Source organism: Cryptomeria japonica, chromosome 2 (genome assembly GCF_030272615.1).
Source record: "Cryptomeria japonica chromosome 2, Sugi_1.0, whole genome shotgun sequence".
Taxonomy (NCBI): Eukaryota; Viridiplantae; Streptophyta; class Pinopsida; order Cupressales; family Cupressaceae; genus Cryptomeria; species Cryptomeria japonica.
Genome location: NC_081406.1, coordinates 296,243,517 through 296,387,695, shown reverse-complemented (window position 1 = coordinate 296,387,695; position 144,179 = coordinate 296,243,517). Strand labels below are relative to the sequence as shown.

At 36.1% G+C, this 144,179-nt stretch overlaps 1 protein-coding gene across 3 annotated transcripts; it reads right to left on the bottom strand.

Annotated features, from left to right (window-relative positions):
• Positions 1–67,549: 67,549 nt before the first annotated feature.
• Positions 67,550–118,240, bottom strand: LOC131032582 (sodium/calcium exchanger NCL2). Of its 3 annotated transcripts, none has more exons than XM_059216583.1 (8): positions 117,558–118,239; positions 116,928–117,412; positions 109,937–110,125; positions 76,921–77,102; positions 68,999–69,141; positions 68,675–68,906; positions 68,265–68,558; positions 67,550–67,944 (listed from the first exon to the last, which is right to left on the bottom strand). In XM_059216583.1, exons 2-8 carry the CDS (start codon positions 117,361–117,363, stop codon positions 67,696–67,698), a joined length of 1,725 nt encoding a protein of 574 aa, XP_059072566.1. In that variant the 5' UTR covers positions 117,364–117,412; positions 117,558–118,239; the 3' UTR covers positions 67,550–67,695. The 3 variants fall into 3 exon arrangements, with proteins under 3 accessions (XP_059072566.1, XP_059072567.1, XP_059072568.1); XM_059216584.1 differs by lacking the exon at positions 117,558–118,239 and adding an exon at positions 117,472–117,480; XM_059216585.1 differs by having other exon boundaries at positions 67,785–68,000; positions 117,558–118,240.
• Between the last annotated feature and the right edge of the window lie 25,939 nt (positions 118,241–144,179).

Sequence of the window (144,179 nt, the reverse complement as noted above, 5' to 3'; positions counted from 1 at the left end):
TGTCTTAAACATATTCAAGATTCATGGCATTTGCATTTGGTTTCGGTGAGATATTGATTCCGCAACTGTTCTGGTATTGGTGTGTTCTTACCAGTTGGTATTAGAGTGTGAGGAGCGGGCCAGAATTGGGTTGTGGATGGTTTCCGTAACTTGTGGATCATTGAGAGATGTTGTTTTGGATTGATTGATTTTCTTGGAGGTTCGTGCAAATTTCTAAGCATTTTGAAGATGTTCTTGATGATTCGATCCGACATATTATTGTTTGCATGTTTCATTATGAACCGGCGGATCTTTGGCCGACTTGATTGAGTTGTTGTTGTTTGCAGATAGTATAAAGAGGAAGTTTGGAGATTGATTGAGGGGACATAGGTTGGTGAAAGAAAATATTCAGAACAGATATAGTTTTCAAACAAATTCTAGTCCGGGGGGACTGAAGTCTAGAGGGACTAAGGTTCGGATCAGTGCAGACAATGCAGATTGTTACCGGAGGTCGAATTGTTGAGAAAATGACTTGCGGGTTATAGATTTGAGTTGTAAGAATTGTTTTGTAATCTAGGGTTGTGGTCCAATATTTGTAAAGCCTACAGGCATATGTAATCCATTAAATTATTATAAGGATTTCTCTTTTTTTGTTTTCCCCGGTTATACCTTGCATTGTGTCAACCGATCACTAATATCTTTCATGGTGCTTATTTTTTAGGCTACAAGGTGGGGCTGCCCTTCATTGGAACTCCCTACCTTGACTGCATCATCAAATGAAGCAAATGAATCTTTTGAATATCTGAAAAATAGTTTAGCACAACAACCCATTCTTGGTTTGCTTGATTTTAACAAGTTGCTCACAGTGGAGTGTGATGCTAGTAATCTTGTCATAAGGGCTATCTTGAGTAAAGAAGGTAGACCGGTGACTTTCTTTAGTGAGAAACTCAATGGTGTTAAAAGAAAGTACTCTACATATGATTAAGAGTTATATGCAACGGTACAATCCCTAAAGAAATGGCGGGATTATCTTTTGTCTAAAGAATTCATTGTTTCTACTGGAAATCATTCTCTCAGTTTTTTGAATGGACATGAGAAGCTTAGTCATACTTGCATATGAAGTGAGTTGAACATCTTCAATTCTACACATTTACCATCAAATATAAGAAGGGACAGGTCAATAAAGTGGTGGATACATTGAGTAGTAGGGTGTGCATGGTGCAAGAAATTCAGTTGCAAATCATGGGGATTGATTCCCTCAAGCAAATGTACAAGGATGATGAAGATTTTAGTGAGATATATGAGGTTTGCACTCAATTTTCAGATTATTATTGTTATTTTTTTATGTGTTTTTGTTGCAGTAGGGGTTGTTATTAAAAGGGAGCTAGTTGTGTGTCCCTAGATGCTCCATGAGGGAGAACATTATCAAGGAGAAAAAGTGTGGCAGTTTGGGAGGTCACTTTGGGCTTGATAAAACACTAGAACGGGTGAAGAGGTTCTATTTTTGGCCCAAGTTGCAATCAGATGTCAGGAATTTTTTTGAAAGTTGTAGCATATGCCAAAGGGCTAGGGGAATATCATCAAATGTAGGTTTATATCAACCACTCCCTATTCCTAATAGGCCATGGGAGAGTATCAACATGGATTTTGTTTTGGGTCTTCCTAGGACTCAAATGGGCTTTGATAGCATTTTTGTTGTGGTAGATAGGTTTAGTAAGATGGCTCACTTTTTGCCATGTAAATGTACTAATGATGCTTCCCATATTGCTGGCTTATTCTTCAAAGAAATTGTTAGAATCCATGGTTTACCTCTCAACATTGTGACTCACAGGGAATCTAAGTTTGTGGGCCACTTTTGGCATACATTGTGGAAAAAGTTGGGAACTCAATTATCTTTTACATCAGCCTATCACCCTCAGACTGATGTCCAAACCGAGGCAATGAACAGATCATTGGGAAATCTTCTTAGGTGTCTTACAAAGTAGCATGGAGAGGCATGGGACATGATCATCCCTCAAGCAGAGTTTGCTTATAATGATTTTGTCAATAGAAGCATAGGAAGAAGTCATTTTGAGGTTGTATATGGGATTCATCCTAATGGCATTCTAGAACTAAGATATCTACAAGGATTGGAGAGAAGGAGTGCTCAGGGAGAAGACTTTGCATTGGCCATGAAGGACATCCATGATAGAGTAAGAGAAACTCTCCAAAAGAACACATAGAAGTACAAGGAGAAGGCCAATGAGAAGAAAAGATATGTGCAGTATGAAGTGAGGGACTTGGTGATGGAACACTTGAAGAAAGAGAGACTTCCAAAGGGGCAGCCAACAAAGTTACTCATGAAGAAGATTGGTCCTTGTTGGATTGTGCATAAATTTGGTCCTAATGCCTATGAGATTCAACTTCTTCAAGGCTTAGGAATATCTCCCATTTTCAATGTTTCAAATTTTTTTCCTTGCAAAGGTGATGTTGTAGGTCTAGATGTAGGTTTCCCATTAGATGGAGATGAAGGTTGGGTCAAGGATCTACCACTTATCCAACCATTGAACTTGGAAAGCATATTGAACACCAAAGTGGTCAAGAAGACTAGAAAGAAGACTTATAAGAAGTACCTTGTCAACTGGAGTGGCCTACCTGATGAAGATGCCACATAGATGATAGAAGATGACATTAAAAAGCATGGGCACTCTATTTCAAACCTCATTCCTTAAGAGACTTGAGTTTCTATGCCCCCCGAGAGTATGGTGCAAGAGCACCTTGCATACTTTAAAGACCATTTGAGCAATGAAGGCTCTTAGAGGTGTTTGTAGGTTCCTTGAATTTTTTGAGTTGTAATAAGGTCTTTCAAGACCAATCATTTTTGTTTTTATTAGCCATGTAAGGCCTTGGTGCTATTTTGTAGTTGTGAGCTTCTTAGGCCCTATCTAGTCAACCATCGTCAAATGACATCCAAAATGCATAAATGAGGCAAAAAATATATTTCGGCTCCTATTTAGCCTATTTGTAAGGTTTATGATGTGTCCTAATAGGTAACATAGGCAGATGTCATAGGTTGTCAAGTTTTGTGCAAAGTTGTCAAGTTTCGATGGCAACTTTTGTTGTCAACTTGTAACTAATCTCCCCCCAATAGCTACTTAATTCAAAATTCAGTTGGAGTCAGTTGAGGAGGTTTAAGAGACCTTTATTAAGACCTTGGAGGTCAAGAAGAAAGGGGTTGATGAAGTTTGGATTTAAGACGGTGATCAAATTCAATAAAATACTCAGAAATTTACATAAATTTGCTAGAACAGTGCCTTGTACGGCCATTGCACGAACTCCATGTGCAGAATAAATCATTGATTTGAATAGGCCTATATGTTGCTATTAATTTTGATTTGATTTGGCAAGAAAATACTAAGAAATAAGCGAGATATCTACAATATGGTGAAAGGTGGTCTGAAAACCCTCCAAAACCGAGGTTTCAAAGGAAATGCTTTCATAACCCCACATTCCTCCAACCAAATTGGCTCAAAATATGGGGAATGGTAGGGGAGAAAATTTATTTTAAGATTTTTCAAAGTTTCTGAGTGGGCCGTTGAACGGGTGAAGTTTGGGAGCAAGCCCTAGGCTAGGCATCCTCATGTAACTAGCCGGTTTGGACTGGTAATAATTGTGCAAAGGTAGAAACAAGAGTGGTGGACCCTATATAATGGTAGATTTGGTGTTTTGGGATGTGTGTAGACCTTTCCCATCCATTTGTGTCACTATATCAAGCCATTGGTGTGTGGTTGCTTTGAAAAGTGACCTAAAATCCTTATTAAGCCTATTGTAATAGCAGTTGTTTTACCCGATCAATGCAAGAGTTAGGGTTTGAATAAGATTATTGGTGATAAAAATAAAAGTGTGATGACTAGGAGAAGAGTTGTTGCTAAAAAGACATGTCTTATTTCCAAAATTAAGCCTAAAGATGTTGTTGAAGCTTGTAAAGATGAAAATTGGGTAAAAGCCATGGAAGAAGAGTTAAATCAGATTGAGAAGAACAATACATGGGAACTTGTTCCGAGGCCAAAAGAAAAAAATGTAATTGGTACTAAATGGGTGTTTCAGAATAAACTGGATGAAGATGGAGAAGTTGTAATAAACAAAGCAAGACTGGTATGTAAAGGGTATTCACAAATGGAAGGTATTGATTTTGAGGAGACTTTTGCTTCGGTAGCTAGAATTGAAGCTGTTAGATTATTTCATGCATTTTTGCTCATAAGAAATTCAAGGTATATCAGATGGATGTAAATTCAGCCTTTTTGAATGGTGAATTGGAAGAGGAAGTCTACATTAAGCAACTAGATGGATTTTCATTGACAAATGAAGAAGACATGGTATACAGATTGAAGAAAACATTATATGGACTTAAACAAGCCTCTAGAGCCTTGTACAACAGATTGGATAGGTATTTGATGAAGTTGGGATTCTGTAAAGGTGTTGTTGATAGTAACTTATACTTCAAGATTGATAATGATAATATTTTGATTGTTGAAGTTTTTGTTGATGATATTATTTTTGGAGGAGATGGTGATTTGAGTAAGAATTTTGTTGATGATATGGAAAAAGAGTTTGAGATGTCTATGATAGGTGAGGTGAAATTCTTTCTAAGTGCAAATTACATAGACTAATAAAGACATTTTCATATCTCAATCAAAGTATGTGAAAAAATTGCTAAAGAAGTTTGGGTTAGATGATTCCAAACCTGTTGGAACTCCTATGGTGACTAGATGCAAGATGACAAAAGATAATGAATCTCCAAAGGTTAATCAGACCCTATATAGATCTATGATTGGTGGACTACTATATTTGACTCAGACTAGACCTGGCATTATGAATGATGTATATCTTGTTGCAAGATTCCAGGTTGATCCTAAGGAAAGTCATGTTACTGTTGTAAAGAGGATATTTAGATATTTGAAGGGAACGATTAGTTACTGCTTGTGGTATCCGAAGAATGATGATTTCGTTTTGAGTTCTTATACTGATGTTGATTGGGCAAGTGATGTTGATGAATGGAAGAGAACTACCGGTGGAGCATTCTTTTTGGGAAATAAGTTGATTTCTTGGGAAAGTAAGAAGAAAGATGCTATTTCTTTATCTATTGCATAAGCTTAATACATTGTTGTTGCTATCAACTGTACTAAAGTAATTTGGATGAAGTAGATGCTATAGGATATTAGAGTTATTTATAATGAGCCTACTATTATATATTGTGACAGTTCAAGTGCTATCAATATTTCTAAGAATTCGGTGTTGCATTCTAAGACAAAACATATATAAATCAAGTTTCATTTCTTGAGAGAGAAGGCAAATGACAAAGAAGTCATATTAGAGTATGTATCTATAAAGGAACATATTGCAGATATCTTCATGAAACCTTTTCCTACATATACATTTGTATATCTGAGGGAGAAGTTAGGGGTGATTGCCCTTCTTGATGTGAATTAGATGCATTGAGATTCATCAATCCCGTGGGCTTCATAGTTTTATCTTGTTATCTAGATTGATGAGTGGGTGTTTCTTCTCAGGGGGAGTATTCAGTGTGTGATTCAGTTGTTCAAATTTGTGAGTTTGTTCTAAGGGGGATAGAATAATGATTTGTATATACCTTTAGCATTGATGTCAAAGGGGAGAGATGCATGTGAAAAATTGTCTTATCTATCTAAGGTAGAGATCTATGTGTGCATGATCTCAGGGGGAGATTTCTAGAGTTGATTTCTTTCTTTGCATTGACTATTTTTCACATTCATATGTTGTCATCAATGCCAAAGGGGGAGATTGTTGGATATTAAAGATGTTGGAATGTGTTGTTGTCATTGATGTCAACATATTCTTGTGTTTCTTGTGCTTTGGTGTTGCAGAGAGTTGGTTTGGTTGTAGATATGCTGATGTGGAGTAATGGGTTTTGAGATACTTATCTCTAGTTGATTCAATATGAGTTTCAGTGTATCGGAAGGTGATTTAAGCGAGTTATGTGATCTGGTGGATGATTGGTTTTTTTGTTGATTATGTATTGTAGAGTTATGATTTTTGAATTGTATTGCTCTGGAATTGATTTTTTATGTTGTGCAAATTTTGGAGTGTTTGGGATGTTCATGTGTGTCCTCAATTCGGGTGGTTCATGGTTTGGAACTTCACAAGCGTATCTTTCAGTTTGTCAGTAATTTATGTTGGTGTTCTTGAGCTCCAGAAGGGAAATAATGATGATTCTAGTTATCTGAGTTGTTATAGAGGAATTCATGTTGCGTGTTGATATTCTTCTATCGTGTTCTATGCATTTTGGTGGTCTGTATTGATCATTGTGTGCATTATTGAATATTTTATTGGTGCAGTGGTATTCTTCATGTTATACGATTTTCTGGCTGACCCGATGGTTGTTGCATGTTAAGAATGATTTTGGAAAGATATTTGGTGGTGTTGTGTGTTTGAGGTTTCAATTTAGGTCAATGCTATGTCCTTGTCAACATTGTATTGGCCCCCATATTGATTTATGTATCATGTGATGTAATTTTGTAATTAGGTCTTGTGAGTTGAGCCGACCTTGAGGTTAAGGTTGATTATTTGTATAAATAAGTGTTGTAATCATGTAAGATGTATGTCTGCAGTTGTGTCTACGTTATTTGAGAGTGTTGTATGTGCGAACAAACAAATTGATCTTTCGAAAGTGTGTAGGAGAGAAGAGGTGTTGTAGTGCAAATAGTGTGCTTAATCGAAACTGTGATCAGGTATTTGAAGATTTTATTCTTTTAGCTCATGTAATCTTGATTGTTGTCCGATCTTTGTAAGGCAATGAGCCTTCCTAGGGTTGTATCCCTTTGTTGTTTTGAGCAGTGAGCTCTAGGTAGTGTACCTGAATGCATGTGCATTCCCCATTGTAATATTTACACATACTACTACAGAGTATCATCATCTTGTGAGTAGGTTCCCACCATGGTTTTTCCCTTAACCGAGTTGTCCACGTCAAAAATTTGTGTGTTATGTTTGATGTTGATGTGATGTTTATATTGTTGGAGTTGAGAAAATACAACACCACATGAGCCCAAATGATCTCTGCAAGCTAAAAAACCTGATACAAAGAAAAGCAAGGAAGCAAATCACAGAAGAAAGAAATACATAGAAAATATGCTCAAAAAGAGAGAGCTCAATATTCACAAAATGTGTAATGTAAAAAACCTTCTTCTTACAATGAAAATAATGAACTTAACCTTTAATAGGTCAAGAAACCCTAAAAGGGAAAACCTAGGTTTGCACATAATAATTAATAAAAGAATTAATTATTATGCACCTAAAGTTAGCTTAAGTGTAAAAGAGATAAAGGGAACTTAAATAATTAAACAAATATTGTTTAATTAATCAAGTAAATACCTGAATACTCTAACACCCCCCCTTAAGCTAGACTTAGGGAGAAGCTAAAACTTAAAATAGCTACTGAAAGCAATAAAGACGGGTCCTGGCAAGAAGGCCTGATCAGGTACCCAAATACAATGAAATCTCTATGAATTGGAGAAATAGAGAAAACCATGTGGGAAAAACTCTACTCCAAAAAGAGATGGAAAAGAACACCACTGAAGCATGAAGAACCTGCAAACTCTTTTGAAGAATAACTGCTGATCTGAAGAACCTCCACAGAAATAGAACATGGCCAGGTAGAGAAGACTGTAATCTATATGAGTGCCCTCAAATAACACTACTCGAATCAGAAGGCAAACAAGGCAAACAACTGAAATCGAAGATACAGATGGCATGGAAACACCAAAGCCTGAAGAGTTGATCAATCGAACCATATAAGCATTAGAACCAATAGGACAAACCTCTCCATAATGCTGAAGAGGGAGAGGGACAGGTACACTGAAAATAACGGCCAACAAGAACTGCACGACGAAGAACTAGGAACATCAAGGATGCAAAGAAAGTATATAGTGTCGTAGAAGGAACACTCACTTGACACACATCATGAGGTGAATGTCGTGGAAGGAACATTCACTGGACAAAGGAATATGGCAAACAACAGGCAAACATCAACCCCCTCATGGCACTTTATAAGTAGTGCATGTACAATAAGGCATAAGATATGCAAGATCCCTGGTAAACAATGCATGATGGGATGTTATCTCAGTGCATTTGCATAAATACAATGCTACAATGATAAGAATATTGGAAATAGAAATGAGAACCAAAATAGAGACATCGTACTCAGAGAAGAGATCCCAGGACCTGAAACAACCAAGATATCCACCAGAGTGCTGAAAAGCAAAAAACTGAATAAAATATGCATGGAGCAGAATCTAGAAATAAAAATTATATGGCTGGAAATTACACATCACATGCTTTCCAAAAATATAAACTTTTCAAAAAACAAAGGTCGGATGCTCATTCTATGGCTCCCGGAGTGAAAAAAAGAGACCCCACTTTGACTGAAAGAAAACATAGACAAACAGAAAAATTGGAAAAAATTACAAACACCATGAGGTCCGTTTCGGAACCATCTTTCCGACGCCTATTTGTTTTAAAAAAAATGACTCCGTATACCCAAGATATGACCAAAAAACAAACCCCCCTTCAAAACAAGAGGAAGGGGTAGTTTGGTGGCTGAACGGGCGAAGGTGGCCAGTGGGTGGTGCTCTGGTGGCTGGGCGGTTGGGCAGTGGTGGCCAGGGCGGTTTCTGACGGCAAGAGTCAGGCGGCGACGGTGGGAGCCGGGAGGTGGCCGGAGCTGCTGGTGGAGCGGAGGAGGTGGGTCGAGCGGAGCGGCTGCTGTTAGGGGCTGAGCACGGGCGACAGGGTCGGGAAGGTGGGGTAGCTTGGAAGCAGCGGCCGACAGACTGCAGGCTGCAGGGTAGTCGGGAAGTGGCAGCCGTAGGGGGGTGTCGGTGGGGGCCAGGGGCCGAGGCCGGCAGGGGGCCAGACTAACAGGTCTGGTCGTCGTACGATGACCGAACTGTCAACCCGGTACCCTTCGAAAACAAATCCCCAAAAAAAATTTTTTTTTTTTTTTTTTAAACAAAAAAACAACCTTCGCCTTTTTTTTTTCAAAAAATCAAATTTTGGCCTGCATGTCGTAAAAACGCAAAAATAATTTTTTGTTTGAATTTTTTTCTCGATTTGCATGTCAGGGTCGTACGGCTTGGATCTGAGAAAAAAATACTCCCAGAGGTTCAGGAACCAAAATAGGGCAAATTTTATATGACCATAGGGGTTTTTGGGCCTTCTAAGCATGATGGTGAGCTCCGTTTAGGCCCAAAGTGCTCAGAAAAAAGCCTATACCTAGGTGCAAAAAAAACTTTCTGAAACCGCAAATCTGCTTCCAATGCAGAAAATCTCAAAACAAGAACAGATAGCTATAGATCTGGAGCTCTGATACCATATTGGAGTTGAGAAAATAAAACACCACAGGAGCCCAAATGATCTCTGCAAGCTGAAAAACCTAATACAAGGAGAAGCAAGGAAGCAAATCACAGAAGAAAGAAATACACAGAAAATATGCTCAAAAAGAGAGAGCTCAATATCCAAAAAATGTGTAATGTAAAAAACCTTCTTCTTACAATGAAAAGAATGAGCTTAACCTTTAATAAGTCAAGAAACCCTAAAAGGGAAAACCTAGGTTTGCACATAATAATTAATAAAAGAATTAATTATTATGCACCTAAAGTTAGCTTAAGTGTAAAAGAGACAAAGGGAACTTGAATAATTAAGCAAATATTGTTTAATTAATCAAGTAAATACCCGAATACTCTAACATATATTTTCTATTGTTGCTCTTGATCAAATCTGAAATTGAGGTTAATTTATTTAAGTTTGGTGAAACCGATTCACCCCCCCCTCTCAGCTTTCCTGCATTGTTGTTGCCAACACTATGAATGAAAAGAAGCAATGTGAAATGAAAGAAGCCATTATTCGACACATGATTTTGATAAATATTAGTGAAAAGCAAGGTAATCACATGTGAAATAGCAAATAAATAATATCTATTAAGTGCCATTATGAATATTTTAAAACCAGATCTCAAAATTGATGTGAAAAATTGTTGAACCCACAAACCAAATTAACCAAAATAAATTAGAATTTTTATGAATTAAACCTCTAAATTTATGTAACTTGATTAAAATGAGATCTATGAATTTGAATTTGAATTTTAAAATGTTTCTAAAACAAATCTAAAACAATTAATCCAAATTAAACAATACAAAAGGTTAATTTTATAATTTAAAAAAATTAGGGTTTTGTGAAATTAACCTCTAAATTTTTAAAATTCAATTGGAAAATTAAACTTATAAATGTAAATTTGAATTTTAAATTGCATAAACACTTAGATTTGAAAACATAAATAAGAATTAAAGATCTAAGGAGTCAGGTTCACCAAAAATGTGTTGGTGAAAAATTAGGGTTTCTACCATTAGATGTATGAAAACCACTAATTTTTACTTGGAGACCAACACATTCAAAAAAGGGTTGCAATCCAATAGATCTAGTCACAAACTAGCAAGGATTAGGATTGATAATTCTGATTGGATTGGGTTTTTTGATGACGTGAATTAATTCAACCTCTTTTGTAAATTGAATTGCTGAAATTAGGGTAAATGTGTTGAAATAAAGGTGAAAATGTGGAAATGGTAAGCTACAATTGCGGGATTGAGCCACGAACTTGGATCGAGCAATGTAAGAAGATTCAAACCTACTCCCCAAAAGAGCCCCTAAAATTTCAGGACCGTGGTGGTGGTCGCCTTGGTCCTCCAAACTTTTCGCACTCCGAAGGGGGATTGATTTGTTATTGTAAATGATGCTTATTCTGAAGATCACAACTTCGTGCATGCTTCCTACAAACAGAAAGAAGGACAAATAGGTCAGGAATAGAGGTTTGCCTAAGTCAATCCCTGATTTAGGATTTAAGCTTGAAAGAAATGTTGCAAATACTGAAATAAATAATGGAAAGATATACCTCAGATCTATAATGACTGATAATGATACTTTGCTTCTTGAATGTAACCACATATGTTGTATGAAATGGCATAGACATGACAAAACCCTAATCACACAGACATGCTTGCATATGAATGATGTAATGTTGGTCCATAATGGATGAATGAAGAGTATGCAGCCTTGAAGATCTCTAGAATTGCTTGATGATGAATGCTTCAATGCTTGAATGATAGACTGCTTGAATACAGATTGACTACACCCCTTATGATTTTCCTATGACAATGGAATAAGAGGGATGGACCTCCTTTTATACTTGCCTATCGAAAAACATCTTAATTTTTTGACATAAGTTGGCATAGAGATCACATTACCTCTAGCTCATTATGATCGTTAAGGGGGGCCAAATTAAGGTCTTAATTGAGAGCACCAAGATGCCACAACCTAGTCCCATTGAGGACTAGGACACCATGCTCTGGTCCTACCCAATTTAAGGGCCAGAACCAATAGGCCATGCGATGTGCAAAGAGAAAAAGAAAGCTAAATTTGAATGGTATGAGCAAAATTAGGTCCTAGTATAGCTTTGGGACATGAACGCTAAGATGAGGGCCCAAATATGGACCAAATTGTAAGGGAGTACATTTTAGGACGCTACAATTGTATATACCAAATAATTATTTGAAAAAAATTTAAACCAAGTTTGAGTCTTTTAGAATCAGGGATCACTAAGAGGGGGGGTGAATCAGTGATCTACCGAAAATCAAATCCACAAACTTATTCTTTATCCACCAGTTAGCAATGCATAACAGAAAAGATCATAAACTTGCAATAAATAAACCACAAATCCACAACACCAAAAATTTTACTTGGAAACTTGGAAAGGGCAAAACTACAGTGGGGCTGGAACCCACAATATCATATATTATGGTCGGGAGTACATAAATATTACATAGATGGAGAATGTACTTGCATTTAGGCTCACTGCTCAATTACAATGACCCAGAAGGCTACAACCTTCAGGGAAGTCTTAGTGACTTACAATTTGGTTACAATGAGGAAATACAATGAAATGAACTCTAAAACAACATCTGATAATGCAAGAATGAGTTCTGGTTAAGCACTAAATCTTTGATTGTCCATGCTCTGCAAGTACTTTTTTTCTGTCTCAATCAGTTACCGGATTATCTGAAAACCAAATGCGCACATGAAATTGCACTCAATCATACTAAAACATATCACCACAATAGTATTACTATAAAAACCAATCACCAAATCAATCTTATATATCCAGTCTTAACATAAAAATAATCTCCTTCAAGTCGGCTTCAAGAAGTGTAACATGTAGCTGCAATTCGACCTCAATATTGAACATAACATAGCACCGGACTAAAAGAGTATGATCACACACTTCCTAAAGATCTTCCCATTCACCAAAAACATGAGATCAACCACCAAAATCACCGCAATCATCAAAAGTTATTCTGGACCACAACATTATGGAGATAGCCCTGTTTTACCTGTTAACTACCTACCGGTTAACTACAGCTTCTGTATAAGATGAATCACGACCGCTGGTTCAAATCTCCAAGAAGAGTTGCCATTAATGACAACCCTAGACCATAAATCATGCATCGGAAGTCACCGAATGAGTGTCAATCGCCAACAATCTCCCCCTTTGGCATTGATGGCAACACTTGTGAAAAATGTCTAAGTGTTGAAACCTGTACACCAGATCAAGAATCAAAGAATTCTAAGGCTCCCCCTTAGATCAACAATTAAAAAATCTGCATCACTGAACTGTACACTCACTCCATACATACAATTAGCCTGTATATTTTTCACCTTATCTCTCCCCCTTTGACAATAATGCCAAAGATGGGGTGTGCATTAAGATTGGTTGTACATATATACACATTCACTGCATGATCAAATCTATACATGCTTTAGGACATCTGCATATGCCATCTTAAGGAACCCAAGATATGTGTTCCATCTTGTCCGCAACTTCTCCAAAATTGAAACAAAACCATTTAAAACATAATCATGAAATTTTATAGCCTCAATCTCCGTTGTAGTCTCCTGAGACATGTTTTGAAATTAATCCATCTTATGATACACTAGGGTGTCCAACCGGGGACCAATTAGGTTCCGGAGTTCACATGTCTACCTAATCATTCTCTCCTTTTCCTTCTAAAAATTCCTAATCTTCTCCATGATAGTCAAAATTTGGCCTTCAATACTGTTGGTTAAGTTAGCTGTAGGATCATAAGCCTAAGAAATCTGAGCTAACTGTCCTCTACAATAATCTATCTACTTGCCTATCTCAGTAGTAAAATTGGTCAAAATTAGACAAGACTTATAAATTTTTCCGCCTTCCCCTAAGGCCTCATCAACTAGTTTTAATTTCTTGTCTAGCAATGCCTAATTATTACTAATCATTTGCAAAAATGTTTGAAATTTGGCATCTTTAAATTTCTCCATAGCCTGCCTAGTTAATGCCTTGGTCAAAGAATCAAACTGGGTGGATATATGATCTATTAAGTTCTGAATATTATTGGATGAACTAGAATTAGCATCAAGTTGTAGTTCTGGTACCACTTGTTCCAAAAATTTAACTGATTTCTCAGTAAGTCTCTTCTCTTCGGATTCTGACGGTGCTAACTCATGACTAGCTTGTACTTGGAGAGCAGCAACAGCAATCATCCTTTCTGTCGAAGACATCTGATTGAAGGGTTTGTCAAAACTGATATTAAACTATGGAAAGCTCCATTGGCTTTTAATTTTGGATGTGTCAATTGCCATAAGAATCAGAGTTTCCATTTCCTTCCCCTTTCCTTTATCACATTCCTCATGTTTTTCTTCTTCCTTTTTCCCAGCCTCAACCTATTTGGATTTGTCTTCTTTGGGTGCCTCTTGTGCACCGATGTCACCACTTGGTGCACCAACCTATACCTCAGTTGATTTATCATTTTCCTTAGTAGGCTCAACCTCTACCAAATCCAAAATTTATTGCTCTGCATCATCCTGAGTGTCCTCCTCCTTATTTATATCATTTGTTGGAGGATTCTCTAACTGTGTGGCTTCTGTTAGGGTTCCCACAGATACTGAGAGGGGGGGTGAATCAGTATTTGACCGGTAATGAGTTTTTCTTAAAATAGAACATGCAGAACATAAAGTAACAGTATACCGGTATGCAAGAATTAATGTAAATAACAGAATCAAAAACATCCACATGAAAAGAACACCATAACACAAGATGTTTAACGAGGAAACCTAGTGTGGGAAAAACCTCGGTGGGATTTGTGACCCACAATATTCACTTACTGGCCAATAAGAGAATATTACTTACAATAGGGGCTTGCACATGCAGGAAGGCCAACTGCCTAGAGCACACTGCTCAATAAGAAGTCACACTGACTTACAATGAGGATTATGCAAATCCAATGATCTGTACTGCTTTACAATAGCATCTTCAATGCCAGATTCAGTACCGGTTCTTGCTCTATTCTTTACATATACCCTTGACTTACAATTCGCACATTAGGTCTGCCTTATAATTTTCTTTATGCTTTTTATCCATATCCTACAAATGACTACAATGATCTCTTTTATATACAAGAGTCATTTTACAATTTGCCAAGTCGGCTTACAATAATAAACAAAATATTACATATCAAAAATCTTGTCGGCCTCTGTGCGGGTATACATGTTCTCTTCTGTGCCGGTGTACATCTTCTATGTCGATGCCAGTGTAGATTGATCTTGCTGATGCCAGTGCACTATCTTGTTTGAATAATGCTTTGTCGGTGCCATAGGATTGCAAGGTTGCCATCAATGACAAAACCTTCAATCACATACAATGTCTCATTGGAGTGTCCATATGCCAACAATCTCCCCCTTTGGCATTGATGGCAACACTCATGAGAAATTTCAAAAGGATATCCAAAAATGTGTAGACCAAAAATGTTACCAAAAATGTGAGAACTCCCCCTGAGCATATGATCCCTGTGTTTTTGAATTTTCTCATCCTACTACTCCCCCTTTGGCATCAATGACAAAGGTTAGTAGAGTTTGTAGTTGTACCAATCCATAACCTCAACCTTGTAGTTGGGTAGTTATTATCTGAAGAAGATCTCCCAAGATTAAGTTTATGCCATCCATAAACTTCTTACTATCTTTTATTGTTGTCTCAGTTTTGTTTACTATACCGGTGAGATACTGCAAGTGCTCTGCCGGTGTTTTGCTTCCCTGTGTTAGTGCCTCTGAGATTTCCTTCCGCAGAGATGCTAAATAGTTCAATCTTGGACTTAGTTTATATCTCAAGAGTTTTGCCTTGTTTATTATTTTCTCTTTTTCTCTTTCCAATTTGAGTACTTCTTCCTCAAAATTTTTTATCTTTTCCTCAAAAACTGATAATGTATCAGGTGAGTTAACAAAATTATCTGCAAGTTTATTGATCTCTTCCTGTACCTTGCTCATCTTTTTGTCTACATCTATGGTCAAAAAGTTTGTCTTACAGGTGTCTTTGTACAAAGTTTTGTACTCTTTCAATAAATTGCACAGTTCCGGTAGAAGTGTGTCAAATTCCCTGTTACACTTCTTTATTCCTTCCTCAAAGAATTTATGTTTCTCTTTTTCTACAATTTCCTTTACAGTTTCTACCTTTGTTTGCTCAAAATTTCCAGAAATATATTTACAAAGTGTATCCAACTGGCCTAAAGAATCTTTATTGTTTATATTACAATTAGGAGCTATTGATTTCAAAAATGGAATTGAATCATCTATTGCTTTATAAGCTTGTGAGCTATAATCAGTTATTTTCTTGATAGATTCAAGTAATACCTCAGTCACATTTGATGGTGACCCAACAAACTGAGTGCCGGTGGAAGTGACCATGCTAGTATTGACCTCTGGTAGGTCTGTTTGTGTCTCCATCTCTTTAAGCACTAGTTTTCCTGCATCATTTCTTACCGGTGGCATCTGTTCTAGAGCCTTTAGCTCTGTTGGTTGCTCTGTTTGTGTTTCAGATTCCATCTTTTTCTCTGTATCTGCTACCGGTTGCTCTATGTTTCCTGTTACCAAAGGCTCTTTGGATATACCTAATTTATCTGTTGTATCCTTATCTACCACTATGTTGATCTTCTGAGTATCAACATTCACAATATATAGGACTTCAGGATTAGGATTATTATCCTCTGTATCCATACTCTCAGCTACCGGTTGATCTTCAGTAGTTGTTGTTTTTACTGGTGGAGTATTTAGAGGAGGTGGGTGTAAGTTGTCTCTAATCTTAATACTTGGTGGTCCACCAACTTTACTTTTCCCTTTGTCCTTTTGATATACCAGAATGGGCTTAGGATTCCTATATTCTTCTTGTTTTTCTTTTTCAACCAAGAATATATCCCAACCATTTTCTGTTTCCTCTGAAACCTCTGTAACTCTACCTGCCATCAGTGAAATTTGCCAGTGTGCAGTGGAAAAAACTGTCCGGTTGGCCTGAGCTATCAGATCATCAATTTTGTTAGGTGAGTTAACCGGGTATACTGCAAGTAGTTTTTCTATTTTAATTTTCTTATCCAATTCAATTATTCCTTGCCTTTTGGCCTCAAGTCTTTTATATAGTTCATCAGGAATTTCATTTAAGACTTGCAACAAAAACTTTTTATACATGTCCATGTGTAATATAACACTCTCCTCAACTTGTCCTTTCTCATCATATGATAGGGTGTCATAGATTTTCCCTATGTTTTTCAATTTACCTTCCTCTGTGATCTCATTCAGTAATATATCAAGAGGGGCCAAGTCAGTGTTTGTCTTTTTCTTCCTTTTGGGTGTCAGCTTCTTCTTAGGTGTGACCTTTCTGACTGGAGATCTCACAGCTTGTTGCTTCTGTCTTGTCCTTCTAGGTGAAGGAGTGGTTACCGGTGAGGCGTCTCTTTTCCTAACAACTCTTTTAAAAGTTGTTGGCATATCTCCTTCTGAGGAAGTACCTACCGGTGATAGATGAGTTTTAGGTTGTTGGGCTGCCAACTCATCTTCAGTTATGCCGGTTTTCTTTAATACATCTTCCTTTATGGCTTTTGCTTGTCTGGATCCTTTTCCCACAAATACCTCAACCTTTTTCACTCTCTTCTTAGATTGAATTTGACTTTCTATGGTCTCAGCACTACCAAATACTTCTTCCTTTGGTTCATTGGGGGCTTCCAGAAGTGCTTTGGCATAAGTTTCCACTATGTGGTCATCTGTTTCATACCCCATCCCTGTTACCCAGATTGTCCTTGGGATGACTGCTTCCATCCAGATCTCATCCTTTTTTATTACAAAACATATATCATCCTTGTATTTGTTGACAATTTCCTGTGATAGTCTGATTCTTTTGTTCATTCTGACCTTTAGTGCTTGAAAATACTCGTTGATATTCTTTTCCTTGTTTTCACCCATGTTGTTGAATAAGTCTGATAATTGTTTTCCTACCGGTATGTCGAATCCAAAATCCTTGTTGCCTATACCGGGAGCCTGTTTGGTTATATGCAACATTAAGCATACAAGTAAATTTCCAAATCTAAAGATTCCTTTCTTATCTTTCTTGATTTTGCCTAGCTTATCAATCAATTCATCTTTTAACCATTCACAAACATCAATTTTCACATTGTCCTTAACCATGTCATAAGCACTCTTTATGCATAAACTGGAAACTAAGTTAAGCCTATTAGCATGAGTTGCTTTGTACCCTAAAATCATGCTAATGAATCTCACATTTGTATCAGTTACATCATTAACCCTCAATGATCTCTTGTCTGATGTTGCACCAGTTAACTTCGTTACTAGGGTATTGGAGACCTTCTTAGTTTTGTCAGATCTGTTACCGGTGGAAGGTAACCCTGTTACTGCTTTCACAGCTTCCTTTGTAATTTTGTGCACTGAATCAAGCCAAAAGAATGAACCATGTACCCTGCTTAAAACTATCCTAATCACTTCCTTGGGAAATTCAAGAATGCAGAGGATTTCAGTGAATCCTAGGGTTTCAACAACTTTATGTTTAGGTTTCACATTTCCGGAATTGTCACATATAACAGTCTTATATATGTTTTTGATTTCTTCATCACCTAATTCCTTTATATTGCAATGAATATACATTCTAGGGTCTTCTGCATAAACAACACCTTTTGGAATTTGGGAAAAAGCACCTGTATTGTCATCTTTCTTAGCTACCTCGGGAACTAGCTCAAACACGCGCCTAGGGCGTTTTATAACCTCAACTACTATAGGGTTTGCTATGAATTCAGGTGTAGAGGAGGATGCCATGATGATAAATACCTTTTTTTCTGCCTTTGAATGGATTGATTGTTGAAGTGCTTTGCCTCTTTGCTCGAAAATGCCTTAGCTCGGAAATCTTCACGCTCTCTGAAAGTTTGAATGTTCGGTGAAGTGAAATGGAGCCAAAACCTTATTTTATAAAGTCTTTTCTGCTACCTACCACATTAATTGCTTGTCGGTAATGTATTAGCTCAACTTTATTTGCTGGTAATGAATGATTTTGAACTTCTTTTCTCTAACCGAGGGAATAATAGCACATGTGTCATTAGATTGCCAAACCCTCAAGATAATTTTCTTCAATTTGATGAAGAACATCTTGTCGGTGGAGCATTGCTCTGTCCTGCCGGTGGAGCATCATATTGTCCTACCGGTGGAGCATTTGTTGGTTCTACCGGTGGAGGAGTATCCCCAATATTTAGATCACCTTTTCTAATCCATTTCTTTGAGAATTCTTGCTTAACCTCTTCAACCTTTTCTTTACCTTTCAAACTAGTACTTTTGTTGTCTACCGGTGTACCTTTACTTCTACAAAATTTAGCAATATGACCAATCTTGTTACATGCATAACAAGTTACATTATTTTTCAGAGTAGCTTTCCCATAACCTATGCCAGTTTGTGTTCTACATTTATTTGATAAATGACCAAATCTTCCACAAACATAACATCTTACATTCATTCTGCAATTTTCAGAGTTATGACCAATTTTGTTGCATTTGGAGCATTGACTGGTGGGAGGATTGATGTTTTGATAATTCCTAGATCTACATTCATTTGCCCTATGACCATATTTATTGTAGTTAAAGCATTTTCCATTGAATTTATAAGTATTAGAAGGTCTTACCGATTTGCTGTGATCCTGGGTATTTGCAGTACCGAAGCTTTCTCCAACTTCAAATCCAATTCCAGAAGTGTCACCTTTGGGTTTTTGATTCTTCAATAAGGTACCAAGTTCTTCTGAGTTTTTCTTGAATTTTTCTTTATGTTGATTTGTAGTTTCCAATTCCCTTTCCAAGATTTCTTTTTGTCTCATTAGTTCATTCGAGTCATTCTGAGTATGCATCATATCTGTTTTCAACATGTCATTTTCATAGCTAAGTCTTGTGTTCTCATTTGCTGCATCACTTAGTCTCCTGGTCAATTCTTCTTCATTCTTCTTTCTGTCCTCAATCTCTTTGCAAAATCTCATAGTCATATCCTGCATTTCATTTTTTGTTGTCATGATCTCTTGTTTCAATTTTCTTATCATATCATTTAGTGATTCCTTTTCATCATTCTCATTTTGCAATTTTTCACAAAGTTCTCTTCTCTTATTTCTTGTAACAGTAAGATTTTCTTGAAGTGCCCGAATGATGTCCTGAGCTGCTTTTAAATCATCTTCTAATTTGATATTTTTCAACTTCTTTGCATCATAGTTAGTAAGAGCTCCTTCAAGTTGCTTCATCAGATTTTCCATCTTTACCGGTGTCAAGCTCTTCCTCAAGCTATTAGGCTTCTGAAAATAGAGGACCAGGCTCTGATACCAATTGTTAGGGTTCCCACAGATATTGAGAGGGGGGGGTGAATCAGTATCTGACCGGTAATGAGTTTTTCTTAAACTAGAACATGCATAACATAAAGTAATAGTATACCGGTATGCAAGAATTAATGTAAATAACAGAATCAAAAACATCCACATGAAAAGAACACCATAACACAAGATGTTTAACGAGGAAACCCGGTGTGGGAAAAACCTCGGTGGGATTTGTGACCCACAATATTCACTTACTGACCAATAAGAGAATATTACTTACAATAGGGGCCTGCACATGCAGGAAGGCCAACTGCCTAGAGCACACTGCTCAATAAGAAGTCACACTGAATTACAATGAGGATTATGCAAATCCAATGATCTGTACTGCTTTACAATAGCATCTTCAATGCCAGATTCAGTACCAGTTCTTGCTCTGTTCTTTACATATACCCTTAACCTACAATTCACACATTAGGTCTGCCTTATAATTTTCTTTATGCTTTTTATCCATATCCTACAAATGACTACGATGATCTCTTTTATATACAAGAGTCATTTTACAATTTGCCAAGTCGGCTTACAATGATAAACAAAATATTACATATCAAAAATCTTGTCGGCCTATGTGTCGGTATACATGTTCTCTTCTGTGCCGATGTACATCTTCTATGCCGGTGCCGGTGTAGATTGATCTTGCTGATGTCGGTGCACTGTCTTGTTTGAATAATGCTTTGCCGGTATAATGTCTTGCCGGTGCCATAGGATTGCAAGGTTTCCATCAATGACAAAACCTTCAATCACATACAATGTCTCATTAGAGTGTCCATATGCCAACAACTTCATCTTGTGGGACGATTTCTACAAGTCGGTTCTCAGTGAGAAACTTCTTCCAAATAGCACTGGTTTCTCTCCTTATTTCTTCAACTCTACTAACTATCAGGCTATTGACTCTGTGCTTGCTTCTGAATTCCTTTTTATTAGCTAACAGAATTAATTTATCAATTTCCTCAATAGTGATACTAGTCCATTGATTAACTAGTTCACTCTCCTTTATTTCTCTATCCATCTGACTAGCAGACTTTCTTCTAGCATCAATTAAACTATACAAATCCTTTGGAAGATATTTTTCTAATTCAATCAATGCTTTACTATATACATCCATGTACAAAACTACAACTTCTTCAATCTTCCTTTGATCCTTATCATCCATATTCTCATAATATACATAAATATTTTTCAAATTTCCATCTTTAATAATTTCATCTATTAATTCTTGAATAGACAGAGTTGGAATAATGTGATACTATATTTGGGTAGTCTTCATCTTACCAGATTCTATTGCCTCATCCAAGTCAGATTTTGTCTTCTTTCCTCGCTTAGGCTTGCTTGCCGATACAGGATTAGGCCTTGCTTTCTTCTCCTTCTGCTCTTTCTTCTCAGCACTAGATTGGGGTTTTCGGATAACTCTAGCAAACTCTCCTTTCTTCAGAGCCTTGTGAATGACTGTATCTGATTTAGTCTCAGATTGTACCAAAGAAACTGACACATAATCTTTTTGGGGTTCCTGCTTGTTCTTCAAAACAAATTTACCCTTTGCAGAAGAACCGAAGGGTTCTTCTTCAACAAGAGGTGTCTTCACCAGAGCGAGAGAAGACCCTATCACCTTTACTTTAACTGGAGCAGGTACAGTCTTTTGTTTCTTTTCTTTTTCAACTGCATCCCTCGCAACTCTAACTTTCTCCCAAGGGTGACCTTTTTTAACAAGGATGTCCCCTACTATCTTGCCGAATTTTCTTTTTCTTGTCGGTTCGGTGAACTTGGTGTGTAGTTCCATTGATTTCTCTTGAAAAGTTCTGAACCTTTCCTCTTTCGAGTATACCAGAGAGTTTAGCAGGTGTTGTGCGTGGGCATCCAAAGTGGTTGCCTCAATCTCATAGCCCATAGAAATTATCCATATTGTTTGGGGTTAAATCGCTTCCATAAGACATTCATCTTTGTTCACCATAAAGAAAATTGTCCCCTCATATTTCTTCATAGTTTCTTTGGGGATTCTGACTCTTTATTTCATCTTGTCCTGAAAAGTCTTGAAGAATGCCCAGAATGTAGCATTTTGATTATCCCTGTTACGAAGTATGTCAAGACCCTCTTTTATCTATTGGGTCATCAGTCTGTCAAAAGCCCACTATACTCTACCTATTTCGAGGATCTGATTCATGAAGTAAAGCGCTAGATAGATAACCAAGGAACCAAATTTGAAGACATTCTTTTTATCTTGCTTGATTTTCTTCAAATTTATCATCAACTCCTCCAACAGAACACTACACACCTGTCATAATGAGCATCTTCCTTGACCATTTCATAGGCTACATGGATGGCAGTGCCAGATACAAAATTCGCTCGGTTAGACTGATACACTTTGTAGCCAATTACCATTGCAGCAAACTTAACATCACCTTCCTTGATTGTGTTGATTTTCATTGAGCGTCCATCAAACTCTGCACCAGTTAACTTGTTGACTGCAGGGTTTGTGACTTTGCATAACCCTGGCTTGTCACCGGTTTGATTTAAACAAGTTACCATACTAATCTCATCTACAGTGATCTTGTAAGGTTGGTCAAGGTATATAAATTTTGCATGAATTCTTCTCAATACATACCTCGCCCGTTCATTTTCATCAAATGACGAAAAGTTCACAAACTAAGTGAATCCCTTCCTCTGCAACTATACAAATTCCAGCTTGGGGTTGCCAATCTCATCCATGATGTTGTCGGTATAAAGATCCAAAATATCCTCAGTGTTGGTTTTCTCAATCTCACAGTGAATGTAGGTTCATACATCATCAACATGAAAAACTTCATGCAGAATGGAAGAGAAAGCTCCAACTAGGTCAAACTCCATGGATTTGTAGGGGTGCTTCTTGAACACGGGACGGTTCCTATCCTTGACCTCAACAACCAGTGGGGTAGCAATGGAAGACGAGGATTGCATTTCAAATTTTCAAAAAACCAAAATCAGAAACGCTCTTCAAAAAATACCTCAACTGATTGATGAATTCCCTAGATCACTCGTCGGATCGCTTTTAGCTCTCTGAACACTTGGAAGCCTTGATCGCCTTGTTCTTGAACTCAAAAACACTATTCGCAAAGTGAAGAATGACTCTTGTATTTCCCCTTTTAAGTTTGCAAACCCTAATTTCACTTTGAAATAAATGCACCTCAGATATCCAATCGGATGCCCTACTCTACTATCGGATGGTGAAATCACCCATCTGAATTTTGAATATCAATTGAAACTCAATTCCTACCATCCGTAATCCATCGACTACAGATCTCATCAAGGGTTAGTGCAAGATTTGCATTAGTTTACCTTGTTGGCATTGCATGAAGATTACATTGATAAAGTATAGTGTTGTCATTGATGTCAATAGTAACCGGTAATGAAGATGTATTGCAACCGGTAGTGATGCAACAAAGCAACCGATAGTAAAGCAATGAAGGCAACCGGTATTGGTAGTATTATTGAAGAAGAGATCAATCGGTAACCCTAACCATTTGATAAGCAGAACCCTAACCGATGGAGCTTGGAGAATCGGTTGTGATGATCTATGACCGAATGATGATCGGGGATGAATATGCCACATATGCATATTGCGAGTGATGAGTTTCAAATGGATTTGGCACGTAGAGATAACCATTTATCTTGGGAATGATCAAATGCATAGCATGAAGTGAAAAACTCTTGATGAGCTACAGGATCCAATGTGCGGTGATCCAAGAGCAGTTGAAGTTGCCTAGAACAATGTGTAGTTGATTGCTATGTAATCTAATGATTAAGATTGAACCGATATGTTTGTAATCTCTATGAGATTTGTAGGTTTTGTGTTATCGACCTATTGTATTTTCTTATAAGGTTGATGATTTGTTTCAATGTTGTGTTGGCAAATTTGATTAAGTGTGATTGTTGCTGAACCAGAAGGTGTGTCTACAGAATGTTGTGAAGGTAGATAGGAGTAGAAAATGATTTGATTAAGCAAGGTAGTGCTATTACCAGATTAGCAAAGAACTCGTTGTTCTCTAACCATTACAACAATTAAATCCCTTAACTAGGTAAGATTTAACAGGCTTCATGTTGAAATCCTCTAACCAGGTGCTCCATTAGCTTGGATTTGAAATCCTCCACTGAGGTTACCTCTAACAGGGTATTGTAGTCAATCCCTTAATCGGGTGGTCCTTAATCGGATATGTTCTTAACAAGACATTATTGTATAAGCTTCTAACAAGGCTTGGCTCCTAATAGGGCGAACTTCAGAAGAGTTCAAAATACTTGTGGGTATTCACCCCCACCGTGGTTTTTCCCATTTGGGTTTCCACATGAAAAATCATTGTGTGAAGTGGTGAATGATTTTGTGGATGTGTTTTTGATATGGTTGATTTGAATGACTAGTAAATCCACTTACATATATTTGAATGACCGGAAATGATCTGAAATGAGCTATTACTGATATTAGTGAAGTGGTTTAATGTTTTGGTTAAATGGTATTTGAGTTTCGATCTATTGCATTGTATCATTGATGTTTTGATCAACTGGTAAAGTTTGACAATGTTGTTGCAGTTTTTGATACAATGTCTAAACTGGTTAGTTTAGTGATTGGATTCTGAGTTGAAATTTTGTTTGGTGAAAGTTTAGTTTTTTTTCTATCTACAGATTCACCCCCCCCTGCTCTCAATAGTTGACTGGATCCTTATAGTTTCATCATATTATCATACCTCCCCCTAAGGCCAAAAGCCCTAGTTATCGGATGAAGGTTCTGCACCAGATTCAGGTACAAATACATTATCTGCCTTAGATTTATCCTTCCTTACCCACATCTTTTTATGTTGATCTCTGATCTCATCAGCCTTTGCCTTTCCTTTTTCATCTGATTTGTTCTTGTTTATAGGAGCATTGTTTTTGCTTCTACAGTACTTTTTAATGTGATCGGTTTTGTTGCATGCTCTGCAAACAACATTATTCTGCATAGGTCTAAAGTTCATCTCATTTGGTCTTGTCCTGCACTGATTAGAGACATGTCCAAAAATTCCACAAGCATAACATCTCTTGTTTTGAAAGTTATTTATTACTACTCTACACATATTTGACTTGTATCCAAAATTATTACATATGAAACACTGATTGGTAAAGGTAGGAACATTATTCATGTTGTTCATCATATTGTTATTGTTCATCATTCCATTATTCATCCTACTTCTACATTGACTCGCCATATGACCAAACTTATTGCAAGTAAAATATCTACCATTGAATTTATGAGCATTAGGTTGTCTTATCGAAGGATTCTTGTTCTTCTTATGCTCAAGTTTTGCATTGCCTTGTTCAAATCCGGAGGATTCACCTTTCTCAAATCCTAGGCCTCGCATATCCTTTCCATGTCTTTGAATTTTCAGCATCTCATCAAGCCTTGTTGAATTGTCTTTTAATTTGTCTTTGTATTCATTGGCAGTAGAAAGTTCTTCCCTCAAGGTAGAAATCTATCTTTCAAGTTCTTGACCATTATTCCTTGATAGTGTCAACTCAAGCATCAACTAATCATTCTCATAGGTAAGCCTGAAGCATTTATCAACTTTTTCCTTCAATGATTGTGCCAGATTCTCTTCATTCTTCTTTTGGTCCTCAATCTCCTTAGTCACCCTCATCACAATGGATTGCATCTCATTCTTCAAAGCATCATTCTCTCTCTCAAGCTTGTTAACTTCACTAGCTTTGTCTTGGAATTCCATGATCTGATCTTCTTTCTCCTTCAACTTGTCCATTAATTCCTTCCTCTTTTCTCTACAGACACTTGCTTGATCCTTCAGCTCACTAATGAATTCATTAGCAGCATTCAAGTTCTTCTTCAAGGTACAAATCTCATTTCTAGTTGCATCAAGATCCTCAAGTGCCACATTGAGTTGTCTTTGAAAACTGGAATCCATTGAGTAATCTCCCAGATCTTCGTTAAGCGGTTAAGCTTCCTCAAAGGAAATAGGCTCAGATACCAATTGTTAGAATCAGGGATCAGTGAGAGGGGGGGGGGGTGAATTAGTGATCTACTGGAAATCAAATCCACAATCTTATTCTTTATCCACTGGTTAGAAATGCATAACAAAAAATAACATAAACATGCAACAAATAAACCATAGATCCACAACACCAAATTTTTTACATGGAAATCCAGAAAGGGAAAAACCACGGTGGGGCAGGAACACACAATATTCATATACTATGGCCAGGAGTACATAAATATTACATAGATGGGGAATGCACTTGCATTCAGGCTCACTGCTCAATTACAATGACCCAGAAGGCTACAACCTTTAGGGAAGTCTCACTGACTTACAATTTGATTACAATGAGAAAATACAATGAAATGAACTTTGAAATAACATCTGATAATGAAAGAATGAGTTTTGGTTAAGCATTTAATCTTTGATTGTCCATGCTCTACAAATACTTTGTTTCTATCTTAGTCAGCTACCGGATTATATGAAAACCAAATGCGCACGTGAAATTGCGCTCAATCGCACCAAAACGAATCACCACAATAATATTACTACAAAAACCAATCGTCAAATCGATCTTATATATCTGATCTTAACATAAAAATAATCTCCTTCAAGTCGACTTCAAGAAGTGTAACGTGTAGCTCGAAATTGACCTTAATCTTGAACAAAACATAGCACCTGACCAAAAGAGTATGATCACATGCTTCCTAAAGATCTTCCCATTCACCAAAAACACGAGATCAACCACTAAAATCACCGAAATCATCAGAAGTCATTCTAGACCACAACATTACCGAGATAGCCTTGTTTTACTGGTCAACTCCAGCTTTCGGATAAGATGAATCACGACATCTGGATCGAATCTCCAAGAAGAGTTGACATCAATGACAACCCTAGACCATAAATCAAGCATCAAAAGTCATCATATGAGTGTCAATTGCCAACAGTCAAGTCAAGTTTTAAGTCTTTTTTCTTTTTTGAAACACATTTCTCATTGGTATTTTTGAAACATAAATATTGAAGAAAAATTTGGGATAATCATCAGTTAGTGCAAAATCAATTTAGCTTTCACTAGAAAAACTATAACTCAACATTTTCACATAAAAAACTATAGCCTAAATTTTTCACATCAACCAAATACCTTTTCCAAATTAACCACATCATTCAGCCTTAAGCCACCTTACATACTTTCAGTCACCATAACCTTGGTTATAAACCTAGTCACCTTTGAGTCACATCTGAGAAAATTTTAGGATACCTTGATCATTGCATCATCCTAATTCACATCCTCCTTTTAATTTACACCCATAATAATCCAAATCTATCCTTAGTCATAGTTGAAGGTTTCGCCTTAGTACAATCTTTGGGACCTTTATCCTAAGTCCCATTGTCTAGTCCTTGGAAAGTCTACACCAATTTATACATTCCTAGATCAATTCATAATAAATCTACCTTTTAGATCCAAATGTGTAGCCTAAAATTTAACCAAATTTTATCAAACCTAATCCATATAGTCCATTTGGTCACTTTTCCCCATATTAGTATCATTCATTAACAAGTTCATTCCAAGATATCCACCTTTAAGGTTAGCTTTCGTTATTATAGCCCAAATGACAAAATCAAAACTTTTAAGAGGCATGTCTTTTGATTCAATGTCACTATTTATACTCTACCAAAACATTGGAGTTTGTGAGATTTAGCGAGGAACACTAGGAAAATAGAAACAACAATGAGAGAGAATTGCAAACAAATGAAGATGATTGCATAAAAGAGTGAGATAAGTACATATAAGGAGAGGAGTGAGGGTATATAAAGGAAAATATCCTACCTACCACCCTACCTAACTTGCCACATGGACAAGCCACCTAAGCATGAGTATACACTAACACGCCCTTAAGCCTAGCTTAGGTGAGGCAAAAGAGTAGGTCTCGACATCAAGCTTAATAAGATATCCAAGTGTAATGCCTAAGTACAATGCACCTCTTGAAGAAGAGGATAAGATGTAGTGGGAAAAACCTCCTCCATAAACAAGGGAAAAAATATGAAAAGTACAAAACCCCATGTGAGGAAAAAATCCTTTCCATATGAGATAAGAATGAGAGAAATCATGCAACCCCCCTTAATGAAGAATCTCCTGTAGTGATGGATGATGCTCAACAATGATTACTGAAGTTGATCCAAGCCCATCGAACAACATTCCTCCCCTTAGGTAGAAATAGAACTACAAAAGTATTCAAGTTATCTTCCCATTCCAGAAAGGAATATGAGGAAAGAAAACAGAAGATATAGGAAGCCTCTGAATGCTGCTCAAGTGCCTCCATGTCAATGCCAAAAAGTATCCCAAATAAATTGTGTTGAAGGCCACACTGACAAAGATGCCAATCCAAAATTTGATGAAGACTAATACAAAACATAGTCTAAAGACAATGATGACTCCTCCAAATTTTGATTAATTGCCTCCACACTAATGTTAAATGGTGACAAAAGATAATTTAGAGATGGAACAAGAGGGTCTAATGATGCACCCATAACATGCAAAGAAGGTGATGCAACTCTATAGGAGTTGTCAAGAAAGAGGATATGAATGTCCTCAATGGTGTCATAGTCTGCAATGTGGGACTTTACGAACAAAGATGCAATGTATGATAGAAATATGTCCCAATGATCTATCTTAGGAAGACGATGCAAATTCTATTGCATGGAACCATTGAAAGTTGTTGAAGAAGAATCACTACACTCAAAATTAGCAACCATAGATGAAGTGTCCTCAGCTTGAGGAGATGAAATGTACTCAACTAGAGGAAACAAAGTGTCCTTGACTATGGAAACAAAATTACGTGAAGAAAATCTATATCAAAACTGATCACTCCCTGAGGATGTGTCTGAGCAAGTCAGGTTAGTAGGTGTCTCAGTGAAGGGAACAACATGATCTCCAAACAACTGTTGGATGATGGACCAAGTAGTGGCATGACACTTTGAGTGCTCTATGTGATGAATATATCCCTCATAAACTACAATGCCTATGAGTCCATAAACTTGGTCATTTTTGTTAAAACACTTATTCTTTTGATATTTTTCATGAGGCTCAAGAAAGAGTCCAAGGAGATAGGGTAGTATACCATGCTCATGGTAGTGGTTCAAGATCCCTTGTTTCCAAGACCAACAGTTCTCTGGATTAAGCCTAACAACAGAAGGATGAAATTCTGGTCTTGACATGATAGACCCCACCCCCCCCTCCCTCCAAAAAAAAAAATGTAACTTTTATCTCAGTGTGTGATTACATGCATGATCCCTATGATATCTTAGTTAGTCTAAAACTAAAGAAATGTAAGAAAAAGTGTGAAAGCATAAAAGATACAACACACATTACACCCCTCATAATTTAGTTTTAGAGACCCCCCTTACAAGTGGCACTTTATGAGTGCAATGCATAGATAAGTCTAAATGGAATGAAAAAAGACACTTTATAATGAGAGTATGATATCAAATCCATTGGATTGGGAAGGAAAAAATAGGCACTTTTGTAAAAAAATAACACTTAAATTTGAGCTACCGAGAAAAAGCTATGCCAATTATAATTTTTTGCCGATATGTCTAATTTCACGTTACAAAATTTAATAAATACAGAATTTTGGAAGGAAAGAAATGAGATGAGAATATGAGGAAAAAAAAAGCCTCCTATGGTTGGGAACCAAGGGCTAAACTTCCATGTGACCAAGACCTTAAATCGCATGCATTTTGAATGTGGATAGGGTGCATAGGCTAAATAGTAAATGAAAGGCTAAATGAAGTCAATTTTTCAATTTCAAAATCTGATTTTCTCTCAAAGGTCCACGCCCCTTTACAATTCCAAAACAACCCCAAATAAGCTCCTGATCATCCCAAAATGAACTCCAAATGGCTTTCCCCAATGTATAAATGGCAACTCGTCCTCTTTTTTTAGTTGGAACTCAAACTTCTCAAAAATATTGGATGCAACTATTCAAAGATGAACTCCATATTTTAACTACCAAATTGAGCCCTGAGTTTCTAGATTAGATACACCAACAAATGCTTGCACGCAGTTCTATTTCACGATAAATTTTGTACAATAAGTCAAAGAAAAGTCAATGTTCCACTGCTGATTGTTGCCTTGCCTTTGCAGATTGAGTAACCAAAAAATTGAAAAAGGATTGAACTATAAAGGTGTATAAATCACTGTCAAAGATCTTAAATTCTTGCAAATTTAACATAAAACTTGCAGGCAAGATCAAATCACTGATCCAATACACCAAAAAAATGCAAATCCTTCCAAATGGAGCCAAGCCTCTTTCCTTCTCCAAATCGACTTGCCTTGGGATGCTAATGGACTGCAAAATATTGACAAATGAGCACCAGATTGAAGTGCACTGTACAACAAGATAAACAATGGTGAATGAACAACAAATTGAATGCCATGCCAAGTCTGCTCGGATTTCTTCCACGGTACAAGATACACCAGAAATGAATGGCTTAACTGAGTCAAGGTCTATCATGTCCATACTAGATAAGAATTGTGTTATTCGCAAGCCAAAAAAAGAAAGTCATCACCAAAATAGGGCAGGTCGACACCATAAAGAGCAGAAATATACAAATCGATGCCACAAAATGCCTAAATATTGCAAATCGTCATAAAAAGGTAGGTCGATTCTCTGTAGTGATAGGTCAAATTGACAGGGGTGACTCGAAATTTGCAAATCCAAGCCTGATAATTTGACAGAAATTATTGCAAGTTATGAGGGCAAATCACAAAAAATTGTGTTGGTTAATGGTGCAAATCTTTAGCAGAGAGGCCGATGCGATTTCCAAGAAAATGCAAAACAAATTTGATGCATATATAAAGACAGAGACCGATTCAATTCAAATAATCTTCCCTCACAAATCACAGAGGTAGAAACTAACGCCAAAATACTGAAGATTGCAGGTTTAGAGCCCAAACTAAAAATTGTAAATTTTTTAACTACAGACACCAAACATCAGCTTCACAATAGATTTAAAGTGAATATTGCCAAAATCCACGCTATTTTTTTCTCAAATATTATAGTCTTGATGAAATTTCTGACATGTCAAACTATACAAATCTTTGAATTTTTTTGCGAAATTAGTGAACACCTTAGCAAATATTGAAATGTCTCTCATTTTAGGAATAAAATACCAAAGTAGAGTTGAAACTGCAAATATCTCCCACCGTTCTTTTGGCAAAGATTGACTAAAATTAAACAAATACCAAGTTTGTTTTTTGGTCGATAATAGGCAGAATCAGGATAATATATTGATTTTAAGAAAAATATTTACAAAAGAAATCACAGATTTCTATAGTGACCCAGTAAGGCATAAAAACTGTGGATATAAAATTATGTCTATGAGCATGCATAGAAGGAGAAACCACATCCATAGCCTTGAATTTATCTAAACTCAGAGTAGGTTTAGCTGCTGATTACAAAACATTTATCCTTTTCAAATGAAAACTATAAAAGCTTTATCAAAATTTATAAGTCTGAGACATTGTTATAGTTTCATTTAGAAGGTTTAGATTAACAGAGGAAATCAAAAGAAGAGCCAACTATGTGCGCTATAACGGCCTCAAAAAACAAACATACTAACTAAACACTATCTGTTTAATCCTCTCCTCGAGGCATGAGAGGAGGCATTGGAGCACGACCTCTTCCAAGACCCCTTCATGGAGGACGATCCCTTCCTCTTCCAGTAGCACGACCGGTCCCTTGTCCACCACCTCACCTCCTCTGCTCCGCATGGGAATCATCCGCTTCTGTTTTGGGTGGTAGAACACCATTGAGTCTAGCAAAGTTCAGGAATTCTTCTTCTCTGCAAAGGATCTGTGTTTTTTAAGGTGCTTTCCCGTCAAGTCTAGCAAACAAGGATAAAATTTTATCATCTCTCCCGAGACATTAAAAAGAATTCTCTCACTCGGATGCAGAGCAGCAGAGTCATATCATGCTTTGTTTAGAATTTCTTGCAATTCAAGCAAGATGTCTCCTGGGAAGAGTCATTTGGTAAGGTTTAGAATCTCTATTTTTCAAGCTTGAGGTTCATCAGGGAGGAAACAAATCGAGATGAAATATTCGTGTTGTCTCGAGGGTATTCATCTCTGCTAATATGCCCACTCCCTAGAATGAGCTTAACGGCCAGGATGACTATTGGCTCTGGAACCAAGAGGAGCCTCTTCAATCTCAAGTCTATGATTTGTTTGAAAGAGACTTGACGGGTTGAGGTAGAAAGTGAGATGGGGGTATCCGTTCCAAAACATGAAATTAGTCTGGGGAAACCACTCATTATAAACCCGAAAGGTTCCTCCCCAGACATTGCTTAAAATCTGTAAGGAAGCTTAAGCTTCTATAAAGAGGGTTGTAGAGAGAAATCGGAATGATAATCTTGAGAAGAAAGCCAAAAACAAGCTATTAAGCGCTGGCTTCAACGAGAATTTAATGCAAAATGCCTTACATTAAACTCGCCTGCAAAGGTGGCAAGGAATATATGTCTTTCATTGTGCCGAATCTTGAGGGTGGAAGTTATGAGCTCGTCCCAACGGACAACGCATGCCTCATACTTGCAATGACGACGATCCGCAGGCTGTCTTTTCGAGATGGAAGAGGGAAATTTAGCTTTTAGAAAGGCCAACCCAAAATGACATCATTGGTGATGTGGAAAGCTCACTTTGGAAAAATCTGGCGGAAAAGATTTGAATTTGAAAAGAAAGCAGTTGAGATCAAAGACTTGTTCGGTCACATTGGAGCGAAGTGTGTTTGACATGTGAAAACCAAAAACTACTGCTGAGAAATGATGATTTACTCTCTGTAACCTAAACCATGATTATTGTTGTCCTCCTCCCACCAATGAAGAGAAATATCTTCTGTTGTAGTTTTTGAGAGAGAGTTTGCTTCTGTGTTAGCCTCTATGTAGACATGTTTAGCCTCATATTGTTCTAGCTTGGTCAAAATCTCTATTATGCTATCCAGTATTGCCTGTAGTCGCCAGTTTGAGATTCTTCTTGATTTAATTGCATTAATTGCTATCTCTGAGTCTCCCTCTATTATTAGGTTTCTTATCCCATGCTTGTGGCAATTAATTAAGCTTGTAAGCAAAACTTTGAACTCTGCTATATTATTAGTATCTGGTGGTAGTGGCATGACAATCTTACCAATTACTACTCCTATATGATCTCTAATCACATAGCCTATACCTAAAGCACCTGGGTTTCCTTTCGAGTCTCCATCAAAATTTAACTTGAACCAACCCTGCTTTGGAGGAGACCATATAGCATCCTTTCTTGCACTAGATTTTTTCCCAAAGGGAGGAATCTTGATCCCATGCCAATTGTTTCTCATACTATCATCCCAATAAGAAAACATTTTTCTCTAGTTTGTTGAAAAGGCTAGTTTGCAGTTTACTGTCTCAACAATTGATGATTCGATTGAGGATAAGATTGATTCAAATCTTCTTGCTTTGTCATCAAAAAGTCTTCGATTCCTTTCTTTCCAGATCTCCCAAACTAGGAAAGAAGGAGATATTTCAAGAATCCAACTTAAGGTACTTTCCTTGGAAGGTAGTGGCCAGCATTGAAAGAGTGTGACTATATCATTAAGGAGAGTTGTTATCCAACCAATTTTTGCACATAGCCATCACCAACATTTTGAAGCAAATGAGCAATTTAAAAGGAGATAATCCATTGTTTCTGCTTGAGCTTTGCACACGATGCATCTTGAGGGCCCTTCATAGCCCATTTTAGTGAATCTTTCTGTTGTGAGGATTCTCTTTTTGAAAGTTGGTCATGCAAAGATACCTATTTTTGGGATATTCTTGTTGTTCCAAAAGCATTTTTGTGCGATATCTTGTTCCTCTTGATTCCCAAAGTTTGATAGAACCCTATAACCATCTTTAGCATTATATTGTCCCATTTTGAAAAAGCCCATATTAGAGAATCTTTCCCTCTTCTGTGATTTATATTTCTTGTTCTAATAAGGTCTAATAGCTGGTTAATTTCATCAAAAGGAATAGGCAATCCCTCCAGTTGCTTCCATCTCCAACCTTGCATGCTAGTAGCCCTGTCCAAAACCAAGTAATCACTAACTCGAGACCCCCAATGTTGTTGGAGCCATTGCTTGGCTCTTGGAATATTGAGAGAGTTGTCAATGCTTGGGTATCCTCCCCATGAGTCCTTCCAGAAGAGGCTAGAAGATCCATCAAGGATGTCCCAAGACATGGAGTTTACAATTAAATTTTTGCATGTGACAATGAAATTCTAGGTCCTAGATCCCTTTGGATGGGAATTAGATATTAGGAGGTTCTGAGGTTCTCCATCTGTAAGATATTTTGTTGCCATCATCCTCACCCATATTGCTTTGGGGTCTTTAATGATCTTCCATACTAGTTTATCTCCCAAGGCTTTGTTCTGCAAATGAAGGTTTTTTATTCCTAGACCCCCCATGGACTTGGGTTTGATGATTTTATCCTAAGCAATTAGAGTTATTTTCTATTTTTAATCAGTGTTTTGCCAAAAGAGGTTTCTCATCTTTTTGATGATGAAGGAATTTGCACCAGTAGTGAGGGATAAATAGGATAAAAGGTAGATGGGGAGAGAAGAAATAACGACTTGGAGCATTACCAGTCTACCAGCCCATGAAAGGCATTTCCCTTTCCAAGAGTTGATAATTTGATCCATCTTTATCTTTAGAGGATCCCAAAGTTTTGAGTTCCTCAATCCTCTGTTAATTGGAATGCCTAGGTGAATACAGGGAAGATTGCCTATTTTGAAGTTCAAGATTTTTTGGATCTTAACCTCTAAGGGAGTAGGGGTGGAGAAAAAGAATTTTTTTTATTTCTCTTTGTTGATGATTTGACCTGAGGCCTTCCCAAAAGTTTCCAGAAGCATTTTTCAGCTAGGTTGCTTCCTTGATCTTAGCTGCACCCAGCAAGAGGTTATCATATGCATATTGTTGATGTGTGACTACAAAGTTTTTAGTTAATTTCACTCCTTCCAAGAGGTTGTTAGATTGTTTTGATTTGATAGCCCTCCCTAGAGCTTCAACCACGATGATGTAAAGAAATGGGGAAATTGGATCTCCCTGTCGGATGCCCCTTGAAGAAGAGAAAAAACCAACTGGCTTCCCGTTTACTAAGATTGAGAATTTGGGCGTGGAAATGCATTCAAATATCCAGTTGATCCATTTTTTTATCAAAGCCAAAAGCCTGCATAATTTTGCATAAGAACCGCCAATCTACATTATCATAAGCCTTTGAAATATCCAATTTGACAATCATACCTGGTCTCTTCGTGTTTTGGAGAGTGTGGATAGCTTCTTGGGCAACAATGACACCATCTAGAATTGAGCGGCTAGGGACAAATCCCGTCTGTTCTTCCGATATAATGCAAGCCATAAGAGGTTTCATTTTGTTTGTCATAACCTTTGAGAGAATTTGTAAACTGTATTGCAGAGTGAAATAGGCATGAAATCCCCTAGCTTAGAAGCTTTCTCTTTTTTTGGAATAAGGGCTATAAACATATTGTTGATTTCTTTAAGAAGATTGCCTGATCTTCTTGCCAATTCTAGAGCCTCAACTAAATCTTGTTAAAAAATTTGCCAACATTTCTTGAAAAATTCTGTAGGGAAGCCTTACCCGAAGGGAGCTAATTAAGTGCTTGAGTTACTTCCTCCAATAAGAGCCTCTCATTAAGCTTCTTATTTTGTTCATCTAAAATGATCTTTGGAATCAAGGCCAGGAATTTTCTCTGCTCTGTAAGATGGGAACCATCTTCATTGTTTAGTAGCCTTGAGTAATATGAGGCTATTTCTCTCTTAATCCCTTATGGGTCCACTATAGATTGGTTCTAATTCAAATCCATCTTTGAGATCCTATTCATGCTTCTGCGAATCTTCGTCACATTATGAAAGAACTTGGTATTTTTACCACCCATCTGAAGCCAATTTTCTCTGGACTTCTGCTTCCAGAAAATTTCTTCTTTAGATAGAATATCCTCATACTCCATGAGCAACCTCTTTTCTTGATGAAAGGTAGCTTGATCCATGCCTTCAGAGATGATTTTTGCATTTAAATCAGCCAGCCTCTCCTCTAAAGATTTTTTGCTAGAGAAGATGTTTTTGAAGTGCTGGGAATTCCATTGCAACAACTTCCGCTTGACATACTTTAGCTTTGAAATGAAGCAGTAAAGTTTGGAGCCTTCAAATGTTTCTTCTTTCCACTAGGCTTCTATCAAGGTTAGGAAGTTTGGATCTTTCATCCACATATTCTCAAATCTGAAGGGAGATTTTGAGTTATTTGAGACCCCTTTAAGGGCTAACATAATGGGAAAGTGATCAGACCCTGAGCAAGCTAGGACCGAGCACTCCAAAGAGAAAGGGAAGGAACTGAGATCCCCCAACCAGAAAAATCTATCATTTTTTTTTCTGAAATGTTGCTAAAACCTTTTCTCCTATTTGTCTATGTAAAAGAACTGTCTCCAGAATCAATATCTAAAAGCCCATTCCTATCTATCCAGTCATTAAAATCTTGCTAAGATCTGCCTAGCCTGGCAATGCCTCCCTTTTTATCTGACGAATTCCTAATAGCATTAAAGTCTCCTCCTATGATGAGCTAATGATCCAAAAGATGAGAAATGACCCCATCAAGGGTTAACCAAAGATGTCGCCTGTTGAGAGGAGATGTTGGTCCATAAATGTTGATGATAAAGAAGGATGTGTTTGTTTGCAAGTGTGTGATCTTAACTAGCAACCAGTTTTTATTAGAAGCAACTCCTTCCACTTGAACTTGAGATGGCTTCCAGATTATCATTAGACCCCTCGAGGCCCCTTCTGACACAACTGAGGTTTGAAGGGAAGCTTGAAAAAGAGAACTGATTCCCAAACCAAAAGATACTGCTTGCTGACAATCTAGCTTAGTTTCTTGAAGGAGGGTGACATCTGCGCTAACCAAGAGAATCCTTCTCCTAATCACCCTCTGTTTGTTAGGGGCATTGAGACCCCTAACATTCCAAGAAAGGATTATCATTGTTGTTTAGGAAGGGTATTACCCTTCCCTACTTTCCAAAGGTCTGTGATTTTGGATTGGCTCTCCACTTCCCCTCCTTAAGTTCTTACTTCATTCATAGATCTGCGACCCTTCTTGGGTGGAGAAAGACCATAATCAGGTTTCTCCTTTCCATCTAGCAACTGATTTAATCCCAGTTTCCTTTTCTCCTTTATCTTTGAATACATAACAACCAAGGGACTTTCCAAAAAAGATCCATATCCTCTTCATCAGCCATATAATCCTAGAGAAGTCTCTGAGTTTTTAAGTCCGCGTGCATATCCAGATTAGGTGGCATCATCAAAGGTGACATCATAAGAGGGTTTGATAGTTCAGAGGAAAGATTAAATCATTGTTTAGAAGACTGAGGATCATTGAGGGGGGAAGCTGAGAAAATAGGATGCTCCTTTGAGGGGCTCCTCTTGGAGGGAGGCAGGGGCTAAGAGGCAGATTGACTTGTTCTCTTTCTGTAGAATCATTTCCATCTGGAAGTAAGAGATCATCTACATCCTCCATGTCTTCTACAATGTCATTAGCAATAATTTTCTCCTCCTATAAAATGTTAGCTAGGGACACAAGTTTTCCTTTTCTTGTCTCTATTAAAGCGGCAGTGCCCCCCTCTCGCTTTCGCCTAATTATGTTCCTTTTTTTTTAAGCCTTTCTAGGATTCTGAGCGAAGATATTGAAAGCCCCCTGAGTCAGAGAAGGGATTCTCTTTTGGCCAAACAGACTCCTCACAGTTTTGTTTCTATGAATCTTAACAATTAGGGATAGAATGAGCGGGGGAATGGATAAGGGAGGCTGAGAAAATGAAGGTGAAACAGAACCCGGAAGAGACTGAGATTTAAGATTCTCATTCAAAGCATCAGAAAGTTGAGAGGGCTTTGGAGTTTGAATATGGTAGGAGGCAACTATTGCATGCATATATGCTTGAGACGCCTTTCCTTTGTTCCCTGGCTCAAGGTTATTATCATCACTTTTTGGAACTGCTACTCTTTGATGGGGAGAGAGAGGGCCTCTAGCAGTTGCCATAGAGTAGTTGAGCACTATTTGATTTTCAAGGATGTGTTTGCCAAGAGTCTCCTCCTTCAATCTCTGAACTTTCTACTTCCATCTACCAACCTCTGAGACTATCTCTAATCCGCTATAGAAACCCTGTTTTAAATATATGTCCACATAAATATTAGCCACATCACCCTTAAGACCATTCAAGAAGTCTTCCTCAATGCCCACTAGAGATCCTAAAGCATCTCCTATCTTCAAAAGTGCCTCCGAACACCAGAACTCAGAAGGTAGACCAACTAAGGAAAACCATACTGGGGATTTATGAAATATGTGATTAGCAAGGTCAAAGCTTGGTTTCAAGCCTAAGAAGTGGAAGGTCGATCCCTGAAAGAAGAGAAGGCTTCCATGAATGATAGCTTCTTTCATAGTGGAGTTCACACATTCTATGAAGAAAAAATCATTCTGTAGAGGTCTGATTGAGATCGTTCCTAGAAATGAGGAAGTCCACCAGGACATGATTTCATTTCTATCCCCACAACAGCCACACCATTGAGCAAAGAGGGCATTCTCTTGAAAGAGAGAAATTGTTGGGTTTAAGGAATCCGAGGGAAGGACAAAAAGCTTACTCCCCATACCTTTCCTTTTTCATTTTTGAAGCTTATAATCGAAAGGAGGGACTTGCCAAGGAGGAAAAGTCTTTCTAATTCCAGAAACCCCATGGACTCTGTGACTAGTTGACTCTCTCAGAGTACTGATATGAGAGTGGACGTGCCGAGAATATGCTTTCTCTAGTGGGGGAAAACCTCTTTGGTCGAAATAAAGTTAAGAAATCATAACTAAGTTCATAATTTAGTAGCATGTATTATGGCACTACCATTAAAGGATATCAACTTTCCAATTAGACCTCACCACCTTTATTGTTAGTTAAATTGTGTATCAACCTTGCATTTACATAAGGTTACTATTTATGATAGTTTTACATTTGAGCACAAATTGGTTTGAAATTTTCTTCAAAGTTATGGCTTCACTAAATAAGAATGCTGATAAATCTTCATTGGAAGACAGTGTCTAGATTTGAAGATATTAAAGTTTCCATTTTTTAAAGTTCCGAATGAAAATTTTGAAATCAATTTTGAGGCATTAGAGGTTCCAAAATGGCTTTAAAGTATCCATAACTACCGTAGAGGGTCATAACTTTATAGAGTACATCATGAGCTCTTCAGCGCTACAAACAACTTGTCAATTGGACACCTAGTTCAACAATTATGACCTCTAAAGGTTGGGTCTCCTAAAAAAGGAAATATAAAAACATGTTGGACACATACATGAGCTTTAAAAGGGAGTTACATGTGTTGGTCTATGTTTTGACACATCATAGGGCATCTTGGATTGAAGATGAGTTGGAAGTCAATTTTTGTGTGGTTTTAGCTTGTGATTTTGTAATACCATTTGTTAGTTATATATATATATTAGGTGTATGAGATGGAGGTTGTGTGTAAGAGTCTTATATCTATTGAGTTACCTCTAGATCTTTGGTTGGTGATACTCTTGTTAGAAGCTTACTTTGCAAGTATATTGTATTATATTGTTTATTTCTGAATAATATATTAGATAGATTGTAGAATGTGGACTTTTTGTCTCATAAGGGTTTTCCCCATGTAAATTACTGTATTATGGTATGGATGTTATTTGTGTTATTTTATTTAATTTTTGTAATTGTTATAAAGATCTTAATTTTTTTTGCATTAACCCCTCTCAAGACTAGTGTAGGAATTTACTTTGTGATCTTAACTTCCTTACAAGTGGTATTAGAGTTTGATCACCTTTGATTTTAATTGTGAGTTGGGTATTTTGTACTAATCCAAATTTGAATGAGAGCTTGTGCAAAAGATACCTCGTGATTTTTCTATAAGAATTTTTAAATGGCAAGTTCGCCAGAGAGAATAGAGGTGGATAATTTTTGTGGAAATAATTTTGAGATGTAGAAGCTAAAGATGGAGGATCTGTTAATAGATCAAGATCTATGAAAAACTCTTGATGAGAATGTCTTCAAACCTACAAATCATACTACAACTACTTAGTATGATATTACGGACCATAAAACCTTGAGGGTCTAATTAGATTGTGCTTGGAAGACTCTATTTTAATCAATATCCATTAAGGGTTAACTGCAAAAAAGCTATGGAATAAACTTGGTGAGATGTTTCAAACCAAATCTTTGGTGTACAATATTATCTTGAGGGATAAATGGTATTCCTTGAAAATGGAAGAAGGTGAATGAAATATAGACTACCTAGAAGAATACAATATGTTGGTGACTTAATGTGAATTTTTTGGTGTCAAGATGGATGAGGAGAAATGTCATATCTTGCTTTGTTCTTTGCTTTATTTTGGGGATTCTCTTGTTATGACTATCGATGGTACTTTTGATATTTCAAATGAATACTAAAGATGTGGTGGGTTCTTTTCTTCCTGAAGAAATGGGGAGGAAGGTATCCATCAATTCTAATGAGGCCCTAAGTGTTCATGGAAGACCTAAGGAAAAAGACAAGAAGAACAAGAAACATAATAAATCCAAGTCTCTTAGAAAGTTCAAAGTAATTTACTGGAATTACGGTAAGCATGGATACTTTTGTAAGGAGTGCAAAGAAGAAAAAGAAAAAAAATTAGTTCGGATTCTAAGTCTGAGAAAGAAGATGGTGATGTGTTCATTATAGCTTTGGCCACTCATGCAGGTAATGATGCATGGCTAATTGACTCAGATGCATCTTTTCATACAATCTCTAAGAGAGATTAATTTTTTTAATATAAAAAAAAATTAATGGAGGTAAGGTGTACTTGGGTGATATTCTCATTTAGCGTTGTAAATTTAAAATGAAGTTTCATGATGGTAGAATAAAAATGATTAATGGTGTGTTGCATATCCCTGGGATAACTCGAAATTTATTATCTGTGAGCAAAATAATAGGTGTGGGTGTGTAGGTAGTCTTTTTTGATGTCGGATGTAAAATGGTTAGATGTGATATGGTGAGTGTTACAGGGGTTAGATTTGGCACATTGTATAAGCTGGATGCATATACTATTGAGTGTAATAGTACTTTTGTGAAAATTAAACCTATGAAGACTTCATTGGAACAGGTGAGAGTTTCACCTTCAACAAATGGTCATGGATTGTACCTAAGGGTGCTTTTTCTTCCGAAACAAAGTTACCTACAAATAAAACTATGTTATAGCACTAAAGAGTTGGCTACTTTGGAGAAAAGGGTGTAAGGAACTTGAAATATAAATACTTGGTTGAAGTTTTGAATGATTGTAATCTTGATTTTGAATTCTCTGAGCATTGCATTTATGAAAAATAAAAATATATTCAATTTTACTTGATTTCTTATAAATCTTGTGGTGTGTTGGATTTTATTCATTATGATGTGTTTGGTCTTACAGATATCCCTTCCATTGCAAAATCCATGTTTCATTATTCATGATTATAGTAGGACATGGGTATGTTTTCAAAAGAATAAATATGAAGTAGTCACTTTAAATAATTTAAAGAAATGGTGGAGTTGCAAACGAAAAAGAAAATAAAATGTTTGAGGGCTGATAATGGTGCTAATTTTTTTTCTCTAATGATTTTGATAGAAATTGTAAAGATTGTGGCATTCACAAACCGAAGAAAACTCTGTACTTTTACAATAGAATATAGTTGTAGAATGAATAAATAGGATGTTAACGGAAAAGGCTAGGAATATGCTAAGTGGTGCCGGTTTAGAACAAAAGTTTTAGGATGAACATGTTGTCATTGGTTTCTACCTGGTTAATAGGTCTCCTACATTAGCTCTTGTTGATAAAATAATTATAAACACATGGATGGGTCATAAGCCTTTACTGAGACATCTTAGAATTTTTGGCTGTGAGGCATATGCATCTGTGTCAAAGGAGAAGTGAACAAAGTTGGAGAACAAGGCTATAAAATATCTTCATCAGATACATTTATGATGTGAAACAATACAAGCTTTGGGACTCTGTTGCACAAAAGGTTATAATAGTAGTCTTGTTATTTTTAGAGAAACTAACTCTCCTTCTGTTACACTGCAACCAAAACAAACTAAACAAGAAAATGTAATTCAACTTCCATCTACACTTGAAAAAGTTGAATTGAGACCCCTAGATAGACACGAAGTCGAGGATAAATTATCTAACTTTGAATCTTCATAAGAGGAGGAAGAACCTCCAACTCAACTTGTTTAAAGGTCTACAAAACATAGGCAACCTCTTGATGATTGGAGATGTATTTTTGCTTTGAATAATAATATAGATGAACCTAGATCTATAAAAGAGGCATTAGGTATGAATGATGCAGTCCTAAAAATTGGCTATGGATGAAGAAATAATGACTTTAAAAAAGAATGATATATGAGATCTTATACCATTACCTAAAGGATAAAAACTTGTTGGCTACAAATAGGTGTTCAAGAAAAAGATTGGTTCAGATGGAGGTATTGAGAAAGTATAAAGAAAGGTTGATTGCAAAAGACTGCTCTTAGGTTGAGGGTGTTGATTATGGTGAGATATTTTTTTGCTATTACAAAAATGACATCCATTAGATTTTTTATCTCTATTATTGTTACTTATGATTTAGAGGTTGAACGAATGGATGTGAAAAATGTTTTCCTTCATGAAGATTTGGAGGAGGATATTTATATGACACAGCCAAAACAATACATTGTAAAAGGTAAAAATAATTTGATATGTAAATTGAAGAAATCTTTGTATAGTCTCAAATAGAATTCTAGGATACAGTACCAAAAATTTGATACATATGTGTTGAGTTTGGAAATTGAGCATTCTAAATCAAATCATTGTGTTAATTATAAATCTAATTGTGATCATTTCCTGTACATTGTGTTGGTATTTTTGTATGGTTTTGTCATTGATGTCAACACCTACTAAATACACCTACTTTGGAGATCCAACAACATTCACCGGCAAGCAATAATTTGTGCAACAGTTACTGGTATATGATCAACTGACAGGATATAATGTTCACCGATACCTGGAATGACATGGAAGACACTTGATAATGTCGAAGACATCATGTGGACACTTTATTTTGAAGTACTAATCATTGATATATTCTTATTTGCATATTTGTCTTTACCGGCAAATAGATCCAGGTTATCTAGGGTTACACCGGCAGGTTTATCTTTTCCAGATCAGCATGGCATGCTATGGAGATGATTTATTATTGTTATAAATGCACTAAGCCGACATGTTTTATCAGTTATTGCATCGGATATTATATTATTTGTAAAATGTTTTATTATAATATCTTGTAGAGCCGACCTACTAAAATTGGTCTTAGGGTATGGTATAAATGTAAGACCTTATTTGTAAGATCAAGTGTGGAATGCGAAAAAGATTTGAGTGAAGGTATATGCGAGATCAAGCAGAGGTATACACGAAGACATCATCTGAAGGTGAAGTTAGGTTTTTGTAGAAGCATATCAGCATTACACTGGTACTGAATTCAGCATATGAAGATGCGATTTTGTACAGTACATTCTTATTGGATTTAACCATCCAACTGTAGTCAGTGTGACTCCCGTTTGTGATTGAGCAGTGAGCTCTACGCTGTTGGCCTTTCTGCATGTGCAGACGCCTCTTTGTACACTTACTATCTGCAGTAATATCGTCTGATTGTGGGTAAGGTTTCCCACCGTGGTTTTTCCCCTTACAGGGTTTCCACATACAAATATTGGTGTCATGTGTTGTAGATGACTTTGTGTTTATGTTTCATGCATTAATTCTTACCGGTATGGCAATTTACTGTTAACACTGTCTACCGACATACTTAACTGGTTTACCGGTATTAAGCATTAAGTTGGTTAATAAGTTTTGGGTTTGAATTTATTTGACAACTAATTCACCCCCCCCCCCCCCTCTCAGTTGTCTCCGAGACCTAACAATTGGTATCAGAGCCCAGTCCTCTTTTTGCAAAAGTTTAACAACTTGAGGAGATCCAATGTCTACTAATTATTTCAGAAAGGATAGTCCTAAACTTGATGGAACCAACTATGGGATATGGAAGATCAGAATGGAGACACATCTGAATTGCATCAGTAAAGATATCTGAGAAGTTACTAAGAATGGTTATACTGCTGTTGTAGCTGGTCAGACTGCTCCAACTACTTTAGCTAAAGATGAAGAAAATGATTGCAAAGCAAGAGAAGCACTCTTGAGCGCATTATCAGATCAACAAATCATGGGATTATCAGATAGGTCTACTGCTAAAGCTATTTGGGATCATTTGGAAACACTGAATGAAGGAGACTCCACAGTCAAAATTGCAAAACTTGAAAGCTTCCGAGTCAGGTATGAACATCTGAAAATGGAAGAAGATGAAAGGATTTATGCTTTCATGGAAATAGTAAATGAAATTGTTTTGGGTATCAAATGTTGTGGAGGAACTCTGAGTGAGGATGAGATTGTTTCAAAAATCTTAAGAGGTTTGCCACCGGCATATAAAATGAAGGTTACTGCTATAAATGAGTTGAGAACAATGCCTAATACATTAGTAACTAGGGATACATTGATTAGAAAACTTTCAGCTTTTGAAATTGAGGAATTTGGTCCTGTTGCTACTATAAAGACTGATTTGGCCTTCAAAGCATCAACATCATCTGCTCCATCTTTTGACAAATCAGACTGGAGAGCCTTTTATGCAAAAGAACTTGAAGTAACCAGGAAGGAGAATGAAGAGCTTGAAGAACTTGAAGCACTATTTGCAAGAAAAATGCTAAAAGGTCCAATTGGAAGTAAGTATGAAGGTAAAGCACCCTTTAAATGTTTTAACTGCAATAAGATTGGTCATATGGCTTCAAGATGCCCTAATAGACATGCTAGACTAAGAGAATAAGCTAGAAGAACATACAAGCCTAATCTTGAATATCAGAGATATAGATTTAAGAAGAACAAAGATAAATCTTGCTACATTGCTGATGAAGGTGTGACTGATGATTCTGATGAGGATCCAGCAGACAATGGATGGGTCTTTGTTGCTATAACAGAAGATCAACCGGCACCTATTGCTCAACTGGTAGAACAAGCCCTAGCAGCTAAAGTTGAATCAAAGGATGAATGGATTATTGACTCAGGATGCTCACATCACATGACCGGAGACAAAAGTAAATTCTTGAACTTTCAAGAATACAATGGAGGTTTAGTAAGATTTGGAGATGACAAAGCCTGTTCAATCAAAGGTAAGGGTTCAATATCTCTTGATGGTAAACATAACACTGACAATGTCTACTATGTTGAAGGATTAAAACATAATCTTTTAAGTGTTGGTCAATTAGTTGAGAAAGGTTTTCAGTTACAATTTAAAAATGGAAAATGCAAAATCATGAATAGAGTTGGTTTGGAAATTGCAACTGGTAATCAGACTAGAGGTAATATCTTTCATTTGAATAACAGTGAAAAGGCATGCTTAATTGTACATATAGATGAAAGTTGGTTATGGCATAAAAGACTATGTCATGTAAATTTTGATTGCATGGTAAAAATCAGTACTTCTAAGGCAGTTAGAGATCTACCTAAAATTGTGAAACCTCAGAATACAATTTGCAAGGAATGTCGATTTGGAAAACAAGTTAGAGCTAGTTTCAAAAGTATTCCAGAAAAATACAATAATGCTCTTGATTTAATTCACACTGATTTATGTGGTCCAGCTAGAACTAAAAGCTTACAAGGTGATAGATATTTCATGTTGATTATTGATGATTATTCTAGAATGTGTTGGGTTACTTTTCTTAAAGAAAAATCAGAAGCACTTGGAAAGTTCAAACTATTCAAAGCAATAGTTGAAAATGAAACCGGTAAGAAAATCAAATGTTTAAGATCAGATCAAGGAGGAGAATTCACATCTAAATATTTTAATACATTATGTGAAGTGAATGGAATCAAAAGACAGTTATCAGCACCTCAGACACCACAACAGAATGGAGTTGTTGAAAGGAAAAAGAAAACTATCTTGGATGCAACAAGAAGTATGTTATCAGAAGCAAATCTACCACATGTGTACTAGAGAGAGGCAGTAAGCACTGTTGTCTATACATTCAACAAAGTTCACATCAAAGGTGAAACCGGCAAGACCCCTCATGAACTATGGTTTGGTAATATTCCTACTCTTAAGTACTTCAGAATTTTTGGAAGTAAATGTTATATTAGAAGAGATGAGTATATTGGCAAGTTTGATCCTAGAAGTGATGAAGGAATATTTCTTGGTTATTCATCTAAGAGCAAGGCATATAGATGTTTTAATAAAAGATTACAGAAAATTGTTGAGAGTACAAATGTAAAGATTGATGAACAATTCAAAGGAACTTCAAGATATATAGACTCTGAACCGGAAACAGAAATTATGACAAATGAACCTACAATAAATCCACCGGTACATAATGATGATCCAGTTACTCCGGTATCATCAGAGGATTCCACAGTAATTGAAGAGCAACAATAGATTAAGACACCCTGGTATGTAAGACTGAATCATTCTGAAGATCAGATAATTGAAAGCAAATTTAAAGGAGTTATGACAAGAGGAAGATTGGCAAATGAAGAGGTATGTCTTATTTCTCAAATTGAACCATTAACTATCGATGAGGCATGTGAAGATAAATTTTGGATCAAAGCTATGCAAGAAGAATTAGGACAAATTGAGAAAAATAATACTTGGACATTAGTTCCCCGGCCTAAAAATAAAAATGTAATTGGAACCAAATGGGTATTTAGAAACAAACTTAATGAAGATGGTAAGGTTGTTAGAAATAAAGCAAGACTAGTGTGTAAGGGATATTCTCAGAAGGAAGGAGTTGATTACAATGAAACCTTTACACTGGTAGCCAGAATTGAGGCAGTTAGATTATTCTTGGCTTTTGCAGCTCACAAGGATTACAAAGTTTATCAAATGGATATTAAATGTGCATTTTTGAATGGAGATCTTGAAGAGGAAGTCTATATTGAACAACCTGATGGATTTTCTTTAACAGATGACAATGATATGGTTTGCAGATTAAGAAAAGCTTTGTATGGATTAAAACAAGCCCCAAGAGCTTCGTATGCAAGATTGGATAAGTATCTTTTAAAGATTGGTTTTACTAAAGGAAATGCAGATAACAATTTATATTACAAAGTAACTAATGATGACATCTTGATTATTGAAGTATTTGTTGATGATATAATCTTTGAAGGAGAAGATGAATTATGCAAAGAATTTTCTCTTGAAATGCAGCAAGAATTTGAAATGTCTATGATTGGAGAAATAAAATTCTTTTTAGGATTGCAGATTTTACAGATTGATAAAGGTATATTTTTGAGTCAATCTAAGTACTTGAAAGAACTACTTAATAAATTTGGGATGGAGAACTCTAAACCAGTAAGCACACCTATGACTACAAATGACAAATTATCTCAAAGGGATGAATCTACACTTGTTAATCCAACTAGATACAAATCTATGATAGGAGGTTTACTGTATTTGACACAAACCAGACTTGATATTATGAATGCAGTATGTATAGTTTCTAGATTTCAGAGTAATCCTAAGGAAAATCATGAATCAACAATGAAAAGGATTTTCCCGTACTTACAAGGCACAACAAATCTTGGATTATGGTATCCTAAACATGAAATTTTTGATCTATGTGCATATACAGATGCAAATTGGGCAGGAGATGTGGATGATAGAAAAAGCACCATTGGAGGAGCATTCTTTCTTGAAAAAAGATTAGTTTCTTGGTTGAGTAAGAAACAGAGTTGTACATCTTTATCAACAGCAGAATCAGAATATGTTGCAGCAGCAACAAACTATACACAGGTACTTTGGCTTAAGCAAATGTTGAAAGACATAAAGGTAAAATGCAAGGAACCTATTACTATATACTATGATAACACTACAGCAATTGTCCGGTATTACATTCTAAAACAAAACATGTTTCTATCAAACTGAATTTTCTAAGGGAAAAAGTTGAAGAAAAAGAGATAAAACTGGTTTATGTGAATACTAAAGAACAACTTGCAGATATTTTCACAAAACCCTTGCCTAAGGAAACTTTTGAGTATCTCAAAGATCAGCTCAGAGTCATACCACCACCGGTAGTGACTTAGACAGTTGATGATTGTCATCAACCGACAGAATTAAATGGACAAATCTTTTATTCCGGTATTTGATGAGGAAGCTACTTCTCAGAGGGAGTAGTTGGTATATTGAATTGGTTCGTATTTTGTATGAACTTGACCTTTTGTGACTTTGGCATTTGATGTCAAAGGGGGAGAGATATCTATGGAAAAACACATTATCCTTTTGGAAAGAAAAAGAGATTTTAAGGGAAAGTTTTTTAAAAGATTGGTATTGTTACTCCCAGGGGGAGAAATGAAGATTGTTGGTTTTTGTATTTGGCATTTCTATTTTGGCACTTTGATGGTTTTTCCATCTTGTGTTGCCATCAATGCCAAAGGGGGAGATTGTTGGTATTTTGGTATGGTTTTGTCATTGATGTCAACACCTACTAAATACACCTACTTTGGAGATCTAACAACATTCACCGGCAAGCAATAATCTATGCAACAGTTACTGGTATATGATCAACCGGCAGGATATAATGTTCATCGGTACCTGGAATGACATGGAAGACACTTGATAATGTCGAAGACATCATGTGGACACTTTATTTTGAAGTACTAATCATTGATATATTCTTATTTGCATATTTGTCTTTACCGGCAAATAGGTCCAGGTTATCTAGGGTTACACCGGCAGGTTTATCTTTTCCAGATCAGCATGGCATGCTATGGAGATGATTTATTATTGTTATAAATGCACTAAGCCGACATGTTTTATCAGTTATTGCATCGGATATTATATTATTTGTAAAATGTTTTATTATAATATCTTGTAGAGTCGACCTACTAAAATTGGTCTTAGGGTATGGTATAAATGTAAGATCTTATTTGTAAGATCAAGTGTGGAATGCGAAAAAGATTTGAGTGAAGGTATATACGAGATCAAGCAGAGGTATACATGAAGACATCATCTGAAGGTGAAGTTAGGTTTTTGTAGAAGCATATCAGCATTACACTGGTACTGAATTTAGCATATGAAGATGCAATTTTGTACAATACATTCTTATTGGATTTAACCATCCAACTGTAGTCAATGTGACTCCCGTTTGTGATTGAGCAGTGAGCTCTAGGCTGTTGGCCTTTCTACATGTGCAGACCCCTCTTTGTACACTTACTATCTGCAGTAGTATCATCTGATTGTGGGTAAGGTTTCCCACCGTGGTTTTTCCCCTTACAAGGTTTCCACGTACAAATATTGGTGTCATGTGTTGTGGATGACTTTGTGTTTATGTTTCATGCATTAATTCTTACCGGTATGGCAATTTACTGTTAACACTATCTACCGACATACTTAACTGGTTTACCGGTATTAAGCATTAAGTTGGTTAATAAGTTTTTGGTTTGAATTTATTTGACAACTGATTCACCCCCCCCCCCCCCTCTCAGTTGTCTCCAGGACCTAACACATTGCACTGTAAGTTGATGATATGTTATTCATTGGTAAAGGGAAAGGAATTATTTCAGAACCAAAGTCTCAACTTGCAATTAAATTTGAAATGAAAGATCTTCATTCAGCTAAGCACATTCTTGGTATAGGAATTAGAAGAGATAGAATGAACAAAAAGCTATGGTTAGGCCAGAGCAAGTATGTAAACTCAGTTTTACAGAGGTTTAACATGTATGATTTTAGACCATTGTGTGTTCCTTTTACAGTTGGAAAAAAGTTGTCTTCTTCAAATTGTCTTACATCCTCATTGGAGATGGAAGACATGAGTAGAGTGTCTTACCAAAGTGTAGTTGGAAGTTTGATGTATGTTATTGTTTGCACTAGACTAGCCATTGCTCATGTAGTCGGAGATCTTTCTATATATATGTCTAATCTTCGTAGAGTCCATTCAGATGTAGTTAAAAGAGTCTTCAAATATTTGAAGGGTTTTTTAGAGTATTCTTTGTGTTATCACGGCAATCTTATAGGAGATAAGATTTCCCTTGATATTCATGGTTATGTGGATCCAGGCTAGGCAAGTGATATTAATAACAAAAAATCCACAAGTGCATATGTGGTTACTTTATTTGGTGGTGCAATCAGCTGGATGAGTAAGTGATAGGTTTTGGTTTCTTTGTCCACTACTGAGGTTGAGTATATGGCGGTGACTCATGCTTGTAAAGAAGCCATTTGGCTTAATAGACTATGTTCAAATATTGGAATAAAATAAGGTGTACTAACCGTTTATTGTGATAGCCAAAATATGATTTGTCAAATTAAGAACCTGAATTTTCAGGCAAGAACCAAGCACATTGATGTTCAATATACTTTTGTCAGAGATATGGTCGAGGATGGCATGGTCAAGCTAGTTAAGGTAAAGTATTTTATGAATGTTGTAGATTATTTAACTAAGGTTGTGAGTATAGAGAAGTTCAAATGGTGTTCAGATTCTATGGGCCTCATGGCCTCTAAAAAATAAAGTATAGTGTAGATACTCCCTTTGCTCTTGCAAGGTCTTTGACAAGTGGGAGAATGTTAGGAAAATAATGTCTCAACCTTACATTTACATAAAGTTACTATTCAGGATAATTTTACATTTGAACATGGACTAGTTTGAAATTTCCCCAAAGTTATGAATTGGTTAAATAAGCATGCTAGTAAATCTTTGTTGCAAGATCATGATTAGATTTGAAGATATTAAAGTTTTCATTTTTTAAAGTTCCAAACAAAAGTTTTGAAATCAATTTTGAAGGTCTTGGAGGTTTCGAAATGGATCAAAATTGCCCATAACTACAGTAACAAGTTATAGTTTGGTAGAGAATGTCACAATATTTTTGGTACTTCAAATGATTCATCAATTTGACACCCGATTCAAAAGTCATGGCCTCCAAAATTTGGATCTCCTAAAGTAGAAAATATAAAAACATGCACACATAAAGAAATTTTAAAAAGGAGTTACACATGTTGGTGTGTGTTTTGACACATCATAGGCCATCTTGGATTGAAGATAAATTGGGTGCCACTTTTTGGGTGGTTTTAACTCATAGTTTTGTAATACCATTTAATAGTTTCATGTATTGTATCTCTTATGTATTAGGTGTGTGAGATGGAGGTTGTGTGTATGAGTCTTATATTTGTTAAGTTACCTCCAAATATCTAGTTGGTGATACTCATGTGAGAAGCCTGCTCTACAAGTATATTGTATTTTGTTGTTGATTTCCAAATAATATATTGGGTAGCTTTTGGAATGTGGAGATTTCCTCTCGTAAAAGTTTGCCCCATTTAAATCACTATGTTATGGCATGGATACTATTTGTATTATTTCTGTTTATTTTTTGTAACTATTCTAAAGATTTGAAAAGTTTTTTTATTAACCTTCTCTCAAGATTAGTGTAAGTTATTCCACGACCTTAACTTAATTTTACCACTCACAATTCAACATGAGCATCTTGATATCCCATAAGATCATCTTATTAAGACAAAGGATACGGTTATTAATTGAGATAGAAATCCTAGATTTGTCTACATGTTCATGAAAGGAAGCTAAGGTGCGTAAAACGTTTCCTAACACTAATCTAGTGGGGGAGATAGTGCAAATTTTCTTAAAAATCTTCTATTACAGAAATAGAAACACATTCATAGAGAGATAATAAACATGCATAAAGATAAAAAAATGAACACAAGATATATCATGGGGAAAACCCTTTCAACTAAAAAACCCCACACTCCAAAAGCACAATACTTTGTATTCCAGTAATCAAAATCTTACAATACAATGTCAACACTTAGCTTCTTCAACAGGAGTCTACAACTACAACCCACAACCTAGATTAATTCCGACAGCATAACACTTCACCTGCAAACATTACATAACACTCCTCAAGACTACCTTTTATAGAGAAATACAACTCAAGAGGAAGCTTCTAGATGAAGCATCAAGATGGGGTCGTGCATAACATTTGGCCCTATTATTTTGGCCACCAAAAAGCATCCAAATGACACATGTACATCTCCAAATGACTCCCCATTCAAACCTCCTAAGTTGGACACTCAAAATTTACTATTTCAAGGTATGACATATGCTATTATGCATCTTACAACTGTCATAACTTACAACAGTTACAGTTGTAAGAGAATCTGTCATAAATGACTAATTTTAGCTTATTCTCTTACAACTCGTCATAACCCTCTCCATGCAAAAGGTATCTCCTACCACTTATCCATTTTGTCATAGAATTTGTCATAGGTCGACACTTGTCAAGATCCTCGCGTGGGATTCCACCTCCACATGTGTAACATATGTGTCATACAGTCACCACCAAGTAAGATGCCACCAAGCTCGTGGATCCCACTAGATGACTAGACATTTGTAGGCAATAAATAAAATAATAAATTAATAAATAAATACATTAGCCAATGTTAGGATTTGCAAATGTTGAGACATCTTAATCCCAACATTCTCCCACTTGTCGAGACCTTTCAAATAGCCCATAAATCAACTACAAGGGGCCAAGAGGCCCATAGAACTAGAACACCATCTGAACTTCTCTGTGCTCACTAGTTTCATCAATGCATCTTCAACACTCGTCAAAGTGTCAACCTTCTCCAATTTTACCTTCCCATCCTCTACCATATCTTGAACAAAATAAAATTGAACATCAATATGCTTCATTTTGGCATGGAAAGTCGGATTCTTTGCTAAGCAAATAGCACTCTGATTGTTACAACAAATATTAATCAATCCCGAATCAAACCCAATATTTGAACATAGCCGCCTAAGCCAAATTGCTTCCTTACAAGAATGAGTAGCTGCCATATAATATGCTTCTATCGTGGATAAAGCGACTACGTCTTGTTGCTTACTCATCCAGCTAATAGCACCACCATTCATAGTGAAAACATAACCACTAGTGGATCTTCTGTTGTCAATGTAACCTGCCTAATCTGAATCCACATATCCATGAATACTTATAGAATGTCGAGGTCAAGTATAATAACCATGATAACGCAAGGAATACTTGAAAGTACCCCTCATATATTTGAACACTCTCTTAATTGCATCCAAATGCACCCATCCAGGATTAGCCATATATCTACTCGAGACTCCCATAGCTTGGTCAACGTCTGGCCTTGTACAGACCATAGCATACATGAGACTGCCAACTACACTCGCATATGGTACACTGACCATGTCCTCCATCTCACAAGGAGATTTTGGACAATCTGTTGGCAATTGACACTCAATTGGTTAATTTTAATATGTTGTCATTGATGGCAACATGGCAACATGTTCCGACTTCATATTTTGGTTTAGTAGTGTACCGGCAAACACTTCACTGACACTGTCACCGATAGGTATCTTCACCAATTGGAAGGAATTATTTGGGTATCGGCATTGCAGGCCGACATGGTTCACATTCAGGTTATCGGTATTGGAGGCCGACATCATTTGGGACATCCGACATCGGCAATTGATTTTGATATTCATGTGTTTATGTTATTGAGCCGACATGTATATTCATATTGCAATTATCTTTGAAAGCCGACATAAGACATGATGGATTGTAAGGGGTATATAGGTCAGTTGATTAGATCATTTTTGTAATATGCAAGGATATGGATATGTAAGGTTATAAAATGTAATGGAGATGCAAAATATATGAGAGATCATGTATGTGAGGATATTTATGTAAGAGGGTATTCCGGTAAGGGTTTAGGGTTTCAGACCGGAACAGACAGAGCTTAACCGGAACTATATTCAGGCATAGAAGGTGCTATCATTGCAGCTCAATCATTTCTCCAGATTGTAGTCTGCATTTGTATGTAGTCAGTGAGACTCCTTTTGTGATTGAGCAGAGTGCTTTAGACTGTAAGCCTTCCTGGAAGTGCAGGCCCCTATATTTTGTAATATTTCTTCATATGGCCAGTGGATATATATTCTGGGTCACAAATCCCCCCGTAGTTTTTCCTCTTTGAGGTTTTCCACGTATAACTTTATGTGTTATGGTATTCATTTGTGTGATTGGCTTATTGGTTGCTTTACTTCTTTAAATTCTATATGTACCGGTATACCGGTTGGTGAATGCATGTTTTAATAAGGTTAAAATTGATCATTCCGGTAGAACACTAATTCACCCCCCTCTCAGTGTTCTTGGATTCAAACAATTGGTATCAGAGCCTTGTGCCTCAAAGGAAGTTTATTAGCTTGAGGAAGATCCTGAATCTAGAATCCATGGATATGAGTTTGGAGAAGCAACTTGAGGTGGCACTTTGATGCTGAAAGGATGAAGAACTTGAAGTTACAAGATGAATTAAATTCTACTCAGAAATTCATTCTTGTCCTACAGGAGAGATTGTCATCTGTTCAAGCTAGGAGGAAGGAACTTTTGTAGAACAAGGATAATGAAGAGAAAGATGTCCTTAATGAGAGATGTCAGAAGCCGAGTCAGGAGAATATGGTCACGAGGAATGAAATGCAAGCTATAACTATGAGGATGTCTAAAGAGATTGAAGACCGGAAGAAAAAGGAGGAAAGTCTTGTTGTATCTCTGGAAAACAAATTTGAAAAATGTGGTAGGTTGGTTCATGAAAATGATATGTTGAGAATTGATTTAATGCAATCCCAGAGTAATGAACAAGAACTTGAGACGCAAATGATAATTTTGAGAGATGATCTGACTATTGCAAGTGAGTATAAAGAAAAATTCAAGATTAGTTCAGCATAACTAGATGAGTTAATGAAAAGACAAAGGCAGAATGGAGATTCCAGTGGACTTGGATTTGAACAAGGTCAGTGTTCCAGTACTGCAAATGAAGATCAAAACCACAAGGTACTGGTAAGGCAGTTTAATTCTTATAAATTTAATGGTAGATGCTTTGCTTGTAATAAATTTGGTCGCATGGCTAGGCAATGTAGAAATAGAGAAAATCATAACCCTGATTCTACTCTCGGTCAATGTTCTAAATGCAATAAGTATGGTCATAAGACAAAAGATTGCAAAATGAATGTTAAATGTTATGCATGTGGAAAATTTGGACATATGGCTAATCAATGTAGGTCAAGCAATTATATCATTTTTAGCAAAGCAATTTAAAAGAACAATGTTACATGTTATGCATGTAATGAGGTTGGACATATTGCTAAGTTCTGTAGAAGCATAAATCCATCGGTTGGTAATGATGGATCAAATGAGAAAGAAAAGAGAAGGTAAATGAAATCCAGCAAGATCATACCCAGAGATGGGTCAAGAAATCAGAAGATCAATTAGCAGGTGGAAATGCACCTATTACTCAACCGACAAAGGAGGTTGCTCCTGCACCGACAGGAAGCTCATCCAGTAACTAAGGCAGATGCCTTAGGGGTAGGCAAAATTCATGAAGATACTGCTTATGCCTTGGGAAGAGGTCTTGGAAGATGTTCCAGACATTGGAGATGCTTATCCGACATGGAGATGTTTAATCGAGATCCGGTATCTTCCACCATAAGTCATTCATATCAATGATGGATTACGGTTTCTTGGAGGTTAAAAGGTTGAATTCACTTCATTTATGATCACTTTGCATTCAGAGTGTTTAAGAGGAAATCTAAGGCGATTCAGTGCGATCAATATATTCTTGAGCAATTTCACTAGCGATCGGAAGAGTTCTTTTGGGTTTTCACTAACAACTATCTTTCAAGTATTTATCTTTCATCATGGAAGCGGGATCATCATTTGTACCTACTTTTATTGCAAATCATACTGTTGTTGAGGTCAAGGACTATCCTAGGCCGATTATCAAACGATATCTGCATATTGCTACTTTGGACGATTCGGTTGACACATTTTCCCATGTCCCGGAAGGAGTCGTATATGTTGAAAATGTCAGAGCTTACATTCACTGTCATATTGAGGATTTGGGAACGAGTGATATTAAGAGCATGTACATGAGTGAGTTAATGGGAGATTCTGGAAAGATTAAGCCCGAGTACCAGCATATTGAGGATCTAGGGTTTACCGACATTCTAGATATTCCAAAATTTGAAGATGAGATTGTTAGATATGTTTTAAGAAGAGTGCATGGAGAATTTATCTGGTTGGAAAGACCGTATAAGATTTCGAAGGAGGCCATCAGGGCAATCACCAGTTTACCGCAGGTTGGGCAGCGTCCAGAGAAGAAGGTTTCTAATGATCAGGTCAACAAGATCACCGACGCAACATCGAACAAACGATCAATGAGGGTTAGTGCTATCATTGACAGAGATATCAGATTCGGAAGCATGGTCATTGGTTACAAGGTAACTCAGTCAAACCGCCTGAATTTTATTTCTAGCTCCTGCATTTATGCAACTCATAAAATGACGAGGGAGAATGAAAAGTTAGATCTATGTGGTTTGAAGTTGGATGAATTGTTGATTAACCTAGGGAAGATCAAAGGAGAGAAGAAGGGAACATTCTGGTATGGTAATCTTATTATCTGTTTAATGTTGTTTTTCATTAATGAGACTCCTAGTTTTGGGAAGAGACAATGGGCATTCGATATCCCGACAAGGAGGCAACTAAAACAATCTATTGCGAGTTTGGGTAGTCAGCGTGATGACAAAGTATGGGGTTACTTTAAGGCATTTCAGAAGGCTATGAATTCTAGGGAGAGGGTTCCAAAGCACATTGTTGAGAAGTACTCAACTGAGATATGCTTCATGGTTAAGAAAGATGAAACTTTGATGGAATTTGTCAGGCTCCAAAAGATTTGGATTGAGGAAATGGGTTATGAAGTTGATGCTCAGATTCTAGATGCTTATGCACAGTTGCTAATTGATGAAACTGTAAAAACCTTTGGTACTGCTAAGCAAAATAAGCAAGAGGTTGAAACTGAGTTTAACCGGAAGAAGAGGGAGAAGCAGCAAGGCAAGGCAAACAAGTTTGTGGAACAGGTTTCACAGGATATCAAAGCATTAATTGATGTTGTTCCGAAAAAAGGGAGAAAGAAGAAAAAGCCAGAAATATTCATTGAGCCAATTGCAGCAGAATCTGGATCTGATGATGACACACCCTTAGCATTCAAGAGGGTATTAAGGAATAAAACTAAAGAGACTAAGGTAGAAGCAAAGAAGCAACCGGTTAGGAAAGTTACAATCAAGGTACCGACACAGAAGAGAGAACCTAAAGAAACACCTTCTGCCCCATCTGGTACTGGAAGAAGAAAGAAGAAGGATGACATTGATCTTGCACTTGTATCCGGTAATGTAACTATTATTCCACCCAAGACTTGTGCAGAATCAGTTGATGAAATCACTAAAGATGGTATGTTGAAGAATGTGCAATTTTATTATGAGCATTTGGATGATGATGAATAGAGAGAAGTTGAGGAAACAGTTTTGTTATATTTGGATATTTATAAGAAAGCCTTGTTAGAAATTGAAAACTAAATACCGGCACAGTTATATGGCATATTAGATGCTAGAAGATTGTCAGCAATGGAAGAGGACAGGCATATAGAGATTCAGGAGTTGTTATCTATTTATGTTTCTATTACTCCAGAGGAGATGGAAAAGACTCTTGAGGTTGAAGATAGGAAAATCTTTCACAACAAACCTAGAATAATCAGTCATATGTTAGGTAGGGTTAATGAAATAGTCAAGGAGACCCAGAAGGCATGGGCTTAGTTTTTTGCTACAAACCATGGTTTTTATACTTCACTGAAACCTAAGACAGATACTACAAACATCTTGGTTGAAGGGAAAGGTAAAGGTATTGTGGGTACTTCACCCTCAATTTTGAAAAACATTAAGATATTGGATATAGAGCCCCCAATAGAGACTAATGTAAATGCAAATGTTGAGATACCTGCAAAATCAAAGAGTGTAAAGGTTGCAAATGTACAGGTTACTAATGTTGAGGACAAAAGTCCTCTGGATCAGAATGTACAGGATGAGGACACAGTTGCTAAGGAGGAACCGGCAGTAATTGAGACTACACCAAGTGGTGAAGCCACCGATGCAAGTGAGGAAGCTATAAAAGTTAAACCATCACAAGAGAAGAAAGGGGAATCCGATAGGGAACCGATAGTGAGTCCATCATTGTTGTCAATTGACACCTCACAGTTTGAACAAAAAAGCATTACCGAGATGAGTTCTACTAAACTCATGATGATGGTTGCACATAAAATGAAGGAAGGATCTATGGACAAAAGAGTTATTGATCAGTTTATCACTGTTTTGCATAGACTTGTCCCGGAGTGCAAATTTGACAAAGAAGCAAGCCCATCCGACAAGCTTAAAGTAATCACAGAGCACACTTCAAAGGACTTTCAGTCTTTACAACAGATATCAAACCGATAGGCATTGAAGAGGTTTACATAGGGAAAGAGAGCTACATTTGATCAGATGATTGAGTCGGAGAAGAAGGAAATTAATGATAAGTTGAAATTTCAGACTAATAATTCTTTGAGGCAGTGTACTAATATTTATAGAGTGTGTTGTAACACAGGTTTACTTATAGCTGAGACAGACAAAAGGATTAAGGATATTCAAGAGGAGATTGTAGGTATAGTCATTTTTTTTTATGGATCAAATTCTTTAACTACATCTATATATGGTCAGATTTTGGTATCGGAAGCCCAAGTTTTAGCTCTTGAGAGGGAAAAAGATAAAATCATAAGGAGAGCCAGAGGTCTTAGAAGATTGGTGAGTCCCCGGTTGGATTCATTAATTGTACATAAGGAGTGTATAGATATGGTTGGTAAGCTCACACCATCAGAGCTTAAAGAGAAAGAGTCATTTGCCCATATGCTAAATGGACTTGTATATATTTCTGACACTTTCAAATCAGGTTGGGATACCTATCTAGAGCTTTTGGAGGAGGCCTATCCAGAAATTTTCAAATATATTCAGCTCTGGTAAAATATTTTGGGACATTCATTGTATAGTCTTTCATTCTTCGTCTCGGTTTTTGGTATTTTTGGCATTGATGTCAAAGGGGGAGGTATAAGTGAAAAATATTCAGGAGATTTGGAGGTATGGAATATTTTATTGAGATGGATATTCAGCTCAAGGGGAGCAGGCTCAGGATGAAACCGACAAATTGAAACCATTATCATTTTTCACACGAGTGTTGCCATCAATGCCAAAGGGGCAGATTGTTGGCAATTGACACTCAATTGGTTGGTTTCAATATGTTGTCATTGATGGCAACATGGCAACATGTTCCGGCTTCATATTTTGGTTTAGTAGTTGACCGATAGACACTTCACCAGCACCAGCAAGTATCTTCACCGGTTGGAAGAAATTCTTTGGGTATTGGCATTGCAAGCCGACATGGTTCACATTCAGGTTATCAGTATTGGAGGCCAACATCATTTGGGAGATCTAGCATCGACAATTGATTTTGATATTCATGTGTTTATGTTATTGAGCCAACATGTATATTCATATTATAATTATCTTTGAAAGCCGACATAAGGCATGCAGGATTGTAAGGGGTATATAGGTCAATTGATTAGATCATTTTTGTAATAGGCAAGGATATGGATATATAAGGCTATGGAGTGTAATGGAGATGCGAAATATATGAGAGAGATCATGTATGTGAGGATATTTATATAAGAGGGTATTCTGGTAAGGGTTTAGGGTTTCAGACCGAAACAAATAGAGCTTAATCAGAACTGTATTTAGGCATAGAAGATGCTATCATTGCAGTTCAATCATTTCTCTGGATTGTAGTCTAGATTTGTATGTAGTCAATGAGACTCCTTTTGTGATTGAGTACTGTGCTCTACGTTGAAAGCCTTCCTGCAAATGCAGGCCCTTATATTTTGTAATATCTCTTCATATGGCCAGTGGATTGATATTGTGGGTCACAAATCCCACTATGGTTTCTCCTCTTTAAGGTTTTCCACGTATAACTCTCTATGTTATGGTATTCATTTGTGTGATTGGCTTATGGTTGGTTTACTTCTTTCCATTCTATATGTACCGATACACTGGCTGGTGAATGCATGCTTTAATAAGGTTAAAATTGATCATTCTAGTAGAACATTGATTCACCCCACCTCTCAATTTTCTTGGATTCCAACACAATCCTCCATTGGTAATTTCGTTCCTAATGTAATAGGAACTATCATGGATCTACAAGCTGACATGATGAATCTCTCCAACACCGAATTCACATACTTACTCTGGCTTAACCAAAGCTTTCTGTTAGATCTGTCCCTTTTGATCTCCATCCCCGGAATGTACCTAGTTGCACCTAAATCTTTCATCTCAAGCTGTGCTGACAACTGAGACTTCAAGTCAGAAATCAAATGTCCATTACCAAACAGTAACATATCATCCACATATAAAGCAATAATGAGAATGTGACCATTATCAGTTTTAAAGTAAACACAATGATCAAATTTAGACCTCTGAAATCCCAAATGTTATTTGTGAGGATTCGGTAATTACTGAGAGGGGAGTGAATCAGTAATTATAATAAACTTTAAAACTTTACCGATCACCAAAAAATTCTTTCAAAACAACTTATAAACAGTACCGGTAATAACTGAAATCATACTGTTGATCAAATTTATCAAACTGCTCATCAACATTCATGCAATAGAAAGATATCAACTTAACAGATAAGAAATCAATGAACACCATGATTTTCACATGGAAACCCAAATGGGAAAAACCACGGTGAGAATTGGTACCCACAAGATTTTTGCACTCTTTTGAAATGTGCCCTGTTAGGAGCCTAGCCCAGTTAAGAGCTTACAAATATGCTTGGTTAGGAGCAGAACCTGTTAGGAGTCCCCCGATTAAGGGATTTATCTCAGCCTTCTTAGGAGCTTTACTTTGTTAGGAGTAACCTTGTGAAAGGATTTACAACCCAAGCTAATGAGTCACCCGGTGAAGGGATTTATACAATCAAGCCTGTCAGGACCTACCTGGTTAAGGGATTTTGAGTCTGATGCAACTGTTAGGGAACAATAGATGTATGATCTGAAAATAGCACACTCCGCTTGCTTGTACAAATCCTTTTTTTCTCCAATCTGCTTCACTCTTGCAGACACACACACACGGGTTCGGCTACACACTCTTCCTTTGATCACCGACATAGTAAATCATCACAGACTTACCCTAAATAGACTTTACAACTTAGTTGGTTATAAAATCCTAATATTTACATCATAGATCATCACAAATCTTTACAAATCATTACATATCATCATATGGACAATTACAACTAATTACAAATCAATTACAGTCGTTGAATGATCACCGCACTTCGATCTGATACATTTTCAAACCCTTAGCTCATTCTACTAAGCTCTTTGCTCATTTCTCAAAAATTTGCTCCTTGATCGCACCAAAACATCATTTAAACACTTCACACGGATTAAGCCACGTCATCACCAACTTATAAACATAATGTAATACACCGTCGAACTCAAAATCATTACCGGTTATAAGATTTGAATAAAAGTTCTTAAACCCTATTAAAACCCTACAAAAAAATACATCAGTCAATCATAAACATGACTTCTGATAGCCAAAACATGATGCGGTTTTGGTCATAACCTCATTACAATGTTACAAACACACATTCCAAATTGCAACACCAAATTGTTCATCAATCTCAAGATCCAATTACTTAAGCATAACACAGCTTCACATTTACCAGTTAAAGTCCTATTTACCAGTTAACTGTCAAATCCATTCCATAGCTTTTCGGTCAGTCATAGATGACTTAGATAACATGAAAGAACAATATAACCATAGTTACCATCAATGACAACACAAACTGATCATCAAGTCATCAAACAACATCTCAACGTTATCATCACCAACAATCCTTATACCGGTTCACCAATATCATCAAGAGTTATGTCAATATGCCAACACCAAACTCAACACATAGGTATCAAACTTTTGGTACCACATCCTAGGAGATTGTTTTAACCATACAAATAATTTTTCAACTTGCAAACCAAATTTTCTTTACCTTTCACTACGAAATGCTTTGGCTATGACATATAAATTTCTTCCTCCAAATCATCATGAAGGAATGTTATCTTCACATCCATTTGCTCGATTTCCCAATCATGAACTGTAGCAAGTGATAACAAGAACTGAATGGATGCCATCTTTGCAACAGGAGAGAAAATATCACCATAATCTATTCCCTCAACCTGGGAATACCCCTTCACGACCAACCGTGCTTTATGCTTCTCAACATTGCCATCAAGACCTTTTTCTTGAACACCCATTTGCATCCCACGGGCTTACGTCCTTCAAGATAAGGTACCAAATCCCAAGTATTGTTCTTCAAAGATGTCATCTCATCATTTATGGCTTCCATCCAAGAATCTGCATCATGCATACCCATAGCCTCTTTAGCAGTCCTAGGCTCATCAGTGTTAGCAATTAAAGCAAAATACAATTGGAATCTAACAATGAATATCCAAACCTAGCTGGCGAACACCCATATCTATCAGGTTGTCGCCTATCATGAGTAGATCTCCTCAAAGGCTGATGTTCAAGTTCTTCATCTTCTTCAGAACTTTTAGAGCTGCTAGAACTCTCATCATCATTAGATCCACCAGGAGCTCGTAGTTCTTCTTTATTAGGGGTAGAAGGAATCTGAACTACCTCCTTATTTTGTTTCTCTTCTTTCTCTGGTTGTAGCTCAATAGTGGAAGGTTTCATCTCTCTAAAAATAACACTTCTATTATAGATAAACTTCTATGACACTGGATCCCAAAGCTTGTACCCTTTTACACCAACACCATAGCCGATAAAGATACACTTCATTGCCTTGTTCTCCAACTTAGATCTATTTTCATGCAGAACATGACCATAAAATTCACAACCAAATACTCTGAGATGTCTCATCGAGGGCTTCTTTCCTAACCACACCTCCATAGGTGTTTTATCAATAAGTGTTGATGTAGGAGATTTGTTTACCAGATAGCAAGCAGTGGCTACTGCTTCAGCCCAAAACTTTTGGTTGAGGCCAACACCACTAATCATACTCCTAGCCCTCTCCATCAACGTCCTGTTCATTCTCTCTACAACTTCATTCTGCAGTGAGTTGTATGGAGTTGTCTTATGCCTCTCAATCCCATGATCCTTACATAACCTGTCCAAATCTACTGAGCAAAACTCGCCACCATTCTTAGTCCTCAAACACTTAATCTTTCTACTAGTCTGATTCTCAACAAGAGCCGAAAACTCCTCAAACCGACTAAAGACTTCAAATTTACTTACCAGAAAATAAACAAATGTCCTTCTACTGTAGTCATCAATGAATGAAACAAAATAGACAGATTTTAAAATCGAAGGAACATTAACAGGACCAAAAACATCATAATGTATCAAGTCCAACAACCTTGAAGATTTGTGAGAATTAGAGTAAAACTGAACACGATTTTGTTTACCATAGATGCAATGTTTGCAGAAATCAAACTCAAGATTACAATCTTCAAGCCCCTCTACGAGGCATTTACTTTTCAGAGTTTTGAGACCCTTCTCACCAATGTGACCAAGTCTTTGGTGCCATAACATTGTCTTCTCTAATGCTAGTTTCATCTTCATAGCATTGGCACCCTTAGGTACCCAGAAAGAACGACCATCAAATCTAGAAGCAAAAGTCCTCTTCACAGCTCGATCTAACAGTGAAGATGAAGAATCTAGAACCCTCTTCTTGGACTCCACAGAAGCACTATTGCACTGTACAGTGCATGCATCCAACTTATAAAAGGTGCCTATCCGAACACCCTTAGATAGCACCATAGAACCTCCAGTCATCTTACATCCACCTTGCGAGACAACAACTTGCACACCCACATCACTCAACTTATAGAGAGTAGATTCTATGCCAAACCCAGGATGTGCATTACACCATCGATCCCCTTCACTCTTCCATCTGGGAATCTAATCTTGACTCTTCCATGACCAACAACCTTAAGATGAGAGTCATCACTGAGATACACCTTTCCACCATTGTATTCTTCATACTTCGAAAACCAACCCCGATGTGAGGTCATGTGAAAAGATGCACCCGAATCGATTAGCCACATATCTTCTGATGCATGCGTTGCTAAGGTTGCGACAAATGCTTCACCATCATCATGCGAGGATTTCCCTAAATTAGAATGAGAGGGTCTCTTCTTTTTCTCCTCCTTACATTCTTTATGAAAATGACTGGTTTCGTCGCAGTTCCAACACTTTGCCTTGGACTTTCCAGGAGGCTTAGATCTTCCACAGGATTTGGATCTGTCTTTTTCATCTTTCTTGTCCTTCTTGCCTTTCTCTTTTGATCTACCACGAACTGCAAGGGCCTCCTTAGCTGTCTCAAAAGTCTTCCTCCACATCTCTTCAGAAAGCAATATTGATACCACTTCATCCATATTGAACTTGGTGGTTGTACTCCCAATAGCCATAACAAGGTAGCCCCATCAGTCAGACAAAGAACACAATAGAAACATGCAACAATCCTCCTCAATCTTGTCACCAACAGAAATTAATTGAGAAATAATCATGTTGAATGCATTGAGATGATCAGCAACAGATCCTCCATCTTCCATCCTCAGAGAATACATTTTCTTTCACAAAAAAAGCTTGTTTACCAAGGATTTAGCTTGATAAAAATCTCCAAGTTTCTTCCAAAGATCTTTCGCAATCTTCTCTTCATGGACATTTAATAATATGGAATCTGCCAAACAGAGTCTTATAAGGCCCTTAGCTTTTCGATCCATTGTATCCCAAACATCCTGCGCTATATTTTGAGGTTTTATTGTAGATATTGTCGCCCATAGATCTCGATCCACAAGCATATCTTCCATTTTCAACTTCCACAATTCGAAGTTGCTACCATTAAACTTCTCCATATCAACTTTTGCAGATGTGCTTTCCATCTTCTTCCTGCAACAAGAATTTGAAAATACTCTGCAAAAGCTCCCACTCAAACTAAGATCAGTAAAAAAAAACCCACTACCCAACAACGGAACCAAAACTGGCCAGGGTTTGATACCAACTGAAAGGAAGCTAAGGTGCAGATAATGCTTCCTAACACTAATCTAGTGGGGGAGATAGTGCAAATATTCTGACAAATCTTCTATTACAGAAGTAGAAACACATTCATAGAAATAATAAACATGCATAAAGATAAACAATGAACACAAGATATATCGTAAGGAAAACCCTTTCAGATAAAAAACCCCACTCCAAAAGCACAGTACTTTGAATTCCAGTAAACAAAATCTTACAATACAATGGCAACACTTAGCTTCTTCAACGGGAATCTACAACTACAATCCACAACCTGGATTAATTTCGGCAACATAACACTTCACCTGCAAACATTACATTACATAACACTCCTCAAAACTACCTTTTATAGATAAATACAACTCAAGAGGAAGCTTCTAGATGAAGCGTCAAGATGGGGTTGTTATTAACATTTGGCCCTATTTTTTTGGCCACCAAAAAACATGCAAATGACACATGTACGTCTCCAAATGACTCCACATTCAAACCTCCTAAGTTGGGCACTCAAAATTTACTATTTCGAGGTATGTCAGATGCTCTTACGCATCTTACAACTATCATAACTTACAACACTTACAGTTGTAAGAGAATTCATCATAAATGACTAATTTTAACTTATTCTCTTACAACTCATCATAACCCTCTACCTGTAAAAGGTATCTCCTGCCACTTGTCCATTTTGTCATAGGCCGACACTTGTCAAAATCCTCATGTGGATGCCTACCTCCACATGTGCAACATATGTGTCATACAATCATCGTCAAGTAGGATGCCACCAAGCTTGTGGATTCAACTAGATGACTAGACATTTATAAGCAATAAATAAATTAATAAATTAGTAAATAAATGCATTAGCCAATCTTAGGATTTGCAAAGGTTGAGACATATTAATCCCAACAGTTCCTATTGTGTCTATTATTGTATTATTCTTACACCTTAGATTATATAAGTAATCTCCAAAAAATTCCTCAAATACCCATGCTAAGGACAAATAAGGAGTAAAATTCGTTCTTTATAAACTCTACACCTCTTTGCTAACAATGACGACTTACAATAGTCATTATAAACTTTATTTAAGTATAATGAATACGTGAATCTTAGTAAAGAAGATTGACAACACTATATCCATTAGCCTAACATATCAAATACAAAATATAATAGTATTACTAATAACATTCTAAATCTTCTAATTTCCTTTACACTTTGGTGAAACCCCACTCATTATATTCTAGTTCATAAACTCGATAATTTATTCGTACTTGTCATTTATAACAAATATAAACTTGGCAGTCAACAATAAGGGATCAAAAGATGTTGCATAACATGATTACATTGGGCTAATCTCTTAACTCAATGTCAACATTGTCAAATGGTAGTTACCTTCCATTGGTATGCCATTATATTGTGGTTTACCACAACTATAATATCCTTCATTTGTCCACATGAAAATTCCCATATCAAGGTTCTCATATTTACAAGGTCAATAAACATCATGTAGTCATTTTAATCCTTTACCCTTAATTTCAAAGTGGATTAGCAAAAGTATCGACTTGCAACATGAAAAAACATTTAGTGCATAGTGTAGTTCCAGTACCACTAAACAAAGCCATCATCCCTTGTATTATTATGCAACTGTACAAAGTAACTCGACACAATAACAATAGAGATGTTTAATATCTTTTAAACTCAATGGTTAGCACTCACCATTTAGTATACAAAAATTGTATGAATATTTCTTAATTAAAATGTTTAGAATGGTATAGATCCTAAGGGAATGAAGCTCTAAGTCACTAAGTGGTTTGTACCAAATTAAATTCATCATATGTAATATTTCCTCAATTTCCAATAGATACCACTCACCCTATTACCATATGCATCTCATAATTATGCAATGAAGCAAAAGAACAACTCTCCCAACCCCCTAATATTCTCTGAGGTAATCCAATCATTTTACTTTAACCCATAAGATCTCCCTATACTTGACCCAAGCATTGATATTATCATTGAAGTACAAGAAATGTTGCTAGAAATATATGGGGTTAGGCAGGTCCCGTTTGGCCACAAGTAGGACCATTACTCACCACCAAACTACTATGAACCTAATGCCATAATGAATTGGTCAACATAAACCAACCTAACACACCTTTTAATTAATAAAAGACTCATACACTTAAGAAACCATCATTGGATGTTTTAGCATTTCAACCATCACATCTATATAAAAAGTTCTCTACACAAAAGTCACCAAAATATTAGTTTTAGTATAAATTAAATTTGCAAACTTACAAGATATAAATACAATATTTAAGCACTTAATGCATTCCTATGACCTTTCAAATAGATCTCAAGTAAACATAGCTACAATAGTTGAATAACTATCACCTTATAAATAAATAGGGGTTACAATGTTCAAAGTATTTCTCAAATAAAGAAGATTTGCTAGTCTATGACTGCCATACAAATCATTGACCAAGATTTCATTATGACAAGATTATAAGTTATAACTTGTGTATGAGTAATTTCTCATTGACATAACAATTTGCATTATTCCATAATAATAACTGTAGTTTGCAACCTACATTCATCATCAGAAACTGAAGCATATTAATGGTCATAATGATTCAACTCATGCACAAAAAACTACATAAAAATGGTGATAAAACCAAAATACTTCATGAGTGTGCACTTTCTATAGGAGTACCCATGGATTGGAGGTATGTGTTGAAAGCTATATGTTTATGACCATCCTATAACATAAATAGAGACATAAACTGTGACCAAGGATAAAGGATACAAAAGAAAACCAATGAAACCCATCCAAAGTTTGTATGTGGTGTAGATGCTGCCTATGAGCCCTGTCACTAGTACTGCAATTAATATTACCAATAATTCCGCTGAAAAGTTCCAATCCAAACCTCGTATATAGACAATGGCTAACAAAACTCCCATGCGCAATGTGTTGTTCATTGTCACAGCACCATAGATCTACAAAAAAAGATCTGAAGATCAGTGCCTCCGTGTGTGTGCACATGCCTGTGTTTCTGATACAGAGCAAGAGAGAATAGATAAATGGAAATACAGAACTTTTTCAAGAAAATATATATTCAGAATTGGAAAACAGCATACGTATTGGAAAAGGCACTCGTATTGGAAAACAAGTATAGAAATATTTATGTCAAGAACATCAAATCGAAGTGACCCCATAAACAACACTCTGCTCTTCAATCACTGAAGTCCCCATTCTCAGTTTTCGAATTCATCATGTAACTTAACGGATTAAAGGAATAGAAACACGAGATATGCACCTCAGAATAGGTCAAAGAAGCAGTTCTTTTTTTCTTCTCGCTTGCAGAAGTAAGTGCTGAAATGCCCTCGGAGTTAGCCAAAGGCATCGCAATGAACGAAATGAATATAGGAGACATGTTTATGGCATCAGAGAAGTCGGCAACAGTATCCACGAGTGGATCAGCAATGGCACCTGCTATAACTGCACCTCCCACAAGTAGCAAGCCAGCTTTCAAATAGACTTTGAATTGATTGTCAACAGGTTCACTTTCTTCATCATCATCCATCAAAGCATCTAGTTCTTCCTTGCTCTTCTGCAACATCAGAAAAAAAATGGATGGTGTTAGGAAATTTCTAGTGTAACATCTTTTCATAAATCTATCAAGAGGGCTTGGCAAAAGCCATTCAATATGATGTAACTAGGGTATACCTTGTGAAAAGTAGGTATATCAACTGCATTTTGAATCCATTCACACATGCAAGCTGTAAATTCTTCTTTCGTAAGGCGATTGTCTCGATGAACATCCATCTCTAACATTACTCTATTCACAGTCTCTTGAATTTCCTCTTCCGATGCATCGATTTCAAGACCAACGATGAGACCACGTAACTCTCCTTTTGTCAAATGTCCATCTCCATCAGCATCAAGTTCTCGGAAAACTCTGTTTATCAAGCAAAGATCAACATGGCAGTTCATCAGAACCTTATAATGCCTTACGTCTTACACAATATTCAAGCGAAGAATTTAAGTTACCTTTCAATGACGTCCTTATCGGGTTCACCATTATCCTTAATAAGCCCTCCATAACGCTTATGATGTGCGGCTAGAATGGATGATATGATGTGTCTGTGTCTTAAAAAAGCCAATAGCCTTTTCTGGATCAAGGGTTGCTTGATCTGCATGCGAAAAATCAAGCAATTAGAGAAGAGACGAGCCTATTTGACTCGTGTAGATGTAAATATTTCACTTTTGATTTAAAAAAAATATGATAATAATAATAAAGTTTATCTTAAACCAAAAATTCATTGACAAGGGTGCAGAATGAACCGGATGGAGAGCTCCTGGAATCCTCGAGGTTACTCCTCAAGACTTCAAGATCAGAGATCTAAAATACAGAGACCCCAGAGACATCAGAGCTTTCAAAATCCATTGAGGACCCAAAATCTTTAATCCATCCAGGACTCCTTTACGCGGCAGACCATTCGGACAACCCCCAGAAACTTCCGAGCTATCAGAAGAATCTTAACTCTCAACGGCTTCATATGAATCAGAACTATATAAGTCATTCCTAGCTGGGCTCCTAGACAAGCCACCCACTGGAGAGACCTGTCCTTCCTCGCCGGTCTGGCTTTGCTCAGCAAGCTAATAATCAAGAAACTTGGCTTAATGATACAATGAAGCATCAAAGCTTAGACTCTTGGGCAAAGAAAGTAGCAACTGGCCCAAATAGCATCCCTATTTCAGCTAGGGATCAGAGATTTGCTCCTCCCAGGCAAACCCTGTCATTTAATCAGCATCCTCAACGCCAAAACTCGCATGGTCGCCCTTCAGCTGCAGCTGGCCTGCCCTACAGGGGTCCGCAAGCCTTGGGCTTCAAAAAAAATTTCTCCCGTGGCACACTCCCAACTTTGAGCACAAGGACAAAAATGGAATAGGAAATCTATGGGAAGCAAACTGTTTGTTCTTCCTTCAGACTCCCTGAACCCTATGATTGCTCGATTCAAGGAAAATGCTTTCTTTGCGAAATGGTGTGGCAGTAGAGGGAATAGCAAAGATATCATTGACCGGTGGAAGTCTTCCTTCCCAGATCTAATCTCAATCAGACAACTTCAAAATGATTTCTTCTTCTTAGAATGTGTTGACTCATCTTTGAAGAAAGCAATCACAAAAAACAACCCTATGTTCTTTCAAGGTTCGACCTCTCATTTTCTAGATTGGAAACCAGGCTTTGACCCGGTCCATCACAGATTCGAAAAAACTCCAGTCTGGTTGTTCTTAGTAGGCCTTCCATCTGAGTTTTGGTGTCCGGAGTCACTATTGAAGATTGGCAATGCTCTAGGATCCTTGGTGGGGATTGAGGCGGACTTCCTGAAAGGCCTTAAAGGAGATATAGTAAACATTTATGCTAAGATTGACCTCAAGAAAGGTTTTATAGCGAGCTAGAAATTATTTCAGAAATAGGTAGATGGAATCAAAAAGTGTTGAGATTGGGAAAGGAAATCCCTGGTAAATGTATGCTCTGGAACCAATTAGTCATAAATAGCTCATTGGCAGCTTCAATGGGAGCCCTCAACCTACCTCATCCACCTTCAGAGCTAACCACTACTAGTCAAGACTTGCAGAAGATGGTCAAGGATTGGATAACATATCGGACCCAGCTGTTTTGGTTGCAGCCTAGGTAGGCAAGAAGGCTTTTCGACAGCCTCAAGATGGAGCCCCTGCCTCTCCACCTATCTCTACAGTTGTTCCAGACTTACAGTTCCTTCACACTCCTAGAACTAATCAGTGTTCCAGAGATAAATCAGGAGATCTGAATCAATCGAATCCAGGTCAGGTTCCTCAGAACTCCCTGCCTTCTCCTTTAAGTTGTCCCCCTCTCATTCTATCCTCGATTGTTAAGATTCAATCTCAAAAGGTTGTCAGGTTTTTGTTTGGTAAAAAAAAAACTCCTTTCCTGAACAGAGGGGCTTTTAACATATTCTCCCAACCTCCTGTTAAAGCTTCAAAAAGAAAGAACAGCTTAAGGCGTAAGAAACTAAGAGGACCCCCTTCAGCTAACAAAACCCAGTAAATGCAAATCTTTCCACCTTGCAAAAATCTTACAGGAAGAGGACGTCATTGAAGATGATCTTAAAGCTGATTTGGAGGAGGTTAATGAACCTCACTTATCTGAAGGAGAGATCTTCAGATCTACCCCCTTCTAATCAACACTTTAACCTCTCGGCGGAAATCCCTTACCCATTTCTGTTCTCTCCGCCTATAGTGCCTAATAGCCTGGACTTGACTACAAATCAGAATGCTCAAAAGCCTCTTCAGGATTTTATGATAGGAGATGAAGACCCGGACTCAATCTTAGATACTCCCCTTGCAGTTTTGTACTCTCAGATTAAGGAAAAAAGGAAAAGAGGGCTGCATCAGAATCAAGAGGGTCTGGAAAAACCAAACTTTGGATCTTCACCTCCCAAGAAAGGTCGCAAATCACTCATTGTAGCTAGAACCCAGGATGGTGCGGCGGAGAATCAATCAAAATTATCAGACCTTTGGAAAGTAGGGAAGGGAAACCCCCTTCGTGAACAACAATGAAAATCCTATCATGGAATGTTAGGGGCCTCAATGCCCCTAACAAACAAAGGGTGATCAAAAGAAGGATTCTTTTGGTCAATGCAGACATAATCCTTTTGCAAGAATCTAAACTGGAAGGCAATCAAGCAGTCTCTTTTGGAAGTGGAATTAGCCCTTCATTTCAGGCATCTCTACAATTGACAGTAGCCTCAGAAGGAGCATCTGGAGACTTAATGATAATCTGGAAGCCTTCCCAAGTCAAAGCTGAGGGTATTGCATCCAACAGGAATTGGCTTCTTGCCAAAATCACTCATCTTCAAACAAATACTTCCTTTTTTATTATAAATACTTATGGCCCAATGTCCCCACACAAAAAATGACTCATATGGTCTTCTTTAGATGGAGTCTTGTCTTCTTTAGCTGAGGAACAAGTTTTCATTGGGGGAGACTTCAATGCCATCAAGAGTGCTTCCGACAAAAGGGGAGAAATCAACCGGCTTGGTAGATCCCAACAGGACTTCAATGATTGGATTGAAAGGAATGGTCTTTTGGAAATAAATTCAGTGGACACCTTCATATGGACAAATAGAAGGAAAGGATTCAGCAATATAGCGGAAAAAATAGATAGATTCTTCTGGCAAGGGGATTTGAGGCTCTTTCCCTTTACGCCCTCCTGTGTTGTTCTTCCTTGTTCAGGTTCAGACCACTACCCCATTCTGCTTTCTCTGCAAGGCATTTAGGAAATTTCCAAAACTCCATTCAAGTTTGAGAATATGTGGATGAAAGATCCAAATTTTCTAACCCTGACAAAGAATTGGTGGAAGGAAGGAACATTTGAGGGATCAAAACTCTTCTTCTTTATCGCAAAGTTAAAATGAGTAAAGCAGAAATTGCTCTAGTGGAATTCTCAACACTTCAAGAACATCTTCTCAACAAAAAGATCACTAGAAGAGAGATTGGCAGCTCTTAATGACAAGATCATCTCGGTGGGAATGGATCAAGAATCCTTTCATCAAGAAAGGAACCTCCTTTTAGAGTATGAGGATATTCTTTCTAATGAAGAAATCTTCTGGAAGCAAAAATCTAGAGAGAAGTGGCTCAGAATGGGGGATAAAAATACTAAGTTTTTCCATAATGTAACAAAGCTCAGAAGAAGCAAGAATTGGATATCAAAATTGGAGATTAAGCATAACCAAATCTCAGAGGACCCGGATGAGATAAAGAATGAGATCATCACCTTTTACTCTAATCTCTTTAACAACACTGAAGGGTCCCAATTGTCGGAACAAAAAAATATATTGGAAGGGATCCCCAAGATCATAACAGACGAGTAAAATCAGATGCTAAATGAGAGAATTAAGCTGGAGGAAATATTCCAAGCTCTTAATCAACTTCCCTCTGGTAAGGCTCTTGGCTCGAATGGCTTTCCTGCGGATTTTTACAAGAAGTGCTGGAATATCTTAGGTCAGGATCTTTCAGAAGCTCTAGAATGCTCAAGATCATCAAGGAGAATTCTCAAAGAAATAAATAACACGTTTATAGCACTCATTCCAAAGAAGGAGAAGGTAGCAAATCTAGGCGACTTTAGACCCATCTCCCTATGCAATACAATTTACAAAATTCTCTCAAAAGTCATGACAAACAGAATGAAGCCTCTCATTAATAGCATTATATCAGAAGAACAAACAAGATTTGTCCCTGGTCGTTCAATCCTAGATGGGGTGATAATAGCGCAAGAAGCAATCCACACCCTTCAAAGCACAAATAGACCAGGTATGATAATAAAACTAGACATAACAAAAGCTTATGATAGTGTAGATTGGCGATTTCTCTGCAAAATCATGCAAGCCTTTGGCTTTGACAAACAATGGATCAACTGAGTGTTTGAATGCATATCAACTCCTAAATTTTCAATTTTGATAAATGGAAAACCAACGGGTTTTTTTTCTTCCTCGAAGGGTATCAGACAAAGAGATCCTTTATCTCCTTTCCTCTACATCATAATGGGGGAGGCTTTGGGAAGGGCAATCAAAGCTAGTCATGCTAATAATCTTTTAGAGGGAATCAAAGTAACCAAGAGTTTTGCAGTCACACATCAGCAGTTTGCAGATGATAACCTCTTCTTGAGGGCAACAAAAGTTAGGGAAGCAACCCACCTAAACCAGCTATTAGAATCTTATGCAAAGGCATCGGGTCAAATAAGAAATAAGGACAAAACTAAAGTTTATTTCTTCACTACCTCAAATCTATTACAAGCCAAAATTCTTAGAATGTTAGATTGCAGAGAAGGATCTCTCCCTTGCATTCATTTGGGCATACCAATAGACCGAGGTCTAAGGAACACTAAATTTTGGGATCCCTTAAAGTTAAAAGTGGAACAAAATTCAAATTCTTGGAAGGGAAAGTGGCTCTCTTGGGCTGGAAGGCTAGTGATGATCCAAGCAGTGGTTTCGGCCCTCCCTATTTATCTTCTATCCATATTATCCCTATCATCTAGTGCTAACTCCTTCATAATCAAGAAGATGAGAAATTTCTTTTGGCAAAATACTAAGGAAAAGCACAAAATTGCCTTAATAGCTTGGGATAAAATAATCAAGCCCAAGACAATGGGGGGATTAGGCATCAAGGATCTTAAATTGCAAAACATAGCCCTAGGGGCCAAACTAGTCTAGAAGTTCATAAGAAACCCTAATGCCACATGGGTCAGAATGCTGGCAACCAAGTATTTACCGGATCAGGATCATCTAGGATGTTGAAATCATAAAAATGAGTCATGCGATGACACAATGCACACCTCTTCAGGGATTTCAATTATGTTGCCCATTGATGATGAAGAAGGGCATGAAGATTAGCAAGATGATGCTAAGTTTAAGAAGCCTTGTGAAAGGAAAAGCTAAGTGTAGCATCGTAAATTGTACACCTTTATTAGTGTGTCCAAATGCACGCTCTCCTAGAACCTATTTTAGCATTTCCCTTTTCTCTATGCATTATGGGACCTTTATTGATTTAAAAATTAATATTATTGGTCTTATTCTACTTTATTAGATCATCACACTCTTATTTGGGCCCTTGATTCTAGGTGTGCCCTCTATCATTTTATTCTAATTTATCTTTAATCCTACCCCAATTTCAACTTCAAAGACACATTCTGCATATCTATACATTATGGTTTTGACCACTGAGTTAGATTCAATATTAGAACCCAGTTATCTTGCAATCCCGAAAATAAAATAAAAAGTTGTCAGGACCAGGGCAACCTACCACCATGGTCCCACACTGTTTTCCCCGAATTTTGAGAGAATAATAAAATGGTCCTACTATAATTCAAATCCCGCTCCGCGTGAAAATATATCAAATCTAAGTCGGCCTTTAGGTGATTTTAATTATGAAATCCTTATATAAAGCATCTCTCTCAATTCATATTGTACATTACATCTCATACTAACATTACCATCTAATTCAAGAGAAATTCTTCTTCCTCAAAAGCAAATATGATTCAAGGAGCAGCAAACTACTTTAAGACATCTTCATATTATGTTTCAATTATGATTTTAAAATAGATTTTATGTGATTTATCATGTTATTGCATCAACACATGGAAGACTTATTCTAAGAACATTACATCGCCTATTGGAGGTATAATCATCTACATTCAAGCATTTCAATTCCAGATATAGCCTAGCCCTCAAAAAACAATCTTTCCAATTTGATTTCAACTCAATTATAGGGTTAATTCCAATCCCAAGGTTTGACCTAAGGAAATCCCCTATCCACAACCCCCTTTCTTTCCTCTTTTGTGCAGCTACAGGTACCCGATAGAGTCGCAAGACCTCAGATAGTATCAGGAGCCACCCAATCCCAAAATTTGGACTTGGTTTTCAAGGACCAAGGTGTTAGGTCGCCCTTATCCCAAGACCAATGCGCTAGGGTGCCCTCGTCCTCAACAATTTTCATCAAATTGTACAAGTGGCTTCCAGACAGGTTCAAGTTAAATATTCTTTGACAACAACTCAACCAAAAAAGACCAAGACACTGGGTCGCCCTAGTCACACCAGATCAACATTAGATTTTAATCAGATTCCCTACCTAGTTCTGTGTTCCTTACAACATTTATGATTATCTATCAGTCATTTACAACAACTTAAGTGCTTACTTTATTCATACCTTACCCATAGTTTTGCATCACTTCAACACATCTCCATATTTCATTCACTTTTCATAGCAATGAAGGAATAAAAACCTAGAAGTGTCATTTGACTCTCTTTTACAAGAGTTAATCAAATACGATCACTCCTCTAGATAATTTCGTATTCCGATATTAGTATGAAAGTGGATCTCAATTTTATATTCTACCCGGTTTCATATTAATATTAGACGTACGTAAGAGATTCTAATAATAGTCCTCTTGCCATCCTTATCAATAATCACCATCAAGGAATAATCAAGTTTCCCCAAGAATATTATTAGTGCATCGATTCGAAAGGGGTTCAATTAGGTCCGAAGGAAACTGGGCAGAAGCTGCACGTGAGGGGTCTTTTTGAGGCTCTCAACGAACCCATTAACGAACCCATTTGTCGAGAATTGAAACCGAAAGCCAACAGCTGAATGGGGAACTGGTTGGTATGAAGAAGATGGTTTTTTGAGGGTGGACACTAGAGGTACAAGTAAAAGAACAAGAAGCCAAGATAATCCTGAAGACACAAATCCCATGTCAATGGGATGAGTAATCATCTCCAAAGAATGGAATGGGAAGCATCAATGGCCCTCAACAGCATGTAAGACCACAGATCTGACCTCTTCTATGTCTTATTGACATTTTACTATCTTCTGATTGCCTTTCGGTTATTCTTAAGTCTTTACTGTTTATTTTAGTAGCTGATCTTAACTGATTGTTTCTATGTGTTTTAATTTCTTGATCGTGCCAAAGTTTGGAGGGTCTTTCAAAACATCATTTTTCACTTATTATTAAAAATATATATAGAAATGTATCATATATATTTGGAATTTGGTAGTTCACAGTTTCGATTGTTATGTTATTTTAAGAGTGTTATAGGTCAATGGGTCTTTGATCTATTGATAAAGTTGAAAGGTTCTTAATGAGTCCCATTTAGCAAGACTCCAACATCATAAGGAATGAAGTCAAGATCGTGCCCCCTATCAGATAGCTAAAACCACTTTGTGAATACAAAATAGTACTACAATTATTCAGCAAACATATTAATTTGAAGCTAAATATGCTAATTATTATTATAATGATGGAAATGTAAAAATAAGCCAAACTGAAGAAAACAAAAAATATATTAGAGAATCGCTAGAACCAGTGTAGACAACTAGAAACACAGAATTTACATTGTTAAAAGATTTCTTGAGGGGAATAAATGGAAACAACATACCTGATATACACAATAAACCAGGAATGACAAAAGTGAAATAATGCATGCTACCAAAACATTCACATGCTTTCCTGATTTCAAGTTAAAAATCAATGGGATTTGCGCAGTGATGGCAGGTAATATGGCTGCCATCATGATCCAAGAGGTTTTGCGTGTTGTCTCATCAATAGTGACACCAGATCCTGCCAATGCAATAGATACAGGATTAAGAAAAAATACATGCATCTAAAAACAATTTATCCAGCCTAGGCAACTACAACGAGATCTAAACAATCGATAGTATAAAAAAATTGATTTAAATGTGTGAAAAAAATATTTGAACTTCAAATATCAAGAAACATCCCTCATCTACCTATAAGAAATAAAAACACAAAAATTTCTTAACAATTCAAATTTCAATGTTGTTTAAAAATTTATTTTTTATAAAAAATTAAAATATAATATTTTTATTAACAATATTGTAAACAAAATATCATATTTACAGTTTTATATTCGGATTTTAATATTTCAGTTTAAAAAATTAATTTTTGATCATCAATAATAAATATTCATTATTCAATATTATAAGTATTATTTAAATATTAACAACTTAAAAATTTTAATGATATTTAACAATTTAATTACTATATCAAAAGGCCACCAACCTTTCTAAAAAAATAAAATTTAATTTCGCCTGTGACACCCCACTAGAACAATGACAACCCTGTGCCAAACTTTAAAGAGGGAATGCAGCAGCCAACATGGGACCGAGTGGACTGCTTGGGGTGCTTATTAAGGACTATTTTAAATAGTAGAATCAAAAAACCATATGGAAAATTTTCCAAAATATGACAGGTGTTACAGACCATGGAGGCCTTAACTGATCTAATTGACAAAATAAGAAAACACATTCAATTTAATTTCTAGATAAGATGAACTAATTAAGACTGTTGATCCTAGGGGCACCTATGCCGTCAAAAATGGGTATAAATTGGTGGAAAATATATGAATAGACAGATTTTATTTGGGACCAAATATGGAACTACAATCTCATCCCCAAAATCCACTTTTTTTCCTGGTGGATTGCTGCCATGGGGAAATTCTCACTATAGATAGTCTAAAGGCTCATGGCTTTCTGTTGGCCAATAGATGTATATTATGCAAATAAGCAGAAGAAATAGTGAACCACTTGTTAATAGACTGCCCTTACTCCTGCAAGATCAAACAAAAGGCGCTAAAATGGTTTAGCACTCGATGGACTTCGCATAAGGATCTAGGCCCAGGATCTCCCTCACATTGGCTAGAAAATATGAATAGAGAGAAATAATCAGGATTTTCTAAGCATAAGCAAACCGTGGAATTTCCTCCTTGACCCATACAAAATATTCAAGAAAATGTGGAGGCTACTCAAATCAAACAACTTAAAAGACCTCTCATTGTACTCAAAGACAAATAGTTGTTCATTGGAATGTCCCTAATTCATATTCTCTTTTGTGCTAGATTATATTGTGATAGCATGATACACTATTTTCAGATGTTCTTGATAGGTATTTATGGATTTATTTATGATATAGAGGCTTCGTTATTTATGACAGACATATTATATTTGTACTTGACATTATGATTTCATGAAGATGATGATATTCATAGACTATTATGATGATGGACTTTTATTTGATGATCTTTATGTATTCATCTTATATGTGTGATTTATATTTGTGTATATTGATTTGATGATATTATATGATGTACTAACCCTAAATCATGATTATATTGGATACAATGATGTTTATGATGGTGCTTGATTGTCGTGACTATCTTCTAAGTGTATTCGTGATAGAGACAATGTCATATCATGCTCGCAATGTCATATGATATGATTTTGTGATTCTTTTCACTTGCCTGTTTATTTACGTTAAATGTTATTACATACGTTTTTGTATATGTATTGGTGGTGACAAGTTTGTAGGTATCAAACATCAACTCCACTTCGTTTCACAAGTCTGAGCATGTCTTATCCCAATGACAAGTTGATTGGAAATGACATGAAAACCCATTCTACACTCTAGGTTTAAGTTGATTACCCTTGTCAATTTGGTGTCTTGGTGTGAGATGTTTTAGCATATAGTGCTCTCTTAAGTTATCCTATGTTGGTTTGATTTGAAGTGTTATGATTATTGGTTTAATTATTAATTAATTGATTTATATAGTTTAATAATGTTAAATTAAATTAATGATTTAAATAGATTATAATAAACTAAATAAAATAATTGATATTAATGTTTAGTAATAATTTAATGAGAGATTATCATTATTTTATCCCTTGGTTTTATATTAAATTTAATGATTTAATACCAAGGATTATTTATTATATGTTTGTTGTTTTTATATTAATGTGGGTAGTTGTTTATATCATTTGGTTATTTTATTAATGGGCTTTTATAATTAATTGTGCCCATGGTTTATTTTATCATTGGTTGATTATAATATTATTACTTCTCTTTTACCCTTTTGGGTCAATTAATATATTCTCGCTACCTGCCCTATTATTCTATTGGCTAAATTATTGGATAGGTTAATTCAATAAGATTTTATTATTCTTACTTTGGGTTTTGAGAAGGGTTGTTAAGAAACATATTTTAATTGTTTATTTTGATTGGCCAACATTTTTGTATAGTTTGGCTTTGATTTTCCATTTAATTAGTCGCCTGTGCATTTGCCGAGTTAGCAATTCTTGAGTTTTCTTCTACGAATTATATCCTTGGCTGGAGCTTTGGATTTGGTGTTGCTTGGCTTGGTTTGGAATCGTAGACTGCGCTTCATCGGATTTTGTTTCCATTACTTCAAGTTCCAAGTTCGAGATTTTCTTCTCCCTATGTATTTTATTTTCTAGAAAGGAGAATGTTTGCACTGTGTTTGCTGAAAAGATTGTAATCAGGATATTTGGGAAAAACTATTGGAAATGGAGTAAATATTGTTTATAATATGGTTATATCATATAGTTGGGGATACATTTATTTAGATTTATTTTTGAGTTTTTTTCTTGCTGTGAATGGCATTGGCTTCTCTGTGAATGCTCTGTGGATTGATAGAGTTTTCTATGACCTTGTTTGAATTGGAATGCTGGGGAATTCTTTATTCTTGATCATACATTTGGCTTTTGGGTTTATATGAGTGATTGTTCTTGAGTTGTCAGTTTGAGATGTCAAAAGTCTCGTCTTGGGAGCTTGATTTGTATTTATGTATCGATCTTGTTTTGAATTTATTTATTTTTCCTTGGTCTTTATTTGCCTTGGCGTCCCTACTAGATGAGTTTTCGATATTCAATTTGGCCCTGAGAGTTATTTATACCTTGACATATTTATACATTTTCTATCTATGTTTCTGAGCGTATGTGCTAATTGGTTATATGCGCTACTTTACCTATCGTATGCGCTATTTCGTCTATCGAATGCACTACTATTAACTGTATGAGTTAATCCATTGTTCATATGCGCTGTTTCAATGAGTATAGGCATTATACTAAGATGTATATGCACTAATCTGTCTATCAGATGCGCTAAATTGTTTTGTAACAATATTTTGGAAGTTTTCGCCAATCTGATCTGATGTTTCCGGTTTTGTTCTTTTACCAGAGGCTTATTTTGATGTTGTCTGGGTATCCCGGGGTTAACCGAAACTGTATTGATTTTATTGAACCTTTGTATTTTTTTTTTTTAATAAAAAATGGCTTATACCTTTTGGCAAATTTTGCGAGATGTGTTATGCCTTCTTGTTATTACTCTTTGGGCTCATTTTGTTGGTATCATGGTTTATATGCATGATGTGTGTTCCATGTTGTTTATAAGGTTAATGACATATGCTATTCATGTCTCGTGAGTTTATATTGATTGATAAACCTTGGTTATCCAGTTAGATTATTTGAGAGCCCTTGTTTATGTGTTGTGCATTGTTGTTACCCTAAGGTCTAGGTGCATGTTAGGGGGAGTGGGATTTCAAGTGGGTGACTGGAGTCATGAGGATTAGACTGCTAAGTTACCCAAGGTCTAGACCGCCAAAATATCTCATTGGGAGTTTGTCTTGTAATCAAGTGATAACATAAATGGTTAATCTTAATGGGATGGGTAGAGGTAAATCACCACAATAAGATAAGAATTGGATTTGTGGCCTCAACTCATATCTCTGGGGTGATTTATAGATCCGAGAATGGTTGGGTAGACCTTGGTGATCCAAGCAAGCCGAACTCCCTAGATATCCTCAAAGGTTGAGACGGCTCCGTATGAGTATCACGAATATCGAGACAGGTTCTCAGGGTGGCTACATGTGATGACACTCTTTCCCTACATGTATGTCATAGCACCTTGAGTCTTGTTTTGCAAGGTGCCTCTGGAGATTTTGTGTTGGAGGTCTTATGTTTACTTTGGGCGATGAGTTAGCCTTGTGTTATGATTTTGGTTGCATCATTTAGTTGTTAGGTGTCAACCTAGACCTAGAGTGTGTAGGATCTTGTGTCATGTCCTAAAACAAAGGGTGGTTTCTATGGTTCCACATGGTTGGATGGTTTGATGCCTTCTTCCATTGGGATGTTCTTCATTGGTTGCTCTTGCACGTGGATGTGGATTCTTTCGTTGCAGCTCATGGATGGATTCTTGTAGCAGATTATTGTAATATGATTCATGTGGCATTTGTATATTGTAAAATTTATGATCTAATAATGTAAATGGTTGATATATATATAATGATAGATGATACATTAGGTCATGATTATTATACTTGTAAGAAAATGTAATGTGGTAACTTTGATAATGCTTATTAAAGGAATTGATTCTACGGTTATACACTTAGTGTTGTGTGAATGATTGTGATGCTTAAGGAAATGGATTAGTAATGTGATAATTAGCATTGGAAATGGTATAATGATGTTAGGTTGTTGAATATGAGATTGAGATTAAGAACATTTGGTATCCGTGCTCTTAAAATAAATTATAAGAGTTATATGTGATTTGCATTATTGATAAGTGGAAATCATGGTAATTAGATTAGTGAATGATTCTTATGTGTGCATGAAAAGAGATAGTATTAGTTGATTGGAATGCTCTAGAGTGTGGTAGTAAATTTGATGTACGTTTAGGTTGATATGTTCTTGAGGATGTTATAGGTAATGACGTTGAGATACCCTAGGGAATGTTATTGATGTATTGTGTTTATTTCCGCTTGCATGTGCTCTTGTAATTGTGTTCGTGGTGGTTAATTGTTTATCATGTTAATGAATGTTAAATGCATATGAGTAGTTGATTATTTATGTTGTATTAATTGGTGCTTTAAAAAAAAAAATCTCTATTTGTAAATTAGATGGTTAATTTCTCTAGGGTATTTTGGCGAGCATTACATGGAATATGTGAGACAAATAAAAAAAAGGTGGATTATTACTCTCTTTTGGAGCTACAGGTCTTCTAAAGGTTATTCTAGGTTGTTTTCACATTTGCATATGGTGGATCAGCTTAATTCCCATAGCAGCTGCATTGTTTGTGTCGATTATATGACAAAAAAGATTCTGAGGTATTCGACCTGCCATACTAGAACCTAAGTTGGCTCATTTCTCCTTGTGTTTATTATATCACGACCTTCCTTTAAGGACTTCTCTTGTTCATAAGAGCATTCCTAGTCCTAATTGCCCCTTTTGTAGGCCCCTTCTCTAGGTATATGGAATCTCTCAAGCATTTCTTCTAGATTTTTCTTCAAGATCAAGAAGCTTGGAGTTGGATTCATAATTTCTTCCTCTTTTAGGTCAACTTCTTTATCTTCGTGCATGGTTTTACTCGGAGTTTGGCCCTATGTCCCTCACAAGTATACCCATATTTAAGACACTTCCAAAAAAAAAATCTTCAATATATAGAAAGATAAGAACGATACTCTCTTTAATTTATACATGATAAACATTTTTCATTATACACTAAAGCTATCATGTGTTGTACTATTCTTATGAAAATTTAGATGCAAAAAAGAAAAGTTACACTTGAAGACTTTTCTCATCTACAATAACTACTAGACCACTAGGTTAATGCTCCATACACTTTAATTGGGTTCCACTTGACTCCACATCCCTTCATGGGCATTGTTGTGAATGCAACCACTCTTCCCTACGAGACAGTCATGGAGATAATGAATCTTGCTCCCATCGTCTTGTGCCTCAAAATTCTAAGGAATTTGTTATCCATGGAGGATGGTCCCAACCTTTGTGTCTTCCATCTTCTCGGTGGGGCTCAAGCTAGTTGAAGATCACTAAATTCCTCATGTGTCGCTTGTCATACTACCAATTCACACTCGACACCTTGAAGAAGAGAATGAAGAAGATGTTGAACTGCTCCCACTAATTTGGGGCCAATTAATGGTGATTCCAACCGCAAAAACATTTGGGGGAAACCTAATGATCAAGATCCTCCTCCTCTACTAAACATAGCCCCATCTCAATATTTTTAGTTATGTTTCAGGGCTACGTCCTTTTGTCTTTTTTTATTGGACTCGTGGGTATGTCTTATTACCACCGTCATTTTTTTGAATATTGTTTTATTTTCTTTTTATTAATGCAAAGTCAAATAGGAAATATTCATCAAAAAATGTGGATTTTGTTGTGGATTTTGCTAAGATCCTAAAAAGAAGAAATATCAAATGGACCCCCTAACCTTGATTGGAGTAAACACAACTTTGATGGATCGTCCAAAAGTACCCTATGCTAGGCAATTGGGGGTTGCCCAATTAAAGATAGGAAAGACCAACTCATAGACTATGAAAATTGGGATTCAAATCAATATCTACGCTAAATCCATTGTGGAATTACAAGATATAATTTTGGCCAAGGACTATTGTATTCCCAATTTGACTATTGAATGAGACTCCAAAAACATTATTGAAATGCTACATTCAAAAGTTATTTCTAACTCGTCTTATAAAACAATCAGTGAGGAAACTAAGGAAATCCTTTTATGTTTTGTAAATATCCAAAAAAAAATCATATATATAGGGAGAGAAATATCTCCATAGAAGATATTTCCAACCTAGGTGGGTAATGAAAAATTATCAGCCTAGAATCATAAAATATTGCAACTCAAATTAGTTATGAATAAATAAGAGATTAAACGATTTAACAAAACAATCAAGTAAATCACGAATACAAGGATTACATGGTAAAATCTTGGTAGTACGCCAGGGAAATGTCCATGCAACAAAGAATCAATAATCTTATTGTTTAGAGAAAAAAACTACAATGCAATCTTCATATGGCTACCACATAAAAATATATAATATTTTTCACATGACTACCACCATCAAATATAGGGTTTTTTATGTATCACTGAGAATTACTCTATAAAATATATTTTTAATCATAAAATTTTGTTTTGAAGGTCCCAACTCAATGACACACGCACCCCCAAGCCAAGGGGGCATTACCCCTCTTAGAACCCCCTGAGGTAGGTTGGTCTTTGAACCACACTTGAAACAACACCAAAATTTTAACACCTCATTGATGTCACAATTCCCACAATGATAACATATTGGGCTATACACATTGGGAAATGTAGGTATCTCTCATAAAATATCAAAGGCAATATTAATAAAGAAAGAAGGATAAAAAATTGAATCCCAACCACCACTTCTGATTCAAAGTGGTGTTAACATGTAAAAATATGGGAGAAAGGCTAGACAAAACATGATTAGGAATACCATTGGAAAACAAGGTCAAAGCCCAATGATAATAAGAAAGAACTTCCTAGAAGCTCAAGAAGGATTTGCTTTTGATAAAGGCAAAGTGTCTAGAAGTAAGAACACAAACTATTTTTTGGGTAATCCATAGCCAACAAATAGACGTTTTGACATAGAAGGGTTTACATTGAATTGAACCATCCAATTGTGAAAAGGTTTGCAACAATGTTGAAGTCTAGAATATCTCGAGCAAATGTAACTTAACACCTTATTTGGAAGCTCTAAATGGCCATGTACCAATGATATCGAGGAGTTTACAACTTCTTGTAAAAGTGGCACTATGTACGTAAAAGATATGTCCTTGAAGGTTTACAAAGACATCATCACAATAGCTATAAAGCCCAACAAGGAGGGCGTGAAACCACAAAAAATAATTAAAAACCATAATCTCAAAGCCTTGAATAATTTTCTTAAGCATCAAGAATAGGTGTTGAGAATCCAAAATGACTTCAAGACGAGTGACCCACCTAGCATTTGGAGGTGGTGAAAACAATGATGAAGTACATGATGCTTTGAGATAGATAGAAAAGTATTCTATTCATATCATTTCCCAATGCATAGCCACTTTAGGCATATTATCAATGTGAACTTTTATTTTTTGGATTTTTAGTTGCTTAGAGGATTTTCTCCTCAAAGTCCTTTTGAGGAAGCAAGATTTGCCTCTCCTCAAAGGACTTATCTATTGTCTGCATTACTTTCAACCTTCCAAAATCACAACCCCACCCCTAATCTCTAGGATTTACAACTCCTCTTTGGTTCCACTAAAGCTAACAAAAGGCCCCACTTTTGAGTCTACCCTACCTTCAAAGAAGGAAAATTAAAGACCATTGTAATTGACAAACCAAATCAAACCCACTGTTAAATTTTTGGTGCCCATAACTCAAAAGTCTTCCTCCCTAGGGATCACCCAACTTGCTCAATCTACCAAATTTGTGGAAAAGGATAAAGGTAAATGTATTTATTAAAGGTTGTCTTTCCTCCTCCCGAACCCAACAAATCAAGCAAGACTTTTGGCCCCCTTCACTCAAACCAGAGGATTCATGAGATTGAGTTGGAGGTCTCCAAGCTTAATAAGGAATGGCAAAACTCTCAAGTTGACAAGGATATTTGGGGTAGGTGGAAAAAATTGAGGCCACTTTGAATAGATGGAAAGTCTTAGGGTAGAGTATCTCTAAAATAAAATAAAAAAGATGTGATTAAGAAAAAAAATTGTAGAGGTCGTCTCCTCCAACAAGGAGACCATAAATAATTCAACCACCAATTTATATATTTCTTGGTTTGAACTCCAAAAATGTCAAAGAGAAAAGATGGAAGGACTTGCTAGGAGGGCATCAAATTTAAATAATATAAAAATATACTACAAAAATAGGGATTCGTCAACAAAGTGGAATTCCTCAATAAAGAATAACAAGCTTCTAGTGGTTTGGAAAAGTTAGCAAACATCAACTAATTTGTATTTTTTTGTTCATTTGTTGTTCCCTTTTTGTGCTTCTATTTTTTTTGTTATTTTTGCTAGATAGAAATGGTTTATATTGTTTTTAAATTTTCACTGATTGTGAAACTCTTTGCATCTGCCTGTATACTATTTTTGTAAAAGATCCTAGACCTATTAATCCCATTTTTTATCTATAGCAAAAAATTTAAGCATTGAGTCTCGTTTGCAAATACTTATCTATTGATAAAGTTACAAGTATAAATTTTCAAGAATTGATATGGACTTAATTTATTTTAAACTTACTTTTTAAATCTTTTATATAAGATTTTATATTAATAAATCTTTAAATTCCCTTGGTGATATGTTCTTCCCTCACTCTACATTCCTCAAGACCTGACCTATCAAATCTTTTGGAACCTTGTTTGAAGGAAAGATTAACTCATGGTTAGATGACAAATATATTTGAGATAACAATCAAACTAGTATTACAAATCAACATTTTATAACTAATTAAATCTCTAAATTTTATCTTAGAATAAATGTGTCCAATAATAAGCAAGAGTATAGTCCCTCCTCTCACATACTTTAAAATTTACAAAGCATGGTATATACAAACTAATTTACATATTATATTATGTACATTTCAAAATTGGGATTAGAAAATTGTTTATGTACTAAAATATAACTAGCGATATTTTAATCATTATTTATGGTCCAGTTTAAGATAGAGTTTCATACCAGTTGAAGATAGAGTTTCATACTTGATGGTAAATATGTTTAATGCATTAAATTATACTTTGAATAGTTCAATTCATATATTCGCTCAATTTGTGTAAGATCCACAATTATCTTAAGCAACTTTAAACTTTCAAGATGCAGTTATACAAGTTTGATGAGTCTATGTCATGAACAGTTTGTTTCCCACTTGTAGTATGTCAAAACTATATAGTTATTGGTGATACTTTATCCTAGTCCAAAACATGAGAATTAAACATACATATTCAATACATTCAATCTATATAAGTGGAAAATAAACTAAAATCTATTAATGTAATACCAGCAAAATAGAGCAAAAAGGTAAGGCAAGGCAGAAAGAAAGAAAGTAGAACAAGAGAAAATCACTACAAAGTGGAGGGAAAATATCATGATGTAAATATTCAGTAGTTAATAAAAAATACATGATGATTAGGGACATGTACATCTACCCATGATAAATAATAGTGAAACTTGTCTCACTATGCTTCTTTAGTAGGATTGACCTTATTGGAATTTATCCAAAGATAAGGACAAACACATCTACCCATAGAATAAGGATAAGGACAAACACTTCCAGCCAAGGTCATATAATAAATTAGCATATGAACAAACACATCTATTTGTCATCAATTATGAATAGGGAAACACACTTCTATTTATAATAATTATGTTTGAGGATAAACACATCCAATCATAACTAACCAAAAAATATGATTGGAGATGAACACATGCAATCAAGAACAACCAAAAATTGTAATTAGGGACAAACACAATAATTCACAACTACACGCAACATAAAAAGTTTGAAGACTAAATCATTGTCACATATGTAGCCATTATTATAAATCACTATGACTTTGATCATTAATAATATGACAGTTACTATTACCACCAACAAATTGATCTTAGCTTTAGTCATTTTGGCACAAAATAGTTTTGCCACTAATACAACCTTATAACCACGACAATGTTATAACCACGACAATGGTGACTAATGAGATGATGCTACTTGTCCTCCAACCTCATGTAACTTCATCCTCTAATTGGTTTTCTACTTATAAAATTTAGCATTGAGGATGTTTTAGAATGCCCCTCTAAAAAGATAGACGTTGTGTACAAGCAATGGTACATCGACTTTCTATTGAGCAAATTTTTATTTTACATATTTTTTGACACTTATATTTTGACATACTTTTGACTACATGATAATTAACAACTCATGAAACTAGACCTTATTCTAAACACAATGATACATATTAAACTTGGTTTGATTTGACAATATTTGACATTTTTATTGGAATTTTAAACTATGACATAAAACATCTCTAGAAGAACTAATAATACACTTTAACACACTAAATTGAAACTATCAAAACTTGACTTCAATCTAAAAAATATCATTAGAAACTCAATATACAAATATAGTATGTGAGCCAAAACAAGTGGGACCCAAACTAGAAATCCTAGGCTCTCTATGTAGTGGCTATATCCTCACAAGAATTAAAGCAAGCTCATTCTACATAACATTCAAAACAATTTGAATTATTCTACACTAATTTACATGACTTACACCTCCTATATTATACGAAAGTTCCTATAACCACTCCTTTACATAGATGAATTACTCTAACTCATAATACAAATACTCACTTGTACAACCAATTATATTATCCTAATGTTCATACTAACAAACTATAACAAACACAAGTTAATAAACCTAATGACACAATATTCTTAACAATGTGAGGGAGAAGGAGATAAACACAACCAATAGGGACAGTACAACAAATATATCCAAGAAGACTAATTGCAACTGCCATAGAAGATTCCAACCACTCCTTTTACATAGATGAATTACTCTAACTCATAATACAAACACTCACTTGTACAACCAATTATATTATCCTAATGTTCATACTAACAAACTATAACAAACACAAGTTAATAAACCCAATGACATAATATTCTTAATAGTGTGAAGGAGGAGGTAAACACAACCAATAGGGAGAGTACAACAAAAATATCCAAGAAGAATAATTGCAACTGCCATAGAAGATTCCAAAACCTTACACCAATCACACTAATACTAGTTTATTAACCTTAGAATGATTAATTTAAAAGTGTAGGAAAAACCTAGATAATAGAAAAACAAATACCCATTAAGAAAATAAAAACCTACACTAACACCCCCCCCTTATGCAAAGCTTCGATGGGTGAAGATATGGGTTTAAAAAAATATAGTGTAATGACATACTCATTTACATCAAAATCCTCCCAAAATAGAATCAAAGTAAGGATTAGGTATCCCCCTAAGAGGCAGCCTTCTACACCCCCAACAATTTTTTTTTGGTGAGAATGTTAGCAGCCTTCTCAAAAGATTAAAAACTGTTGACATAAATAACCTATACATGAATGAATTCCCAAATGTAGTGTATGGCGACCTCAATACAATGTTACCTGAAAACTTGTTTCCAACCTAAAGGCACACATTTCAAAAATAAAAATGGCCTCAGGTACAAGAGGATGGTTGGAAACATTTAAAGTTGTCCTTGATCAAGCAAATTTTTTTAAAGCCACCCCAAAAACTTGGAAACAATCCATGATGTGGTCGGAGACCATTGACGTTGGTTGTCCCCTAGCTGTACTGATGATCAACGATCGTTTACAACAACAGTAGGGATTTAAAAACCATTTTTTTTATAAACTCTATTTTTTATACCTTATCAGGGTTTCTTTCTTTACCATGTTACCCATTCTATAATTGTTTTTCCATATACTGCAACATTAAAGCCTCTCCCCCACATTTCATTTTCTGGTTACTTTGTAATATGATGACATGGACTTCAGGCTTAAAGAACACTGTTGATAAAACTTGCATTTGAATTAGTATCATCTTTGTAACTTGAATTTCTAGAGTTGTTACATACCAATTAGAACAAACTATTTTTAGGTGGAAAACACTTTAGATAGAACAATATATGTAAAATCTTTTCAAGTAGATCAAATTACCTAAAATACTCTGCTTAAAAAAATAGGTTAGAAAAAACAAAACAAAGTGAAAAGTTAGGTCGAAATTTGTTTAGCTAATCGGAAGAAAAATGCTTGATATAATTCAAAGAAAAACAAGAAGCAAATGAGAGAAGATTAGCTTAATTTGGAAAAAAGTGAGAATATTGTGAAGACTAGTTTTGTCTAATAAATGAATGGGCTTGCATGTTGCATGTTGTGAAGACTAGTTTTGTCTATGATTGGAATTAATGCTTAAGAGATTTGAGCTTTGAATAGGCTATGCAAGCACTATCTATTTGTTGTGGTTAGACTAATGAAAGTCTTAGTGCATTGGACTATTATGTATCTACTCCAAAGGCATTTTATCTAAAATAAAATGTCAAGCCAATCTGACATAAATCGTGAACGCTTTTGTAGTACTTTATACCTTATCAGGGTTTCTTTATTTACCATGTTACTCATTTTTTAAATAAATGTTATTATGTTGCTATGATGAATGTTATTGTGTTATAATGCTATATAAATATATAATTTATGAATATATTAAAAATTTCAGATTTCCCTATATATATATATATATAGCCATCTCATGTCGTCCCCTGCTCCAAGAAAAAAAAAGTCTTGGAAACACATTTCTTCATCCCCCCATCCCGAAAACTCGAGGTAACATAGCCTCAATATGCTTGGTGCTCTAAAAATGGGCCAAGTTTCTTGAGATTTGAATAGAACTCTAATGTCTCACAAGATGACTAATAGCCATTTGAATTGAATATCAAACTTACGAAAAATATTTTGAAGTTGAATAGTCTTAATTACAACATTCACAACTCCCCAATACTCAACCTAAATAGAAGATAGAGCAATAAATAACTTCTTCTTGCTTGACTGAAAAACAAGACCTGAACAAAGTGAGAAGTCATAACCTACGTAACTTGGGGACGCGTCCCGGACTTGAAAACCCACATCTCAGTCTTGAGGACAAGCAGAGGACGTTTCCCCCCGTCCCCAAAATGTGGGAATTTGTAGGGGTGTCTTGAAAACGAGGACATGTTTGCCCCCGCCGTGGGGGACGTTCATATGTCCCAAGGACGGAGGGGGACGACTGGGATGTCCCCAATCCGTCTCGGAGACGATCTGACGTCCCCCACGGATGGGGATAGTTAAAAACATTAAAAAATATCATATTTTTTTTAAAAATAATCCTAAACACAGGCCCCAAATTATTTTCCCTAAATCATTCCAATTATTAAAAATTTAAAAGGAAACAATATCAAATTATTATATGTCTTGACTATACGATAATTCATAATATTGTTGCCTTATATTAAAATTTTATATAATTTGAAGATCAAGACTGCGATAAATTATTAATATAAGGCAACGATAAATATTTATGTTTCATATTGGGCCATATTTCATGTTTGACTATATGATATATTTAAAACTTTAAAAGGGAACAATATAAATATTTCATCTCTTACCATATGATATTCATATATTTAAAAGGGAAGGATATGCGATACGTGCGATAAAAACAATTATTTCTGACTGTTGATGTAAATAATTATTCATCTTGGATATTATTACACCTTACTTAAGTTTACTTAGGAAATGCATTTAATAGTAGTTTGGGTATGAGACACTTGGGTGTTTGTGCCACATTGGGATAGTGTGTGTAGGAGAATTTCCACCTTTTGTGGACTTATCTTGTTGTTACACTCCACATTCAGTGGGTGATCCACCTCATGTGGACTATTATATTGTTTCTCCTACCCACCCACACCTATTTCCTACCTACCCTTGTTTCTTATTGAGCCACATGTCATGTTTATGTGCTCACATATCCATATAGCCTTGCCTATATAAGCAGGCTCATCTACATTGTTTGTATGTGCAATCAATCTATATCTTGTAATGATCCAGTTGATCATATTTTGCATCTTGATAGAATACAGTTTATTCCTATCATCTATTTTGTCTTTATTTGTGCTTTCCATTGCCTCTAGATCTTGGCAAAATCTCACATCGACAATAATTGTTTAAGAAAAGCGAACAGATTTTCAGCAAATCAAACAAGTGATGGCATGTTGACAATGAATTTTCAATTATGAATGCATATTGAGTATTGACAATGAATTCTGAAGACAAATGTGGTATTTTTAGGTTCTATAATGTACATATAGCTGCTTTATCCATATTTTCATATGAATATAATGTATATATACATGATTTATCTATTTTTCATATGAAAAATTAAATTTCTCTATATATTTTAAAATTTCCCTATATTTTATATAGTTGTCCCCTTTGTCGTCCCTATGTCGTGCTCAAAATTGGCAAAAATATTTCTCATCCCGAAAACTCATCCCACCGTCCCCATCCCAAAAACTCGGGGTAATATAGGTCGTAACCTAAAGTAGACTTATGATCCTAAATATAACCTATCAATTTAAATTTGTATAGGTCACCAAGTCGATATAAATGCTTATTACCAAACGAATCTCAAAACTATGAGTACCTTGAATGGAGTAGAGAATCTACTTAGCTATTATCTACTGCAACTCAGAAGGCTCTTGCATGAATTGAGAGATCATGCCCATAGCACATGAAATATTAGGCCAGGTCATGTGAGTCAAGTAGAAGAGATTCCCAATATGTTTTTGTTAAAAAGTGTCATCAAGAAAGAGTGAAGAACACAAAGCTTGAAATTTGACTCCAATTAGGAAGCGAACTGAAGATTTCTTTCACTTGGCCATGTCAAAATTTGAGAGAAAATATAGAGAATAATTGAATTGTGTGATAGTGGTTGGAAACAAAAACTAAGATATATAAATCTCAAGAAGATAGTACAACAAGCTCAAATAAATCATCAAAAATGTATCATGAAGCAATGGTGAGTGAGGAACTCCCCATGATCAATAGGTTATCAACAAAGTGAACTAGGTGTAATCCATCCTACTGTAAAATTTAAACATTCAAATATGAATGGAAACAAGAGAACACAATTTTGAGAAGGAAGGAATGCATCTCAATATACCAAGCCCAAGGAGCTATTTCAAGCCATAAATAGACTTTCAATGTCTACAAACCAAAGAAAATTTCTAGAGAAAACTATGGCTACTCTATGTATATCTCCTCAAGGTCTCCATGAAGAAAAGCACTTTTCTCATTTATCTGGTGAACCTACCATCAATAGGTTGCAACATAAAAAGTATGGATCAAATGGAGTTCATCTTTGCTCCAAGTGCAAATTTCCCACATTAATCAACACTAGAAACTTTTGAGAAAATGCTTTGTAGCTAATTATGGCTTATGTGTATCTACTTATTCATTTGCTATTAATTGTTTCTAACAAGTCCACTTCAATCAACAGGTTTCCTTTCCCTAGGAAGGGGGACAAGATCCCAAGTGTGGTTCCTCTATACTCATCTTCTATATCTATATCCCACTCAATAATAATAGAAGCCTCTTGAAAGGACTATTTATCAAAGGTATTAGTAACAAAGACGTGAAGAACCCTAAAATTGTGAGCATATCCACTTGGTGTTTGATGGATCACTAGACCAATCACCTACAATCTATATTTTCTTATGGTTCAGACTGTGCACTTATATTTGAATAATCTAGAGAAGAATAATTAATCTCTAAATGATGACTGTGAGAAGAAGATAAATCCTTACTATCACTCTAAATATCTAAAGTGGAGGAAAAAGACTCCTCACCATCAAGAATCTACCTATGTGGATCTATATCCTCAAAATATATGTTGTCTAACTCAAGTGACTCCAATGTTAAATGAAGACATGGATAAGTTACATGAGTGTATGAGCCCTCCTCGAAATGAACACTTCTCTAAACAAACAAATCATGTGTGGTTGGGTGGAGAAATTGATAATTATTAACACCAACTGAATACCTAATAAATATGCCATCTTACTCTGTGGATCATAGTTGTGTATTTCTATCTATGAATATGAGCCCATATGTGAGAAATATAGAGTGAAACATATAATTCATTTTCTTATAATGACTTAGTCTATCATTCTATAACACCATTCTTTTATGAATTGTGTGGTATTAGATGTTACAAATTAATCCCCTCTTAAGTTCAAAACTACTAAAAATAATATTTGACATATTCACCATCGTTGTTGTTGCATTAAACCTTGATGGCTTTCCCTAACTATTTCTCTATAAAAGTTTTAAATTCTTGAAAATGCTCAAAAACCTCAAATTTTCTTTCGGAAAATACACCCAAGTATACCTAAAAAAATCACCAATAAATGTTAGAAGGGTAAGTGCAAGAAGTTGAGTCCCACTTAAGGAGAGGTTTTAGACTTAGAAAAGATGCCTATATAAATAAGGACCCATTTAAGTTTGAGATTTTAAACTAAAATTTATACTCGTAAAAAAATGGGTACCCTTTTTTATCATAGGAATGGGTACCCATTTCTTTTTCCAAAACGAGACCTATTTCTAATTATATTACATTCCCACACCTTTTTAAAACAGGTATTGCATTTTAGAGTGGATACTCATCTCATAATATTTGAAATTTGAAACCCATATCTTTGCCTTTGTATTAGGTTTGGAAACCCAACCCTTAGCTCGAACCTGCAAATACAATGTCATTACAACAAGAGAAACCCTAAATTTGACAAATATTTTTTTAGAAATTATTTATGAAATTAAAACCCATCATAGATGATGATGTCTAGTTTCTAAATATGTCATTTTTTATAACTTTTTAATTGATTTCTAATGAAACTAGGTCATAAACTTGAATATCAAGTTTTTGTATATTTTAGTAACTTTTAATTTTTTATGTTTTTTGGAAAAATATTATATGATATCAATCTACACACAATTATTTATACAAGAAAAAATTCGAATAAATGATTTGTTTAGGGTAATTATTGTGGTCATACATGAGTGGTTCTCAAAACAGCAATTAGGGACACTAAAAAATTAATGAAAAATATATATTTAGAAAAAATTATAAAAAATATCATAATTAATATTCAGTATCTTAAAAAATCTTTTCCCAAAAGTATTAAAAAAGAATACTTTTATTTAAGTCAAAATATGGTGGGCATACACATGCATGTTATGGTCCTAAAAAAGTGGCTTTTTGAAAGTGGTTTTTCTGCATGCCTATAAAAAATCAATTTGTATCATTTTGTTATTGGAATAAAATAAATATTTAAAAACTAGACTTAAAGTACTACATTTAATATTCCTAGAATTTTTAAGATTCGATGGTCAAGAGCCTCAAATTTTTAGACCGATTGTGACAAATTTGAAAATCAAGAAAAGCACTTCCACTTTTTGTACTTTTTAGGGATTCAACTTTTTGCACTTAATGAACTCTAGATTGACCTTGTTTTACCTATTTGTTCTTATACTTTACAAGACATTTTATATGCGTTTAAGATAATTTTCTAAACTTTATTAAAACCTGTAGCATCATAAATTATATCCTTATACAATTTCATCCTCCTCTAGCCCTCACCTTGGCCTTCTAGCCTCTGGTGCTCAATGATTACCTTAATGTTTCTCTTGCCATCTTGAAATCTGTATTTTCAACTTATGATCTAGCCTCTATCCCATTCTGAGTCCTGACTGACGAGAACAAGATTCCCTCGACACCTTGGTCCTCCCAATCAGAACCCAAAGTAGGAACTCACAACGATCTCCGAATGTGGTTAGAAAATTTGGCTCTATGTTGGCCTGCTCTGAAAATTCAAACATTTAATGCATGGTTATGAATAAAAGGAAGCCCACCCCTCTCAATGGTAACTAAAAAATTAGAAAGGAAATCATAAGTGAGCTCTCAATTACACTCTAAGAAGATTAATTCAAGTTTATGTAAGAAAGCATTCAAGTATTCATCAAGAATTGGAGAAAGTGAAGTCAAGACCAATCATTCATGTTCAAGCATCCATGATCAACATTTTATGAAGTTATTTTATATTCAATTCTAAGTCTTTTCATGAGGATTCAAACATACTCCATCAAGATATCAAGTTTAGGCATTTTCAAGTCAGATCAGCCTTTCCCTCAAAAGAAAAGCATTCTATTTCAGTGCTATTCCAATTCCATTTCAATTATCATTTCAAGGTTAATTCCTAAGTTGGAGTTTGACCTAAGGCAAACACCCATCAACTAAACATATTTCCTTCTTTCTATGCGTAGGGAATTGACTCAGGAGTTGCAAGCAAGGAAACCAATAGCGTAGACAATGACAATCAAACTCAGATTTTAAATGCACAAAAAGCATAAGACTAGGATGACCGACTCCCTTCGGTCCTAAGAATTTCTAAAAACCTTTCGACAGTGGATTTTGTGCGTGATCCTAATTTGGAAAGATCCAATTTCTCTGCTCCCAATATTCGGAGGACCAAGGTGACTTGCTGCCCCTAGTCCTGACAATTTTGCTTGAATCTTTTGTCATAGGTTCTGATCCATTTTCCCTCCTTAGATTCAAGTTTACAACTTTGCCTCACATCTAGAATATTCTATTACTATTATTTTATGTCAATATCCCCCTATTTGTCCTAGATCTAACATTGCAACTTAATCCTAGTTACAATTCAATTCCAACTCAAACAAGGGAAGAATTAACCTGATATGAGTTCAGTCCTTTTAGGATTGAATCAATCAAGTCCAATTTCCTTCTCTTAATATAAGGTGATCCCATGGAAATTAATGGCTTTACCCATTAAGGTGGTGAAACCCTAATTTTCACCATTTTACATTTTGATGAACCCGTAGCTCATGCTTATTTATGATTGCTTATGTTCAGATCTGATTTTTAGAGACTTAATTCAATTTACCTTTTATACATTACATTTAAATCACATCAATTTAAAGGTTAAATTGATAAAACCCTAGATATAGTGTTAAAATTAATTTATGGGTTACATAATATTTAAATTACATGTTTAAATATGATTCTTATTCCATATTATTTTCAAATCTTGAAGCATCTTGTGTTCAAATTCATAAATCATATTTGCTTAATTCATTGGTTGATCAATCATTTTGCAAAAAAAGTTGCATTTTTTAATCATATGTATGTAGCTTGCATTATCAAAAAAATTGTGATTTCAAAATCTTTGCACTCAATATTTCCTTCCTTGTGCATGAATTTTTTCACCCTTAGTCCTACATCCAATTTTCTAGTGAGAAGAAGTTATAGACTTAGGGCTTCCCAAAATTTAATGGTTCTCGAGTTAAATAACTTATTCCATGTGAGTGTTGGTACTTCCTCTAATCCAACAAATAGCATACCTAATTTTGTATATCCTCATTTACCTTACACTCCTCATGATGAAGATGACAACTCACCAACTCTCACCAACTAAGGTTTCTAGTGATTAATTGGGAAAACTTGACATGGAATTTGACAATCTTCAACAATGGATATGCCAAGAACACCTGGAAAGTGAGACAATATCCCTGAGTGAAGGGCTGAAGAGAATGGTTCAATGTGATAAATTAGGTTTAAAAGTGTTATGTGTCATTGATCATATTGTTGATATTGTTTTGGGCGACAATGGACTCGGGTAATATTAAGACCTAACCCCACTTTCATCAAACATTGGAATACGAAAGCACCCAGAGGAGTGATTCTCTCTGACTAACTCTTGTGAAAGAGAGTCAAGGGATACTTCTAGGGTTTCTATTCCTTCGCTGCTATGAAATGGAATATGTAAAATGCAAAGAAAATGTAAAACTATAGTGAGAATGTAAACAAAAGTGACGAAACAGTAATAACAGTCAACTGAATGATAATAAAATTGAGGTAACAAGTATAGACCTGAGAATTGAATTTTGGTGTGCACTTATGATAAGAAACTAAGCTTGAATTGATAGGACCAGGACGCTCTACGCCCTAGTTTGAGAACCTGTGATGAGCTGCAAATTGGAAATTGGAGCTCTGAGACTATATGGACAATGCCTATGAAATATGCAGTAAAACAACGAGGACAAAAACGTGAGGTACCATGGTCTCGGAGGACTAGGGCATGGGACAACCTGGTCCCTAAGAACCAAGACCAGATTTTGACAGAGAACTTGTGCTTGTCTGCTCAAAACTTTTGAAAACTTCATGCTCCAACAAAAACCTATAACTATACCTACAATCTAAAAAATGGTGTGTTTGTGGCTATATAGGGTTTTACCTTATTCAAACCCCTTGTTTTGGTGAATTTTACCTCCACAAATAGTTGATATTATAACTGAAAATGTGTGCATTCTCTTGAATCTTATGTGTTTGTAAGATTGCTATGAGATAAATGCAAACTACAGCTCTACCATGTTTTTTAAAGCAAACCCTAAATGCTTGTAATTGACACAACCCTCCTTTATCACCTTTGGATTAAAATACAAACTCTATTATATTTCTTTTGGCTAAACTATTGAATGAATATTATAGAGGAATAAAAATAATAAATCACACACGCACATGGAAAATATACTTTTTTTTTATTTGTTTATTTAAATTTCCTCACCCAAATTATGGCACATGTTGTAGGAAGAATAAGAAGCTTCTAGAGGCTTCTCCACCACCTTGCATGTAACTCCTCCCACTAAGTCTAATCAATTTGCATGAAGGCCAAATTGGGAGAGAATCTCTATTTTCTTAATTAAAAATTAGGTAGTGGAATTTGGAGTTTTTTTCTTATAAAAGATGTACAAGTTTTCAAAAAGAGGAGTTGGTAATTCCATAAAAGAAATTCTTCAAAAAAATTTCTCTTGTAGTCATATTTTCATTTTTCAGCTAAGATTTTGCTTTGGAGGACTTCTCTTCAAGTTTGAAGGATCAAAGGAGATCCATAGAGGATTCTACACCATTTTCAACCACCCAGGTTCTTTCAAATTTAGTTTTTTATTTTTTTTTCATGCATCTTATTCTTGCTGCAAATTAGAGTAGATTAAATTATTTAAGGAATTAGAATCATTTGTTTCAAATTTTGATGAGAAATAGATTCATTTATTTTCAGATTCTTGATAAGAATTAGATTCATTAGTTTCAAATTTTTGATAAGAAGTAAATTAAATTGTTTAAGAAATTAGAATCATTTGTTTCAAATTTTGATGAGAATTAGATTCATTTATTTTCAGATTCTTGATAAGAATTAGATCCATTAGTTTCAAATTTTGATAAGAATTAGATCCATTGTTTAAGAAGTTAGATCCATATATTTCAAATTCTTGATAGGAATTAGATTAAATCGTTTAAAATCTCTTATTAAGTTTTAGATTGATTCTTGCTGAAGAACTAAAATCAAAACTATCTTTATCTCCTTTCTCCAGCATCATTTCTCTAGTTATTGGTTTAAAATCTGAAATGTATAGATCTCGTTGTGATCATTCTCTCTGTGATTTCTCATTTTCTGGTTATCTAAATCCTCTGTAAAAATATAATTAACATTTCTTCTCTGTGAAAAATTTTCTCTGTGTGTACAAATAAATTTATCTCTCTTCTCTGTGAATAAATCTCCCCATGTAAAGAACAAAGGAATAAATAATCCCTCTGGTTATTTCTCTATTGTATGTTGTTCCTGGAACTTAATCTGTATTCTCTCTAACATTAATATTTTTTTTTTAACATACCTGTTATCTATTCTTCTCTATGTGAGTTTCAATAATCTGGAAATGTAATCCTCTTGCATATAAAATGCACATATATATAACATAAAAATTTATTTCAAACTTTAAACCATTGTAACGCACAGCATCCAAAAATTGCCATGAGATGGCTAGCGGAAGGCATGCACGCACGATATTTAATACAACCACCACAAGTTTTATTGAAAACCGCAGGGTTAATGGTACCCCCCACTACCCTGCGGTCACCATAAGTGGCCGCAAGGGAGTGGAGCGGACCACGCGGCCCCTCATTCCCTACGAGCCTACACATGCAGGACCGCAGGGGATGATGGGACCCATGGTCCCCATCTCCCTCTAATTACTACATTTAAACAATACACTTGTTAATGATTAATTTCGATGACATTTTTTTTTAAATCGTTTTTAATTAAAAATTTAAGTTACTTTTTTTATATCGTTTCAAATTAAATTTAAGTTAATTTTTTTTATATTTATATAATTGGTTAGTTAAATTTTATTTTTTTAAATTAGCAAAAGATGGAAATCAAATTATTGTTTCAATTCCTTTAAGGAATTTTTGGATTTTTATTTGATCAATGATTTTGATTTACTTAAAAATAAATAAGTCTTATTATTCCAATTTGATCCAAAATTTCAAAAAGTATAAGCTAATCACTCATGGGGAATTTGTAACACTATAATTAATTAGTCTTGCGATAAGAGAAAACATTTCTGTATTTTGTATGTAAATGACGTTACTTTTGCATTGCATTTATATTATTTCGCATTCCTTATCTTCATGCAATTACTCATAAGTTCACAAATTATCATTACCATACCAATACATGTATTAATTCGTTTAATTGTAGAATAATGATATTTCTCTTTTCAAATAGTATTTAAAGTTTAAATTATGTACATCCATTTCATAATTATATTTCAAGCATGATGTTCATAAGCTCTTAGTTTAGAAAATAAACAAAGGAAGTTGGAAAACCAAAACTAGCAGCGTTCGGTATATACGGTGCCTCTGGGTCACGCTTACGGGTAATGCCGTCGTGTTGAACTACTGCACTTAACGCCTAATAAAGCTGCATTAACGACGTTTGTGGCATCGTCCCTATAAATCATCGGGGAGTAATAAGGGACACTTGGAAGTTAAAATCCAAGGGGCAGGTAATCCCCCTTGGATCGATAATTTAATAAGATAACTTTTAAATGATTTTCACATCCGTTGAGATAAACCATAGTAAACCCCTTTTAGGGATGGTCAAGTTAAATGCTCTCATGAAATTGATTTCTTTTTATCTTGAAGGGATATTGGTGATTTGCAATTGGGTGACGCTCATAATAAGAATTAGAATCTAGTTATTTTTAGGCCACAAGCAATAGGCCATCTTGAGCCTTCGCTTAAACGCTACCATCGTGGGTAGCAACCGCAGAGAAACTGTCTGGGACACTGACCCTAGAAAGGGTTGCATACCCACAAATCAGTTTACATCAAACCATAGAATAGAAAATAGAACTACATAATTTACGCCTTGATCCCGTGCCGAAGCGAGTATGTAGGCAATCTTGGGACGGAGTTGTCCCTCGTACTCAGGCGTTCGTGGGTGGGGTCTAGGCTTGGTTGAGTAAGAATCCTAATTGAAAAATAAGATAATTAAATTGAAAAAAAAATTCAATGCATACTCGGAAGGAATCCCGTATGGATTCGCTTGACTTCCCGAGGCTTTAAGCCAAATTTCGAGGCGAAATTCAAGCTTGTATTATTTTAATTACTCCTAAGGACGGCGACCTTGGTGCACTCTTGTTAGAAGAGTGTAGTACTTAGTGAGTGGCTCAAGACCCGAATGGTCCCGATGAGTCTAAGTCTCTGGCCAGAGCATCTCCTATCCCGTTTGGATAGATGCCTACCCCGTATGGATAGATGCCTATCCTGTATTGGATAGATGGAATCTTATATCCCGTATGGACAATTGCCTAACCCGTATGGTTAGATGCTCATCCCGGATGGATGAATGCCTAATCCTAAATGGATGGATGCCCAGAGTATGCAATTGAATAAAACATAATGATTACATTAAACAAAAAAAAAAAAAGAATACTCAATTTTGTTGACCAATTTTGGTGGGTTATTATAGTGATAAGAATGCTTTAAATCACAATTGTAATGCAAATCTAAAGAAATGATGCAAATTTGAAAACTAATATGATGCATATCTAAAGCTTAATATAGAAACTTGAAAACAACATGAAATCATACCAAATCCTAAGGAAGCCAATCAATAGTCGATGATTCCCCTTATTGTTCTTCAATGACTCCTAAAACTTCCAAGGTTGATGAAAATATTGATGAAGGCTTGATTGATGGACGAATCATAGATCAAGGACTTCACAAAACAGCACCACTTTCACTTCACAAGAATCTCCTTCCAAATTGCTAGATTAGGGGTCTTCAAATAGGGAAAAGAATCGTCATATATATGAAACCCTAAATTTGATTTTGATAAAAAAGGCCAACTTAGAATTGATGAATTTTGACACCAAGTGAGTTTTGAATAGGGTTAAGACCGCCTTAACAATTTCCCAAAATTCAAGGAAAAAAGTTCGAGACCAAGTAGTATACTGCCTAATCTAACCAACATTTTTTCGATTTTCTAAGGATATGAGCTAGCCTGATTCTAATGCTAAATCCAACTCAATGGCTCAATTCAAGATGTGTAGATGTGCAAAATATACCTTGAAGATTTAAACTAGGGTAAAATTAGGATTGAATAAAAAAGGGCATGCTTAGGATCAAGGGCCCAATTTTATGATATGTAAATTGATGAAAGAGGACATAGGTTTAATTAAATTAATAATTAAAGGACTAAAGAAATCATACAATGAAAAATGCAATGGGACACACTAACGTGAGTGCTAACCTAAGCGTTGAATTGGACAACCTAATTAAGACTGTACAATTTCTGTCGCTACAGATGCCAATATTATGCCTATCAAAAGTTGTGTCGAAGCTCTTGGTTATTCTCATCCAACTAGTCAAGTTGAGCATTTCATTTCTATGACTACAACCTTGCCTAGTGTGCATACATATACATCTTCTATCATGACTACCTCTACACAAAATGTTAATCCTACACATGTTAGTCATTGCGGCAATCCTATTAATTCATAGTCTTATATACCTCATTCTGGGAGTCCTCCATTTGTTTCCCAACCATCTCCTATGCCAACATATCATAATGTTCCCCCTCCTTATTCTCAACCTCCACCTACCTACAACAACATTACTCCTCCATCACAATCCAATATGTTCGATTCCAATCCATCTATCCAATCACTATCAATAACCTAGCTCAAAGTGTCTCATCCTTACAACAACAGTTGGCTTCTTTAACCGAATCCAAGTTCAGTGTTCCCACTTATGATGTAGCAAGCCCAGTATCTGATGGGATTGTTCGTGCGGTTGCTTCTAATAATGTGAAGATCCCTCAACTAGTGTTATACAATGGAAAAGGTGAACCCTTGACTCACGTGAAGAGATTTCAAACCTTGTGTAGTGATTTCTCTCATTATCAAAGACTCCTGGCAAAGTTATTTATCTGAACCTTTAGGTATAAATCTTTACAATGGTATTGTTATTTTCCCCCTGATTCCATCACTTCGTTTCAACAACTAGATAATGCTTTCATTCAAAAATTTCAAAATAACATTGGTCCTAAGCTTACTATGACTAATTTGATTCATTGTAAGCTCAAGGAGTTAAAGAAAAATTTACTGATTTTATTGGTAGATATAAACATTTGCATTCACAAATTGCATTATCTTGTGCCTAATCATAATGCTCAAAGAATTTTCAATACTAATTTGCAAAAGGATATTAGACATAAGCTTTTATTTTTTAAATTTACTTATTTCATGCAATTGTCCACAACGCTTCGTAACTATCAACTTCAAGAGAGCCAATTTGAATAAACTCCTTCAATGGCTCTGATTTATAAGAATGAGAGTGCTCAACAATCATTTCCAAAATTCTACAAACACAACAAATTTTTCATCAAGATAAATGATAACTCTTCCAAGAACATCCACACTCAAATGACAACCACAACACCAAGTGTGGTCCCTTCAACAAAATACATTAGGAAAGAATTAACTCCTCTTTCCAAGTCTTTGCATGGTACAATGTTGAGGTTTATTAATGATAATATGTTGCAACTTCCCCTCATTGAGCCTATAGATACCTCTACCATCTTCCTTTAACCACAAAGACTTTTGCCAATACCATCATCAAGTAGGACATGATACTAAGAAGTGATATAAGTTGAGGTATATGATTTAAGACCTTATTGATAACAATGTTATATCTATAGCTTGTGTGAATGATAACAAGAACAAATCCATAGCATCTCCAAATCTTCACCAATCGTTTGCCTTCCCACTCTACTAATGTTGTTGAGTTTCAGTCACTTGCATTCTTTCCTGATGAATTAGGTGTGGAGTCCAATAATGTTGTGAACCTTATTGAAAAACCTAAACCTAAACTTGAGTTATGCATCACCTTTGATCCTAGTGAGACTATTACTGCACCTGATATACCATTATACATTACTACGAAGATTAAAATCAAACTCTCACAAGGGGTGCTCATTGATTTAGTATGCATGGTGAATGTTATTATTGAAGAACAAATTGCATCAAGTTACATATGATAAATCTGATGTTATGATCAAGATGTATGATGGTTTCTCTTCCCCTACTATTGATTCTATTACTCTGCCTATTGAGGTTGGTACTAAGTGCTTAGATGTTGCATTTGCTATTATTCTTACAATGGATCAATTTCATATAAAGTTGAGACATCCTTGGCTCTCTTCCATGAAAGTTATTCCTTCTACAATCCATAAGTGTTTGAAGTTCCCTCACAAAATATTATCACAATTAATTATAGCCTTTACCAACCCACAACGAAGAGTGTAAATTTCACCTTTGATTACTTTTGGCCTAGAAACAACTTGAACCTTTAAAGCCTCGAGATAATATTATTTTTCTATCTTATCAAAAATGGAAAATTGATATGATAAAGGCCTTGGGTAAACATAGAGACGCTTCACCCATAGATATTCCTCCTCCTTGTCCTAAACCTAGTCTTCTTCCTACACCTTCTATTCCTCCAATATATGTTGCAGTCCAACCTCCCACATCTTATAAAGAAAAATTCTTGACATCCAGTATCTCTCAACCTAGTGGGTCTCCTTTCATTCCACCCCCCTCTCCCTTACAAGGGAAGAAAAGAAGCATATGTTGATTGATCCTCAACCTTGCAAGTCTTGAGTAAAACAAAATAAATTGTTGTGCAAGACAATACCGACAAAGACATTGTGCCAAGGCTCGTGAACTTGCTTCCCAAATCATTTCCTCCCCAAATACACCAAATGTTGACTTGGTCCTATATGTCCAACCTTCGCCTAACCCTAGGGAGGAAGTTCAACTCAAATCACCAAGGTTAAAGATGCTTAATAAAAATGATGGTTCAACTTATTTTTGTGTTAAAGATATTATTATGATTAATTTAGATGATGATAATAATGTTGATCATGTTAACAATGATGATCCTAATGATTATGATGATATGCATGATCTTGTTGAGATTAATCATGAATTATCTTTACATTTTTCAAAAGCATTAATCCTAGCTCCTAGTGACAAACATTCTAGCCAAGAAGGATGGACTCTGTTACAAGAAGAAATACCAAAATATTCTAGCCAAGAAACTTAACTATTGGAAGGAAATTCCGAACTTTGAAGACATGCATGAATGGATTAGGATAGTTGTCACCAAGGTGCACGATGAATTCATCTATTTGGATCAGCCCTATCAGATAACAAAGGAAAAAATTTATGCAATAACAGGGGGAATACCAACAAAGAAAGCAATTACAAACAATGAGGTGAATGAGTAGATTGGGGCTACTCTGGATAGGAGATGCATGTGGGTAAGCACAATCATGGACAAGGGAATCCAATATACCACCATGAATTTCACTTAAAAAGTTTATTACACAAACTGAGAAGATTCGATGACAACAACCACTATTCATACTACATACTAGATGGTTATCGAAGTTAAGGATTTTGATTTATGTGAGGTGATAAGGAAATAGTTTATGGAGAATCTAGGCAAGGTAAAGAATGGAAAATATCCATTTTGATATGGTACATTTCTTATCTGTTTATTGTTTTATTTCTTGAAGGACAGACCACACAAAGGCCCTACAATTGAGATTGGACCAAACAATGGTTGAATAAATTATGGAGCATATTTGGAGGTTTTCTGACAAGGCCTCATACAAAGCAACATATTAGGGATTTTTGAAGTCCATTTAGGAGTTGCAAAATAGAGAAAGAATCCCAAATGAGTGTGTCCAAAAGTACATCAACAATATAACATTTATGGTGGACAAGGACTTCACATATATGGAGGCAGTAGAACCAAGAATGCAATGAATACTACAACTGCCTTTTGAAGTGTCAAAGCAAGAGGTGAATACATATGCCATATTATTGTGAGAACTCCTCACAACTTAGTTTGGACATAAAAATATTTCCATAATCTCTTGCTAACACTCCTCGCAACTCAATCTAGACATCAAACTCCTTTCCTCTAGCATATCTCACCTTAAAACTTTGATATATGATGGAAGGGACAGACCATGTGCCAACTTGGACCCTTAAACTTCAATTTTTTTTATATTTTTCACTATTCCACTCCACCTACAACCCTATACATAAACAATGTCATTAATTCATAGTGTGACAATGCAACTCCTCACAAGATTCTACCTAGCACTAACATTCATCCCATTCCTCTTGAAACCAAATCACATTGAATTCTAGCAAGACACACCACAAGGAAGCCAACAAATATCATTAATGCAATAGACAGTGTATCAAATCCAAAGGGGCTCCTCACAATACTTTATTAAAGATAATTATAGTTTGAAGAGACCCTCATCCATACCTTTCAAGCTCATTTACATACAAGAGTACACCATTTATGACTCAATATGAAGGGAAATAATGCTCAATGGGTATGAGAATCCATTCCCACATACAAGGCCCAAGATGAAAACCACTCCGCAATTTTTGACACTCTTCCTAGTTGTCTTATGGTTACAATGATAGGATTGAAAGGGCATCTTTAAGCAACACCACACAAACCCTGACTAACAATTATCATGAGCACTTGTGTTCAAGCATCCGGATATATTTGAGGATCAAAACCCACGAATTTAAGGAGATCAAGAGAAAAAAACCTCATAGATCTCACATCAAAGAAAGAAACACTAGGTTAGAGAAGTGGTTGAGTCTCAATCAAAGGCTGATGATGTCAATAGTATTGAGCTTGCATGATAGTTACAATTGTCGCATATGTAAGGAATGGTGTTTCAGTTTGCTTGTGTTATAGTAGAATATTGTAACATTTTACAACTTTGTTCCATTTAATAGATGATGTGTAGTCTGGACTTCTTGTAAATATTGTATTCTTAGGTTTATTGTGGTTTTGTGCATTCATGGGTTGTTATTCATGAAATTGTTGTATTTTAACTTGTTATAGTTGCAGTAGCAACATTCGATAAAGCATTCAAGACCATTTAATATAAATACAATTGTTGTTTATCTCCCAACGCGGATTGTTATTTATACAAATGAAATAAGAAACTTCTATTTATGCTTGGGTTAGGTAGAGTAGACTAGGGTTTATTATTTTAGTATACACTAATGAAGTTTAAAACCAAAAAAATGAGCCTTGAAATCTACTATGTAAAATTTATATTATCTAGGGTTCATAAGGTCTAGTTTTACATATTTCAAATTTATTCATGTTGTGGGTAAACTTAGGATTTGTATGGTTCCCATTTACATTTTCAGGTTTGCTAAAACTATTTACTTTGATTTTAACATGGGACATTACACATCCCTATCTCAAAAACTTGGTGGAAAATAGTTTTATATCCTCGATCATGTTGAATGAAGACCCTAGTTTGATCGAGCTTAAGCTTCTTATATAACTTCAAACAAGTTCTAACACTCAAAACTTGATGTCCCATGTATCCTAAGCTTTTATGTCAAATTACATTTTCAGGTTTGCTAAAACTATTTACTTTGATTTTAACATGGGACATTACACATCCCTATCTCAAAAACTTGGTGGAAAATAGGTTTATATCCTTGAGCATGCTAAATGAAGACCCTAGTTTGATCAAGCTTAAGCTTCTTATATAACTTCAAACAAGTTCTAACACTCAAAAATTGATGTCCCATGTATCCTAAGCTTCTATGTCAAATTAATCATCTTAATCTCTTGGTTTATATATAGAGAAAATCTTAATGAACTTCATTGTTCAAGGATTTCGTATTTCCACTGGTTTTGACATTTCAAAGTCTATGAAGAAACCAATATTGCAACGTAATCTTCTATTGAAACTAAACATAACTATTAATTATATTTACACTTCTTTTTTTGTATTTTCTGCTATAAATTAATATATAAAAGTGTAGTGTGATTTTATATTAAAATATCTATATAAACATTCTTTTCTTCAAGTATTTAGAACAAAGAGACATAGTTTTGAGTAAGGCAAAAAGAATTCAAATTTCTTGGAGAGCAAGGGGATGGCTATTAGAATAACATAAGCAAACTAAAAGAAGTTAAAATATTAAGAGGTAAATACAAGATGTTCAATTTGCAATGACTATGCTTCCAATTTTAACTTTTCAAGGTCTTTTAGCATTACATCCCTTTGGATTTTCTTTTATTTAAATACATCAAATCGAATATGAAAAGTTTATCTCCATACAAAACATACCTATACCCATCATATGCGTGTGTGTATGTTAGGTCATCATCGTGCATTCATACCATACATCATGACCGATTAGAAAAAAAGTCAAAATACAATTTACTTTCAAATAAACACAAGTCACTAAAATTAGAAATATCATTATCCATACAAAATACAAAGTTTACACATACACTAATAAAATACATATCATATATTCGAGTCACAACTTATTGAACATTCAAATGTTGAAATATACATTATGGATTTCAACACCCTACCATTCATCCCCATAAATACAAATTATTAAAAAGAAATCCTTCAAAGCTCTTAAATCCTTATAAATTTGTCAACATCAAAAACACCACCTGAACCCATAGAGATGTGGACCCAGAGAATGCTGATTATTACTCACACAAAATAGTGAAACAATCTTTTAACAATTATTGATTATGGATCACCAAAAAAAAACATACTGTCTTTAACTTTTTTAGTTGTTCAAGCTCTAAAACTTTGTAATATATTAATATCAAATATTAAGCTTGTCTAAGGATGCATACTATCGTAGCTTGTTTTTTATTACAGACCAAATACGTTTTGAAAGGACCCGAAACCCTAATTACAAAACACTGCCATCAGCAAAAAGACAGAGAAAGGGCAGCCAACCAACAACAAGTGAACTAATTAAGATTTTTTAGGGCCTTGGCAGCATCAGCTTCAAGTTGGGACATATTCAAAGCCATTTTCTTGAAATCCTAAATGTCCTACACTATCATGGCTTGTTGCTCTAAAGATTTGGCATGATATTTTATTTTTTAAATTTCAAACTATTTAATATAATTTGAACACATTCTTACATTTTTGAAGATGCATACTTGTAACTTATTGCTCTAAAACTTTTGCATGATATTATTTTTCAAATTAAAACTATTTATATCTATTTATAATTTATGCACCATTCAATATGCATTATACAATACAATATAATCACGAACTAAACTATTACTTTTATTTGCTCTTTATATCTCTAAATTATTAAATACCTTTAAATTAAAAATAATATTAAATTTTCTTCTTTTTTAATTCTAAAAAAAAAAAAATTTGCCCCTTTTACATAAATCTTATAATTTTAATTTGCAAATTTTGTGAACAATGAACATTCACAAATGACCAAATATTTCAGCTGGAGTAACCAGAAAGAGTGCATAAACAGCTACACAAAAACTCTAACAAATAAGGAGATAAAAAATCACCTATCTTTATAGTCTCATTATTTTGTATGGTTTGAAGAAGGATTATTTGAGAGTCTGATTTACAGGTAGTGGTGAATATGTTGAGTATTTCTTTAGACTCGGTTTAATTTTCTCATATTGTTAGGGAGTGGAATAGAGCTGCGGATTGTTTGACCAAATGACCATCTAAGTGTAGACGTGAGGAATATTATTAATAGACAACATTTACCTATAGATTTAAATCACATATTAGAACAATACACTATGAAAAATAATTCTTTGTTTTAAAAAAATTTTACCTTAAAATACAGAAAGACTAAAACCTACTTTTAAAAATGTCTCTCATAATACAGAACTTCTAAGGTTTAGGGTAAATCTACCGTAGAGACTGAGGCCTTTTGTATCTTTTGAATCAATTGCCTTTGACTCTTCCGAAAGATCACACTTTCCAACAACAAGACAGGAGCCCCATAAAGCTGTGAGCAGCATAACAGTTGACCCCGCAAGTAGACCCACTCCAATGAGCACTTGTTTTTGAGCAGTCTCCTTACTTCCAGATATACCAGACACTGCACACACGTAAAGAATGCACATAGGAAAACATAACTTAGAATCAAAATCAAAATGACTTAATACGAAATGATATACCTATCAAATTATTATTTTGATTTATCATAACCAAAACAGATGGATTCGAGCGTACAGAAGTTAGAATCCTGTTTTTTTTTCCATGGAAGGAAGCCAACCAATATATAGTACATCCTACAATAGAAATTAATGTGTTATTTAAGGATTTGCAGGTAAAAATTATCTCAATTAACTTGTCATTTATTAATTGTTCAATCTCACATAAAAAGCAGTAGCAACTTCCTGTAGAATATCAAACGTAAGGAATGCACGTAGGAGACCATAACAGTTGGGAAAGGATAGACAATCTCTTTTCCAGTTGCAACTATTAAGTCGTCATAGCTAAGCATCAAAGCTATAGGCCCAGAAATTAAATGCAAAAGAAAGATTGACAGAACTAAGTGAACGAAAAATGAGACAAGATTGAAATATTCAATGAAAACTAAAACTCATATATGTTATTGTTGTTTATTGTTTACAAATGAAGACTTGCACTCTTATTTATAGGTAGTCGAAAACAGTTTAACTATCACATATAGGAAAACTATCAAAACTGAAAGGGTTAATCTAATTAATCCCCCTTTTAAGTTGAAGGGATTACGGTTAGTATGGCCAAACACTTCACTGAGAAAATCTGGTGGCTGATCTGAAGCTTCTTTAAAGAAGCTAATTTTGAGTATATTGTTATAAATAGGCTTATTATATTATCTTGATTGGACTTAACTGTTGTTTTCACAAATTGTTTGGACTAAGAATGTTACTTTCATAGGATTTAAGTTCTTATTTGGACTGAACTGTTGTCTTGACAAGTTTTAAATTTTTGTTTGGATTAAGAATGTTGTCTTAATAAGCTCTAAGTTTTTGTTTGGACTGAACTGTTGTCTTGATAAGTCTCAAAATTTTGTTTGAATTAAGAATGTTGTCTTGATAGGTTTTAAGTTTTTGTTTGGACTAAGCATGTTATTTTGGTAGGTCACAAATTTGGATTTGTTTTGCCCATTTTTATGTTGTTGGATTTTTTATCTTGTTGGAATCCTTTTGTCCATTTTGGTTGAATTATTTTTATTCCTGACTTGCCAATTCATTACATCTCAATGTATATATAACATATCCTCAAATATGATGATTCAAGTTCTATAGTTGACCATCTCTCAAGTGAATCTACACTTTCCGATAATCAATGAAACCACTTTATCTACAATGCTGCAATATGTAATAATTTGAAAAAAAGGCCAATACTCTGGCCCTCATGACTATTAGTCCTCATCTGTCAATCTAGGATAACTGCCTTTCAATTATTAAAAAAATAATAGCTGAAGTATGTTAATCAACAAGTTAACATCTAACAAAGTGTTGTATATTGCTCAAAGTAGATACAAGCACTCATCAGGAGCAATCAATATGATGATGAGGAACATATACAAATCAATTGTCCATCAATGATACTTATAATCAACATGTTACAAGACATCATCAAATGCACCACAATATCAAGTTTAATCTAGTGCACTCAAGACAACAGTGCAAAATTGCAAATCAGAAGGTAACAAGAAGTCAATATGGGTTCAACAAGATCTGTAAGCTTACCATTAGAAGAAGAAGGACGAACAAAAACATCACCTTTATGCATAGACAATTTTTTATGATCAATACTACATTGAACTCTTTTGTAAGGTTTGGTCAATAAATGAACCTTGGATCTCCATGTAGAGTGACTTATCCAACCAAAATGGACATGCCTCATGGATTTTGTGTTGGTGTAAATTGAGTGTTTTACCTAACTATTTCACCTAGTAGGTTCCATTGTATGCTAAGTCTACTTAGGTCCTAAGAATCTTTCTAGAAGTGTTAGTTTTCATGAGATCTTATGCTGGACACAATGGATCACTGAGAGGGGGGTGAATCAGTGATTTAAACAATTTTTCTTCATTTAAAGCTATGAGATTTCCACAATCCATGTTATATTCTTATGAAGTTTTATGGATTCAATTGTGTGTATTTTTCTTTTCCCATCAACGTTTCGAATCACACTCCGTGATTCATCATTAGGATGAAAAGAATTCCAAAGATGTGAATCAGGATGAAAAGAATTAATTCGTATCTTTAGAATTCTTTTCATTCGAATTCTTTTCATCCGAATTCATATCTTTGGAATTCTTTTCATCCTGATGATGAATCACGAAGTGTGATTCGAAACGTTGATGGGAAAAAAAAATCACACAATCAAATCCAGAATTTTTCTTCAATCAAAGCTATACCAGTTCAATATGAAATACACAAGATGCAGATCGGTTACCAAAGCAATGCAAACAATGTGTAGGAGAAATAACAAAAGGATTAATACTTCACACACATGAAAATGCAATACATTACACCAGATGTACGAGGAAAACCCAATGTGGGGAAAACCTCGGTGAGAATAGCTGCTGAAGATCTTCTGCTCCAATCCAACCTCACAATGAAAAGATCTTATTACAAATTTTGGGGCACCAACCCAAGGAGCACCAACCCCTGCACAATTTATAGGCTGCAACCTAAAGGAGCTACAACCCCTACACTACGCAACAAATCAGTGAAAACAGTATTAAAACTCAGATATACAAATGAGATCCTTGCTGCAAATGAAGTTTTGCAACCTTTTAAAGCTTTGCACTGCCGGTTTCTATCTTACCGATCTATATCGACTCAACACACACTGCAACTTAGCCTTTCTGATGGTTCTAACTCTTCTTAATCTTCTCTCCCTCTGTTCTGTTGAATTCAAATTGCACTTGGTCACTCTCTATCAGGTACTGCTTCTTCCTGTTTGTTACCTTTGCATTCTATGCTCACTCTGTCGGTTTACCCTTCTTCTCCTTACTAGTTCAATCTTCACTCAAACACTTCAAGTATTTTCTCTTTTTTTCACAGACAACAATTTCACTCTCTTCTTTACCCTTTTTCAACAGCACTCTATTTGTCTTAGGTCGCCATATTTGACCTGAAGCTTTCACGCCAAAAACCAATTCAAACAAAGGGTGGCTAGGATTTCCTTCTTCCGACCAAATCTGCATCCAATCCGATCAGATCTGCCTTGGATCGCACCCCTGCATTGGAGGAATAAGCCATCACACATTTTCTATCTGTCCAAAATATGTTTACCAAAAATAGCAAACCCGACCATGATTTTCAGCCTTGAAATCCGTTGACTCATTTATGACCCAGTTGTTTCCTTCTCGAGGTCCTCTTGCAATCTGATTCCTTGCTTACATCCAAGCGCCAACAACTCCCTAATCTTTCTTTGTCGTTCATTCTTCCTCGAGCCATATCAATTTGTTATCGACCTATGATTTTTGGTTGTTTCATTTAATATCGACTAACTACTCCAACAACCAAGTCGATGGAAACTTCACCGACCTCTGCATGCTCACCACCTCAGCTCCATGTGGCATCACATCGGCATACACTCAACTTATTGACAAAAGGTTGGTTTAAACTTTGAGCATTCAACAAACTCATACCGACACAAGCCCTTACCGGTGAGACCTTCTTCTGCTACTAACCGATAGTGTACACTACACCGGTAGCACAACTTCACCTCCGATGGTTTGTGATCTCTTTGTCACTCTGCCTCTTTATCACAAACATTATCATAAGCAAGCAAACGACCTTAAAACCGGTTACAACTTGTCATGCCAACACAACTTCATATCATCTCTTACCAATGATGTCACTGACAGTCTCAATACCTACTTGTTTCCACCATATTGGTTGACAAGCCTTCATGTTAATCTTCCTTATGCATGATCAATCTTCTTCATACCGGGTTGATATACCTCTACCGATAGCCTGCAATACCAATTGACATCAATGACAACTCAATGCCAACATCTTATTCTATTTTATCGCATTTGCTTTTTGTTTCCCAAATCATTAATATTTTTTGTTATGTTAGTTGTCTCATGACACTTGTCCAAATATTGTCTAATCCCATCTCTCATCCTTGCATATATAAACAAGGCCTCTTCTACACTTTGTATCATAGTTGGACTACTCGCGACTCGGCTCGACTGGCCAAGCCCCTAAGAAAAAAACTCGGCAAAAACTCGAGAAATACTCGAAAAAACTCAGCGAAAAACTCGGCAATGCATAAACACGCTTAATTTTAATAAAAAATGCATTTTTTTTGCCAAATTTAATGAGAAGATGCATCCAATGAGTCAATAAATGATAAGACAAAAGAAACAAGCTGATTCTAGATATATTTAAATGCAAAGTGTCTACAAAATCGCATCCTCATGAGAAATGTTGATGGTTGGAAGCAAAATAGTAAATAGTTTTTGTAAAACCAAAAGTAAATACATCATTACAAATTACAATTACAACTTCCTCTTCCTAGCTCTAGCTAAAACTAGTTTCAAACTTTCATCATATTTGAAATTTCATCATTCATACTCATAGTTTCAAACTTTCAACTCTAAAACGTATAATACCTAGATTTCTTCAATGCTAATTATGTTGTTATATGGAGCCTAATCAAACTAGGAGGTTAAATTTTCCCTACTTCTATCAATGCAGTTTCCCCCCTATATTTTTCAACGGGAGTTTGGGAGAATGAAATTGACTTGAAAAAACAAAAATTGATAATTTTTTCACATGTTTGGACCTCTTTTTAAAAGAAACTCGCCGAGTTTTTGCAAAAAACAAGGCGATTACTCGGCGAGTTTTTAAAAGAAACTCACCGAGTTTTTGCAAAAAACTTGGCGATTACTCGACGAGTTTTTGCTATGAGTTAAAGTCATAAAAACTCGTAGAGCTCAAAAACTCGACGAGTACTCTGCAAGTGTGCCATCATGCTTTGTATCATAAGATCATCAGGTCATGACAAGGTGACTAAATTCAAGTAAAATATTGTTGCCTGACAGAGACTCTAAACAATGCACCCATATTATAGGCCAATTCACTTGCTAAAAAGAACCTGCTTCAAAATTTTGCAAATTTCAAAAGGCCAACTTCATGTGCTTGTCATTTTCTTTCTATATGTTGTTCACAGTTTCTTTCTAGCTAAACTGGAATCACTAATTGCGTTATCCTGTCTCATTACCAATCCAAATGTAAGGGCCAGCAATATGTTTCAAATTTAATCCCTCTCTCAGAAGACATCAATTTTTAATCTGAGTCTTACATGGGACAAGATGAAAGGAAGAAACACACCAAACTGTTCCTTTCATTTTTCCTTTGCATGATTTAAGTTTCTGTGTTTAACAATGGGTTTTAAAGTCGCAAGTCGCAAGATGTTTGTGTGGTTGACTATGCATTCCACAGCTTTACTTCAAAGGTGCTTTGAGTGTTACATTTTGTTCATCAAAATAACAAACAATGCCTAGAACCATATTGTGAGACCACATTCTAATAAACACCCACTCATAGACTACATTTATACTAAAATCTTCTCTAGAACTATGCACCTGTAGCTTAAAAGAATCTAACTTCCTGTGCTTTCTTTTTTCTCTGTGTTGGAAGTGTCTCTTAATGGGTTGGTCATAGTGGTTGGTGGAGCACTCCAGCAATGATTGAAAGATCTTAGGTTAAGTTCTAGTTGGTTCAAATGCAGTTTAACATGTTATTTCAAAGTCGGGTTAGGAGCATTTAAGGGGGCATGGAAATAGGTCACATCCAAAGTGATGAACTCTGGTAGCACATGGAAGATCATAGGTTTGAGTCCTAATTGATCTAAATGAATTGTAACTCAACAATTTGAATGGATTGCTCTTTTTAGCCATCCATATATAGAAATGAATTCTAACTTTTGTTGGAAATAAGCGACATCCATACTCCAGGAGAAAATGAAAGATCTAAGGTTCAAGTTCTACATGATTCATGAAAGCTCAACATGATATAAGGGCAAGCCGATTTTGTGTTGAAAGAAGCAACATTAGATTAAAAATTAATAGCTCAGTGATAAAACACTCCAGTAATGAATGAAATGTCCTAAATTCAAGTTCTATCTGATCCATAAAAGCTCAACGATTTCTCCATCCTACCCCATTACCAATTCAAATACGTAAGAGTTGGAAATCTTTCACAAATCATCCCTATCTACCGACGATCCAGAACTTCATGTATAAATCATCACAGGACAAACAACACAAAAGCATAACAGTCCCGTTTCAGCGTCTCCTTTATTAAATTGTTCACCTTTAACATTATATGTAACCACTTTCAGAATTATATAACCTGCATTGATCCACATTAGAGGCTGGATTTTAATTTGTAGATCAAGGAGAAGCTATTGGGGCTTTCTTTTTCTAATGAAACAGGATGCAAATGCCTGTGCTGCCGACTAAAGCCAGGTGATGGCTCATTTTGCCCTTTCCAATTCCAACTCTTAACCGATGTGAAAGTCACATCACGCAATAGACCAGTAAAGCATGAGAACAAGGAATGACTACTACTGACAGATGGGTCGTCCAAAACTTGCAATTTGATAACCAAACAGTGCAATTATTTCCTATCTATACTATGCTAGCACTGAGGACCAGGGTGCTCCAAGTTCAATATTCAGCAGAACACTCTCCGTTTACACAGTAGCGATATTTTGTATTTCCTAACCACCCAAAAACTTGCGTAAGACGAGATAAACCGCCCTCTCCAAATGGGTTTCCTAGGAACAATGCTATCTCTTAAAACAAAACGTTAGATGGAATACTTGTTGAAAGTATTAAAATAAAAATAGAATAATAGATATGAAATAGCCAAGCTTACCCAATATAACCAGGGTGTCAGGCAGAGCTCTAAGCATTGGAAGAAGCAGGCCACCCACGATGCCAGGACCCATGACATTCAACAGAAGCTCAATTCCATCGAGCAGAAAGGAGGCCGCCTTGAACATCAAAAATCCATATACCCCCAGCAAAAACAGGTTACCAAGAACGGTTTTCGTACATGGCAAGAACCCATAAGTCTCTTCACACTCTGCAGAGGAAGATTTGTCTCTAACAGATTCCAAATCTCTTATAAAAAATTCTTGCAGTTCCACTAGATTGGGTTCGTCAAGCCCATCAGATCCTAAGTTTTGTTGGAACTTTGGCCGTTCAAGAATAAATATGTTTTGGCCTCTACAGTGAAGAAGCCCACATTGCAGAATGAGAAGAGCAATCAACAACAGCTTCGTTGGAGCCATGGGTAATAAAGATCTCATGACTTCACAGCTTCTTCTACAGATTGATTTATGGAATAAACACAACCAACTGGAACAACAACAACAATTAAATGAAAGGATTTATTCGCCTCATAATTAGGTATTTACTCGCACAGAAAACATAAACACAACCAACTGGAACAACAACAACAATTAAATGAAAGGATTTATTCGCCTCATAATTAGGTATTTACTCGCACAGAAAACATTTTCCGAATTAATTGTTTTCGTCGATAGGACTTTCTTTCTGAAAGAACGAGCTTCCGTGCAGCTGCAGAAGATGGCTTGACGATATGCATTGAAGGTCTATGAAATTGAGCCCTGCGAACACTTTTCAGAGGAATAGTTTTTTAATGTCCCATCCCCATGATCGTACGCTGTCCAGCCGCGATTTCTTGCACGTTTCCTTGATTTTGTCACGAACTTACGCAGTCGTTTTGGTTCTTACGCCATTCAGACCTTATGCAAACAAATGTGTCCTTTATGTCTACATTAATGAGGCAGGCGTCTAAATTAAACTTCAATCCCGCCTAAATTTCCCGCTTCTGGTGAAAACTAGCGGCTTAACTCTCCTATGTTCCATTTGCCTGAGCATTTAGCGAGACAGTGCATCCCCATTTTCCTCCATTAAATTAAAAGCTCCGCTACTGCAAATTTCTTTGTTTGTTGTGCAGGAGCAGCCCGTATCACCTTATTGCACGGTATCAACTATGTAATGATTTCAGGCTCTCCATGGATTCTTTAAGGCTCTGTTTCTTTGAGCGTTGTTTCTTCTACTGCAGAGTGTGAAGAGACTAATGGATTCTTTAAGGCTCTGTTTCTTTAAGCAGAACTTGAAGGCTGTGGATGGAAGAGAATCACCACCGAACAAAGTGAGGGAACAAGTTTTGAAGGTTTTTTTAATCAATAAAATGTACATTTGGACCATAGTTTAGTTATAACAAGAATTGAATTGATGAATAGGAAAATTAACTTTAAACACGAGGGGAAGATAAAGGTATCATTGGTGAACATAGTTTCAATAGTGGACATAGTTTTAATAGGGACAAGTTTTTATCAATCTAACCCCTTCTTACTAGATTTAAAGGACCCAAAAAAATTGATAATGAGAAGTTCATTAATTAAAATCACATGTATCAATAGTGGATAATTTTTTAGCTTTTTTTACCATAATTAGTCCATTTGTGCATAACTAATAGGGTATTTGTCCACTACTACTGACTATTTTGAGTTATCTACTATTGGCGCAAAAGTGATTATGTATCAGGCAACACTTTGAATGACCATTTTTTGACCTTTGTGCACATAATGAATTCCACAGCGTGCACCATTACTACTCAGAAGCCAAATCCTTAGTTATAAGCAGTTAAGTCGTATACATAAACAACCAAAAAAAAAATCGAAATCTGATGTACAATTTGAAAGTTTTAAATGAGTGAAATTAGCTATGTCCACTACTAATACGCTTCCCCTAGTGAAAATCTATAAGTGAAAGATAAAGTCATAATTAAATGTCAAATTTGAAAATTAAAAAAAAAAAAATATATATATATTATAGTCTTATGGTCAAACCCTAAATGGTGTAAATGGTGTAAGCATAGGCATGTTCACTAAAAATGTAAAAGGTAAGCATGTACCTTATGTAATTATAAATTTATGCAATCAAACATAAAGAAACCTAGATTTAATTAATTTGGAGGAAGAATTAGGATTGATACTATAAAAGTTATTTTTATAATTTAAATGTGAAAGATATGTGGACTTAATTTTGAGAATTATGAAGAAAAAATATTGATGTCACATATTATTTAGTTATCCCAATTTAAAAATAAATGCTTTCAATCTAATCACTACCTTCTAAATAGTCATGAAATTATCTACCTGTTGAATTAGTGTCTGGTATTGATCAAGAGTTTTTCAAGAACTACCCAGAATTTATGAGTTATTTTATAGCCCACGTGAACTATTTGGTTGATTGTGGATTTATGCAATCTATGCTACTAGTATTGATATCTTGAGATGTATAACAAATGTGATATTTGAAATACCTTAGGGAGAATTATTAGATTGTGAGGATCAAGTTGTTACTTGATCAATTATCTTGTTGGACTAGCTGTATGGCATAGGGTAAGTGTTAATAGACAACATTCTCAAACATGCAAGTGCCCTAAATGATTTTGATTCCTTTTATTACTCCAAACATAAATAAGAATTTTTTTTTTTGTAATCACTTATGCTATATATTCACTTGAATTATTTGTATAAATAAATATATTTTCAAAAAAACACATAGTAAAAATTTCACAAATTTTTACCAAGTTGGCTCATAATAGCTAGTTAAAAAGGGAAATAGTTAATAATTAAAATTTTGAAACTATGATATTTGAGTCAATCTTAAGAAACTTGAGATTGTTCTTGAGCACCACAAGATTGGCTTATAATAGGAAATTGCAAATTTTGTTATAGGTCAAATATTTTGGTTATAATTAAGAGTCATTCAAATTTGGGTTTCATGTATATCAAGTGCTTAAACTTTTGTCCAGTTTTTAAAACAAATTTCAAATTAATCAAATTTTTAATTATTTATAGGCATCTGAAAACTTCTTCAAACTCACACATACAGCAACAAGTTGTTTCTTCACATCGCACCAAAGAATCTAGTAATTCGTTTGGGTTTCATAAGCTTGTTCAAAGAATCCAATGGTTTAGCTTATTTTATAGTGCGACATCTTGTTTTGTATGTTTTTAACTAATCATTTAATGTAGCTTCATCTTTTTATCAAAGTGTGGAAAACTTTGAAAATATTCCTTATTAAAAGCTATTGACTCGTTGTTTATACTATCATAACATCTTCATAACATGTTAGTCACATAATATTTTCATAAATATCTATGTTCTAGATTAGATGATCACTCACACCATCATAAATTCTCATACACATCCATCATCCATGAAATGATTAAAATATTATATATAGTTTTTAATTAAAAAATTAACAAGATATAAGACTATTGATCATCTTTATGTTAATCGGAATGACCAAAAAGAATAAATGAGAATCACTCCTCGAACTAGAAGTGTGAGATATTCCAAACCAATGAAATTATTTATCAAGTGATGACCTAGAATGGACACCTATAAAAAATGATGATGGAAAGATGGATCTATATGTTGTAATCCCTCTTGAAAGAATCCAACACTTTGTCAAAGAAGAAGGTTTGTTGGATAGTGCAAAGACTACATTTATGCACAAACTTCATAGAGAGAACAACTTAACTACAAACCCTTACAGGCACACTACCAAGATATATTCAAGGTTTCCCTAGATCCAACTTATAATCAGTAAACATTCCACTTTTTATATTTTATTTTCTATTATATAAATCAATATATATTTTGTGTGTGCATGCATAAATAGTTATCATTGAGCTTATAGCCCTAAAGAAAATAGAAACAAACCTAAAAATAAGGAAAGAAAATGAAGGTTTATCCAAAAAAGAGGTGGGCAAACCCTTTTTCACATTAGGGTTATGCATGGCAGGCTCGATGTTGCAATTATTAGATCTACAATAACTTTATCCATTGTGATGATAATGGTGATTTTTGTCATGGAAATGATGACTCTTCTAGTGATCCAAGGAGAAATTATGAACCAAGGTTGTCAAAAAAATGCAAATCACATATTGAATCCCTATTACTAATGGGTGTGGGGATTGACACAATATCTGAGCAACATTACTTGGATCATATTTTGACTAAGTTGATGAATAAGAGAGATGCATGTTTGTTGAGAAAATATGTGTTGAATGCGTCGAAAAGGGCACACTTCATTCGATCCCAAAAGAATGAAAATGATTCAAAAAGTGTTAGCTTGTCACATGCAAAGGAGAAAGATAACTTCTACTACTACAAAACAACAAACACCATGAAAAGTGTTTCATTCATCGTAGGAATCCAAACACCTTGGATGCAAGAAATGATGGTGAAACATTCACATAATTCGATTATTGCAATGGATTCAAAATTTTCTACAAACAAATATGTTGTATCTATAACAATGTTAACTATATTTATGGACTTTATTTTACTCATTGATTTATTTTATTTGAACATATTAATTTATCAATGGAAAATTCATGTGCGGTATCAGTTATATATACTTTGCTTGTTTAAATTATGAACAAGAGGTTGGTGTGCCTATTGCATGAGCAATTTCTTTGAGAAATAGAGTTGAGGATATAAATGAATGGTCAACAAAGGTGGAAACAATCTAAAGCAAATTGACATGTCAACGCATTCATGACAAAGGATGCTAGTGCGAAAATTGAAGCTACTAAGTTTTTATTGGCCTTGGTTTTTACACTTAAACTAAGAGTAACTCATTATAATTGATTAAGATGCATGTCTATAAGAAGATACCTTTCATGATTTACAACATAAACTAGTGTCAATTTTGCATTCAATTTGTTAGAATATTACTAAATTTGTAGATTATTCTTTAATTGTCAAGTATATTTATGTATTTGGCATGTATGCAAAGCATGGCTAAAAAACATCTATAGGAAGGTCAAAATTTAATCCCAATATGTCAAACATTACTTGTTTGAATTTGTGGCTTGATAATATCTTTTTATAATTTTGGTGTGTGAGCAATAGGAATGTTGAAACAAAGATGTTTGATAGATTGGGTGAGATAATGTATGCAGTGGGTGATAATGAAGACATCACCACTCAATTAATAAAAAAAAATCATGAAGGAATTCAAAAATGAGAAAAACATCATTGATTACTTTTAGCAAACTTGGTGTCATGATGAGAATCGTATTGGAAAGTTTACCAAACCTTTCATTTTTGTTTCTTTATGTTTACGCCATTTAAATTTTTATTTATAATTAATAAAATATATTTATGGTTGTTTGTATAGTGATATGGGTGAAAAACCTTAAAAAATTATCTCATTCAAATCAAGAAACTAATGCTTCTATAGATTCATGCCACTTTCACATCAAAAGTCATTGTTTAAGTGATCGTGCCAAGAAATGTATAAAGAGAATGGATTGGCTTATCCATACACTTCTTCATAGGGTAGAGCCATTTTTATAACACTAAAAAAAATTTGCAGTTATCTGGATTTCTAACTAACATCAAAAAATTAAGATATTACATAAGTGCATCAAATAGATAAAAAATAATACCAGATGCAGATTGTGAATCCTATGGTCTCCTCCCTAACACATACAAGATTTAAGAAGTCAATATGTTCCAATGAAATGGTACCCTGTTAGAAAATTTGGACCAAATTTGCATGTTTATGATTGTCAATGGGAAAAAAGAGGAAACACATGCAAGCATGTCTTGAAGATTTTAGATCTTGTAAAGAGAAACCAAAAAAAATGAGCATGGTCAAGTTTTTGGTAAGTGTTTGTTGACATTTAAGTACTATATTATATTTTTTAATGATTATCATTTTTTCTCTAAACTAACTAAAGTAATTCCTTTAATTACATATGTTACTTCATTGGTTGATGGTGATAATGATGCTAGAGGGAGTTATAGCCAAGAGAATAATATCATTGATATTGTTTATATAGTCCTTATAGTAATTTTTTTAATTAATTTTCATGGTTCTTAAATTTAATAAATTATTACACCAATTGCATATTCCTGTAATCCATCATAAGATCTAGATGTGATTGGGGTTGCAACCGATGAAGACAAAAGAACTAGTAAATTTCAATATCACAGTTCTTTAAATAAAATATTGTAACTTTTAAAATACTTTTTCACTAAATCATTGTTATCTTTATTATACATGGTTGGAATTCATCTAGTGCTTTCAATGATAAATTTCAAAGTTTGGTTGACTATATGGTTTCGCTACTCCAAAATCTACCAACTAGAGAAGATGGAAAACTCATTTTTACTAAATGCGAAGATTTTAAAAATATTTCCATGCATCTCTCACTTCATCTTCAAAGTATACATCAATCCCCGACTTCCAAAGGACATGACCATGAGATGAATATTGTATATAGTGAAAATGGATAACAATAATAACAATATTGAAAGGCTAAATGAATTCAACCACAAAACCCTAGCCTAACAACAACAAAGATCCACCATAACATATGAAGATTACCTAAGACAATGCAAATCAAATGAAATCACAAAGATTATACCATTACATGTCCAATAGGGTTTTGATCTCCATTCTTCCTATCTCCATTGATCTTGCTTGATATAATTGCTCTCAGATTTTATGTGCACAAGAGCTCAACAAAGAACGGAATGTGGTTGCAAGTAGGATCGTGGTGTAGTCAAGTCCTTAAGATCATTGATTAGCTAATTAGGGTTTGATAATAAGAAAGCATCTCCTTAAATAGAAGACACTATAAGAAATGGAGGGATAAGATTGAGAGGTGTAAAAAAGAGGTCGGCTATGATTAGAGGGTAGGTAGAGGAAATAATAAAATAATAAAAGAGGTAGGTAGTGTATGAATTAAGAGATGAATGACATGTGTCATGGGTAGAAAAGGTTAATGAATTAATTAAATAAATAAAGATTTATTTAATTAATAGAAGAAGTGGGATCAAGTAAATAAATAAAATATTTATTTAATTTAGGAAAAGGGTAATTTAAATAAATAAAGGTATTTATTTAAATGAGAAATAAGGTTAGAAGAGGATAAATGAATTAATTAAATAAATAAAGATTTATTTAATTAATAGAAGAATTAGGCTTAGATAATTAAATAAATAAAATATTTATTTAATTAGACATGACAATTTTAGGTGTCTACATTTTGCCCCTCTTTGAGACAATGCAGCTTGTCGCTTTGTTTCAAAGAAGATAAGATGAACTGATACAGAGTTGCCCCAAGATGGGAATGATATGCCCCCTCGAGAGATTGGATGAAAATGTCTGAAAAGATTGCAGACAATCTCTCGATAAGAAAGACAGGATAGAATGGACTGGCCGGATAAAGTGACAGAGTCACGGGCTAAAGAAGACTGACTCGAAAAATGAGGGCGAGGGCTAGGGTAGGCTTATAAGATAGACCACGGCAAAAGACATCCTCATTGTCATCCACACCTCCATGAGAACATAGTGCAGAGCGAGAAAAGAGCAGCAGCAGTCAGCAGCGATGGCTTTCGTTCATAGATTCAACCGCATTTGCCGATTTCAGAGGCCAGCAGAGGCAGGAGAGCAAGTAAGTACCACAAAACCTCCTCGTACTTTGATGCATTTAATTTTGTCCTTAATGCATGGTAGATAGGGCAATAAATGCACTTAGACTAGGGTCCAAAAAATATCCAAAAACGTTTAAGCGCGTATGCGTTGGTGCCAGGTGCGTCTGTGTTCGCGAGGCACATTTGTGTTTGTGTCAGGCGTGTCTACGTTTGAACCCACGTCTATGTCAAATGCGGCCGCGTTTGTGATGGTCAGTCGCGTCTGTGCCAAGAAGGCACGTCTGTGTTTCCCAGGTGCATCTGTGCAGAGCATAGGTACGTCTGTGTTTGTTAGGCGCGTCTGTGTTTTTCAGGCGCATTTGTGCAGTCTTGAAGCGCATTTGTGTCAGGTAAGCGCGTTTATGTCCAAAAAAAGCAAATTTTTATCTTCTAGTTCAAATCGGCAGTTCTGTGATGAACATACGCTGTCGATTGGATAAGCTGCTGAGAGGATTCACTCAAGCAGGTCCTTTAGAGAAGATTAGGATCGATCAAGGCACTTTGTGATAAATAGTGAGTACCAAGATAGAGTACTTTGTGATGAACAGGGAGTACTTAAAGTATAAGCAACACTTTGTGATGAACAAGGAGTGCAAATGTGAGGAGCACTTTGTGATGAACAGGGAGTGCAAAACACATAGTACTTTGTGATGAACAGGGAGTACCACTAGGATAGAAGCAACACTTTGTGATGAACAGGGAGTGTCACTGGGATAGATAGCAACACTTTGTGATGAACAGTGAGTGTCACTAGGATAGAATGCCATATGCATTTAGATAAAAAGTAGCATTTTGTGATAAACAGTGAATGTCACTATGACTGACACGATTGATTTGCTTGACTGCAGGAGTATTTGTCGATGCTAGAGTCACGAGAGAGATTCCCATCAACTCAGAGATTGTGACCTGAGCTGACAGCCGAGGAGCAAGCTGCTTTTGAGGAGATGGGCTTGAGACATGTGCTATATGTGCCTGAGTTTCGGGCGAACATGGGACTGTTGACTGCTTTAGCTGAGAGATGGCATTCAGAGACATGTACCTTTCACTTGCCGATGGGGGAGATGACCATCACCTTAGAGGATGTCTACAGGATACTCCGGATACCGATCAACAGGGATCTGATTCCTTACGATTGAGATGGAGATAGGGAGGCCCTGAGACGAGTGTTCCAGGACCCTAGATTGGAGACGAGGGCTGGGCATGTGGCCTGGGATACGATGACTGCTACAGGATTGGCACTGCCAGCAGTGATAGGAGGAGCGATCTGTGGGTTCCTCTGTCCAAATAGGGCGACACGAGGGTTGGTTGTGGGTTGGGGAGGAGCATTGGAGACACTGGTGACGTAGCACACCAGATATGCTTGGGGACCGTGTGTGCTAGCACACCTCTACTATGAGCTGCATCAGTTCGTATACCACGGATCAGTGGGATTGGGCTGCGGGGTGACATTGTTGCAGGTGTGGGCTTATGAGCATCTGCCAGTGACGAGGTCGATACACTTCAAAGGCAGGGGACATGGACGCAATTTTGTGCACCTATATGATATGATCACGTCGCAGCCACAAATTGGCAGGTTGGAGCACTGGCAACGAGTGATGGATGAGATTGATGTGGTCGTATGGATGCCATACCTGGGATGCGAGGAGTGGGAGGACGATGCAGCTGAGATTCCTTACACCTTCCGGAGCAGGTATTTGATTGGGCAAACCTCCTATGTGCTAGAGAGACAGCTTGTGGACAAGGTTTGCAGGCAGTTTGGCCGGATCCAGAGGATGCCACGGGGCTCAGGCATGTATGCACAGACTATCAGAGATCAAGCACAGTTTGGGCCCCTATTGTCATATGATCAGGCAGTTACATAGCTAGCAGAGATGGTTCCCTTACCCTGGGACATGTGGCCAGAGGTCAACGATGCCGGCATGGATACCAAGTATACAACATACTGGGCGGAGCATCCCTTCCCATGCTTGACGGATCCGGGAGAGCTACTTGAGGGAGATGATGGTGGGGATGATAATGATGGTGGAGGTGATGGGGGCAGGGGCCGACGGAGGAGGAGGGGAGCAGTTGGAGAGAGGAGGGTTGCACCTCGGAGGGAGGGTGGAGAGGAGAGACAGGCTCAGGTGGTGAGGGGTCGCGGTGGATTGCCGCTATAGGTGCCAGCAGCACAGGGTCCCAGACAGGTATAGGTACAGGGACAGGGACAAGGACAAGTGCCAGTACAAGCATAGGGGCAGGCACCCGTACAGGGAGAGCCACAGGCAGAGGCGGAGGGGGCTGACGCAGAGGAGGATGAGCTGATAGAGCTGAGGGAGATCTGTCAGGGCCAGGCGGATGAGATCCAGGAGTTGGAGAGGGAGAGGGATCGGCTCAGGAGGAGGCTCAGAGATACTGAGCGGGAGCGTGATCAGGCTATTCAGCGTTATACAGAGGCTGAGACAGTGTTGAGGGCGGGGAGACAGGCAGTGGAGGACACAGGGGCAGGATATGTTTATGTCCTGCGAGCAGGGGAGGAGATTGCCTACTAGCGAGATCTCTATTATGGTGCAGTGCCAGCAGATCAGCAGGCGAGGAGCTTCCATAGACCATTGTGTACAGCAACAGCTACGAGAGGGAGCCGGAGGAGGCAGGCATCTAGTGGTGGGGTCATGGGTCCTCCACCACCACCAGATAGAGGAGACAGGAGGGATGATCCTGGGGCAGGTCTTTTAGGGGCTCAGATTCCGTCGAGGCCAGGCGGCTCCGAGGGAGGGAGTTCATCATAGCCTTAGAGGGCTCCCTTTGTATCAGTTTTGTACCATTTTTGTATGATGATGTAGACACCTGCGGCTGCTTTTGTAGCCATATGATTTTGACATCATTGTATCATGACACTTTTGATTATATATATGAGATGATTCATTTTTGCGGCAGCTATATGCATCTGTACCTATGTGATGAGATGTTTCATGATGTATGTTTCTATGTGATGCTTATGATATGGATGCAAATATGTATATGATGCAATGCAATATATTTTTTTGCTCTTTTCTGTTTTATATGTGTATGCATGATGCAAATGTGAATGTATGAAATGCAGATGAATATGATAATGCAAAGAACTATTTACATGATGAGAATGTGAAATGTGCTAACATGTGTTGTGCGTCGGATGTGATGCAATTGTAATATCGATATGTATGTATGAAATTCTTATATGTGGTAATGCAGGTGAAACTACATGAGATGCAAATGTTTCTAGTGTGTCATTATACTCAGTCATGTGATAGCAGGCTACGCGGAGTCAAGAAGGACGATGGAAGTCAATCGAGAAAGGGGGATGAAAGATAGAAGATATGAATATGAAAGAGCTTCTTGTGCGTTATCATCATTGAGCTTTATTATGGCAAGTAGGTTATGACAATCAAGGCATATGTTCGACCCAGAAAGTCATTGTACCCGTTTGCATGGAGATAAGACAGTCATAAACAAGGAATGCCCTAGTTCACACTAGACTCACAGTGTCCTCATATTCTTAGACAAGTCATAGCATTACTAAGAGACAATCCACAGACAGCAAATACAAATAGGTGACGATATCCCATCCTCGCCTTTCTAGTCAAAGACATCCTGGAGATAGAATCTCTAGTTAGAGACATCCCGGAAAAGCTAAAAGACATGTCACCAAAAAAGATGAAATCAAAAGAAAACCAAGACTCGACACCAACATCCACTGTAGTCCTCAAGTGTAGTGTCTCTTGTCACTTGTATAAGTCTTATTTGATTGTGGTCACAATGTTTACTTTCACAAAAAGGATAGATAGCATGGAACCATAATGTTGTCTGAGTCTGTTGAAAGATTTGATTTGTTGAAGCCCATTGTTGCTGCTGTGTCTCATCTAAAACTGACTGAATCCACGAAACTGATACTTTATTGTGGAGAAGATGAAACTTTATTGCGGATCTGTGATGCAAATGTTGCTTTATTGCGGATTGTGTGCAAATAGACTGAAGAAAGCTGGAAGAAACTGTACTTCTTGAAACATGTGATGTTCTTAGTTCCACACCCATCACTAGACATAGGATTTGCCTTAGCCACACATAGGATCTGATTTATTATGGATGGAAAGGGAGGTTTATTATGAATGGCTAACCAATCTTGGGTAGATCAATAACAAGCCATGATGGGAATGGGTAAGTTTATTATGAACGAATAGGTTGTGAGTGTGTGCAAAGTGAAAGGATGAAAGTGAATCCTGAAGGAAGGAGGAGCAATGTCTTTACGCATGGCGCTGGTGACCCAGTTTTCACCATGGTACTTGCCCAGGGCACCACTAAAGTGGTTTTCGCCGTTGGACGAAATTATTTCTCTTTACTTTTTTCGATTTTTCAATGTTTTTTGTGTCACAAGGCACCTGTTTGCCAGGTTTTCACCAAGTAACGATTTTTTGTTTTATAATTTTTTTGTATTTTTGAATTTTATTTTATTTTTTTGTATTTTTGAATTAGGATACTCTGGAGAGCTATGTGTAGAACCTGCGAAGGTGCATGTTGTTGATAGGATCCTCCAAAGGTTCACCTTCTGTAGTTGAGAGCTGATATGCCCCAGATCCATATGCCACTATGATGATGTAAGGACCAAGCCAGTTTGGTTCGAACTTGCCCTTCTTTTCTTTATCTTGCTGATTTTTGGGGTTTTCTCAGAGAACCAAGTCACCGACCTCAAATGTGCGAGGTTTGACCTTGTGATTGTAGCTGCGACTCATTCATTGTTGGTAAGGCTTGAGATGATTAAAAGCAGTTTGTCTCCGTTCATCCAGTAGTTCAAGTTCTTTTAAGCGAGAGACTTTATAATCTTCATCACCAATGATGTTTTGCAAAGAGACCCGTAAAGAATAGCTCAACCTCAATAGGAAAGATGGCTTCAGTGCCATAGACAAGTGAATAGGGTGTAGCTCCTGTAGGTGTGCGAACACTTGTGCGATAGGCCCAAAGTGCAGGATTAAGTTGGATATGCCAATTACGGCCAGCGTCGTCGACTGTCTTCTTGAGGATTTTAAGGATTGTTTTATTAGACGCCTCAGCTTGGCCATTACCTTGGGGGTAATATGGTGTGGAGAAATGATGGGAAATATGGAAGCGGTCACAAAGTTCACGAACATCCTGATTTTTGAAGGGACGCCCATTATCAGTGATAATGGAAATAGGAATACTACATCGACAAATGATATAGTTAAGGATAAACGTAGCAATCTGTTTTCTAGTGACTTGTGTGAGAGGCACAACTTCAATCCATTTTATGAAATACTCTGTGGCAGTGATAATGAATTTATGACCATTAGAAGAAGGAGGGTGAATCTTGCCTATGAGATTGAGTCCCCAGTGACAAAAGGGCCAAGGAGACACCATTGGTTGTAGTTCTTGTGTTGGCGCATGTATGAGGTCTCCATGAATTTGACATTGCTTACATTTCTTGACAAACTGATATGAGTCTTTTTCCATATTGGGCCAGTAATATCCAGTCCTGATGAGTTTCTTGGCCAAGGTAGGACCACTAGCATGTGGACCACATATCCCTTCATGAACTTCACGTAAGGCAATCTGAGCTTCGTCGCTTTCTAAACATCTAAGAAGAGTACCATCTAAACCTCGTCGGTATAGGATATCAGCTAAAATGACATATCGAGAGGATTGGCGAATGAAGGTGCGACGTTGGTTATTTGATAAATTAGGAGGAAGGGTATTATCGCGAATGAATGTGAATATGGAACCATATAACTGGGATTCGAGACCAACAACACATATCATCTCAGTAGGAGTGATCTCATATGAAGGAACCAAGAGGTTATCCACCAATAACTCATAGCAGGTCTCATTTGGAGGTAGATCGATCAATGAAGCAATTGTAGCCATGGCATCTGCGGCACGATTCTGCTCTCTTGGTATCTGCTCAAAATCTATCTTTGTGAAGTGTTGTTTCAGGTCATCCACCATTTGTTTGTAAGGCATTAATTTTTCATCTTTTGTTTGGTAATCATCAGTTTCTTGACGGATTAAAAGTTGAAAGTCCCCAAAAACATGAAGTTCCTAGATCTTCCACTGAACTGCAATCCGTAATCCAGTTGTTAATGCCTCATATTCTGCTATATTGTTAGTGCAAGGAAATGATAAGCGGTATGATTTTGGTATAGAATCCCCTTGAGGAGTTATAAAGAGGATGCCAGCTCCTGCCCCATGTTGTGTGTATGAGTCGTCGAAGTACAGTTGCCATGGCTTCACATATGACATTGTTAAAATGGATTCATCTAGAAATTCCGAACTTACAAGAACATCATCAATTATGGGAGCATCTGCTAATTGATCCGCAATGGCTTGTCCTTTTATTACTTTTATGTCCACATACTCGATGTCGAATTCACTCAGGATCATTACCCATTTGGCTAGTCGTCCAGTAAGTGTTGCTTTATTGAGAAGGTATTTCAATGGATCGATTCTTGCAACCAACTTAGTCTTATGAGTGAGCATGTAATGTCGTAATTTCTGTGAAGCAAAGACCACGGCGAGACATGCACGCTCGATTGGTGTGTAGTTTAGCTCATATCCCACCAATGTGCGACTGATATAGTATACTGCCTTTTCCTTGCCCTCAACAATTTGTTGTGCTAAGAGTGCCCCCAGTGCTGTTGGAGTAGCTGATATGTATAGTAACAGAGGCTGATCTGGAACTGGTGGCATCAGAACAGGCAGATTCAAGAGATAATCTTTGAGCGTCTGGAAAGCCTGTTGACAATTATCATCCCATTTGAATTTGATATTTTTATGTAGCAGGTGTTGAAAAGGATTACACTTATCTGCAAGTTGTGTTATGAATCTTCGTATGGACTGGAGTCTGCCTTGTAAGGATCAAAGTTGACTGATATTTCTGGGTGGTGGCATGTCCAAGATGGCCTTGACTTTTGTTGGATCGACTTCGATTCCTCTTTTGGACACAATGAATCCTAGGAGTTTCCCAGAGGTTACTCCAAAGACACATTTCTTGGGGTTTAATCTTACTTTGTACTTTTCTAACCGATCAAAGACAACTTGAAGTATGTCCAAATGTGTATCTCTGTTTATTGATTTGTCCAAGAGGTCGTCAACATAATCCTCCACCGTTACATGCATGAGATCATGAAAGATAGTAGTCATGGCTCTTTGATATGTAGCACCTGCATTTTTTAGCCCAAAGGGCATGACATTCCAGCAGAAAGTTCCCCAAGGACAAGTGAATGATGTTTTGTGTTGATCCTCAGGTGCGATCCTTATTTGATTATAACCAGAAAATCCATCCATCAATGATAACATTTCATGGCCTGTTGTGAGATCAACGATCAAGTCAATATTTGGTAATGGGAAGTCATTATTTGTGTAAAGCGAAAAATCGTGAGCGAACCCTAAGTGTTCCTTCCATCACTCCCAAGGGGAAAGGGGGGTCACTTAGGATTGTCGTTTTTCACTTAGGAGAGACTCTACATTCAAAAGAGGGGTTGAAACCCACAAGGTCCAATCCCACTCAATGCAAGATTGGATTCTAAATGAGTTTCAAGGGTTAAGACAACAAGGCTACCCTCTTTTGTAAAGAATGTGGATAGAATGATTAAGCTAGGAATACATAGAAAGTGAGAAAGATTCGCTTATAAACTGAGATAGGGATATAGGATGAAGTTGCAGACCTGGAATTAGTAGTAAAATGTCGAGACGGCGCTATCCTGCAAATTTGAGCGAAAGTTGACGGGACGATGGTGCCCGGCGTGCACACGGTCCTTCGAAAAATCCGCGGAACGAAGGGGCATCTGTTCGTCTCTGCACAAGGATTCTAGATCTTGAATTTCAGCCGCGTACCTGCAACCTACACACAGAAAAGCAAAGACGATTGGGGGGTTAGGGATTAGGGGTTTGCCCTTAGGTCAAACCCCGGTTTTGGAATTAACCAAGAAATGAGAAATGATGTAAATGTAAATGATTGTAATGCAAAACAAGTACTAGTACCTTGTTGTAAGAATGTTTGTATTCTTACATGCGAAGGTGTAGATGTTGTTCTATGTTGTATGTTGTATGTTGTAGTATGTGATCTCCTCTTCAATGGTTGAATCCTTGTCTTGAATGCAACACTTAGCCTTGAATGGAGACTTAGAATGATCAATTGCTTGAAGGAATGCTTGAATGCTTGAGTATCGTTTCCGCCTTTTTTCCATGTTTGAATATCGCTTTCGCCTTTTTTTCCATCCTCCAAATGGGAGAGGAAAATGTGGTTTATATACTTGCCAATTAGGGTTGATAGACTGATTTTTCTGACCTTGGGCCGACAAGGAAAGAGTATTTTCCAATTTGCAAACATAAAGACCCGAAGCCCCATAGGAGACCGGGCCCAAAATAGGGCCAGGGACCAGGGCGCTAGGCGCCATGGTCCTGGGGGACCAGGGCGTTGGGCGCCCTAGTCCTGAAGGACCAAGGTGTTGGGCGCTCTGGTCCCACCTCCTGGGACAGTAGGGTGCAAGGAGGGATCAGGCAGGGTGCTGGAAAAATGCAGTTTTTGATGTCGTGGACAAGTTTTGGGGTCTCCATTCAGGTTCTGTGTTGCATCGCCGTCGTGAAGACCCAAATGCGATTGAAATTGCAAGTGTCACAATTTTAGGACGCTACAATTTGGACAAGCTTTGTTGATATCTCTGAAATCTGTACATATTCTGATGCTGCGATCTGGTTTACTGACAGGCACTAGATTGGATATCCATTCGGGATAATCAATTGGGTGTATGAATCTGACATCCAATAATTTCTCAAGTTCTGCTTTGACTAGTAATGCCACTTGTGGATGCATTTTTCTTAATTTCTATTTCACTGGCTTTGCCCCCGGTTTGACTGTCAAATGATGCATTACCAAATCCGGATCTAGTCCAGGCATATCAGCATATGACCATGCAAAGTTGATTTGTCGTTCTTTGAAGAAACTTATGAATTTTGACCTTTCGGACTCTGTCAATGATTTAGCCAGGAATATGTTATGTGGAACCTCTTCTGTACCAATGTTTGTTTTGATAGTCTCTTCTACCAACATGGATGACTTTTCCTCATATGATGCTAGGAGAATGTCAAGCCTTCCATCTTCGGGTGCCTCAGAGAGGTTTTCACCCTCAGATACGTCCTTTCTTTTTACTTTTTTGGGGTCAGATAGCGCCACAGTGTGGTTTTCGCCATAAGACCCTTGTTTTGTTCTTATTTTCACATTTTTGCGACTGGAAGGTCCGACACCCTCACCAAAATATGCCATGTTGTTGAGTTCTATAGTGTATCCTGCTTTATGGTCCCCAGGGGGAAGGTCGTCTCGTATGCCAAGATAGTCAATAACAGCTTCATCATTTTGGAATGTGTCAAATTGCGCTGGTCCTTCATGATCCCAGTCAATGAGTTGATGGTGAACAAGGGGAAGGCCTTTAATGTCTTCAAAGTTTGCGGGGCTAAGAGTGAAGATGCAGTTATATTCAGGTATGTCAAGGTAATCATCGAGGTCATCGATGGCACTCTCATCATCAGTCTCGATCGCGAGCGAATCCAAATTGTCATCACTAGTAGCGCATTCTGGGACAAGTGTTCTCATCCTATGTGATTTCAACCTAGAACCTTGAGACGAAGACTATGTGGAATCCTCATGGGTTGTTTCTTGACCTACTCTGAACTTTTTATAAAATTCCTCTTCTTCTGTGGGTTCATCTGGTTCTCTGAATGTCTCGGTGAGCTTGTAGTCACTGAAGGATTTGTCTGAACCCCATTCCCATTCGTTGGAGTCTGTGGAATAGTGATCCTCTTGTTGAATTTTGGCAGCTTTTATTTGTAAGGCTTCCTCTGTCTGTTTAGTGTGGACCTTGGAGGTCAAGAAACCAAGTCCCTTCGAGTGTTCCTTTTTGAAGGTCAATTCAGGTTGTAAAGGTTCAATGATGCCTTCCTTTCGTAACCCAAGAGGGCTTTTTCCATCATACTCGAATTTTTGTAGAATCTTGAAGCCTTTGCCATATTTCTCACAGGGTATATTGATGTGATCCTGTGTGTCATCTTCAATGTCTTTGTAAATCATTTTGTATAAGTCTTCTTCTTCCAATTCGCCCCATCTTTGAAAGGTAGTAGGGTCCCATTTGAATACCATGATGGATATTTGCTTGTTAGGATGTGGTCTTCCATATTCTTTTGGAGAACTCATGACTTGTCGTAAGTACATGGTCTGATTTAAAGTGTATTCTCCCATGCCTTTGTCCTGAAATTTGCCTTTAAGCTCACCTTGCTTTGATGTCGAAGGTTTCAATGACTCAAGATCAATGTATGCCGAAGAAGGAACAGCTTCACGATTACTGGGAATGATGGTCTCAGTATGTGATCTCAGGTTATTGCAATATATGAACGGATTAGGATCACTGTTAACTGTTACCTCGACTCCATTGTGAGGAAACTTAATGCATTGGTGATATGTCGAAGGGACTGCCCTCATTTCATGAATCCAAGGACGTCCTAGCAATATATTATAAGTGAGATCTAGATCCAGGACTTGACAAACCACATCCTTTGTAACTGGCTCGATTCTTAGAGGTAAGGTGACTGTGCCTTTGGATGAGCGTTCTTCATTATCATATGCCTTGATGGTGATTTGATTTGTTGAATTCACAGCTTTATCAGAATATCCCAATTGTTTAATTGTGCTCAATGTACAAATGTTTAGACCTGCTCCTCCATCTATCAGGACTCGCTTTATTCGATGTTTGTGTATGAAAGCTTCAACATGTAGTGGTGCATTATGTGGCTGACTTACGGATGCGTCATCGGCTTCTGTGAATGTAAGGGAATGTGGAACGGACAGGTATCCCACCATGGCTTGAAATTGGTCCACGTTCAGATCAGTAGGAACAGCGGTGTCTCTCAAGATTTTGTCAAGAATAGCTTTATGTGCGGGGGATATGCGTAAGAGCTCAAGGATGGAGATGAGCGCGGGTGTCTTCCCTAACTGTTCTACAAGGTCATGTTCAGGTTTGGTTGATGAAGAAGCGGTGTTTTTGGTTGAAGCACCTAGCAAAGTAATTTTACCTCGACGAGTTGTAACATGACATTCAGAGGTAGGTTCGGAAGAAGATCCAACACCTTTTAGGACAATCTTGGGTCGCTGGGTAGTACTCTTAGGAGTTTTGTCCTTGATGATAATAGTAGAGACATGATTGTCCATTGAGATGTGATTGATGGTTGAATCATAGTTGTAGGATGCTCTAGTATAGTTGGTTTGATCATCTGTGGCTTTAGCTTTTCCCTTGTCATGCTTTGGGAACGGTTCCTTAAACATCTCATGTTCTTGATTGGATGAGTGTCCCTCAATCTCAATGTCACCTCTATCAATGAGATCTTGTACGATATTCTTCAGTCGATGACAATTTCCTGTCTTATGACCCTTGCTCTTATGAAATTCACAATACTCATCATCATTCCACCAATTTGGTTTAACCTTTGGTTCATATGGAGGAAAATCTGGAACTATGATTACCTTGTTTGCCACTAGCTTTTTGAAGACTGACTCAAGTGGTTCTCCCAATGGAGTGTACTTCCTTCATGATTTAGAAGTTGTTTGAGTATTCACTTGATTGTTTGTAGAACTTGATCCTGAAAAGATGAATTTGGGTCGCACTGTATTGGCATCAACAACACCATCATTGACTGTGTTCTTGTTTTTATTCCAAAATCTTGGCTTGTCTTTTCCTTTAAAGTCTTCTTTGTTCTCCTTGAATATCTTAATGACTCCTTGCTCAATTAGGACCTTTTCTGTTGCTAAGCCTTTTTCAATAACGTCCCTGAAGGTGGACAAACAAGCTTTCCTTAGATCATAGCCAATGTCTTTGTTAACGTTTTGTGTGAACATCTCTACCATTTGTTTTTGTGGAATTTCACAAGAGCATCTGCTAGCTAGATTCCTCCATCTTTGTAAAAATGATGCAAAAGACTCTCCCTCTTTTTGCTTGGTGTTGCATAAAGTAGTGACTGATATGTCTGTCTCTATATTGTAGGAGAAATGTTGAATAAATGCCTCTGCTAAGTCACCCCATGACTTAATACCAGGTGGGAGTTGGGAGAACCATTCCATAGCTTGATCACCTAAGCTTTGTGGGAATAATCTCATCAAATATGTTTCTTCTGAAGCTACTTCAATGCAAGCTATGAAAATCTATCTTATGTGTGCCTTAGGATCCCCTTTTCCTCTATACTTATCAAATTTAGGCATCACAAAGTGTGTAGGAAATGGAGGCATTGGAATGCTCTTGTCGAATGGATAAGGACATATGTCTCTCATCGTGTATGTTGGCTTCAGTGTATTTATGTCCTCCATTTTCTTTTGTAAGTCCCTGATTTGTTGTTCCAAATTGCTCTTAGGTGGAGATCGACTTCTTGGACCATACCCCATGCTTGATGCACCCATTGGAGGAGGAGCATGTTGCATATATGGATGATATTGATCATACACATGTTCATATGGAGGAGGTCTATAGTGATGTTGCATATATGGAGCACTTGGTATAGATTCATTTTGAGGAACACCATATCTATTTTGTCCATGTATACCATACTCTACAGGCATGTCATGTTCGATTGTGTTGCCCCCAAATTTGACACGGGGTTTCCTTGTGTCCAAATTTTGAGCATGCCTTTGAATATCCAATTGCTTTGGTTGATCCGTAGCTTGAGTATGTGATTGAGCATATCTATCTACATAAGACTTCCATAATGGTCTGCGAAGGTGAGTATCATATGCTTGACCATGTATATGTGGGACATCTGGTTTTTGCAGCAAAGATGATGGTGATTCAGGTACCATATGTGGTCCTCTATTGCCTCCACTATTAGGCCTTCTTTGATCCATTTTGGAGTGAGTTTGTTGCAAAGGTCGATTTTCCATTATTTGAGACATGTCAAAATCATGAGGTATCTTGGTTCCACTTTGTGCCATCATTTGTAAGAAGTATTGTCTATCCCTCCTCATTATTTCCTCAACCAATCGATTGAAATGGGGATTCATAATGGATTTTTCCACATCTGCTGAATGTATTGAAAAGTTGTCCATATTGTCATTATGTGTATCATTGTTGTTTGTAGTGCCCATGTTCTCAACATTTGGAATGTTTCTATAGACATCCATGTCAGGTAATGTAGTGTGATCAGTATTGAAAAAGACATCATTGTCGTACTCATAGACACTCATGTTTGTGGAATCTTGAGCCTCTTTAGTTTCTCTCCTAGATTTTTGAAGACGGGTTTCAACCATGAACTAGGTATTAACCGAGATGTGTGAGACTAGATGAACATGGAAAAAGTATAGAAGACCAAGAGTTGGATGGAATGTAAATGAATCTGAGGTGTACTTGCAATGTCCAAAGTGTAAGACCAAGTATGTATGTAGTAGAGTAGGTGTGACTTCCAAAGAGAGGATAGTTTCTCTTGATGAGGTAAGTTAACCTTGACTCTAAGTAAGACCAAATGAGACCCAAAGGTAAGAAACCTTGATGAGGGACCACCTAGCAAAGTGTTGTTGTATGTAGTGTGTTGACAAAGTATGATGAGGACAAGCAAGTGACCTTTTGACTCAATTCTAGACAAGTGTGAATGTAAAATGAGATGTGAAGCAATGATGGACTGTATGAGACCCAAAGACAGGTTGAACGCAAGATGAAACCTGGAGAAACAACCTAGAAAGCTCAAGAACTCTGAAATTGAATGTGTTTGTTTGCTAGACTGTAAATTTTTTTTGCAATTCTGAACACAAACGCGCCTGTATACTTCACAGACGCGGTTCCCCGACGCAGACGTGTCTTTGTTCAACACAGACACGCTTCTAAGATTTTTTTGAAATGCACTGTTGGTTCTGGGGGACACAAACGCGATTCTGCCCTTCACAGACGCGTTTAGATAGCACAGACGCTATTATGATAGACATAGACGCCTTTCTGTAAAATTTGTGCAATTTTTTCCTATCTATGAAGTCATTTTGTTGTGACCAAATTTGACTGTTTGACTATTTTTCATGACAAGAGGACACAATGTTGATGAGGACTCAATGTGTGCAAGTGTGTAGACTCAAAATGACTCTAAGAAAAGTGTGTTGTTTGATGTAAAAATTGTTTTGCATACACTTGAAGACACAAAAGACACAATGTTTTGTTGTTTGGTCTTGAATGTTTGAATGTTTAAAATAAGTCAAGCACAATTCTTATGGCTGGCCAAGACAATAGTTGTTGATCCCACATGGGGTTTTACCCCCGAGGCTACGCTATTCAGAGCGGATACTTAGATGCTTGACCTCACTGGCTCCACCCTCGGCACTCACTTCTCGGGTCAGCCAAGCATCAGTCTCCACGAAAACTCCCCGTGGCGAACTTTGTATCTCTACTAAGAACTGTATGTGTGTGGGCTGCTACCAGAGGTCCGACCTCCTGCCCCAACAACTAGAAGGATTTGGGCTTCTAAAACAAAAAGGTGCTAGTAAGGGCATCTGCTCGTGTGGCCATACATGTGGCACTTTCAGCTCTGTAAATACAGAAGGCTCCCAGCCGGTAGGGGTTACGCCCTACAAATGATCAAATAAATTTGATCAAACGGGTTTATGGGGAGACATAGGGTCGGTATGAACTAATCAGCACACGTTATCCATAGTTTTCACCATGAATATATTTGTTTATAGTGGTTCGGAAGAGGTGGGTTTTCCTCGCTACCACTTGGGTCGTTCTCTTCTCACTAGTAGTCCTAATGACCACACGGGAAGATAGGCCCTCTAAAGATTAAACAAAAAGAGCCTATTGCTCAAGACACAAAAGACAATGATTCAATTTTAGTGCACCAATTGAAGTGTTTGCTAGTCTATGAAAATAAGGCACACAATAAAAATCCAAAAACCCTTGCCAAGGACCTGCAACAAAGATTTATTAGTAGTTTGGATTGTTTCAAATGATCACCCCTTCCTGCAAGCACACAAGTTAGGTAAATTTTAGATCCAAAAGACTTTGTGAAATAGGGGCCTTCAACCAAACGTTTTGCTTTCAAGACAAGCTGCACCAATTTCGTTAGCTAGATCTGAAAATGTTAGCACAAAATAAGCCATATCTGAAACCCTAAATGCGAAACTGGAATATAATGAATAAACTTCAAAATTTGAAACTACTAAACACAGACGTGGATACCCTAGACACAGACGCGGTTCTGTGACGCAAACGCGGTTCTGTGAGACACAAACGTAGCTATAAGTCATAGACGTGGCTATACAACACTAACGCGGCTTAAACAATCACATACGTGACTCCAGGGCATAAACGCAAGTTCCGAAACGTACAAAACAAAATGTTGCCGATAACACAGATGCGATTTAAGTTGTCGCAGACGCGCCAGAAAATCAAAAATGCAATCCGAAAGTATGCAGACGCAGAAATACCAAAAATGTTGTCGAAAACGTCTGATCTGCAACAAGGAGGTTAAATACAAAGGGACAAGAGGTCCCACCGGGCGTGCCAAAATGTATATGGTGAAAATGGATAACAATAATAACAATATTGAAAGGCTAAATGAATTCAACCACAAAACCCTAGCCTAACAACAACAAAGATCCACCATAACATATGAAGATTACCTAAGACAATGCAAATCAAATGAAATCACAAAGATTATACCATTACATGTCCAATAGGGTTTTGATCTCCATTCTTCCTATCTCCATTGATCTTGCTTGATATAATTGCTCTCAGATTTTATGTGCATAAGAGCTCAACAAAGAACGGAATGTGGTTGCAAGTAGGATCGTGGTGTAGTCAAGTCCTTAAGATCATCGATTAGCTAATTAGGGTTTGATAATGAAGAAAGTATCTCCTTAAATAGAAGACACTATAAGAAATGGAGGGATAAGATTGAGAGGTGTAAAAAGGAGGTCGGCTATGATTAGAGGGTAGGTAGAGGAAATAATAAAATAATAAAAGAGGTAGGTAGTGTATGAATTAAGAGATGAATGACATGTGTCATGGGTAGAAAAGGTTAATGAATTAATTAAATAAATAAAGATTTATTTAATTAATAGAAGAAGTGGGATCAATTAAATAAATAAAATATTTATTTAATTTAGGAAAAGGGTAATTTAAATAAATAAAGGTATTTATTTAAATGAGAAATAAGGTTAGAAGAGGATAAATGAATTAATTAAATAAATAAAGATTTATTTAATTAATAGAAGAATTAGGCTTAGATAATTAAATAAATAAAATATTTATTTAATTAGACATGACAATTTTAGGTGTCTACAAATATCACCACAGTTTAGTCCAAGTAGATTTCACAAACATCATTTTCTTCATCAAAGACGCAATGACGTTCATCAAGAATCAAATGAAAGTATAATGGCAAATGAATAATTCCACTTCCCTTCTAAACAAAAGGAAAAAGGGGTCTTAAATCATTCAGGCATAGCCATACAAAACGAAATGGATATTATTAGGGAACAACATAGTGTACATTTCTTCTAATTTATTTTAGTTTTTTCAATAGCAATAATTCTTTCTCTTATTTTATATGTAAAAAATATGTGATTGTAGGTTTGGACAATCAAACAAATACTCGACGATGTTGATCACTCTTTTCTATTGATATGAAACAATCAATAATAGATGAAATATAAATTTTAGATGGTAATATTCTAATTATTAAATGTGTTGATTCATTAATTGTAATATTGGTGGGTTTTTATTTCTAACCTCTTTTCTGTACTTAATCAAATAGGTACAATTTGTGGAATTCAGCCATCATCAACTATTGGTGTTATCCCCAATCAAACATTTCAACAAACTATTCTAGGTCATTAAGAATGTCAATATTATTTAGATTAACTACATATTGTACGCTTACACTTAACAATTTATCTATATTGATTTATTAAATACACATGTCATTGCAACTATAGAAGATCGACAAAATAGTGGATGACATAGTTTACCATTTCATATTGATCTTAACAAGAACTCAAGAACAACATGTGCAATGCAAACTAGAGATGGTAAAAAATTATGAAATTATTTTATGACAATTTTTAAAATTAAATTAATTTACAACTAAAGTATGTAATGTATAGGTTAAATGATGACATTAGAATGAGCGATCATGATCGACACTATTACAAATAGTCAATACAGTTTAGTATACTTTCAAATTTTTGATAGTCTATTGAATACTTAATACTACATTGATGCTTGAGGAGGAGAGAGATTATTTAAATGTCTAAGTTTGATTACCTTCCATTTTGACAAGTAGCTTGAAGATTCAAGATAAAGACATCATTTGTATATTGTACTTTTGGCATACATAATATATATGTACAAAATTGGCTCATTGGTCTGATTATAGTTAATGCAATTATAATTGATGTTCATAGTTATTGAACCATTGTATTATTAATTATTTATTGACTTGTTGTTTATACTATTTTATTTATTGTTGAGATAAGGGAGCAAAAATTGGTAGAGCCTCATAGTTTTTGTGTAGGTAGAAAAGAATAGACTATAAAATTAACACTTCATAAATGATTCTAATGTAAATTAACACCCAATTTAAGCCCCTTGTGAAAAGGGGAAGATAAAAAAGATACATAAAACTCTATGGCATTAATCCTAATGACATTGTTATTTTCCTATCAAATACATGTAAAGCTTATGTGGAGAAGGATCATTGAGCATGAACTATCCTTCTATGAATACTTAATGAATTCTCTCAAATATAATAGTGGTTAATATGGATAAATTGCATGAGTTCCTTGACCATCCAATTTATATTTTTTAACACAATTCTCCTTGCTTTGCAATATACATATTTGAATTGATTCATATCTGATATTTTTGAATTGAATTAATTGTCTAAAGTATCTCAAATTTACAACCAAACATATTGAATGGAATGTTTTGTAGACACTTAAGTTCTTAGCAATGAATCTACACCAAGTTATTTGAATGTTGAATAAATACAAGATATCCAATAATAATTTTTTTTTTTCATAATCCATGTAAATGAAATCAAATGCTTTTGGATTAGATTGTGTGTTTCTTTTTTGCATAATTTATGATCCATCATTTGAATTAATTATATGAATATCAATATATAATTATCTTACAATAATTATAAATATATTTAATATATTATAAATTTTACCCTTGGTTATACTATGTAAACCACTAATTTAATTATTATAATTTAATAAATATATACAATATATAAGGTTAAAATAGTATATCTCAAATGTAATTCTTAATATTTACTATCATAAATAAAATAAAATAACATACCAATGAAATATTTATTGCACAACTGAGAATATTAGGGTACATCTGACTAAACAAAGGTAGCAGTCAAAGAGCTGCCGATCGAGCTTTTGGATCGTGATCAGAATCGCGGCCTCTTAGGTAGGCTGAAGAACACAAAAAAATAAGGGTTTGATGGGATTTTCAATCCCTCTCCGTGGAGTTGAATCCTTCATCGAGTGATATGCATATGGCATAATGTGGGGTCAATGGCATAACATACTGGTGTGGTTGTGCGGAGGCTCTATGTGTCGGTGTTGAAGTGACCAAAGTTGGATTTTGCCTTGTGGGTAGTAATGAAGGAAGCAGTCGTTTGATTGGACAAGCCCTTTTACTAGAGTTTAAGGAATTGCGGCTTGTTGGGATCTATACCAGACTTTAGTAGCATACCTGCTTTGATGGTTTTAGATCTGAGCCACAATAATCTGACAGGACTACCGAGGTAAAGAACGCAGACAACTGTAGGTGCAGAAACTTTTATTGTTCAGATGGCAAGCTCAGGGAAATAGTTATTTCCTGATGGTTAATAGATTGCAGGAACTGCACATACCTTTCGGCATTGCCATTCCACAGTTGGAGACTAAGATCGACGAACATTATATTTAATGATGGTTGAATCCAATTGTATCAAAACGGCTGACTGAGACCGGTCTTGTTATGGATCATTTCATACAATCGAGCAATTCAAAAATAATACAGTGATCGGATAATACAGTGATTGAACATGGCTGATAGAGGACATTTGGGTTCATGGGCGGATGTGGGTTGGGAAGACTCGCCTCATGTTCCACAGTGGGTCTACACGAAAGGTAGATGGAAGGACATGGTGATATAGGTAAACAGGAGTGAAAATAACAAGGTTTTTCAGTTAGCTTCAAAATACTTTCAAGGCTTCTTTGGGAACAGACGCAGTGTGGCATGGAGGCAGAATAACAATGGAAGGAGATTCACTCAAGGGTGTTTTAATAATGGTGCAAATCATGGGAATTCTGTGAAGCAATTCAAGGGCTTTTCAAGGAAATGGTCTTTGGATCTGGGCAATCAGCGAACGTTTGCTAGGGTTGTTGGCTTGGCAAATAAGGAGATTGCGGCTAGGATTTCCGTTTCTTCACAGCGGGTGGGAAATAAGGTAAATGTGAACCTCGAGGAAGCTAGTCCGGAAAAGGTAAGTAAGATACCTTCTGATCCTATTATGCCTGAGGTTTCTTCATCATAGGTTTGGG

What these genes read in the sequence shown, in the direction of transcription:
- LOC131032582 (XM_059216583.1), bottom strand. Translation starts at nt 117,363, where the DNA reads ATGAGATCTTTATTACCCATGGCTCCAACGAAGCTGTTGTTGATTGCT. An exon ending in AAAAGGCCTCAGTCTCTACG is followed by an intron (nt 77,103 to 109,936) that starts GTAGATTTACCC and finishes TTGCATTGGCAG; the next exon opens with GATCTGGTGTCACTATTGAT. An exon ending in ATATACCTACTTTTCACAAG is followed by an intron (nt 68,559 to 68,674) that starts GTATACCCTAGT and finishes CTGATGTTGCAG; the next exon opens with AAGAGCAAGGAAGAACTAGA.